The sequence below is a fragment of the Salvelinus fontinalis genome, unplaced genomic scaffold, assembly GCF_029448725.1.
Source record: "Salvelinus fontinalis isolate EN_2023a unplaced genomic scaffold, ASM2944872v1 scaffold_0005, whole genome shotgun sequence".
NCBI lineage: Eukaryota > Metazoa > Chordata > Actinopteri > Salmoniformes > Salmonidae > Salvelinus > Salvelinus fontinalis.
Genome location: NW_026600214.1, coordinates 627046 through 771224, shown reverse-complemented (window position 1 = coordinate 771224; position 144179 = coordinate 627046). Strand labels below are relative to the sequence as shown.

The window sequence follows — 144179 nt, the reverse complement described above, 5'->3', positions numbered from 1 at the left end:
CAATCAATTTACTTTCAAAGTTGGCCCCTTGGTCGGAGTGAATACGCCGAGGAAAATCATTCACACTGAAGATGTTGTTCCACAGCTGAAGGGCCACTGCTTTAGCTGATTGGTTCGGACACAAGAAGACATGGGCCATCTTAGTAAAATGGTCAGTGACGACCAGAACATCCAAGGACTTGTTGTTGGAGTCTTCAGCAGACCAGAAGTCCACACACACCAACTCAAGGGGCTCAGTCGTGATGATATTCTCCAATGGAGCTCTGGCCTCTGGCTCGGTGGCCTTAGTGATCACACACCTCCTGCAGGTCTTGATGTACTCTCTCACATCAGACTCCAGACCATGCCATAAGAACCTCTGTCTCGTCAGGTACAACGTCTGCTGTAGCCCCTGATGACCGCCTTCATCGTGGACACCCTTCAAGACTGTCGCCCTCATGGAGGTAGGTACTACATACTGGTGCATCTTCTTTGACAGCAAACTTTTGCAGTATACATAGTACACCCATTTTCAGAGTGAGTTTCTCCCAGGTCTTCAGGATCCACAGAGCCTCGATTGGTTCATGGCCACATTCCCTACTAGAAGGTCTCCGGTCCCTGTCCACGTAGAAGACAACTCTGGTGAGTGTGTCATCCTGATGCTGCTTTGATATCAGGTCATCACGGGATAGGACTCTCACATCTGACATCTCAGATGGCACCAGTGACTGAGTGAGCTGAGGCTCTGTAGACCAGCCTCCCCTTGCGACTTCAGGACTACTGACACCGCTTCCTTTGGACAGGATGTACGTTAATGGATTGTTGTCTGTCCATACAGTAAAAGGCTTGCCCGTTAACCGATGAGTAAACTTCTCACAGACGGCCCAGCGTAAGGCAAAAAACTCTAACCAATGGGCAGGATACTTTGACTGTGCATAAGTAAGTGATTTGCTAGTGAATGCTACAGGTCTGACGCAGACCCATCCTCTGGCATCTATTACAGTACCATGTAGTTGAACTACTGTCTGTCTGTCTGAGTATTACAGTACCATCTAGTTGAACTACTGTCTGTCTGTCTGAGTATTACAGTACCATGTAGTTGAACTACTGTCTGTCTGTCTGTCTGAGTATTACAGTACCATGTAGTTGAACTACTGTCTGTCTGTCTGTCTGAGTATTACAGTACCATGTAGTTGAACTACTGTCTGTCTGTCTGTCTGAGTATTACAGTACCATGTAATTGAACTACTGTCTGTCTGTCTGTCTGAGTATTACAGTACCATGTAGTTGAACTACTGTCTGTCTGTCTGAGTATTACAGTACCATGTAGTTGAACTACTGTCTGTCTGTCTGTCTGAGTATTACAGTACCATGTAGTTGAACTACTGTCTGTCTGTCTGTCTGAGTATTACAGTACCATGTAATTGAACTACTGTCTGTCTGTCTGTCTGAGTATTACAGTACCATGTAGTTGAACTACTGTCTGTCTGTCTGTCTGAGTATTACAGTACCATGTAATTGAACTACTGTCTGTCTGTCTGTCTGAGTATTACAGTACCATGTAGTTGAACTACTGTCTGTCTGTCTGAGTATTACATAGTATTATCAGTATTACCATGTAGTTGAATTACAACTTTGACAACAACAGAAACGCATGGATTAGTAACACTCTGCAACTGTAGGACATATTCACAGCAATCTGATAAAAACTACAATATAAAAATCCTTCTGTAGGAATGTCACAAATTGACTGATCACAAAAAGCATCAAGTATGATTAGCATAAAGCTTAAAGTTACAGTACCATGTAGTTGACATACTGTATGTCTGTTGTTGTGGAAAGGAAGAGAGACTGCGGATTCTTCAAAACAACTTATTTTATTGTTATATTTGCAAATCTGGAGGTGTCAACAATCACTGAAAAAGTGCAGAGTTAAGAACCCAACGAACTAGAGTTGGGTCTCAGCTTCTATAGGAAAGGTGCAGAGTTAAGAACCCAACGAACTAGAGTTGGGTCTCAGCTTCTATAGGAAAGGTGCAGAGTTAACTTCTACCGACTCAGAAACCCGGATCCGGGAGCACCCCCACCTCCCCCACCAGTAAAAAAGCTGAATAGCATAGCTAGCATAGCGTCACAAGTAAATAGTAGCATCTAAATATCATTTAATCACAAGTCCAAGATACCAGATGAAAGATCCACTTCTTGTGAATCCAGCAATCATTTCTGATTTGTAAAATGTTTTACAGGGAAGACACAATATGTAAATCTATTAGCTAACCACGTTAGCAAAAGACACCATTTTTTTCTTTGTCCACAATTTTTTCTCTCCACCAGTAGCTATCACCAATTCGGCCAAATAAAGATATTGATAGCCACTAACCAAGAAAAAACCTCATCAGATGACAGTCTGATAACATATTTATTGTATAGGATAGGTTTTGTTAGAAAAATGTGCATATTTCAGGTAGAAATCATAGTTTACAATTGCACCCACCATCACAACTCGACTAGAATAAATACAGAGAGCAACGTGTATTACCTAATTACTAATCATAAAACATTTCTTAAAAATACACAGCATACACTAATTGAAAGACACAGATCCTGTGAATCCAGACAATATTTCAGATTTTCTAAGTGTCTTACAGCGAAAACACAATAAATCGTTATATTAGCATACCACATGTGCAAACATTACCCCAGCATTGATTCACGGCAAAAAGAGCGATAGCATTATCACCACCAAAATGTATTAATTTTTTCACTAACCTTCTCAGAATTCTTCAGATGACAGTCCTGTAACATCATATTACAACATACATATAGAGTTTGTTCGAAAATGTGCATATTTAGCCACCAAAATCGTGGTTATACAATGAGAAAAGTAGCCAAGCTGGTCAGAAAATGTTGGGCGCCATATTGGACAGTGATCTAGTCTAATGAATAAATACTCATAAACTTGACAAAAAAATACAGGGTGGACAGCGATTGAAAGACAATTTAGTTCTTAATGCAATCGCTGAATTACATTTTTTAAATTATCCTTACTGTGCAATACAGGGTGCGCCAAAGCAAAGCTTCCCCAAAGAAAATGGCGGCATATGCGTTTAACATTTTTCGACAGAACAACGATTTATCATCATAAATACTTCTTACTATTAGCTGAACTGCCATCAGATTCTTGGGCAATGAATCCTTTCTCCGGTCTAATCGTCTTTTGGTCGAAAGATGTCCTCTTGTCCCATCGAAATGGCAACTAACGTTCAGCATGTACTAGAAAAGTGCCCAGCTCTTGGAAGTGCGTCACACAGAAATGCCATAAAATCGCACTAAACGGATATAAATTGCTATAAAACGGTTTAAATTAACTACCTTATGATGTTTTTAACACCTATAACGAGTAAAAACATGACCGGAGAAATATTACTGGCTAAACAACAGCTTGGAAGGAGGCCAGTCCGACGTCCATCGTGCGTCAGGCGAAGGGAGGAAAAGAAAGGTACTTCCGTATCTTGGTCTTTTATACAGGCCCTGATTGCGCAATCGACTCCATTCAAATTGTCACCACTTACTGACATCTAGAGGAAGGCGTAGGCAGTGTTTGTATCCCCATAGCATTCACAGGGACATTACAACTGACCTGGGAACAGGGGCCAAGATTTCTGAAATCTCACTCCCTGTCATGAAAAGTGCTGTAGAGGGAGTTCTGTTTCACATAATTCAAGACATAATTCCAACGGCTATAGAAACTAGACAGTGTTTGTTTTCTATCCATTAATAATAATAATATGCATATTGTACGAGCAAGAATTGAGTACTAGGCAGTTTAATCTGGAGACCAATTTATGCTAAGTCGAAACAGCACCCCCTATATTCGCAAGAAGTTAAGAACCCAACGAACTAGAGTTGGGTCTCAGCTTCTATAGGAAAGGTACAGAGTTAAGAACCCAACGAACTAGAGTTGGGTCTCAGCTTCTATAGGAAAGGTACAGAGTTAAGAACCCAATGAACTAGAGTTGGGTCTCAGCTTCTATAGCTTCTATAGGAAAGGTACAGAGTTAAGAACCCAACGAACTAGAGTTGGGTCTCAGCTTCTATAGGAAAGGTGCAGAGTTAAGAACCCAACGAACTAGAGTTGGGTCTCAGCTTCTATAGCTTCTATAGGAAAGGTACAGAGTTAAGAACCCAACGAACTGGAGTTGGGTCTCAGCTTCTATAGGAAAGGTGCAGAGTTAAGAACCCAACGAACTGGAGTTGGGTCTCAGCTTCTATAGCTTCTATAGGAAAGGTACAGAGTTAAGAACCCAACGAACTGAAGTTGGGTCTCAGCTTCTATAGGAAAGGTACAGAGTTAAGAACCCAACGAACTGGAGTTGGGTCTCAGCTTCTATAGGAAAGGTACAGAGTTAAGAACCCAACGAACTGAAGTTGGGTCTCAGCTTCTATAGGAAAGGTGCAAAGTTAAGAACCCAACGAACTGGAGTTGGGTCTCAGCTTCTATAGGAAAGGTACAGAGTTAAGAGCCCAACGAACTAGAGTTGGGTCTCAGCTTCTATAGCTTCTATAGGAAAGGTGCATTTGTAATTTAGGATGAAATGCATGCCCAAATTAAACTGCCTGCATCTCGGGTCCGGAATATATGATATGCATATAACTGGTAGATTTGGATAGAAAACACTCTAAAGTTTCCAAAACTGTTAGAATAGTGTCTGTGAGTATAACATAACTGATTTGGCAGGCAAAAACCTGAGAAAAATCCATTCAGGAAGTATTTTTTCGGGGGGTTTTGTAGTTTTCTATTCAATGCCAATACAGTATCCATTGACGTATGACTCAAAATGCAGTTTCTATGCCTTCCACTAGATGTCAACAGTCTTCAGAAAATGTTTCAGGCTTGTATTCTGAAAAATGAAGAAGTTTGAGCAGTCTGAATGAGTGGACCCTGTCGTGTCACAGAGCTTTTTCCTGCGCAAGACCGAGAGAGTGCGTTTCTTGTTTACATTTTATATTGACGACGTTATTGTCCGGTTGAAATATTATTGATTATATATATATATATAGGCTAAAAACAACCTGAGGTCTGAATATAAACATCGTTTGACATGTTTCTATGAACTTTACGGATACAATTTGGATTTTTTTTGTCTTCCTGTTTTTACTGCGTTTTACTGCAGTTGCCCTTCAGCTGTGGAACAACATCTTCTGTGTGAATGATTTTCCTCGGCGTATCCACTCCGACCAAGGGGCCAACTTTGAATGTAAATTGATTGCTGAGTTGTTGAGTGCTGCAGGAGTCCAGAAGTCGCACACGACTCCCTACCATCCAAAGGGGAATGGGGGAGTCGAAAGGTTCAATAGAACACTGGGAAACATGATCAACGGCCTCTTCACACAATTTCTTTATAGTCACGGCCTCCAACGGCCCCTTCACAATTTATATATAGTCACGGCCTCCAACGGCCTCTTCACAATTTGTTAATAGTCACGGCCTCCAACGGCCTCTTCACAATGTATTTATAGTCACTGCCTCCGACTGCCTCTAATGATCTAAAGATCTTTCTGAACTGTTCCTCTGTAGCAACTCCCTCTGTTCACTGACCTATTAAAATAGATCATCACAAGTGTCTTCCTGTTTTTACTGCGTTTTAGCCTGTGGATTACTGAAGAAAACGCGCAAACAAAACTGAGGTTTTTGGGTATAAAGATACTTTATCGAACAAAAATAAAATCTATTGAGTAAATGAATGTCTGCTGATTGCAACCATATGTAGATCATCAAAGGTAAGGGATTAATTTTATCTCTATTTCTAAATTGTGTAACTGTTCTAGCTGGCTGGCTTCTGTTTAATGGTTTGTTTAGTGGGCTATGTTCTCATAATCGTAATGTATGCTTTCGCCGTAAAGCATTTAAAAAATCTGACACCGTGGTTGGATTCACAAGCAGTTAATCTTTAAACCTATGTAAAATATGTTTTGTTTTCTGAATTTTTATAATGAGTATTTCTGTATATGAATTTGGCACCCACCAGTTTCACTGGCTGTTGAAAAGGTGGGACGCTACCGTCTCACGTGCCCAAGAGAGGTTAAGAGCCCAACGAGTTGGGTCTCAGCTTCTATAGGAAAGTACAACCCCCATTTGGGTTGTGAGAGAAACATTTACGTGTTTATCTGATTTGTTTAACCTGTTCAACCTGTTTAACCTGTCTTGCCAAAAGCCAATGAAATTGCAGGACGCCAAATTCAATCAACAGAAATCTCATAATAAAATGTTCTCAAACATACAAGTATTAGACACTATTTTAACGATAAGATTCTCGTTAATCCAACCACAGTGCCCGATTTCAAAAAAGCTTTTCCCGCGAAAGCAGAACATATCATTATGTTAGGTCAGCAACTAGTCACAGAAAGCATACAGCAATTTCCCAACCAAAGAGAGGAGTCACAAAAAGCTGAAATATTGATAAAATGTATCACTAACCTTTGATATTCTTCATCAGATGACACTCCCGGGACAACATGTTACACAATACATGTATGTTTTGTTCGATCAAGGTCATATTTATATCCAAAAACCTCAGTTTACATTTGGCTTTGCCTCCAAAACATCCCGTGAATTTGCACAGAGCCACACCAAATCATAGAAATACTCATAATAAACATTGAAAAAAGATACAAATGTTAATCACAGATTTAAAGATATGCTTCTCCTTAATGCAACCGCTGTGTCAGATTTAAAAAAAAATGTACAGAAAAAGCAAACCATGCAATAATCTACGGCGCTCAGAGACCCATCAAGCCAAAAAGATATCCGCCATGTTGGAGTCAACATAAGTCAGAATTAGCATTATAAATATTCACTTACCTTTGATGATCTTCATCAGAATAGACTCCCATGAATCCCAGTTCCACAATAAAGGTTTGATTTGTTCCATAAAGTTCATCATTTACGGCCAAATACCTCCTTTTGTTATCGCGTTTGGTAAACAAATCTAAAGTCATGACAAGCGTGCAAGTCCAGTAGAAAGTACGGACGAAAAGTCCAAAAATAAATATTACAGGTCGTAGAAACATGTCAAACTAAGTATAGAATCAATCTTTAGGATGTTTTTAACATGAAACTTCAATAATGTTCCAACCGGAGAATTCCTTTGTCTTCAGAAAAGCAAAATGGAACAGAGATCGCTCTCACGTGAACGAGCGTCACGAGCTCAAAGCATTCTGCCAGACCTCTGACTCATTCCCCTCTCATTCGGCCCCACTTCACAGTAGAAGCATCAGACAAGGTTATAAAGACTGTTGATATCTAGTGGAATACTTAGGAAGTGCAACATGACCAATATCCCACTGTATCTTCGATAGGCAAATAGTTGAAAACCTACAAACCTCAGATTTCCCACTTCCTGGTTGGATTTTTTCTCAGGTTTTTGCCTGCAATATGAGGCCTGAAATACTCACAGATTTCATTCAAACAGTTTTAGAAACTTCAGAGTGTTTTCTATCCAAATCTACTAATAATATGCATATATTGGCAACTGGGCATGAGTAGCAGGCAGTTTACTCTGGGCACCTTATTCATCCAAGCTACTCAATACTGCCCCCAGCCATAAGAAGTTAAGAGTGAAACAGGGTGTTTACATCAAACAGTTTGCAATGACTTCTCTCCCCATAGGAATACATTGCCTGCTCCCCTAAATTCAACCTGAAGCCTATGTGGGTTATGAATGTCTTATGAACCTGTCTTCGATGACAATTCATCAGGCCAGTATGAGCTCTACTTGTGTTGATTCTAAGCTTCCTGGAGCAACCGGAAGTGGTTAAATTCACCCTAAAGGTGTTTTGATATACTCAACCTGCAGCTTGTGAAAACACTGCATTCAACCCTATGTAAATCAGTCAATTTGTTATGTAAAGACTGTAAAGGATTCTGTAAAAGCCTACCCCAATGAGGATATGTGTTTACTTTCAGCTTCCTGTGCCAACCGGAAGTTCCTTAAATTGGGGTCATAGGGGCTGTTTTGAAGGGTTAAAAAATTCAGATCTTTCCAAATCTTCAAACATGTGATTAGGCAACCCTCATGAACTGTAAATCAATCATTTCTCCCATCAGATTTACAAAAAAAGATCACACACACAGCAAGGACAGAGTTATACAGTGTGGGGATTAGAGCCACTTAGAGCCTACAAGTTACCTTTGTTCGAACTATCAAAGAACCGTCAGACCTAGAGCTCTGAAACGTTAGAAACCTGTTCTAGAGCTCAAGTTGATAGTGCACAGTGAGTTATGTGGCTCTAGAATGTTCTCAGACCGAGAAACAGCCGTGTACATTTGCAATAACTACAATTAATTTTGACCATCATGAAAATGATGACATTTAGAAAAGTCCCAGTCGCAAGACTATGTACATTGAAACGCCTCGGCCCATAGAGACGGACCCTAACGTTTCTGTCCAATAGCTCATTCAAGGACCCCGTAGCACGCCCTGAAAATGTGGATTTTCAGCACCAATTAAGGTCGTTGCTCGGGCTCCAAATGACCTATCGAGCCAAAACTTAGGTTTCGGGGTCGCCTCAGCTAGGCCTACACATAATGTCAGAACTGGACCCGCAGCTAAAATGTAACTATGTGTTTTATGTTTTTATTATGGTTAAAACAGAAGGTGCTGTGAATTTTGGGCCTGCTCTGAAATATGTGAAAGTTGGCTTCTAAATGTGTTTGAAAAAGTGGGTGTGGTGTCAGTTTGTATCAGTTTGGTGTCAGAATGATATCTAATTGACTGATGGACGTTGACTTGCTGGATGACTTTCGTCCATTTGCAATTTGTTTAAACAGTGATGAACCATCACCAAATTGACATTCTGAAATCAACACCAATGAGCGATGGAGAGGAACCAGAATCACTGCCAAGCTATCCTGAGTTCATCGACCCAGTCAATTTCGCATTTCCTACAGGATTTTTGAGCATGTAAAATTTGTGATGGTAAATGCCCATTGAAACGTATTGCAAATGAACAGCCGTGCATCTGGTGATTGGAACAGGTTACCAGGAGCACATTTAAAAATGTTTTTTTATTGCCTTTTGGGGGGTGCAAGGGGTTCATGGTTGGGTAAGGAGCACCCCCCACCCGTGCCCATCCAACTGGTCCACTGGTCATTTTGGACATTTTTCATAAAATCTGTAAAAAACGACAGAGTCCCACTTCTCCCATGTCACCATCGAGCGATGGAGAGGAACCACTATCACTGCTTTGCCATCCCGAGTTAATCGGGCCAGTAAATTTAGCATTTCTCCAGTTTTTTTGAGCATGTCAATTCCGTGATAATATATAATGCCCATTGAAACATATTGCAAATGGACTGTACATTTGCAATAAGATTCAACATTGAAAAAACATTACCAAATGGACATGATGAAATCAACACAACGAGCGATGGACAGGAACCACTATCACTGCGCGGCCATCCCGAGTTCATCGGGCCAGTCAATTTTGCATTTCTGCAGGATTTTTGAGCATGTCAAATTCGTGATGGTACATGCCCATTGAAACATATTGCAAATGGACAACCGTGCGCCTGGTGATTGGAATGCGTTACCAGTAGCACATTTTAAAAATCGTTTTTAATGCCTTTAGGGGGGAGCAAGGGGGTCTACGGTTGGGTTGGGAGCACTCCCCTCCCGTGCCAATCCAATAGGGGGTGCCCCTGGTCATTTTGGACATTTTTCAAAAAATCGTTAAAAAACAACAGAGTCCCACTTCTCCCTCATCATACATGACAAATAGACCATCTAGGTTGATTCATGGCTTAACTTCTCACGAGTCACCATCCCGGATCCGGGAGCATCCTCATCAGTAAAAAAGATGACTAGCATAGCCTAGCATAGCACCACAAGTAAATACTAGCATATAAATATCATGAAATCACAAGTCCAAGACACCAAATGAAAGATACACATCTTGTGAATCCAGCCATCATTTCCGATTTTTAAAATGTTTTACAGCGAAAACACAATATGTATTTCTATTAGCTAACCACAATAGCAAAAGACTCAACCGCATATTTTCACCATTTTTTACTGCATAGGTAGCTATCACAAATTCGACCAAATAAAGATAGTAGTCGCTAACCAAGAAACAACTTCATCAGATGACAGTCTTATAACATGTTATACAATAAATCTATGTTTTGTTCGAAAACTTCCTAAGGCTTCCACTAGATGTCAACAGTCTTTAGAACCTTGTTTGATGCTTCTACTGTGAAGTGGGGGCGAATGAGAGGGGATTTAGTAAGGTCTGCCATGAGCTGACCATGCACTGACCATGCGTGTTCATGTGAGAGTTAGCTTGAGTTCCATTGCATTTCTGAAGACAAAGGAATTCTCCGGTTGGAACATTATTGAAGATTTATGTTAAAAACATCCTAAAGATTGATTCTATACTTCGTTTGACATGTTTCTACAGACTGTAATATAACTTTTTGGACTTTTCGTCCGTACTTTCCGCAGGAAATATCGAACAAAAATTATGGACTTTATCGAACAAAACAAACATTTATTGTGGAACTGGGATTCCTGGGAGTACATTCTGATGAAGATCATCAAAGGTAAGTGAATATTTATAATGCTAATTCTGACTTCTGTTGACTCCAACATGGCAGATATCTCTTTGGGTTGATTTGTTGTCTCAGAATAATGCATGGTTTGCTTTTTCCGTAAAGTTTATTTGAAATCTGACACCGCGGTTGCATTCAGGAGAAGTGGATCTAAAATTCCATACGTGTCAACATTTTTGATGACTATTTCTGTAAGTTGATGTGGCTCTCTGCAAAATCACCGGATGTTTTGGAAGCAAAAAATTACTGCACGTAACGTAACTGAGATTTTTGGATGTAAACATGAACTTTACCAAACAAAACATACATGTATTGTGTAACATGAAGTCCTATGTGTGTCATCTGATGAAGATCATCAAAGGTTAGTGATTAATACTATCTTTATTTCTGATTTTTGTGACTCCTCTGTTTGGCTGGAAAAATTGCTTTTTTTTCTGTGACTTGGCTCTGACATAACATAATCGTTTTTGGTGCTTTCGCTGTAAAACATATTTGAAATCGGACACTGTGGTGGGATTAACAAGAAGTGTATCTTTAAAAAAACCTGTTTTCACTGTTAAGAGTTAATGCCACACGGTCAAGGTTAAGCTTGTACAGATCGGTAGGACCTTAGGAACATTCCTGTGGTTGAATTGTCCTTCTAACCCTAACGGTTCCACCGCTGTCCCCCAAAAGCACCTGAAATTTAGGGACAGGCAACATTTTGGGCCTACTTTTTGCAGTCGCTGCGCTCAGAGCGAGCTACGGTCAAGCGGGGTGTCTTGTTGATCTCGGCACGGCCTAGAGACTATGGTGTTGCCATTTTTAGTGTTGATTTCAGAATGTCAATTTGGTGATGGTTCATCACTGTTTAAACATATTGGAAATGGACAAAAGTCAGCCAGCAAGTCACTGTCCATCAGTCAATTAGATATCATTCTGACACCAAACTGATACAAAATGACACCACAACCACTTTTTCAAAATCGTTTAGAATCCAACTATCACAAATTTCAGAGCAGGCCCAAAATTGACAGCACCTTCTGTTTAAACCATAATAAAACATAAAACAAGTAGTTATGTTTTAGCTGCGGGTCCAGTTCTGACATTATGTGTAGGCCTAGCTGAGGCGACCCCAAAACCCAAGTTTCGGCTCGATAGGTCATTTGGAGCCCGAGCAGCGACCTTAATTGGTGCTGAAAATCCACATTTTCCACAATCCACATTTTCAGGGCTTTGCTACGGGGTCCTTGAATGAGCTATCGGATAGAAACTTTAGGGTCCGTCTCTATGGGCCGAGGTGGTTTCAATGCACGTAGTCTTGCGACTCTGGGACTTTTCTAAATGTCATCATTTTCGTGATTGTCAAAATGAATTGAAGTTATGGCAAATGTATGAGGCTGTTTCTTGGTCTGAGAACCTTCTAGAGCCACATAACTCACCGTGCACTATCGACTTGAGCTCTAGAACAGGTTTCTAAAGTTTCAGAGCTTTAGGTCCGACGGTTCTTTGATAGTTCGAACAAAGGTAACTATTGCAGGCTCTAAGTGTATCTAAGCCCCACACTGTGTCACTCCATCCTTGCTGTGTGTCTGAGCTTTTCTTGGAAATTTGATGGGAAGAAATGATTGATTTACAGTTCATGAGGGTTGCCTAATCACACGTATGACGTTCTGGAAAGATCAGACTTTTTTAACCCTTTGAAACAGCCCCTATGACCCCAATTTAAGGGACTTCCAGTTGGCACAGGAAGCCGAAAGTAAACGCATATCCTCATTGGGGTAGGCTTTTACAGAATCCTGAGTTTAAAGTTGTTACGTTAAGAATTGACTGAATAACATAGAGTTGAATGCAGTGTTTTCATAATATGCAGTTTGGGTATATCAAAAGACATTTAGGGTGAATTTAACCACTTCCGGTTGCTCCAGGAAGCTTAGAATCAACACAGGTAGAGCTCATAGTGGCCTGATGAATTGTCATCGAAGACAGTTTGATATGGCATTCATAACCCACATAGGCTTCAGGTTGAATTTAGGGGAGCAGGCAATACATTCCTATGGTGAGAGATGTCATTTTATTCTGTGAGATTAAAAAACCCTGTTTTCACTGTTAAGGGTTAATGCCACACGTCAAGGTTATGCTTGTACAGATCGGGAGGACCTTAGTAACATTTCTGTGGTTGAATTGTCCTTCTAACCCTAACGGTTCCGCCGCTGTGCCCCAAAAGCACCTGAAATTTAGGGACAGGCTTAATTTTGGGCCTACTTATTTTTACAGTCGCTGCGCTCAGAGCGATCTACGGTCAAGCGGGGTGTCTTGTTGATCTCGGAATGGCCTAGAGACTATGGTGTTGCCATTTTAAGTGTTTTTTTTCAGAATGTCAATTTGGTGATGGTTCTTCACTGTTTTAACATATTGCAAATGGACAAAAGTCAGCCAGCAAGTCACCGTCCATCAGTCAATTAGATATCATTCTGACACCAAACTGATACAAACTGACACCACACCCACTTTTTCAAACTCGTTTAGAAGCCAACTATCACATATTTCAGAGCAGGCCCAAAATTCACAGCACCTTCTGTTTAAACCATAATAAAAACATAAATCACGTAGTTACGTTCTAGCTGCGGGTCCAGTTCTGACATTATGCGTAGGCCTAGCTGAGGCGACCCCGAAACCCAAGTTTCGACTCGATAGGTCATTTGGAGCCCGAGCAGCGACCTTAATTGGTGCTGAAAATCCAAATTTTCAGGGCGTGCTACGGGGTCCTTGAATGAGCTATCGGACAGAAACTTCAGGGTCCGTCTCTATGAGCCGAGGCGGTTTCAGTGCACGTAGTCTTGCGACTCTGGGACTTTTCTAAATGTCGTCATTTTCGTGATGGTCAAAATTAATTGAAGTTATTGCAAATGTACGAGGCTGTTTCTCGGTCTGAGAACCTTCTAGAGCCACATAACTCGCCGTGCACTATCAACTTGAGCTCTAGAACAGGTTTCTAAAGTTTCAGAGCTCTAGGCCTGACGGTTCTTTAATAGTTCGAACAAAGGTAACTATTGCAGGCTCTAAGTGTCTCCAAGCCCCAAACTGTGTCACTCCGTCCTTGCTGTGTGTGTGAGCTTTTCTTGGAAATCTGATGGGAGAAATGATTGATTTACAGTTCACGAGGGTTGCCTAATCACACGTATGACGTTTTGGAAAGATCAGACTTTTTTAACCCTATGAAACAGCCCCTATGACCCCAATTTAAGGGACTTCCGGTTGGCACAGGAAGCTGAAAGTAAACGCATATCCTCATTGAGAAAGGCTTTTACAGAATCCTGAGTTTAAGGCATGTGATTGTATTGTATATGTATGTCTGTGCCATTACAGGCTTTGGGAGAGCCATTGTGTAGTCCTATGAGTATCATGGGAAAGACACCTACATTTGTGTATGAATACGCCATCAATAGAATCGGTAAACAAGCAATAATTGAGACAGAAAGATAATGGTAGCAACAGGCCAACGGATGTTAACCTGTTGGGGATGGGGGCGCTGTTTAGACTATTTATGCTAATTTGGCTAATTTTTGAAACGGCTTCCCACAAAATCCTTGATCGTACAATATGCATATTATTATTATTATTGGATAGAAAACAGTCTATAGTTTCTATAGGAGTTGAAATTTTGTCTCTAAGTGGAACAGAGCCCATTCTACAGCAATTTCCCTGACATGGATTCAGATTTCAGAAATGTTGGCCACTGTTCTGAAGTCAGTTAAAACGGCACTGATTTTGCTATGACTATACGGACACTTCTTACGTCTTCCCCTGGATGCCTTTACGTGATGACGATTCCAATGGGGTCGATTGCGCGTTCACAGGCCCTATAAATCAAAAAACCCTGTAGCTAGCAAGTCTTTCCTTGGTGCGTAACGCGCGTGCTGGACACCGACCCGCTCCTGTTCCAAGCGTTAGTTTAGCCTGTTATATTTCTCCGGTCATCTTTTCACTCGTTATAGGAGTTAAAAACATCATAAGGTAGTTAATTTAAAGCGTTTTATAGCAATTTATATCCGTTTAGTGCGATTTTGGGACATTTATTTCTTTAACGCTGTGAATAGGTGGGCACGCTTTCAGTTCATCCCGAACGCAGTTGGCATTTTCACATGGCAAGAGGACAGCTTTCCACCAAAAGACGATTCCTCCCAAGAAAGGATCCTTTGCCCAAGATACTGATGGAAGAACAGCTCAAGGTAGGACATTTTTATTATGATAAATCGTGTTTCTGTCGAAACATTTTAGTGGCTTAGGACGCCATGTTTTTTGACGTAGCTTCGCTTGGCGCAAACTGTATTGAAAAGTAAGGATAAATTAAAAAATGTAATAACGCAATTGTATTAAGAATTAAATTGTCTATCAATCCCTGTCCACCCTATATTTTTTAGTCACGTTTATGAGTATTTATGTATAAGAGTAGATCACTGTCTAAGTGGCGCAAGGACTTTTTCTTTACCAGCTTGTCTACATTTCACATTGTCTAACCATGATTTTGGTGGCTAAATATACACATTTGCGATCAAACTCTATATGGAATGTGTAATATGATGTTACAGGAGTGTCATCGGAAGAATTCTGAGAAGGTTAGTGAAAAAAGTAATATCTTTTGGCGATGTTGACTTTTATCGCTCACTTTGGCTAGAATCAATGCTGGGCTGCTATGTGCTATGTGCTACGCTAATATAACGATTTATTGTGTTTTCGCTGTAAGACACTTAGAAAATCTGAAATATTGTCTGTATTCACAGGATCTGTGTCTTTCGATTCGTGTATGCTGTGTATTTTTACGAAATGTTTGATGATTAGTAAGTAGGTAAACACGTTGCTCTAAGTAGTTTTTCTATTCCATTTGTGACGGTGGGTGCAATTGTAACCTATGCCATCTACCTGAAATATGCACTTTTTTCTAACAAAACCTATCCCATACCATAAATATGTTATCAGACTGTCATCTAATGAGTTTTTTTGTTGGTTAGGGGCTATAAATATCTTAGTTTAGCCGAATTGGTGATGGCTACTGGTGTTGGTGGACAAATAAAAGATGGTGGATTATGCTAATGTGTTTTTAGGTAATAGATGTACATCTTTACATATTGTGTCTTCCCTGTAAAACATTTTAAAAATCGGAAATGTTGACTGGATTCACAAGATCTGTGTCTTTCATTAGCTGTATTGGACTTTAATGTGTGAAAGTTAAATATTTAAAAAAAATATTTTTTTTGAATTTCGCGGCACTGGTTTTTCAGTGGGGGGGGGGGGGGGGGTGTGCCGCTAGCGCCACGCTGATCCTAGACAGGTTAACCTGTTGGGGATGGGGGCGCTGTTTAGACTATTTATGCTAATTTGGCTAATTTTTTAAACGGCTTCCCACAAAATCCTTGATCGTACAATATGCATATTATTATTATTATTGGATAGAAAACAGTCTATAGTTTCTATAGGAGTTGAAATTTTGTCTCTAAGTGGAACAGAGCCCATTCTACAGCAATTTCCCTGACATGGAGTCAGATTTGAGAAATGTTGGCCACTCTTCTGAAGTCAGTTAAAAGGGCACTGTCGTTGCTATGACTATACGGACACTTCTTACGTCTTCCCCTGGATGCCTTTACGTGATGACGATTCCAACGGGGTCGATTGCGCGTTCACAGGCCCTACAAATGAAAAAACCCTGAAGCTAGTCATTCTTTGGGAGCTGCGTCATGAGCCTAGAGGACACCGGCGCGCACCTGTTCCAAGCGTTAGTTTAGCCTGTTATATTTCTCCGGTCATCTTTTCACTCGTTATAGGAGTTAAAAACATCATAAGGTAGTTAATTTAAAGCGTTTTATAGCAATTTATATCCGTTTAGTGCGATTTTGGGACATTTATTTTTGCAACGATGTGAAAAGTTGGGCACGCTTTTCAGTTCATCCCGAACGCAGTTGACATTTCCAATTGGCAAGAGGACAGCTTTCCACCAAAAGACGATTTCTCCCAAGAAAGGATCCTTTGCCCAAGATACTGATGGAAGAACAGCTCAAGGTAGGACATTTTTATTATGATAAATCGTGTTTCTGTCGAAACATTTTAGTGGTTTAGGACGCCATGTTTTTTGACGTAGCTTCGCTTGGCGCAAACTGTATTGAAAAGTAAGGATAAATTAAAAAATGTAATAACGCAATTGTATTAAGAATTAAATTGTCTATCAATCCCTGTCCACCCTATATTTTTTAGTCACGTTTATGAGTATTTATGTATAAGAGTAGATCACTGTCTAAGTGGCGCAAGGACTTTTTCTTTACCAGCTTGTCTACATTTCACATTGTCTAACCATGATTTTGGTGGCTAAATATAAACATTTTCGATCAAACTGTATATGCATGTTGTAATGTGATGTTACAGGAGTGTCATCGGAAGAATTCTGAGAAGGTTAGTGAAAAAATTAATATCTTTTGGCGATGTTGACTTTTATCGCTCACTTTGGCTAGAATCAATGCTGGGCTGCTAATTGCTATGTGCTAAGCTAATATAACGATTTATTGTGTTTTCGCTGTAAGACACTTAGAAAATCTGAAATATTGTCTGTATTCACAGGATCTGTGTCTTTCGATTCGTGTATGCTGTGTATTTTTACGAAATGTTTGATGATTAGTAGTTAGGTAAACACGTTGCTCATTGTAATTATTCTAGTCCATTTGTGATGGTGGGTGCAATTGTAAACTATGCCATCTACCTGAAATATGCACTTTTTTCTAACAAAACCTATCCCATACCATAAATATGTTATCAGACTGTCATCTAATGAGTTTTTTTGTTGGTTAGGGGCTATAAATATCTTAGTTTAGCCGAATTGGTGATGGCTACTGGTGTTGGTGGACAAATAAAAGATGGTGGATTATGCTAATGTGTTTTTAGGTAATAGATGTACATCTTTATATATTGTGTCTTCCCTGTAAAACATTTTAAAAATCGGAAATGTTGACTGGATTCACAAGATCTGTGTCTTTCATTAGCTGTATTGGACTTTAATGTGTGAAAGTTAAATATTTAAAAAAAATATTTTTTTTGAATTTCGCGGCACTGGTTTTTCAGTGGGGGGGGGGGGGTGTGCCGCTAGCGCCACGCTGATCCTAGACAGGTTAATCATATACATAGAAGGGAGTGACCATGTGTGTTATCTGAAAGTGGAACCCTATAAAGCCTGAGGTCTGTGGCAAGAGATTTCAGTTTTTCCATGGAATTGCCCGGCTCTGTTACTTTGTAATAAAGTCTAATTGAATTCACAAGTTCCGGTATTGGTGAAGTATTTGATTCAATATTTTCCACAACAGCAACCGAAAACCAATTTGCTGTTGCTGGGACTGCTGATAACAACGTTGTGGGGTTTGGAGCAACTGGGGCTCTAGCAAGTACTGCATCATTCACTGGTCGTAAATCTTCCTCTTTGGGTGGCCTCTGTGCCAGGTTGCTGCTCCTGACAATTTCTAGCAAAATGTCCAGGTTTCTGTCACTGGGTGGTTGGTTGTCCCCTGCCTCTTCCTCTGTGTGCCCCACGTCCACCGCCTCTTCCTCTGGGTTTCGCACGTCCCCTGCCTCGTCCTCTGGGTGGCCCACGTCCCCTGCATCTTCCTCTGGGTGCCCCACATCCCCTGCATCTTCCTCTGGGTGCCCCACGTCCACCGCCTCTTCTTCCCCCGGTGCCTTGGTAGAACTGTAATTGAGCAGCCTGTAGTTTCTCGCCCTTCCCTTCTTTAGCCTTTTTCTTTTCTTTCCGCTTTCTTATCCTGTCTGCAGAGGAGATTTCTGTCGGCCACAAACTTCACTGCATCTTTTCTGGGGTCTCTCAGCTCCTTTGTGATGTCAGCGATTTTGTCATGTCACCATTTTTTTCTGGATCCACACCTCTGGTCTCCAGTCATCGTAGACAGCATCTCCCACCGCTCCTGGTCATGGCATGTGGATTGGGGAACACCACCAGGGGAGCCTGTTTTCTGTCTTGTTTCTGAAAGGGTTTTAGTCTTGTTTTAACATAGTTTGTGAAGGTTGTTTGGGTTCAGGCTTGGCTCTGGTTTTCCTCCTTGTCCACGGGAGTGACGAACTCCTCCCTCAACCTCCTTTTCTTCTTCTTCCTCTGAACTGGAGGGAATCTTCATCTCAGAAGCTTCTGTATCAGAGGACTGGGTACAAGGGTTCTTTGTTGGTCCTCGGTCTGACCACCTCTTCTTTGAAGACTGTGGCTGCAGCTGCTGCTGTTTGAGGGACAACAACTTGAGAGGGAGCTGAGGGCGCGGGAGGGTGTTGATGGGCTGCCTGTGGTGGTTCCTGTGGTGGTGCCTGTGGTGGTGCCTGTAGTGGAGCCTGTGGTGGTGCCTGTGGTGGAGCGTGTGGTGGAGTCTGTGGTGGTGGGGGTTGATAGGAAGGGGGGCAATAGGGCGGGGGAAAGTCTTCCTTATTTCGTCGTTTAGTAGCGTCACTGTTGGTTGGGGGCTCAGTCTCAGTAGTCTTTACCATTATGTTTTTACACTGTTTATCATATCGTCTGTCTTCTTCTCTTTCTCACTTTTCTAAATCTTCCCCAGTCAACTGTCACTGTTCCCTTTAACTTTCCGTTCTTCCTTTCATTCTAGTTTTACTCAATGTGGCTTTTATTGGAAAGTCAGCTAAAAGAACAGGATGGACTGAAGAACTGTGGTCCCTCTCAGAGGCTCTTTGTCTTATGCCGTGTGACCAAGTTACTCAGAAGCAAAGATGATTGGAAACAATACAGGTCTATTCTGTTCCTCAAGTTTACCTCCCGAGTTGCTAGGAATGTCCTTGCCTACACGCCTAGACCAGCTGCTGGGAGCAGAAAGGGACCAACCCTTTACAGAGCACAGCATTGGAAGAATAGAAATGTCTTACTATTGTTAAGCACATAATTGTTAACTAATAATATTAAACAAATCAGGTTAACCTCACTAGGGTAGGGGGCACGATTTTCACCTCCGGATGAAAAACGTGCCCAAAGTAAACTGCCTGCTACTCAGACCCAGAAGCTAGGATATGCATATAATTGGTAGATTTGTGTAGAAAACACTCTAAAGTTTCCAAAACTGTTAAAAGAATGTATGTGAGTATAACAGATCTGAAATGGCAGGCGAAACCTGAGGAAAATCCATCCATTCCAATGAAAGGCTATCCACCATTTAAAGGGATAGGACCCAGATTCCGTTCCCTATGGCTTCCACTAGTTGTGAAAAGTCTTTAGACATTGTTGTAGGCTTTTATTCTGAAAAATTTGGGAGAATGACAACTTTGAATGAGTGGATAGTGGGATGTCCCCAGAGCTGTTTAAAACCTGTTGAGGATAGGGGGTGCTGTTTTCACTTTTGGGGAAAATCGTTCACAATTTAAACGGCCTCGTACTCAATTCTTGCTCGTACAATATGCATATTATTATTACTATTGGATAGGAAACACTCTCTAGTTTCTAAAACCGTTTTTGTCTGTGGGTCAAACACAACTCATTTGGCAGCACACTTTGTGACCAGGAAGTGGAAAGTCTGAAATCGATGCTGTGTTCAAGTCGCTGCCTATAAATGGGCATGATACGTATGACTATACGTGCACGTCATACACCTTCCCCTGGATGTCAAGAGGAAGTGAGAGGAAAAAGGAGTTGATTATCTCTGTCTGACGTTGAATGAGCCCTCTTGGAACAACGTGTCCCCCATTTTCTGTTTTCTGCAAGGCGCGTGGGGGGACCTGCTATTGCCTACTGGATACCTGTCGTTATCGGCGAATATGAGCTCCGGCGTTGATTTTATTTGATACATGTTACAATATCATCCTAAAGTATGTTTTTTCAATATAGTTTCATTAGATTATTTAACTTTATTCGGGACGTTCGCCGTGTTGCGTTGTTCGACTTTGTTGACGTTGGAGAGCTTAGCGCTGCATGGCCAGTGTGCTTGCTAATTCAAGAGGGAAAAAGAACGTTCTGAATCCAAAACAACGACGTTCTGGACAAAGGACCCCTTGTACAACATTCTGATAGAAGATCAGCAAAAGTAGGAACCATTTTGTGATGCTATTTCATACATCTGTCGAACTGTGTACTAGTAGCTTTGCGCTCAGGTTTTGGTTATTCCCTTACCATAACTAAGTCTTATGTCGTAATGAAGATATTTTCAGAATTCTAACACTGCGATTGCATTAAGAACTAATGGATCTATCGTTTCCTATACAACATGTATTTTTTTGTAATGTTTATGAATAGCTATTTGGTCAGAATAGGTGAGAGTCTAATAGAAATATCTGCACATTCTGGGAAAAAGATGCTACGTTAGCACGTTATGCTACGTTATGCTACGTTGTATAACCACGGATTTCAGCTCTAAATATGCACATTTTCGAACAAAACATAAGTGTATGTATAACCTGATGTTACAGGACTGTCATCTGAGGAAGGTTTATGAAGATTAGTGAAATTTAATATCTTTTGCTGGTTTATTCGCTAACGCTAACGTGCCTATTGCTATCGCTAACGTACCTTGATGAATGAATGCGGTAGTGTGGTAGGCTATTGTAGTAAGCTAATATAACGCTATATTGTGTTTTCGCTGTAAAACACTTAGAAAATCTGAAATATTGTCTCTATTCACAAGATCTTTGTCTTTAATTTGCTATACACCATGTATTTTTCAGAAATGTTTTATGATGAGTATTTCGGTATGTCACGTTGGTGTCTGTAATTATTCTGGCTGCTTTCGGTGCAATTTCTGATTGTAGCCGCAATGTAAACTATGATTTATACCTGAAATATGCACATTTTTCGAACAAAACATAGATTTATTGTATAACATGTTATAAGACTGTCATCTGATTAAGATGTTTCTTGGTTTCTTTGGTTTGTTCTAGGTTAGTTTGGTTGATTTTGATTTTGCTACCTGTGCTGTGAAAAATGTCTGTGCTTTTTTCTATTTGTTGGTGAGCTAACATAAATATATATTGTGTTTTCCCTGTAAAACATTTAAAAAATCGGACATGTTGGCTGGATTCACAAGATGTGTATCTTTCATTAGCTGTATTGGACTTGTTAATGTCTGAAAGTTAAATATTTCAAAAAAATATATTTTGAATTTCGCGCTCTGGCTTTTCAGTGGAATGTGGGAGGAGTTCCGCTAGCGGAACGGGGGGGGGCGAGACAGGTTAACCACTCAACTCCACCCTGCTTTCCCAATTGCAGTCCAGTAATTCCTTGTCATTAACCCCTACAGATCTGCCGCTCTGACATTACCACTGAGCTAGTCAACAGCTAGGGACTGTGCCTCAGAATCAACAGTAAGGTCTTACAGTAAAGTGGGATTTCCTCAGAGCCTAATGCCTATGCTGCCTCGCCCTCACTCTATAAACCCTGCACCTCTTCAGGATCATCCAGGACAGAGCTTCTGCTGTAGAGCACTATGACGGGGTGCCCCCTGTAAACTGGGTTGGTTTAGCCCAGAATCACCCCTCTTATGACTCCGTCAAGCATTTCGCTACACCTGCAATAACATCTGCTAAATATGTGTATGTGACCAATAACATTTAATTTTATTTACACCTGTCACGACTTCCACCGAAGGATCGGGCATTGCTCGGCGGGCGTCGTCGCCGGGTCTACTAGCTGCCATTATTCCTGTAGCTGTCATTTGTTTGGGTTTCGTTTTGGTTTGTTCTGTTGAACAGGTTTTTTCTGGACTGCGTTCCTGTTGTTTTGGTGGCTACTGTTGTGGTCCTGTTCCTGTTCTTTGGACTTGTAAATAAACACCCTTTCTTGCAATTCGATCTCTCCTGCGCCTGACTCCACACCCACCTCTCCTAGGGAGAACCTGACAATACCAGCCACTCAGGTCTCCTCTAGACTAACTAACCAGTTGCAAACAATCCTCAATTATTTAAGTCTATATCAGAAACTGAAAGTAAAACAACATGACTCTGTTGACACAGGGTTTCAGAAAAATAAAGTTTATTCAAAATCCCAGATCAATCAGTCAATCACAAATCAATATCACCAATCAATGATAAGCAACATCAACAGTACATAAAATTGATAGACACCTTCAACGCCCTTAACTATACCCTTATTGAGGTATGACATTAAAATATTTTTTGTATTTTACAACTTTATGAGAAGCACAGTAATTAATACATAGAAAAACAGGTTCTTACCTTCTACAACTTTATAAACTGTTTTTTGTCTCCCCCCTCAGGATGATCAGTCCCTCAGTTGGCGTCTAAAAATTCTACCAGTTACTTTAACACACTTCTATCAATGAGGTAACCTTAAGGATCCCTCCTAGAATTTTACTTTAAAAGAGAATAATAAAAATCTAAATATGAGAATAATAAAAAAGATATATATTTCAAGCTAAAAAGCTACAGCAAAAATCTTCTTCCAACAGTCCACAGGTCCTTAACTGCTTAAGGTTCTACCAGCTAATAGAGTCGTACCCTTCTCCTGTGTGTTCTTAGTACACTCCATTATCATTCACTTTTAAACCATTTATTTCTAAACATACATTTTTAAACATTAACATTCCCTACTCAATTATAATCCCACTCGAACCTATTCTTCCCATTACTTCCTAAACATTCAAAAATGTTAAACATTTTAACATTAGACCATTTCATCTCATATGTATATACTGTATCCTTCACTAACTATTCTTTATTATCTATTGCATCTTAGCCGCTCTGTCACTGCTCATCCATATATTGTACACTTATATATTCTTATCCCATTCCTTTGCTATATTGTGTGTATTAGGTTTGGTTGTGGAATTTGTTAGATATTAGGTTTTTGTTGTGGAATTGTTTGATATTACCTGTTAAATACTGCTGCACTGTCGGATCTAGAAGCATTTCGCTACACTTGCAATAACATCTGCTAACCATGTGTATGTAACCAATAACATTTTATTTGGACTAAGACCTGACAGCCATCTCTTCCTGGACTAAGACCTAACAGCCATCTCTTCCTCTTCCTGGACTAAGACCTAACAGCCATCTCTTCCTCTTCCTGGACTAAGACCTAACAGCCATCTCTTCCTCTTCCTGGACCAAGACCTGATGTTTAATCAGATCTCAAACCTCTCCTCTGTCAGGAAAGCGGTTCTGTTCATGATTCTGTTGTTGAAGAGTCTGTAGAGAAAAAAAACATTATTATTATTTTAATGTTATTATTATCCTCTAATAGTTGCCCCGAGCAACATACACACCCATATGATCTCACACACACATGCTCTGCTCACCGTCACACACACCCTTACCGTACGGTGTGTATTGAAGTGTTGGTAGAGACCAGTTGGAGTATTCTGTCAGTCAGAGCATCAGTGATGTCATTGTGGCTCAGGCTGAGAGAGAGAGAGAGAGAGAGAGAGAGAGACAGAGAGAGAGAGAGAGAGACAGAGAGAGAGAGGGGAGGGAGAGGGAGAGAGGGACAGAGCGAGAGAGAGACACACAGAGAGAGGGAGAGAGATCGGACATTTATCATGTAGTGACATACACACAGTCTTCTACAAATAACCTTGTGGGGAGATACAATTCAGACCCTTAATTAAAAACCTAACCCTAAACATAACCCTAGATCCTAATCCTAAACCTAAACATAGATCCTAATCCTCAAATTCTTACCCTAACACTAATTCTAACCCTAATCCTAAACCCCCTAGAAATAGCATTTGACCTTGTGGGGACCAACAAAATGTCCCCAGTTGGTAAAATTTTTCTTTGTTTACTACTCTATTCTGGTCCCCAAAAGTATAGTTAAACACGTCCACACACACATTTCCACACACACACACACACACACACACACACACACACACACACACACACACACACACACACACACACACACACACACACACACACACACACACACACACACACACACACACACACACTGAAAGCCACTCACTCCAGGACTTGTACTTTATGCAGGTGTGTGATCAGGGGCTGTAGGTGGTGGTCTGTGAGTTGACAGTGGCTGAGGTCCAGTTTTGACAGACCCTCTGAGTGTTCCAGAACCAGGGCCAGAGATCCACAGGCCTTCTGGTCCAGCCTGGTCTCACTGAGGTCCAGCTCCCCATCCAGGGCTCTCCACAGGGACTCTGTGTGCCTCAGCAGCCCCTCTTCAATCCCCTCACACACAAGGTCCAGCAGCTGAAGTAGCAGAGCTTTGCTGGGGCTGAGAGGACAAGAAGCAGAGACAACATCATGACACAGAGTAGGTTTAACAAAACTTTATATTTTTTAAATCCTTAATCTTGACACTACAGGGGGTGCTGTTTCAACTTGGACATTTATCGTTCCCAAATTAAACTGCCTCAATTCTTGCTCGTACAATATGCATATTATTATTACTATTGGATAGAAAACAATCTCTAGTTTCTAAAACGGTTTGAATTATGTCTGTGGGTGAACCAGAACTCTTTCTGCAGCGAAATCCATGACAGGAACTGCTAAGGTCTGAAAACGAGGCTCTGTTCTCAGATCAGTTTAAAGCTCTGTATGTATCCTATGGGTCGACATGAACTGCACCCGCCTTCCCATGGATGTCAGTAACCAATGAGAAGTGGAATGGAGTGTCTACGTAGTTCTCAGAGCTTATAAAAGGCGAAGGAACGAAGTGAGCTCTCTTTTCGTCGTTCGTCATTGCGCAAAGCAAGACCTCAAGATGGCATTTTGAAACGCTCAGTTATCGGCCTTAGCTATATCCGTCTGTAATTTAATTCGATATAGGTGTTAGAAACATCATAACGAAGTTATTTTAAACCGAGTTATATCAGTTTATGCGAGTATATTGCTATTTTCGGAATTTCCTTAGTATTGAGTTTTGAGGATTTGGGCATGTTGTGGCCACATAGCTATTGTTAGCTGCTAATTCCGAAGTTGAAGACGACGTTTTACAACCAAGCAACGATTATTTTGGACAAAGGACACCTTGCCCAAGATTCTGATGGAAGCTCGTCCAAAAGTAAGAGCTATTTATGATGTTATTCCGTATTTATGTGGAAAAATGTAAACGCATTTGTCAGCCATTATTGCGGCACTAGTCTGGCTGTAACGCACACTGTATGTCTAGTAACGTTAATTTTAAAATCTAACTCAGCGGTTGCATTAATAACTAATGCATCTTTCATTTGCTGTCCAACCTGTATTATTTTATTTTTTTTGTCAATCTAATCGATAAATAATCGTAAACTTAGGTGCCTTTCCAAGATGGCGCCGGCCAGAATGCATGACCTGTTGCCACTGATCACATTGTGTAACCACGATTTGTGCTGCTAAATATGCACATTTTCGAACAAAACCTATATGCATTGTGTAATATGATGTTACAGGACTGTCATCTGATGACGTATATCAAGGTTAGTCCAAAATTATATATCTTTTGCTGTATTGTTACGATCGCTAACCTGTGCTGCTGGTAAATTGCTTGTGTTTCTGGCTATTGTGCTAAGCTAATATAATGCTATATTGTGTTTTCGCTGTAAAACACTTAAAAAATCTGACATATTGGCTGGATTCACAAGATGTTGGGCTTTCATTTGCTGTACGCTGTGTATTTTTCAGAAATGTTTTAAGATGAGTAATAAGGTATTTGACGTTGGTCTCTGTAATTATTCTGGCAGCTTCGGCACTATTTCAGATTGCAGCTGCAATGTAGAACTGTGATTTATACCTGAAATATGCACATTTTTCTAAAAAAACATATGCTATACAATAAATATGTTATCAGACTGTCATCTTATGAAGTTGTTTCTTGGTTAGTGGCTATATATATCTTTATTTGGTCGATTTTGTGATAGCTACTGATGGAGTAAAAAACTGGTGGAGTAAAAAAAGTGGTGTCTTTTGCTAACGTGGTTAGCTAATAGATTTACATATTGTGTCTTCCCTGTAAAACATTTTAAAAATCAGAAATGATGGCTGGATTCACAAGATGTGTATCTTTCATCTGGTGTCTTGGACTTGTGATTTAATGATATTTAGATGCTAGTATTTACTTGTGACGCTATGCTAGGCTATGCTAGTCAGCTTTTTTACTGTGGGGGGTGCTCTCGGATCCGGGTTTGGGAGGAATTAGAGGTTAAACACAGAATTATTTTAAAATAGGCCATCGTCACTGTCAACAGTGAATGATAATTCTTCACGTTTTAAGTGAACAGTCCACTCTGTCCAGTCACTGTCTCTACTGTCATAGATCTGTCTGATGGAGGACTTTACAAAGCTGGAACTGGACCTGAACAAACATGGAGAATGGATTGTTGTGGTTATGTCAAGATTTTAAAAAGGATAACTCACACAGCAACAACCGTCTGGATAGGACATGAATAATTAAAGTCTATAAATTTTGAATAAAGATCTCCCACCTCTTCAATAACACCCTAATGATATTACAAAGGATAACTCAGAACAACATGTCACTGGATACAAATAGTTATTTTCTTCTTTCTAGAAAGTCTGATCAGAGAAAGAAGTTCTCCCACCTCTTGAGAGTAACCCTTCCCAGAAAGGGGAGAAGATCTGAGATGTTCTTCTCTAGAAACCTGTTCTTCCTGAGGTCCACAGTGATGTTGTGGGTTGAAAGCTGCAGCAGAGAGAGAAGCACTTCCCAGTCCAGCCTGCAGGAGGTCAGGTCTCCACCAACCTTCTCCAGGAACCACTGAGTCAAGTCCTTGTCCTGAGCTTCATACACAACTACAGTCAGCTGTTGCAGAATGCCTGAGTTCGGTCTAGGAGGTAGGAACATACAGGCAGTCAGAAATATGAAGAAAAACACGTGACATTTGGTTTAGTAGATTAGATATTCTGAATATAAATGTTCAGGTTTTATGTTACAAGACTTTTCTATGATAAAATTCAAAAGATTTCTAAAAGACAAAATTCTAGCATTACAATATTAGTAATGCAACATTACTTATGTCAGGAAATCCGCAGATAAATGATAAATGTTACCAGATTCCCCAACACTTGAAGATTTATATGTCAAATGTTTCTACAAGATAATAACCACTAGCATCACATGATCACTAACCACCACACATGTTCAGACTCACCTCAGCTGTGAGATGTAGGGCAGACACTGAAGGAAACTCCTCACTTTACTCTCTTCAACTGACCAGCCGCTCAGCTTTACTGGTTTCTTCTCTGGTTGGAGTTTCAGCACTTCTAGGAGGAGGGAGGCCTTTCTCTTTCTGAGGTCTATGGACCAGACTGCAGGAGCTGACTGGTAAACTGGCTGTAATGCTGGAAGGACACTCCTGCCTGTTTGAGTCTCATAGTCCTTCACATATGAGAACAGATCCAGCAGGAAATCACTCTGTTTAGAATAGTCTCCATTGGGAAAAGGAAAGGTGCTGTAAGTACACACTGATGATACCAGGTTCAGTGTCTTCTCTCCTGTCTGCTCCTCCCACTCTGCTGCTTGAGACAGGAGATCCACCAGGAACTCAATCTGCTTTGAGGGATCAGACCCCCATGGATAGAAACTGCAACAAGGACAGTAACAGCTGGTTCAGACATGGATGAACACATGAAACCAGTCATAGTTAAAGATGTATGAAGTAGTTATACATTTACATAATGTGATTTGGTTTTATGTTAAAGTATTTAATTTTAGTGACGTTCACATGATTTATCTGTGACATTTAGTAATGCAACATTAGTTATGTCAGGAAATGGGCTGATAAATGTTCCCAGATTCACCAACATGTGTAGTTTTATACGGAGCCTTCACCGTGTGCTGCCACTTTGCATCAGCAGTCAGAAAGGAGACTCTCTGGGGGGCAGTTTGATAGTGGTGATGCTGCAGAATTCTTCATTACTTTCCCTATTCCCTCTATCTCTCTCTCTCTTCGCTCTTCCCTCTTGCATATTCCCTCTGTCTCTCGTCATCTCTTCCCTCTCTCTCTCTTCTCTTTCTTCCCTCTTCTCTCTCTCTCTCTCTCTCTCTCTCTCTCTCTCTCACTCTCCCCTCTTCCTTCTCTCTTCCCTCTTGCTCTTTCGCTTCTCTCTCTTCCATCTCTCTTTCTCTTCCCTCTCTCTCTTTCTCTTCCCTCACTTCCCTCTCTCATTCTCTTCCCTATTCTCTCTCTTCCCTCGTCTTTCTCTTCCCTCTTCTATCTCTTCCCTCTCTCTCTTTCTCTTCCAATCTCTTTCTCTTCCCTCTCTTTCCTCTCTCTTTCTCTCTCTATCTCTTTCTCTTCCCTCTCTCTTTCTATCCCCTCTCTCTCTCTTTAGCTCTTCTCTCTATCTCCCCCTCTCTCTCTTCCCTCTCGTTCTCTTTCATCTTCCCTCTCTCTCGTCTCTCTCTCTTCCCTCTTCCCTCTCTCTCTTTCCTCTCTCTTCCTTCTTGCTCCTTCTCTTCCCTCTTTCTATCCCCTCGCTCTCTTTCTCTTCTCTCTCCCTCTTTCTCTTCTCACTCTCGATCTTCCCTCTCTCTCTCTTCGCTCTTCCCTCTCTCTCTTCCCTCTCTCTCTTCCCTCTCTCTCTTCCCTCTTCCATATTCCCTCTGTCTATCGTCATCTCTTCCCTCTCTCTCTTCTCTTTCTTCCCTCTTCGCTCTTCCCTCTCTTTCTCTTCCCTCTCACTTTCTCCTCCCTCTCTCTCGTCTCTTTCTTCCCTCTTCCCTCTATCCCTCTCTTACTTCCCTCTCTCTGTCTCCCTCTCTCTCTCTCTTTCTCTTCTCACTCTCTATCCTCTCTCTCTCCATCTTCCCCCTCTCTTTCTCTTCCCTCTCTCGCTCTTCCCTCTTCCCTCTCTCTTCCCTCTTGCTCTTTCTCTTCCCTCTCTCTCTCTCATCCATCTCTCTTTCTCTTCCTCTCTCTCTTTCTCTTCCCTCACTCTTTCTCTTCCCTCTCTTTCATTCCTCTTCCTCTTTCCACTCTCTTTCTATGTCCTCTGTCCTCTCTCTTCCCTCCTCCATCTCTCTCTCCCTCCTTCATATTCCTTCTGTCTCTCTTCCCTCTCTTTCTCTCTCCCTCTCTTCACTTTTTCTCCCTCTCCCTCTCTCTTCATCTCTCTCTTCCCTATTTCTCTCTTCCCTCTCTCTTCCCTCTCTCTCTCACTCTTCCCTATCTCTCTCTCTCTTCTCTCTCTCATCCCTCTTCTATCTCTCTCTTCCCTCTATCTCTCTCTTCTCTCTCTCTCTCTCTCTCTCTTCACTCTTTCCCTCTTCCCTCTTCTCCCTCTTACCCTATCTGTTTGTCTTCCCTCTCTCTCATCTGTCTTCTCTCTCTTCCCCCTATCTTTCCTCTTCTCCCTCTCTCTCTCTCTTCCCTCTCTCTTCCCTCTCTCTTCCATCTCTCTCTTCCTTCTCTCTCTTCCCTGTCTTCCCTCTTCTCTCTCTTCCCTCTTCTCTCTCTCTCTTCCTTCTCTCTTCACTCTCTCTTCCCTCTCTCTTTCTCTTCCCTCTCTTCCTTCTTCTCTCTTTTCCCTCTTCTCTCTTTTCCCTCTCTGTTTCTCGTCCCTCTCTCTCATCCCATTTCTCTCTCTTCCCTCTATCGTCCCTCTCTTCCCTCTATCTTCCCTCTCTTCCCTCTCCTCCCTCTCTTCCCTCTCTCTTCCCTCTCTCTTCCTTCTCTCCCTTACCTCTTCTCTCTTCCCCTCTCTTTTTCTCTCCCCTCTTTCTCTTCCCTATCTCTATCTCTTCACTCTCTCTCCATCTCCCTTCCTTCTCTCGCTTACTTCTTCTCTCTTCCCTCTCTCTATCTCTCTCTCTTCCCTCTCTCTCTTCCTTCTCTATCTTCCCTCTCTCTTCCCTCTTCTCTCTCTCTCCCCTCTTCTCTTCCCTCTCTTTTTTGCTCTTCCCTCTCTTTTTTGCTCTTCCCTCTCTTCCCTCTATCTTGCCTCCTCTCTGTCTCTCATCCCTCTTCTCTCTCTTCCCTCTATCTTCCCTCTTCTCCCTCTCGCTCTCTTCCCTCTCTCTCTCTTCACTCTTTCTCTCTTCCCTCTTCTCCCCTCTTCCCCTCTCTGTTTCTCTTCCCTCTCTCTCTTTCTCTTCCCTCACTTCCCTCTCTCATTCTCTTCACTATTCTCTCTCTTCCCTCGTCTTTCTCGTCCCTCTTCTCTCTCTTCGCTCTCTCTCTCTTTCTCTTCCAATCTCTTTATCTTCCCTCTCTTTCCTCTCTCTATCTCTTTCTCTTCCCTCTCTCTTTCTATTCCCCCTCTCTCTCTTTAGCTCTTCTCTCTATCTTCCCCCTGTCTCTCTTCCGTCTCTCTCTCTTCCATCTCCCTCTCTCTATTCTCTCTCTCTCTTCCATCTTCCCTCTTCTCTCTCTCTCTCTTCTCTCTCTCTTCCTTCTTGCTCCTTCTCTTCCCTCTTTCTTCCATCTCTCTTTCTATTCCTTCTCTCTCTTTCTCTTCCCTCTCTCTCATCCCATTTCTCTCTCTTCCCTCTATCTTCCCTCTCTTTCCTCTCTCTTTCTCTCTCTATCTCTTTCTCTTCCCTCTCTCTTTCTATTCCCTCTCTCTCTCTTTAGCTCTTCTCTCTATCTTCCCCCTCTCTCTCTTCCGTCTCTCTCTCTTCCATCTTCCCTCTCTCTCTTCTCTCTCTCTCTTCCATCTTCCCTCTCTCTCTTCTCTCTCTCTCTTCCATCTTCCCTCTTCTCTCTCTCTCTTCCCTCTCTCTATTCCTTCTCTATCTTCGCTCTCTCTTCCCTCTTCTCTCTCTCCCCTCTTATCTTCCCTCTCTTTTTCTTCCCTCTCTTTTTCTCTTCCCTCAATTCCCTCTTCTCTCTCTTCGCTCTCTCTCTTTCTCTTCCAATCTCTTTATCTTCCCTCTCTTTCCTCTCTCTTTCTCTCTCTATCTCTTTCTCTTCCCTCTCTCTTTCTATTCCCTCTTTCTCTCTTTAGCTCTTCTCTCTATCTTCCCCCTCTCTCTCTTCCGTCTCTCTCTCTTCCATCTTCCCTCTCTCTCTTCTCTCTCTCTTCCATCTTCCCTCTTCTCTCTCTCTCTCTTCCCTCTCTCTTCCTTCTTGCTCCTTCTCTTCCCTCTTTCTTCCATCTCTCTTTCTATTCCCTCTCTCTCTTTCTCTTCCCTCTCTCTCACCCCATTTCTCTCTCTTCCCTCTATCTTCCCTCTCTCTTCCCTCTCTCTTCCTTCTCTCCCTTACCTCTTCTCTCCTCCCCTCTCTTTTCTCTTCCCTCTCTCTCTTCCCTATCTCTATCTCTTCACCCTCTCTCCATCTCCCTTCCTTCTCTCGCTTACCACTTCTCTCTTCCCTCTCTCTATCTCTCTCTTCCCTCTCTCTATTCCTTCTCTATCTTCCCTCTCTCTTCCCTCTTCTCTCTCTCCCCTCTTCTCTTCCCTCTCTTTTTCTTCCCTCTCTCTTTTTCTCTTCCCTCTCTTCCCTCTCTCTCTTGCCTCCTCTCTGTTTCTCTTCCGTCTCTCATCCCTCTTCTCTCTCTTCCCTGTATCTTCCCTCTTCTCCCTCTCGCTCTCTTCCCTCTCTCTCTCGTCACTCTTTCTCTCTTCCCTTTTCTCCCCTCTTCCCCTCTCTGTTTCTCTTCCCTCTCTCTTTTTCTCTTTCTGCAGCATTTTAGAGCATGTCAAATTCGTGATGGTAAATGCCCATTGAAACATATTGCAAATGGTCTGTACATTTGCAATGTTTTTAATGAAAGATTGACCATCACCAAATGGACATGCTGGAATCAACAGCATCAAAAATGTCAAATAGACCTTCTAGGTTGATTCAGGGCTTAAAGGGAGGTGGCTTGCCAGTTTATTGTGTCTTGTTATTTGAACTGTATTGATGTGGTTCTAATGACATGTGGCCCAGAAGATTTTGGACATTTTAAGGCCTTTGTTTGTCTATGACCCCCCACCATTCATACCCTCTGCACTCCTCCACTGGGAGGTAATACAGATTACTGCAAATCCTATAATGTTGATGACTGGGTTCTTTCTTGTAAATAGTTTTTATGAAGTTGCCGTTAAATTGCTCTGCCATCATTATTGTATGAGGTATTATTGGTGGGGTTACCCCTGTGCTCAGATGGGTGTTTTATATGGTGTATCTTATCTTTTCTCTCCACTGGCTATCTGGCTAACAGGCTACACTCTAGACAGTCTCTTCTGCTGATGTGTGTGTGTCTGGTAGTGGGTCTCTCTCTTTCCTACTCTTTTCCTTTCAGCAGGGTTAATACCTGCCTGGCGCCCGAACAAAATCTTTACCTTTACCCCTCTCTAACAATACTGCTACAAAATTTACCACAACGAAGTTTTATATGTCAAATGTTTCTACAAGATAATAACCACTAGCATCAAATGATCACTAACCACCACACATGTTCAGACTCACCTCAGCTGTGAGATGTAGGACAGACACTGAAGGAAACTCCTCACTTCACTCTCTTCATCTGAACAGCCCTTCAGCTCTACTGGTTTCTTCTCTGGTTGGAGTTTCAGCACTTCTAGGAGGAGGGAGGCCTTTCTCTCTGAGAGGTCTATGGACCAGACTGCAGGAGCTGACTGGTAAACTGGCTGTAATGCTGGAAGGACACTCCTGCCTGTTTGAGTCTCATAGTCCTTCACACGTGAGTACAGATCCAGCAGGAAATCACTCTGTTTAGAATTGTCTCTGTAAATGTCTCCATTGGGAAAAGGAAAGGTGCTGTAAGTACACACTGATGATACCAGCTTCAGTGTCTTCTCTCCTGTCTGCTCCTCCCACTCTGCTGCTTGAGACAGGAGATCCATCAGGAACTTGATCTGCTTTGGGGGATCAGACCTCCGTGGACAGAAACTGCAACAAGGACAGTAACAGCTAATTCAGACATGGATGAACACATGAAACCTGTCATAGTTAAAGATATATGAAGTAGTTATACATTTACATACTGTGATTTGGTTATATGTTAAAGTATTTAATTTTAGAGACATTCACATTATTTATATGTGGCATTTAGTAATGCACCATTAGTTATGTCAGGAAATGGGCTGATAAATGTTCCCAGATTCACCAACATGTGTAATTTTATATGGAGCCTTCACCGTGTGCTGCCACATTGTATCAGCAGTCAGAAAGGAGACTCTCTGGGGGGCAGTTTGATAGTGGTGATGCTAAACAACTCTTGATTATCTTCCTTCTTCCCTCTCTCTCTCTCTCTGTCTCTCTCTTCCATTTTCCCTCTCTTCTCTCTCTTCCCTCTCTCTCTTCCCACTCTCTCTCTCTTTCTCTACCACCTCTCTCTTCCTTATCTCTCTCTCTTCCCTCCCTCTCTCCCCTCTTCCCTCTCCCTCTCTCTCTCCCTCTCCCTCTATCTCTCTTCCCTCTCTCTATTTCTCTTCCATCTCTCTATTTCTCTTCCATCCCTCTATTTCTCTTCCCTCTCTCATTCTCTACCCTCTCTCTATTTCTCTTCCATCTCCCTCTATCTCTCTTCCCTCTCTCTATTTCTTCCCACTTCTTTCTCTTCCATCTCTCTCTATTTATCTTCCCTCTCTCATTCTCTACCCTCTCTTTCCTCTCTCTTTCTCTTCCCTCTTCTCTCTCTTCCCTCTCCTCCCTCTTCCCGCCTCCCTCTCTTCCCTCTCTCGCTCTTCCCTCTTTCTCTCTCTTCTCTCTCTATCTCTTCTCTTCTCTCTCTTCCCTTTTCCCTCTCTCTTCCCCTTTCCCCCTCTCTCTCATCCTCTCTCTCCTCCCTCTCTCTCTCTTCCCTCCCTCTCTATCTTTCTCTTCCCCGTCTCTTCCTTCCCTCTCTCTCATCTCTTCCCTCTCTCATCTCTCTTCTCTCTCATCCCTCTTCCCTCTCTCTCATCTCTCTTCCCTCTCTCTCTCTCTCATTCCTATTCCCTCTCTCGCTCGTCATCTCTTCCCTCTCTCTTTATTCTCTCTCTTCCCTCTTCCCTCTCTCTACTCCTCTCTTCTCTCTCCCTCTTACTTCCCCCATCTCTCTTCTCCTCTCTCTCTCTCTTCCCCATATCTCTGCCCTCTCTCTCTCTCTCTCTCTCTCTCTCTCTCTCTCTCTCTCTCTCTCTCTCTCTCTCTCTCTCTCTCTCTCTCTCTCTCTCTCTCTCTCTCTCTCTCTCTCTCTCTCACACACACTCTTCCCTCTCTCTCTCTCTCTTTCCTATTCCCTCTCTCTACTCCTCTCTTCTCTCTCCCTCTTACTGCCCCCTTCTCTCTCTTCTCTGCCCTCTCTCTCTTCCCTCTCTCTCTCTTCCCTATCATCTCTCTCTTCTATCTCTACCCTCTCCCCTATTCCCTCTCTTTCTCATACTCTCTTCCCTCTCTCTTCTCTGTCTTCCCTCTCTCTCCTCATCTCTTCTATCTCTCTCTCTCTCTCCTCTCTCTTTCACTATTCCCTCTCGCTCTTGCTCTTTTCCTCACTCCTCTCTTTCTCTCACTCTCTTTCCCCCTCCCCTCTCTTTTTCTCTCTTCCTTCTCACTCTCTCATCGATATCTTCCCTCTCCCCTATTCCCTCTCTTTCTCATACTCTCTTCCCTCTTTTCTATGTCTTCCCTCTCTCTCCTCCTCTCTTCTCTATTTCCTATTCCCTCTCTCTCTTCCCTCTTCCCTCTCTCTATTCCTCTCTTCTCTCTCCCTCTTACTTCCAACTCTCTCTCTCTCCCTTCCCTATCATCTCTCTCTCCTCCTCTCTTCTCTCTTTCCTATTCCCCTCTCGTCATCTCTTCCCTCTCTCTCTTCTCTCTCTTCCCTCTTCCCTCTCTACTCCTCTCCTCTCTCCCTCTTACTTCCAACTCTCTCTCTCTCTCTCTTCCCCCTCTCTTCTCTCTCTTCCCCTTCTCTCTCTCTATTCCCCCTCTCTCTCTCCTCTCTCCTATCTCTTCCCTCACTCTCTCTCTTCCACAACTCTCTCTCTCCCCTCTCTTTCTTTCTCCCCTCTCCCCTCTCTCTTTTCCGTCTCTCACTCACCCCTCTCTAGCTCTTCCCTCTTCTCTCTCTAATCACCCCTGTGCTGTGATGGGTGTTTTATATGTTGTGTCTTATCTTTTCTCTCCACTGGCTATCTGGCTAACAGGCTACACTCTAGACAGTCTCTTCTGCTGATGTGTGTGTGTCTGGAAGTGGGTCTCTCTCTATCCTACTCTTTTCCCGTCGGCAGAGTTAATACCTGCCTGGCGCCCAAACAAAATCTTTACCTTTATCCCTCTCTAACAATACTGCTACACGATTTACCAACACTTTAAGTTTTATATGTCAAATGTTTCTACAAGATAATAACCACTAGCATCACATAATCACTAACCACCACACATTTTCAGACTCACCTCAGCTGTGAGATGTAGGACAGACACGGAAGGAAACTCCTCACTTCACTCTCTTCATCTGACCAGCCCTTCAGCTCTGCTGGTTTCTTCTCTGGTTGGAGTTTCAGCACTTCTAGGAGGAGGGAGGCCTTTCTCTCTGAGAGGTCTATGGACCAGACTGCAGGAGCTGACTGGTAAACTGTCTGTAATGCTGGAAGGAAACTCCTGCCTGTTTGAGTCTCATAGTCCTTCACATGTGAGTACAGATCCAGCAGGAAATCACTCTGTTTAGATTTGTCTCCATTGGGAAAAGGAAAGGTGCTGTAAGTACACATTGATGATACCAGCTTCAGTGTCTTCTCTCCTGTCTGCTCCTCCCACTTTGCTGCTTGAGACAGGAGATCCACCAGGAACTTGATCTGCTTTGAGGGATCAGACCTCTGTGGATAGAAACTGCAACAAGGACAGTAACAGCTGATTCAGACATATGAAGATATATGAAGTAGTTATACATTTACATAATGTGTTTTGGTTATAAGTACATTTATTTAATTTTAGAGACATTCACATGATTTATCTGTGACATTTAGTAATGCAACATTAGTTATGTCAGGAAATGGGCTGAAAAATGTTCCCAGATTCACCAACATGTGTAGTTTTATACGGAGCCTTCACCGTGTGCTGCCACTTTGCATCAGCAGTCAGAAAGGAGACTCTCTGGGGGGCAGTTTGATAGTGGTGATGCTGAACAACTCTGGTTTATTTTCTCTCTTCCCTCTCCCTCTTGTCTCTCTCTCTTCCCTCTCTCTCCTCTCTCTTCCCTCTTGCTCTTTCTTTTCCCTCACTCATCCATCTCTCTTTCTCTTCCCGCAACTTTTTCTCTTCCCTCTATCTCTTCTCTGTTCTTTATCTTCCCTCTTCCCTCTTTCTTCTCCTCTTCCTCCTCTCTCTTCCTCTCTTCCCCCTCTCTCGCTCTCATCACCTCTCTCTCTCTCTCAAATTCAAGCTGCTTTAATGGCATGAAAAACATTGTGTCAATATTGCAGCAATGTATAAATAAAATAAAATTATAAACAATAACAAATAATAATATAAAATGGCAGTAAATAATAATACAAAATTAAATACAAAAATAATAACAATAAAATGGTAACAGTCAATAGTAGAATGTAATGTAAAAAATATAAAATAAATAAATATGGAAAATGAAATTATAACTAACTTATAACTAAATAACAGTTATCTTCACCATTACATCAGTACTACTACTACTATCATAATTACTACTACTACTATCATCATTACTACTACCACCACTACCATCATCATTAGTACTACTACTATAATAATTACTAGTACTACCACCATCATCATTACGACTACTAATACCATCATCATTACTACTACTATTACCATCATCATTACTACTACTACCACCATTACATCAGTACTACTACTACCATCATCATTACTACTACTACTACCACCACCACCATCATTACCACTACTACCACCACCACCATCATTACTACCACTACTACCATCATTACGTCAGTACTACAACTACCACCATCATTATCATTACTAATACTACCATCATCATAACTACCACCACCATCATCATTACTACTACTATTACCATCATCATTACTACTACTACTACCATCATCATTACTACTACCACCACCACCACCATCATTACATCAGTACTACTACTACCATCACTATTACTACCACCACCACCATCATTACTACTACTACCACCATCATCATCATCATTACTACTACTACCATCATCATTACTACTACTACTACCATCATCATTACTACTACTACCACCACCATCATTACATCAGTACTACTACCATCATAACTACCACCACTACCATCATCATTACTACTACCACCACCATTATCATTACTACTACTACCACCACCACCATCATCATTACTACCACCACCACCACCACCAACCTCATTACATCAGTACTACTACTACCATCATCATTACTACTACTACCACCATCATCATTACTACTACTACCACCACCACCACCACCATAACTACTACTACCACCACCATCATCATAACTACTACCACCGTCATCATTACTACCACCACCACCATCATCATTACTACTACTACCACCACCACCATCATCATTACTACTACTACCACCACCACCACCACCTTAACTACTACTACCACCACCATCATCATTACAACTACCACCACAATCATTACTACTACCACCACCACCATCATCATTACTACTACTACCATCGTCATTACTACTACCACCACCACCACCATCATTACTACTACTACCATCGTCATTACTACTACCACCACCACCAACATCATTACATCAGTACTACTACTACCATCATCATTACTACTACCACCACCATCATTACTACTACCACCACCATCATCATCATAACTACTACTACCATCATCATTACTACTACTACCACCACCATCATCATTACTACTACTACCACCATCATCATCATCATAACTACTACTACCATCATCATTACTACTACCACCACCATCATTACTACTACCACCACCACCATCATCATTACTACTACCACCACAATCATTACTACTACCACCACCACCATCATCATAACTACCACCACCATCATCATTATTACTACTACTACCATCATCATTACTTCTACCACCACCACCATCATTATTACTACTACTACCATCATCATTACTTCTACCACCACCACCATCATCATTACTACCACCACCACCACCACCATCATTACATCAGTACTACTACCATCATCATAACTACTACCACCACCATCATTACTACTACTACCACCATCATCATCATCATTACTACTACTACCAACACCATCATTACTACTACCACCCCATCATCATCATCATTACTACTACCACCACCATCATCATCATCATTACTACTACTACCACCACCATCATTACTACTACTACTACTACCATCATCATTACTACTACTACTACTACCATCATCATTACTACTACCACCACCATCATCATCATTACTACTACTACTACTACCATCATCATTACTACTACCACCACCATCATCATCATTACTACTACTACTACTACCATCATCATTACTACTACTACTACTACCATCATCATCATTACTACTACTACTACCACCACCATCATCATTACTACTACTACTACTACCATCATCATTACTACTACTACTACTACCATCATCATTACTACTACTACTACTACCATCATCATTACTACTACTACTACTACCATCATCATTACTACTACTACTACTACCATCATCATTACTACTACTACTACTACCATCATCATTACTACTACTACTACTACCATCATCATTACTACTACTACTACTACCATCATCATTACTACTACTACTACTACCATCATCATTACTACTACTACTACTACCATCATCATTACTACTACTACTACTACCATCATCATTACTACTACTACTACTACCATCATCATTACTACTACTACTACTACCATCATCATTACTACTACTACTACTACCATCATCATTACTACTACTACTACTACCATCATCATTACTACTACTACTACTACCATCATCATTACTACTACTACTACTACCATCATCATTACTACTACTACTACTACCATCATCATTACTACTACTACTACTACCATCATCATTACTACTACTACTACTACCATCATCATTACTACTACTACTACTACCATCATCATCATTACTACTACTACTACCACCACCATCATCATTACTACTACTACTACTACCATCATCATTACTACTACCACCACCATCATCATCATTACTACTACTACTACTACTACCATCACCATCATAACTACTAACACCACCACCATCATCATTACTACTACTACTACCATCGTCATTACTACTACTACCATCATCATTACTACTACTACCACCACCATCATCATTACTACCACCACCAATACATCAGTTTAAGAATACCATTACTACTACTACCACCATTACATCAGTACTACTACTACCATCATCATTACTATTACTACCATCATCATTACTACTACTTATACCATCATCATTACTACTACTACCACCACCACCACCATCATTACTACTACCACCACCACCACCACCACCATCATTACATCAGTACTACTACTACCATCATCATTACTACTACTACTACCATCATCATCACTACTACTACCACCACCATCATTACATCAGTACTACTACCATCATAACTACCACCACTACCATCATCATTACTACTACCACCACCATCATCATTACTACTACTACCACCACCACCATCATTACTACTACCACCACCACCACCACCAACCTCATTACATCAGTACTACCACTACCATCATTACATCAGTACTACTACTACCATCATCATTACTACTACTACCACCATCATCATTACTACTACTACCACCACCACCACCACCATAACTACTACTACCACCACCATCATCATAACTACTACCACCGTCATCATTACTACCACCACCACCATCATCATTACTACTACTACCACCACCACCATCATCATTACTACTACTTCCACCACCACCACCACCATAACTACTACTACCACCACCATCATCATTACAACTACCACCACCACCATCATCATTACCACCACCTCCATCATCATTACTACTACCACCACCACCATCATCATTACTACTACTACCATCGTCATTACTACTACCACCACCACCAACATCATTACATCAGTACTACTACTACCATCATCATTACTACTACCACCACCATCATTACTACTACCACCACCATCATCATCATAACTACTACTACCATCATCATTACTACTACCACCACCATCATTACTACTACCACCACCACCATCATCATTACTACTACCACCACCATCATTACTACTACCACCACCACCATCATCATAACTACCACCACCATCATCATTACTACTACTACCATCATCATTACTACTACTACTACCATCATCATTACTACTACTACCACTACCACCATCATCATTACTACTACTACCACCATCATTACTACTACCACCACCACCATCATCATAACTACCACCACCATCATCATTACTACCACCACCATCATCATTACTACTACCACCATCATCATTACTACTACTACCATCATCATTACTACTACTACTACCATCATCATTACTACTACTACTACCATCATCATTACTACTACTACCACCACCATCATCATTACAACTACCACCACCACCATCATCATTACTACTACTACTACCATCATCATTACTACTACTACCACCATCATCATTACTACTACTACCACCACCACCACCACCATAACTACTACTACCACCACCATCATCATTACAACTACCACCACCACCATCATCATTACCACCACCTCCATCATCATTACTACTACCACCACCACCATCATCATTACCACCACCTCCATCATCATTACTACTATCACCACCACCATCATCATTACTACTACTACCATCGTCATTACTACTACCACCACCACCAACATCATTACATCAGTACTACTACTTCCATCATCATTACCACCACCTCCATCATCATTACTACTACCACCACCACCATCATCATTACCACCACCTCCATCATCATTACTACTATCACCACCACCACCATCATTACTACTACCACCATCATTACTACTACCACCACCACCATCATCATCATAACTACTACTACCATCATCATTACTACTACCACCACCATCATTACTACTACCACCACCACCATCATCATTACTACTACCACCACCATCATTACTACTACCACCACCATCATCATAACTACCACCACCATCATCATTACTAATACTACCATCATCATTACTACTACTACCACCATCATTACTACTACCACCACCACCACCATCATCATAACTACCACCACCATCATCATAACTACCACCACCATCATCATTACTACTACTACCATCATCATTACTACTACTACCACCATCATAACTACCACCACCATCATCATTACTACTACCACCACCATCATCATTACAACTACCACCACCACCATCATCATTACCACCACCACCACCACCATCATCATTACTACTACTACCATCGTCATTACTACTACCACCACCACCAACATCATTACATCAGTACTACTACTACCATCATCATTACTACTACTACCATCATCATTACTACTACTACTACCATCATCATTACTACTACTACCATCATCATTACTACTACTACCACCACCATCATCATTACTACTACCACCACCACCATCATCATTATTACTACTACCATTGTCATTACTACTACCACCACCACCAACATCATTACATCAGTACTACTACTACCATCATCATTACTACTACCACCACCATCATTACTACTACCACCATCATCATCATCATAACTACTACTACCATCATCATTACTACTACCACCACCATCATTACTACTACCACCACCACCATCATCATTACTACTACCACCACAATCATTACTACTACTACTACCATCATCATTACTACTACCACCACAATCATTACTACTACCACCACCATCATCATAACTACCACCACCATCATCATTATTACTACTACTACCATCATCATTACTTCTACTACCACCACCACCACCACCATCATTACATCAGTACTACTACCATCATCATAACTACTACCACCACTACCATCATCATTACTACTACCACCACCACCACCATCATCATTACTACTACCACCATCATTATTACTACTACTACCATCATCATTACTACTACCACCACCACCACCATCATTACTACTACCACCACCACCACCACCACCATCATTACATCAGTACTACTACTACCATCATCATTACTACTACTACTACCATCATCATCACTACTACTACCACCACCATCATTACATCAGTACTACTACCATCATAACTACCACCACTACCATCATCATTACTACTACCACCACCATCATCATTACTACTACTACCACCACCACCATCATTACTACTACCACCACCACCACCACCAACCTCATTACATCAGTACTACCACTACCATCATTACATCAGTACTACTACTACCATCATCATTACTACTACTACCACCATCATCATTACTACTACTACCACCACCACCACCACCATAACTACTACTACCACCACCATCATCATAACTACTACCACCGTCATCATTACTACCACCACCACCATCATCATTACTACTACTACCACCACCACCATCATCATTACTACTACTTCCACCACCACCACCACCATAACTACTACTACCACCACCATCATCATTACAACTACCACCACCACCATCATCATTACCACCACCTCCATCATCATTACTACTACCACCACCACCATCATCATTACTACTACTACCATCGTCATTACTACTACCACCACCACCAACATCATTACATCAGTACTACTACTACCATCATCATTACTACTACCACCACCATCATTACTACTACCACCACCATCATCATCATAACTACTACTACCATCATCATTACTACTACCACCACCATCATTACTACTACCACCACCACCATCATCATTACTACTACCACCACCATCATTACTACTACCACCACCACCATCATCATAACTACCACCACCATCATCATTACTACTACTACCATCATCATTACTACTACTACTACCATCATCATTACTACTACTACCACTACCACCATCATCATTACTACTACTACCACCATCATTACTACTACCACCACCACCATCATCATAACTACCACCACCACCATCATCATTACTACCACCACCATCATCATTACTACTACCACCATCATCATTACTACTACTACCATCATCATTACTACTACTACTACCATCATCATTACTACTACTACTACCATCATCATTACTACTACTACCACCACCATCATCATTACAACTACCACCACCACCATCATCATTACTACTACTACTACCATCATCATTACTACTACTACCACCATCATCATTACTACTACTACCACCACCACCACCACCATAACTACTACTACCACCACCATCATCATTACAACTACCACCACCACCATCATCATTACCACCACCTCCATCATCATTACTACTACCACCACCACCATCATCATTACCACCACCTCCATCATCATTACTACTATCACCACCACCATCATCATTACTACTACTACCATCGTCATTACTACTACCACCACCACCAACATCATTACATCAGTACTACTACTTCCATCATCATTACCACCACCTCCATCATCATTACTACTACCACCACCACCATCATCATTACCACCACCTCCATCATCATTACTACTATCACCACCACCACCATCATTACTACTACCACCATCATTACTACTACCACCACCACCATCATCATCATAACTACTACTACCATCATCATTACTACTACCACCACCATCATTACTACTACCACCACCACCATCATCATTACTACTACCACCACCATCATTACTACTACCACCACCATCATCATAACTACCACCACCATCATCATTACTAATACTACCATCATCATTACTACTACTACCACCATCATTACTACTACCACCACCACCACCATCATCATAACTACCACCACCATCATCATAACTACCACCACCATCATCATTACTACTACTACCATCATCATTACTACTACTACCACCATCATAACTACCACCACCATCATCATTACTACTACCACCACCATCATCATTACAACTACCACCACCACCATCATCATTACCACCACCACCACCACCATCATCATTACTACTACTACCATCGTCATTACTACTACCACCACCACCAACATCATTACATCAGTACTACTACTACCATCATCATTACTACTACTACCATCATCATTACTACTACTACTACCATCATCATTACTACTACTACCATCATCATTACTACTACTACCACCACCATCATCATTACTACTACCACCACCACCATCATCATTATTACTACTACCATTGTCATTACTACTACCACCACCACCAACATCATTACATCAGTACTACTACTACCATCATCATTACTACTACCACCACCATCATTACTACTACCACCATCATCATCATCATAACTACTACTACCATCATCATTACTACTACCACCACCATCATTACTACTACCACCACCACCATCATCATTACTACTACCACCACAATCATTACTACTACTACTACCATCATCATTACTACTACCACCACAATCATTACTACTACCACCACCATCATCATAACTACCACCACCATCATCATTATTACTACTACTACCATCATCATTACTTCTACTACCACCACCACCACCACCATCATTACATCAGTACTACTACCATCATCATAACTACTACCACCACTACCATCATCATTACTACTACCACCACCACCACCATCATCATTACTACTACCACCATCATTATTACTACTACTACCATCATCATTACTACTACCACCACCACCATCATCATAACTACTACTACCACCACCATCATCATCATTACTACTACTACCATCATCATCATTACTACTACTACCACCACCACCATCATCATTACTACTACTACTACCACCATCATCATTACTACTACCACCACCATCATCATTACAACTACCACCACCACCATCATCATTACCACCACCACCATCATCATTACTACTACCACCACCACCACCATCATTACTACTACTACCATCGTCATTACTACTACCACCACCACCAACATCATTACATCAGTACTACTACTACCATCATCATTACTACTACCACCACCAGCATTACTACTACCACCATCATCATCATCATAACTACTACTACCATCATCATTACTACTACCACCACCATCATTACTACTACCACCACCACCATCATCATTACTACTACCACCACAATCATTACTACTACCACCACCACCATCATCATAACTACCACCACCATCATCATTATTACTACTACTACCATCATCATTACTTCTACTACCACCACCACCACCACCATCATTACATCAGTACTACTACCATCATCATAACTACTACCACCACTACCATCATCATTACTACTACCACCACCACCACCATCATCATTACTACTACTACTACCACCACCATCATTATTACTACTACTACCATCATCATTACTACTACCACCACCACCACCATCATCATTACTACTACCACCATCATTATTACTACTACTACCATCATCATTACTACTACCACCATCATCATTACTACTACTACTACCACCATCATTACTACTACTACTACCATCATCATTACTACTACCACCATCATCATTACTACTACCACCACCACCATCATTACATCAGTACAACTACTACCACCACCACCACCATCATCATTACTACTACCACCACCACCACCATCATTACTACTACTACCACCACCACCATCATCATTACTACTACTACCACCACCACCACCATCATTACTACTACTACCACCACCACCATCATCATTACTACTACCACCACCACCATCATCATTACTACTACTACCACCACCACCATCATCATTACTACTACTTCCACCACCACCACCACCATAACTACTACTACCACCACCATCATCATTACAACTACCACCACCACCATCATCATTACCACCACCTCCATCATCATTACTACTACCACCACCACCATCATCATTACTACTACTACCATCGTCATTACTACTTCCACCACCACCAACATCATTACATCAGTACTACTACTACCATCATCATTACTACTACCACCACCATCATTACTACTACCACCACCATCATCATCATAACTACTACTACCATCATCATTACTACTACCACCACCATCATTACTACTACCACCACCACCATCATCATTACTACTACCACCACCATCATTACTACTACCACCACCACCATCATCATAACTACCACCACCATCATCATTACTACTACTACCATCATCATTACTACTACTACTACCATCATCATTACTACTACTACCACTACCACCATCATCATTACTACTACTACCACCATCATTACTACTACCACCACCACCATCATCATAACTACCACCACCATCATCATTACTACCACCACCATCATCATTACTACTACCACCATCATCATTACTACTACTACCATCACCATTACTACTACTACTACCATCATCATTACTACTACTACTACCATCATCATTACTACTACTACCACCACAATCATCATTACAACTACCACCACCACCATCATCATTACTACTACTACTACCATCATCATTACTACTACTACCACCATCATCATTACTACTACTACCACCACCACCACCACCATAACTACTACTACCACCACCATCATCATAACTACTACCACCGTCATCATTACTACCACCACCACCATCATCATTACTACTACTACCACCACCACCATCATCATTACTACTACTACCACCACCACCTCCACCATAACTACTACTACCACCACCATCATCATTACAACTACCACCACCAACATCATCATTACCACCACCTCCATCATCATTACTACTACCACCACCACCATCATCATTACTACTACTACCATCGTCATTACTACTACCACCACCACCAACATCATTACATCAGTACTACTACTACCATCGTCATTACTACTACTACCATCATCATTACTACTACTACCACCACCATCATCATTACTACCACCACCAATACATCAGTTTAAGAATACCATTACTACTACTACCACCATTACATCAGTACTACTACTACCATCATCATTACTATTACTACCATCATCATTACTACTACTTATACCATCATCATTACTACTACTACCACCACCACCACCATCATTACTACTACCACCACCACCACCACCACCATCATTACATCAGTACTACTACTACCATCATCATTACTACTACTACTACCATCATCATTACTACTACTACCACCACCATCATTACATCAGTACTACTACCATCATAACTACCACCACTACCATCATCATTACTACTACCACCACCATCATCATTACTACTACTACCACCACCACCATCATTACTACTACCACCACCACCACCACCAACCTCATTACATCAGTACTACCACTACCATCATTACATCAGTACTACTACTACCATCATCATTACTACTACTACCACCATCATCATTACTACTACTACCACCACCACCACCACCATAACTACTACTACCACCACCATCATCATAACTACTACCACCGTCATCATTACTACCACCACCACCATCATCATTACTACTACTACCACCACCACCACCACCATAACTACCACCACCACCACCATCATCATTACTACTACTACCACCACCACCATCATCATTACTACTACTTCCACCACCACCACCACCATAACTACTACTACCATCATCATCATTACTACTACTACTACCACCATCATCATTACTACTACTACCACCACCATCATCATTACTACTACCACCACCATCATCATTACAACTACCACCACCACCATCATCATTACTACTACTTCCACCACCACCACCACCATAACTACTACTACTACCACCATCATCATTACTACTACTACTACCACCATCATCATTACTACTACTACCACCACCATCATCATTACTACTACCACCACCACCATCATCATTACTACTACTACCATCGTCATTACTACTACCACCACCACCAACATCATTACATCAGTACTACTACTACCATCATCATTACTACTACCACCACCATCATTACTACTACCACCACCATCATCATCATAACTACTACTACCATCATCATTACTACTACCACCACCATCATTACTACTACCACCACCACCATCATCATTACTACTACCACCACCATCATTACTACTACCACCACCACCATCATCATAACTACCACCACCATCATCATTACTACTACTACCATCATCATTACTACTACTACTACCATCATCATTACTACTACTACCACTACCACCATCATCATTACTACTACCACCACCACCATCATCATTACTACTACTACCATCGTCATTACTACTACCACCACCACCAACATCATTACATCAGTACTACTACTACCATCATCATTACTACTACCACCACCATCATTACTACTACCACCACCATCATCATCATAACTACTACTACCATCATCATTACTACTACCACCATCATTATTACTACTACCACCACCACCATCATCATAACTACCACCACCATCATCATTACTACTACTACCATCATCATTACTACTACTACTACCATCATCATAACTACCACCACCACCATCATTACTACTACCACCACCATCATCATCATAACTACTACTACCATCATCATTACTACCACCACCACCATCATCATTACTACTACCACCACCATCATTACTACTACCACCACCACCATCATCATTACTACTACCACCACCATCATTACTACTACCACCACCACCATCATCATAACTACCACCACCATCATCATTACTACTACTACCATCATCATTACTACTACTACTACCATCATCATTACTACTACTACCACTACCACCATCATCATTACTACTACTACCACCATCATTACTACTACCACCACCACCATCATCATTACTACTACCACCACCACCACCATCATTACTACTACTACCACCACCATCATTACTACTACTACCACCATCATTACTACTACCACCACCACCATCATCATTACTACTACCACCACCACCACCATCATTACTACTACCACTACCACCACCATCATTACTACTACCACCACCACCATCATCATTACTACTACCACTACCACCACCATCATTACTACTACCACCACCACCATCATCATAACTACCACCACCATCATCATTACTACTACTACCATCATCATTACTACTACTACCACCATCATTACTACTACCACCACCACCATCATCATTACAACTACCACCACCACCACCAACATCATTACATCAGTACTACTACTTCCATCATCATTACCACCACCTCCATCATCATTACTACTATCACCACCACCACCATCATTACTACTACCACCATCATTACTACTACCACCACCACCATCATCATCATTACCACCACCTCCATCATCATTACTACTATCACCACCACCACCATCATTACTACTACCACCATCATAACTACTACTACCACCACCATCATCATCATTACCACCACCTCCATCATCATTACTACTATCACCACCACCACCATCATTACTACTACCACCATCATTACTACTACCACCACCACCATCATCATCATAACTACTACTACCATCATCATTACTACTACCACCACCATCATTACTACTACCACCACCACCATCATCATTACTACTACCACCACCATCATTACTACTACCACCACCATCATCATAACTACCACCACCATCATCATTACTACTACTACCATCATCATTACTACTACTACCACCATCATTACTACTACCACCACCACCACCATCATCATAACTACCACCACCATCATCATTACTACTACCACCACCATCATCATTACAACTACCACCACCACCATCATCATTACCACCACCACCACCACCATCATCATTACTACTACTACCATCGTCATTACTACTACCACCACTACCATCATCATTACTACTACTACCATCATCATTACTACTACTACTACCATCATCATTACTACTACTACCATCATCATTACTACTACTACTACCATCATCATTACTACTACTACCACCACCATCATCATCATTACTACTACCACCACCATCATCATCATTACTACTACTACCATTGTCATTACTACTACCACCACCACCAACATCATTACATCAGTACTACTACTACCATCATCATTACTACTACCACCACCATCATTACTACTACCACCATCATCATCATCATAACTACTACTACCATCATCATTACTACTACCACCACCATCATTACTACTACCACCACCACCATCATCATTACTACTACCACCACAATCATTACTACTACTACTACCATCATCATTACTACTACCACCACAATCATTACTACTACCACCACCATCATCATAACTACCACCACCATCATCATTATTACTACTACTACCATCATCATTACTTCTACTACCACCACCACCACCACATCATTACATCAGTACTACTACCATCATCATAACTACTACCACCACTACCATCATCATTACTACTACCACCACCACCACCATCATCATTACTACTACTACTACCACCACCACCATCATTATTACTACTACCACCACCATCATTACATCAGTACAACTACTACCATCTTTATTACTACCACCACCACCACCATCATTACTACTACTACCACCATCATCATTACAACTACCACCACCACCATCATTACTACTGCTACCACCACCATCATTACTACTACTACCACCATCATCATTACAACTACCACCACCACCATCATCATTACAACTACCACCACCACCATCATTACTACTACTACCACCACCATCATTACTACTACTACCACCACCATCATTACTACTACTACCACCATCATCATCATCATTACTACTACTACCAACACCATCATTACTACTACCACCCCATCATCATCATCATTACTACTACCACCACCACCATCATCATAACTACTACTACCACCACCATCATCATCATTACTACTACTACCATCATCATCATTACTACTACTACCACCACCACCATCATCATTACTACTACTACTACCACCATCATCATTACTACTACTACCACCACCACCATTACAACTACCATCACCACCATCATCATCATTACTACTACTACCATCATCATCATTACTACTACTACCACCACCACCATCATCATTACTACTACTACTACCACCATCATCATAACTACTACCACCATCATCATTACAACTACCACCACCACCATCATCATTACCACTACTACCATCGTCATTACTACTACCACCATCATCATTACTACTACCACCACCACCACCATCATTACTACTACTACCATCGTCATTACTACTACCACCACCACCAACATCATTACATCAGTACTACTACTACCATCATCATTACTACTACCACCACCAGCATTACTACTACCACCATCATCATCATCATAACTACTACTACCATCATCATTACTACTACCACCACCATCATTACTACCACTACCACCACCATCATTACTACTACCACCACCACCATCATCATTACTACTACCACCACAATCATTACTACTACCACCACCACCATCATCATAACTACCACCACCATCATCATTATTACTACTACTACCATCATCATTACTTCTACTACCACCACCACCACCACCATCATTACATCAGTACTACTACCATCATCATAACTACTACCACCACTACCATCATCATTACTACTACCACCACCACCACCATCATCATTACTACTACCACCATCATTATTACTACTACTACCATCATCATTACTACTACCACCACCACCACCATCATCATTACTACTACCACCATCATTATTACTACTACTACCATCATCATTACTACTACCACCATCATCATTACTACTACTACTACCACCATCATTACTACTACTACTACCATCATCATTACTACTACCACCATCATCATTACTACTACCACCACCACCATCATTACATCAGTACAACTACTACCACCACCACCACCATCATCATTACTACTACCACCACCACCACCATCATTATTACTACTACCACCACCACCACCACCATCATTACCACCACCACCATCATCATTACTACTACCACCACCACCATCATCATTACCACCACCACCATCATCATTACTACTACCACCACCACCATCATCATTACTACTACCACCACCACCATCATCATCATTACTACCACCACCATCATTACTACTACCACCACCACCATCATCATTACCACCACCACCATCATCATTACTACTACCACCACCACCATCATCATTACTACTACTACCATCGTCATTACTACTACCACCACCACCAACATCATTACATCAGTACTACTACTACCATCATCATTACTACTACCACCACCACCATCATCATTACTACTACCACCACCACCACCACCAACCTCATTACATCAGTACTACCACTACCATCATTACATCAGTACTACTACTACCATCATCATTACTACTACTACCACCATCATCATTACTACTACTACCACCACCACCACCACCATAACTACTACTACCACCACCATCATCATAACTACTACCACCGTCATCATTACTACCACCACCACCATCATCATTACTACTACTACCACCACCACCATCATCATTACTACTACTTCCACCACCACCACCACCATAACTACTACTACCACCACCATCATCATTACAACTACCACCACCACCATCATCATTACCACCACCTCCATCATCATTACTACTACCACCACCACCATCATCATTACTACTACTACCATCGTCATTACTACTACCACCACCACCAACATCATTACATCAGTACTACTACTACCATCATCATTACTACTACCACCACCATCATTACTACTACCACCACCATCATCATCATAACTACTACTACCATCATCATTACTACTACCACCACCATCATTACTACTACCACCACCACCATCATCATTACTACTACCACCACCATCATTACTACTACCACCACCACCATCATCATAACTACCACCACCATCATCATTACTACTACTACCATCATCATTACTACTACTACTACCATCATCATTACTACTACTACCACTACCACCATCATCATTACTACTACTACCACCATCATTACTACTACCACCACCACCATCATCATAACTACCACCACCATCATCATTACTACCACCACCATCATCATTACTACTACCACCATCATCATTACTACTACTACCATCACCATTACTACTACTACTACCATCATCATTACTACTACTACTACCATCATCATTACTACTACTACCACCACCATCATCATTACAACTACCACCACCACCATCATCATTACTACTACTACTACCATCATCATTACTACTACTACCACCATCATCATTACTACTACTACCACCACCACCACCACCATAACTACTACTACCACCACCATCATCATAACTACTACCACCGTCATCATTACTACCACCACCACCATCATCATTACTACTACTACCACCACCACCATCATCATTACTACTACTACCACCACCACCTCCACCATAACTACTACTACCACCACCATCATCATTACTACTACTTCCACCACCACCACCACCATAACTACTACTACCACCACCATCATCATTACAACTACTACCACCGTCATCATTACTACCACCACCACCATCATCATTACTACTACTTCCACCACCACCACCACCATAACTACTACTACCACCACCATCATCATTACAACTACCACCACCACCATCATCATTACTACTACCACCACCACCATCATCATTACAACTACCACCACCACCATCATCATTACTACTACCACCACCACCATCATCATTACTACTACTACCATCGTCATTACTACTACCACCACCACCAACATCATTACATCAGTACTACTACTACCATCATCATTACTACTACCACCACCATCATTACTACTACCACCACCATCATCATCATAACTACTACTACCATCATCATTACTACTACCACCACCATCATTACTACTACCACCACCACCATCATCATTACTACTACCACCACCATCATTACTACTACCACCACCACCATCATCATAACTACCACCACCATCATCATTACTACTACTACCATCATCATTACTACTACTACTACCATCATCATTACTACTACTACCACTACCACCATCATCATTACTACTACCACCACCACCATCATCATTACTACTACTACCATCGTCATTACTACTACCACCACCACCAACATCATTACATCAGTACTACTACTACCATCATCATTACTACTACCACCACCATCATTACTACTACCACCACCATCATCATCATAACTACTACTACCATCATCATTACTACTACCACCACCATCATTACTACTACCACCACCACCATCATCATTACTACTACCACCACCATCATTACTACTACCACCACCACCATCATCATAACTACCACCACCATCATCATTACTACTACTACCATCATCATTACTACTACTACTACCATCATCATTACTACTACTACCACTACCACCATCATCATTACTACTACTACCACCATCATTACTACTACCACCACCACCATCATCATAACTACCACCACCATCATCATTACTACCACCACCATCATCATTACTACTACCACCATCATCATTACTACTACTACCATCATCATTACTACTACTACTACCATCATCATTACTACTACTACTACCATCATCATTACTACTACTACCACCACCATCATCATTACAACTACCACCACCACCATCATCATTACTACTACTACTACCATCATCATTACTACTACTACCACCATCATCATTACTACTACTACCACCACCACCACCATCATTACTACTACTACCACCACCATCATCATAACTACTACCACCGTCATCATTACTACCACCACCACCATCATCATTACTACTACTACCATCATCATCATTACTACTACTACCACCACCACCATCATCATTACTACTACTACCACCACCACCATCATCATTACTACTACTACCACCACCATCATCATTACAACTACCACCACCAACACCATCATTACCACCACCTCCATCATCATTACTACTACCACCACCACCATCATCATTACTACTACTACCATCGTCATTACTACTACCACCACCACCAACATCATTACATCAGTACTACTACTACCATCGTCATTACTACTACTACCATCATCATTACTACTACTACCACCACCATCATCATTACTACCACCACCAATACATCAGTTTAAGAATACCATTACTACTACTACCACCATTACATCAGTACTACTACTACCATCATCATTACTATTACTACCATCATCATTACTACTACTTATACCATCATCATTACTACTACTACCACCACCACCACCATCATTACTACTACCACCACCACCACCACCACCATCATTACATCAGTACTACTACTACCATCATCATTACTACTACTACTACCATCATCATTACTACTACTACCACCACCATCATCATTACTACTACCACCACCACCACCATCATTACATCAGTACTACTACTACCATCATCATTACTACTACTACTACCATCATCATTACTACTACTACCACCACCATCATTACATCAGTACTACTACCATCATAACTACCACCACTACCATCATCATTACTACTACCACCACCATCATCATTACTACTACTACCACCACCACCATCATTACTACTACCACCACCACCACCACCAACCTCATTACATCAGTACTACCACTACCATCATTACATCAGTACTACTACTACCATCATCATTACTACTACTACCACCATCATCATTACTACTACTACCACCACCACCACCACCATAACTACTACTACCACCACCATCATCATAACTACTACCACCGTCATCATTACTACTACTACCACCATCATCATTACTACTACTACCACCACCACCATCATCATTACTACTACTTCCACCACCACCACCACCATAACTACTACTACCACCACCATCATCATTACAACTACCACCACCACCATCATCATTACTACTACCACCACCACCATCATCATTACTACTACTACCATCGTCATTACTACTACCACCACCACCAACATCATTACATCAGTACTACTACTACCATCATCATTACTACTACCACCACCATCATTACTACTACCACCACCATCATCATCATAACTACTACTACCATCATCATTACTACTACCACCACCATCATTACTACTACCACCACCACCATCATCATTACTACTACCACCACCATCATTACTACTACCACCACCACCATCATCATAACTACCACCACCATCATCATTACTACTACTACCATCATCATTACTACTACTACTACCATCATCATTACTACTACTACCACTACCACCATCATCATTACTACTACTACCACCATCATTACTACTACCACCACCACCATCATCATAACTACCACCACCATCATCATTACTACCACCACCATCATCATTACTACTACCACCATCATCATTACTACTACTACCATCATCATTACTACTACTACTACCATCATCATTACTACTACTACTACCATCATCATTACTACTACTACCACCACCATCATCATTACAACTACCACCACCACCATCATCATTACTACTACTACTACCATCATCATTACTACTACTACCACCATCATCATTACTACTACTACCACCACCACCACCACCATAACTACTACTACCACCACCATCATCATTACTACTACCACCACCGTCATCATTACTACCACCACCACCATCATCATTACTACTACTACCACCACCACCATCATCATTACTACTACTACCACCACCACCACCACCATAACTACTACTACCACCACCATCATCATTACAACTACCACCACCAACACCATCATTACCACCACCTCCATCATCATTACTACTACCACCACCACCATCATCATTACTACTACTACCATCGTCATTACTACTACCACCACCACCAACATCATTACATCAGTACTACTACTACCATCGTCATTACTACTACTACCATCATCATTACTACTACTACCACCACCATCATCATTACTACCACCACCATCATCATTACTACCACCACCACCATCATCATTACTACTACTACTACCATCATCATTACTACTACTACCACCACCACCACCATCATTACTACTACCACCACCACCACCACCACCATCATTACATCAGTACTACTACTACCATCATCATTACTACTACTACTACCATCATCATTACTACTACTACCACCACCATCATCATTACTACTACCACCACCACCACCATCATTACATCAGTACTACTACTACCATCATCATTACTACTACTACTACCATCATCATTACTACTACTACCACCACCATCATTACATCAGTACTACTACCATCATAACTACCACCACTACCATCATCATTACTACTACCACCACCATCATCATTACTACTACTACCACCACCACCATCATTACTACTACCACCACCACCACCACCAACCTCATTACATCAGTACTACCACTACCATCATTACATCAGTACTACTACTACCATCATCATTACTACTACTACCACCATCATCATTACTACTACTACCACCACCACCACCACCATAACTACTACTACCACCACCATCATCATAACTACTACCACCGTCATCATTACTACTACTACCACCATCATCATTACTACTACTACCACCACCACCATCATCATTACTACTACTTCCACCACCACCACCACCATAACTACTACTACCACCACCATCATCATTACAACTACCACCACCACCATCATCATTACTACTACCACCACCACCATCATCATTACTACTACTACCATCGTCATTACTACTACCACCACCACCAACATCATTACATCAGTACTACTACTACCATCATCATTACTACTACCACCACCATCATTACTACTACCACCACCATCATCATCATAACTACTACTACCATCATCATTACTACTACCACCACCATCATTACTACTACCACCACCACCATCATCATTACTACTACCACCACCATCATTACTACTACCACCACCACCATCATCATAACTACCACCACCATCATCATTACTACTACTACCATCATCATTACTACTACTACTACCATCATCATTACTACTACTACCACTACCACCATCATCATTACTACTACTACCACCATCATTACTACTACCACCACCACCATCATCATAACTACCACCACCATCATCATTACTACCACCACCATCATCATTACTACTACCACCATCATCATTACTACTACTACCATCATCATTACTACTACTACTACCATCATCATTACTACTACTACTACCATCATCATTACTACTACTACCACCACCATCATCATTACAACTACCACCACCACCATCATCATTACTACTACTACTACCATCATCATTACTACTACTACCACCATCATCATTACTACTACTACCACCACCACCACCACCATAACTACTACTACCACCACCATCATCATTACTACTACCACCACCGTCATCATTACTACCACCACCACCATCATCATTACTACTACTACCACCACCACCATCATCATTACTACTACTACCACCACCACCACCACCATAACTACTACTACCACCACCATCATCATTACAACTACCACCACCAACACCATCATTACCACCACCTCCATCATCATTACTACTACCACCACCACCATCATCATTACTACTACTACCATCGTCATTACTACTACCACCACCACCAACATCATTACATCAGTACTACTACTACCATCGTCATTACTACTACTACCATCATCATTACTACTACTACCACCACCATCATCATTACTACCACCACCATCATCATTACTACCACCACCACCATCATCATTACTACTACTACTACCATCATCATTACTACTACTACCACCACCATCATCATTACTACCACCACCAATACATCAGTTTAAGAATACCATTACTACTACTACCACCATTACATCAGTACTACTACTACCATCATCATTACTATTACTACCATCATCATTACTACTACTTATACCATCATCATTACTACTACTACCACCACCACCACCATCATTACTACTACCACCACCACCACCACCACCATCATTACATCAGTACTACTACTACCATCATCATTACTACTACTACTACCATCATCATTACTACTACTACTACTACCACCACCATCATTACATCAGTACTACTACCATCATAACTACCACCACTACCATCATCATTACTACTACCACCACCATCATCATTACTACTACTACCACCACCACCATCATTACTACTACCACCACCACCACCACCAACCTCATTACATCAGTACTACCACTACCATCATTACATCAGTACTACTACTACCATCATCATTACTACTACTACCACCATCATCATTACTACTACTACCACCACCACCACCACCATAACTACTACTACCACCACCATAACTACTACCACCACCACCACCACCATAACTACTACTACCACCACCATCATCATAACTACTACTACCACCACCATCATCATAACTACTACCACCGTTATCATTACTACCACCACCACCATCATCATTACTACTACTACCACCACCACCATCATCATTACTACTACCACCACCACCACCATCATCATTACTACTACTTCCACCACCACCACCACCATAACTACTACTACCACCACCATCATCATAACTACTACTACTACTACCATCATCATTACTACTACTACTACCATCATCATTACTACTACCACCACCATCATCATTACAACTACCACCACCACCATCATCATTACCACCACCACCATCATCATTACTACTACCACCACCATCATCATTACCACCACCTCCATCATCATTACTACTACCACCACCACCATCATCATTACTACTACTACCATCGTCATTACTACTACCACCACCACCAACATCATTACATCAGTACTACTACTACCATCATCATTACTACTACCACCACCATCATTACTACTACCACCATCATCATCATAACTACTACTACCATCATCATTACTACTACCACCACCATCATTACTACTACCACCACCACCATCATCATTACTACTACCACCACCATCATTACTACTACCACCACCACCATCATCATAACTACCACCACCATCATCATTACTACTACTACCATCATCATTACTACTACTACTACCATCATCATTACTACTACTACCACTACCACCATCATCATTACTACTACTACCACCATCATTACTACTACCACCACCACCATCATCATAACTAACACCACCATCATCATTACTACCACCACCATCATCATTACTACTACCACCATCATCATTACTACTACTACCATCATCATTACTACTACTACTACCATCATCATTACTACTACTACTACCATCATCATTACTACTACTACCACCACCATCATCATTACAACTACCACCATCATCATTACTACCACCACCATCATCATTACTACCACCACCATCATCATTACTACTACTACTACCATCATCATTACTACCACCACCATCATCATTACTACCACCACCATCATCATTACTACTACCACCATCATCATTACTACCACCACCATCATCATTACTACCACCACCATCATCATTACTACTACTACTACCATCATCATTACTACTACTACCACCATCATCATTACTACTACTACCACCACCACCACCACCATAACTACTACTACCACCACCATCATCATAACTACTACCACCGGCATCATTACTACCACCACCACCATCATCATTACTACTACTACCATCATCATCATTACTACTACTAAAGCTGAACCTCGGCAAGACGGAGCTGCTCTTCCTCCCGGGGAAGGACTGCCCGTTCCATGATCTCTCCATCACGGTTGACAACTCCATTGTGTCCTCCTCCCAGAGCGCTAAGAACCTTGACGTGATCCTGGAAAACACCCTGTCGTTCTCAACTAACATCAAGGCGGTGGCCCGTTCCTGTAGGTTCATGCTCTACAACATTCGCAGAGTACGACCCTGCCTCACACAGGAAGCGGCGCAGGTCCTAATCCAGGCACTTGTCATCTCCCGTCTGGATTACTGCAACTCGCTGTTGGCTGGGCTCCCTGCCTGTGCCATTAAACCCCTAGAACTCATCCAGAACGCCGCAGCCCGTCTGGTGTTCAACCTTCCCGAGTTCTCTCACGTCACCCCGCTCCTCCTCTCTCTCCACTGGCTTCCAGTTGAAGCTCGCCTCCGCTACAAGACCATGGTGCTTGTCTACGGAGCTGTGAGGGGAACGGCACCTCCGTACCTTCAGGCTCTGATCAGGCCCTACACCCAAACAAGGGCACTGCGTTCATCCACCTCTGGCCTGCTCGCCTCCCTACCTCTGAGGTAGTACAGTTCCCGCTCAGCCCAGTCAAAACTGTTCGCTGCTCTGGCACCCCAATGGTGGAACAAACTCCCTCACGACGCCAGGTCAGCGGAGTCAATCACCACCTTCCGGAGACACCTGAAACCCCACCTCTTTAAGGAATACCTAGGATAGGATAAAGTAATCCTTCTAACCCCCCCCCCCCCTTAAAAGATTTAGATGCACTATTGTAAATTGGTTGTTCCACTGGATATCATAAGGTGAATGCACCAATTTGTAAGTCGCTCTGGATAAGAGCGTCTGCTAAATGACTTAAATGTAAATGTAAATGTACTACCACCACCACCATCGTCATTAATACTAGTACCATCATCATTACTACTACTACCATCATCATTATTACTACTACTACTACTACCATCATCATTACTACTACCACCACCACCATCATCATTACTACTACTACCATCATCATTATTACTACTACTACTACTACCATCGTCATTACTACTACCACCACCATCATTAAACTGCTATCATTACCATTACCACCCATACCACTACTATTTGGAATGATAAACAACAATAATAATAATAATAATAAGTAAGTTACTGTTTACTATGCAGATTTTATTATTCAGTGTCCCTCGGGCTGTGGCAGACAAATAATATTTGTATTTTTAGTTTTTCCTCTGGGTTTAATAAGTTAACATTTTGAATAAATGTAGTCATTTCTGTGAATAATGAATCTCTTGGTGAGGAATATTTATCACAGTAAAGGAGAAAGTGCTTCTCTGTCTCTACCTCCCCTGTCGTGCAGGGACCACATACACGCTCCTCTGTGGGGAGCCATGTCTTTTTAAGTCTGCCAGTTTCTATTGCCAATTGTTGGTCACTAGCCTGTACTTGGTAAGGTAACTTGTAACTTGTAAGTAACTTGGTACTTGGTACTTGTCTTTGCTTCGTATCTCTGACAGAGTAGAGATAATCAGACAATTCATATTATCTGTTTAGGGTCAGACAGCAATTTAGTCGGTGTCACGTTCCTGACCTTATTTCCTTTGTTTAGTCTTGTTTAGTTGGTCAGGACGTGAGCTGGGTGGGCATTCTATGTTATGTGTTTCTATGTTGGGTTCATTGTCAACTAGCCTGATATGGTTCTCAATCAGGGGCAGGTGTTTTACGTTTCCTCTGATTGAGAACAATATCAAGGTAGGCTGTTCTCACTGTTTGTTTGTGGGTGATTGTTGCCGTGTTAGTGTTTTTTCACCACACGGTACTGTTTCGGTTTTCTGCACATCGTTTATTGTTTTTGTATTTCATTGTTCAGTTCGGTTTTAATAAATCATCATGAGAACTTACCATGCTGCAAATTGGTCCGATCCTTGTTACACCTCTTCAGAGGAAGAAGAGGACGAGAGCCGTTACAGTCGGCTTTGGGATTTTGTTTCGTTTTTCCAATGTTGTAAATATGAGTCTTTTGATTAGTTCATGATTTTGTTAATTGGAATTCTTTCTTTTGAAGCAGTGACTGAGATGGCTCATTTCTGGGCTCAGCTCTTGGGTTTGAAGTGCTTTAACCTCTAACACCTCCCAAACCCGGATCCGGGAGCACCCCCATCAGTAGAAAAGCTACTAGCATAGCCTAGCATAGCGTCACAAGTAAATACTAGCATCTAAATATCATTAAATCACAAGTCCAAGACACCAGATGAAAGATACACATCTTGTGAATCCAGCCATTATTTCTGATTTTTAAAATGTTTTACAGGGAAGACACAATATGTAAATCTATTAGCTAACCACGTTAGCAAAAGACACCAGTTTTTTACTCCATCAGTAGCTATCACAAATTCGACCAAAAAAAGATATAAATAGCCACTAACCAAGAAACAACTTCATCAGATGACAGTCTGATAACATATTTATTGTATAGCATATGTTTTGTTAGAAAAATGTGCATATTTCAGGTATAAATCATAGTTTACCATTGCAGCCACCATCACAAATCTCACCAAAGCGACTAGAATAACTACAGAGAGCTACGTGTATTACCTAATTACTCATCATAAAACATTTCTTAAAAATACACAGCGTACAGCAATTGAAAGACAGATCTTGTGAATCCAGACAATATTTCAGATTTTCTAAGTGTTTTACAGCGAAAACACAATATAGCGTTATATTAGCTTACCACATGTGCAAACATCACCCCAGCATTGATTCAAGGCAAAAAGAACGATAACGTATAAACCACCAAAATATATTCATTTTTTCACTAACCTTCTCAGAATTCTTCAGATGACAGTCCTGTAACATCATATTACACAATGCATATAGAGTTTGTTCGAAAATGTGCATATTTAGCGGCACAAATCGTGCTTATACAATGAGAATAGTGTCCAAATACAAGCTATCTGCCCGGCGCCATCTTGGAAAGGCACCTATTCTTATCGAAAACTATTCATAAACTTGACAAAAAAAATACAGGTTGGACAGCAATTGAAAGACAAATTAGTTCTTAATGCAATCGCTGAATTACATTTTTAAAATTAACGTTACTGCGCAATACAGGGTGCGATAAAGCAAGGCTACACTGCAAGTAATGGCGTCTTATTCATTTGACTTTTTTCAACAGAACAATGAATTATCAGCATAAATAGTTCTTACTTTTTGATGACCTCCCATCAGAATCTTGGGATAGGTGTCCTTTGTCCAAAAGAATCATTGCTGGGTTGGAGAAAGTCATCTTCCACGTTGCAATTAGCAGTAAACAATGGCATGCGAGAGAGAGATACCCAACTTCCTACAACGCCAGAAATTGAAATACCCAAAAATCGCAATATACTGACATAAACTGATATAAATCGGTTTAAAATAACAAGATTATGATGTCTTTAAAGCCTATATTGAATAAAAACAGAGCCGGATAGGAGCTAGGAGCTAAAACGGGAGCTTCTAAAACGACATGCCAAGGTCCTCACTGCGTCAGCGCGAAGAATCAAAAGAGGGGACCCTTTGATTCCAATCAATTTATAGACTTTCGGATCTGCCTAGAGACTCCATTTCAAGGCCCTCTATTCGCTGACACCCAGGGGAAGGCGTATGCAGTGCATCTCAACCAATAGAAGACAGGCAGAGTTATACACAGGTCTGAGAACAGGTTGGAAAAATCTGCATTCTGAACTCCACATAGGGAAATTGCTCTAAGTCCAGTTCTGTTTCACGCACAGACATAATTCAAACGGTTTTAGAAACTAGAGAGTGTTTTCTATCCAATAGTAATAATAATATGCATATTGTACGAACAAGAATTGAGTACGAGGCAGTTTAATTTGGGAACATCAAGAAAAAATAGTGCTAACAGCTCCCACCATTGAAAAGAAGTTAAATTGCAGACTTGAATTTGGACTTGAATTTAGATGCCACAATTTTTATGATCTTTTCTGTATTTTCATTATTACTGGAAAGCGGCCCAATTCTGCCCTACATGCATTAGTTGGTGTATTTCTCTGGACCTGTAGAATTTTCCGACAGAATTCTGCATGTAGGGCTTCAATTGGATGTTTGTCCCACATTTTAAAGTCCAGTTATTGAGTGGCACCCAAACCTCACTTCCGTAAAGAGCAGGTAGGACAAATATTTTGGTCCAAATTCTAATTGGGATGTTGATTTTGAATAATTTCATTTTTATTGTATACAATGCTCTGCGGCTTTTTCTTTGAGTGCATTCACTAACTTAAAGTTTCCCGATGCAGATATGGTCAGACCAAGGTATATGTAATTTTTAGTGTGTTCAATTCTCTCTCTCTCTCTCTCTCGCTCTCTCTCTCTCTCTCACTCTCTCTTCCCTCTCACTCTCCTCTCTCTTCCCTTTCCCTTCCCTATCTCCCTTTCTCTTCCATCTCTCTCTTTCTTCTTCTCTTTCTCTTCCCTCTCTCTCTCCTCCCTCTTCTGTCTCTCTCTCTTCCCTCTCTCTATCTCTTCCCCCTATCTTTCTCTCTCTCTGTCTTCCCTCTCTATGCCTCCTCTCTCCTTCTCTCCCTCTCTCTCTTCCCCCTCTCTCTCTCTCCTCTCTCTGTCTTCCCTCTCTCTTCCCCCTCTCTCTTCCATCTCGCTCTCCTCTTTCTCTCTCCCTCTCTCTCTCCTCTCTCTTTTCCTCTCTCTCTTCCCTCTCTCTCTCTCTTCCATCTCTCCCACTCTCTCTTCCCTCTCTCTCTTCCCTCTCCCTCTCTCTCTCCCATCTCTCTCTCTCCTCTCCTCTCTCTCCCTCTGTCTTCCCTCTCCCTCTCTCTTCACCCTCCCTCTCTCTTCACCCTCCCTCTCTCTTCACCTTCCCGCTCTCTCTCTTCCCTCTCTCTATCTCTTCCCCTATCTTTCTCTCTCTCTCTCTCTCTCTCTCTCTCTGTCTTCCCTCTCTCTTCCCTCTCTCTCTTCCCTCTCTCTCTCTTCCCTCTCTCCCACTCTCTCTTCCTTCCCTCTCCCTCTTCCATCTCTATCTCTCCTCTCTCTCTCCTCTCTCTTCTCTCCTCTCTCTCCCCCTTGCTCTTCCCCCTCCCTCTGTCTTCACCCTCCCTTTCTCTTCACCCTCCCTCTCTCTTCCCTCTCCCTCTCTCTTCCCTCTCCCTCTCTCTTCCCTCTCCCTCTCCCTTCCCTCTCTCTTCCATCTCTCTTCCCTCTCTCGTCCTTCTTCCCTCTCTCTTCCCTCTCCCTCTCTCCTCCCTCTCCCTCCCTCCTCCCTCTCCCTCTCCCTCTCTCTTCCCTACATAAGGGATTCAAATCGCATTTTCTGTATGATGAGGTCCCATACTAGATGTCTGCAAATGTTTTTAAAATAGGCCGACGGCCTCGGGCCGTGCCCCAGGGCCAGATCTTCCATGAAGTCATCAAATTAAGTCTCTCGGACATTTGGTTTCCGTTTTACAAAACTTAAAAATGTTGGTCATTTTTCCGCCGTTCTGGAAAATTCCACCAGATGGCGACTGGCTGCTTATTGCAAATGGACGTAAACATTTTCAAAGACGAAACTCGGTGAGCACGGGTTTGCCAAATGGGCTTTTAGCCTAGAAACAAGATGGCATCGAGGCCTCAACACTTTTTGAGTTAAGGCCCATTTTCTGGGATAAAGGTCAAAAACGTAATAGAGCCCTAATTCACGTCAAACTACATGGAACTATGGTGTAAGGAAAAAAAGAACCAGCCATTTATCTATTGTAATTTATGAGAAATCTTACAATGTACAGTTGGTGATGGTAAAAGAAATGTGTTTTGTTTCCAAAAAGTTAGTAATTTTAGACAATTGGCATTTGCCATATTCCATTTGCAATATGGTTTGATTGAATGGCCGTCCATTTGAGTGGTATTTGTGTATATGTTTCGTACAAGGGGGTTTTCCATTAATTTTATCTCTATTCTGGTTTTTGTGAAGCTATCTTTAGCTGGAAAAAATGGCTGTGATTATTGTGGTTTGGTGGTGACCTAACATAATCATTTGTAGTGCTTTCGCTGAAAAGCCTATTTTGAAATCGGACACTTTGGTGGGATTAACAACAAGATTACCTTTAAAATGATATAAGACACATGAATGTCTGAGGAATTTTAATTATGAGATTTCTGTTTTTTGAATTTGGCGCCCGGCACTTCGACTGGCTGTTGTCATATCGATCCCGTTAACGGGACTGCAGCCATAAGAATTAATCACTAACCTTCGATTATTTTCATCAGATGACACTCATAGGACTTCATGTTACACACTACATGCATGTTTTGTTTGATTAAATTCATATTTATGTAAAAAAAATCTGAGTTTACATTGAGGCGTTAGATTCACTAGTTGCAAAAACATCAAGTGACTTTGCATAGCCACATCGTTTCAACAGAAATACTCATCACAAATATAGATGATAATACAAGTTATACACATGGAATTATAGATATACCTCTCCTTAATGCAACCACTGTGTCATATTTCAAAAAAACCTTACGAAAAAACAAAACACGCTATAATCTGAGACGGCGCTCAAAAGTAAAACACCACAGCCGCAAAGATGGCGTCAACATAAACAAGAAAATACATGATAAATATTCCCTTACCTTTGATGATCTACATCAGAAAGCACACCAGGAATCCCAGGTCCACAATAAATGTTTGTTTTGTTCAAAAAAATCCGTTATTTATTTTCCAAATTTGACCCATTGGGGACCATTTGCCATATGAACATTTACGGTGGAGCCTCTTTAGTAATCATCTTTAGTAATCATCTTTAGTAATCATCTTTAGTAATCATCTTTAGTAATCATCTTTAGTAATCATCTTTAGTAATCATCTTTAGTAATTTTGGGGTATGACAAATGGCATTTGCAATATTTTGAATGAATTGGCGTCCATTTGAGTGGTGTTTGCGATCGTATATATGTGTCGCCCAATGGCTCTATGTTGAAATTCATTTTTGGCCATTTCATGGTGGTCTTCCCTTACCTCTCCCTCTCTCCTCCCTCTCCCTCTCTCCCTCTCTCTTCCATCTCCATCTCTCTTCCCTCTCCCTCTCTTCCCTCTCCCACTCTCTTCCCTCTCCCTCTCTCCTCTCTCTCCCTCTCTCCTCCCTCTTCCCCTCTCTTCCCTCTCTCCGTCCTCTCCCTATATCTTCCCCATCCCTCTCCTTCCTCTCTCTCTCTTCCCTATCTCTCTCTTCTCTCTCCCTTTCCTCTCCTTCTCTCTTCCCTCTCTCTCTTTCCTCTCCCTCTCTCCTCCCTCTCCCTTTCTCTCCCCTCTCCCCTTCCCTTCCCTCTCCCTTTCTCTTCCCTCTCTCTCTCTTCCATATCTCTCTCTTCCCTCTCCCTTCCCTCTCCCTCTCTCTTCCCTCTCTCTTCCCTCTCTCTCTTTCCTCTCCCTCTCTCCTCCCTCTCCCTCCCCTCTCCCCTTCCCTTCCCTCTCCCTTCCCTTCCCTCTCTCCTCCCTCTCTTCTCCCTCTCTGTCTATCTTCCCTCTCTTTCTCAATCAATCAATCAAATTTATTTTATATAGCCCTTCGTACATCAGCTAATATCTCGAAGTGCTGTACAGAAACCCAGCCTAAAACCCCAAATAGCAAGCAATGCAGGTGTAGAAGTACGGTGGCTAGGAAACACTCCCTAGAAAGGCCAAAACCTAGGACGAAACCTAGAGAGGAACCAGGCTATGAGGGGTGGCCAGTCCTCTTCTGGTAGTGCCGGGTGGAGATTTCTCTCTTCCCTTCCTCTCTCTCTTCCCTCTCCCTCTCTCCTCCCTCTCCCCCTCTTCCCTCTCTCTCTTTCTTCCCTCTCCCTCTCTTCCCTCTCTCTCTCTTGCCTCTCTCTCTCTCTTGCCTCTCCCTTCCCCCTCCCTCTATTCCCTCTCTCCTCCCTCTCTCTCTCTCTTCCCTCTGTCTCTGTCTTGCCTCTCCCTTCCCCCTCCCTCTCTTCCCTCTCTCCTCTCTCTCCCTCTCTCTATTCCCTCTCCCCAACAAAATCTTTACCTTTACCCCTCTCAATATACCGCTACAAGAGTTACCAACACTTGAAGTTTTATATGTCAAATGTTTCTACAAGATAATAACCACTAGCATCACATAATCACTAACCACCACACATGTTCAGACTCACCTCAGCTGTGAGATGTAGGACAGACACTGAAGGAAACTCCTCACTTCACTCTCTTCATCTGACCAGCCCTTCAGCTCTACTGGTTTCTTCTCTGGTTGGAGTTTCAGCACTTCTAGGAGGAGGGAGGCCTTTCTCTCTGAGAGGTCTATGGACCAGACTGCAGGAGCTGACTGGTAAACTGGCTGTAATGCTGGAAGGACACTCCTGCCTGTTTGAGTCTCATAGTCCTTCACATGTGAGTACAGATCCAGCAGGAATTCACTCTGATAAGAATTTTTTCCATAGCAATAAGGAAAGGTGCTGTAAGTGCACACTGATGATACCAGCTTCAGTGTCTTCTCTCCTGTCTGCTCCTCCCACTCTGCTGCTTGAGACAGGAGATCCACCAGGAACTCAATCTGCTTTGAGAGATCATACCAATCTGGATAGAAACTGCAACAAGGACAGTAACAGCTGATTCAGACATGGATGAACACATGAAACCAGTCATAGTTAAAGATATCTGAAGTAGTTATACATTTACATACTGTGATTTGGTCATATGTTAAACTATTTAGTTTTAGAGACATTCACATTATTTATCTGTGACATTTAGTAATGCAACATTAGTTATGTCAGGAAATGGGCTGATAAATGTTCCCAGATTCACCAACATGTGTAGTTTTATACGGAGCCTTCACCGTGTGCTGCCACTTTGCATCAGCAGTCAGAAAGGAGACTCTCTGGGGGGCAGTTTGATAGTGGTGATGCTAAACAACTCTGGTTAATTATTCCTCTTCCCTCTCTCTCTTTCTCTCTCTTCCCTCTCTCCCTCTCTCTCTTTCTCTTCCCACTTCTCTCTCTTCGCTCTTCTTTCTGTTCCCTCACTCTTCCCGCTCTCTCTTTCGCTTTCCTCTCTCCCTATCTCTTCCCTCTCTCTCTCTTTCTCCTCTCTCTCTTCTCTCTCTGCCCTCGTCCCCTTATATCTCTTGCTCTTCCCTCTCTCTCTATTCCATCTTCCCTCCCCCCTCTCTCTACCCCTCTCTCTCCCACCTCTCTCTTCCCTCTCTCTCTCTTCCCTCTCTTCCCTCTCTCTTTCTCTTCCCTCTCTCTCTTTTTCTTCCCTCTCTCTCTTTCTCTTCCCTCTCTCTCTTCTCTCTCTCTGACCTTTCTCTTCCCTCTCTCTTTTTCTCTTCTTTCTATTCCCTCTCTCTTTTTCTCTTTCCTCTCTCTTCCTTATTCCCTCTTCCCTCTTCTCTCTCTCTCTTCCCTCTCTCTTCTCTCTTCCCTCTTCCCCTCTCTCTCTTCCCTCACTCTGTCTTCCTTTTTCCCTCTATCTTCCCTCTTACTCTCTCTCTCACTCTCCCCTCCCTCTCTCTTCCCTCTCTCTCTCTCTCTCTTCCCTCCCTCTCTCTCTATTCCTTCTCTCTCTCGGCCATCTGTCTCTCTCTTCCCTCTCTCCCCTGTCTCTTCACTCTCTCCCCCCTCTCTCTCTTCCCTCTCTCCCCCTCTCTCTTCTCTCTCTCTTCCCTCTCTCTCTTCCCTCTCCCTTTCTCTTCCCTCTCTCTCTCTTCCCGCTCTCTTTCTATTCCCTCTCTCTCTTTCTCTTCCCTCTCTCTTTCTATTCCCTCTCTCTCTTTCTCTTCCCACTCTCTCTTTCTCTTTCCACTCTCTCTTCCCTCTCTCTCTTTCTCTTTCCTCTCTCTCCTCCCCATCTCTCTCTCTCTTCACTCTCATCCCTCTTCCCTCTCGCTCTTCCTCTCTTCCCTCTCTCTCACTCTTTTCTCTCACTCTCTCTTCCCTCTAACTCTCTCTCTCCCCTCTCTCCCCCGTCTCTCTTCCCTCTCTCTTCCCCTTCTCTTCCATCTCTCTTTTTCTTCCATCTTCTTTCTCCTCCCTCTCTCACTTTCTCTTCCCTCTCGTTCCTTTCTATTTCTCTTCTGTCTTCTCTCTCTTTTCTCTCTCTCTTTCTCTTTCCACTCTCTTCCCTCTCCCCCTCTCACTTCCCTCTCTCTTCCCTCTCTCGTACTCTCTCGGCCTCTATCTCCCTCTCTCTCTCTTATTTGAACTGTATTGATGTGGTGTGGTACTAATGATTTTGGACATTTTAAGGCCTTTGTTTGTCTATGACGCCACACCATTCATACGCTCTGCACTCCTCCACTGGGAGGTAATACAGATTACTGCAAATCCTCTAATGTTGATGACTGGGTTCTTTCTTGTAAATAGTTTATATGAAGTTGACGTTAAATTGCTCTGCCATCATTATTGTATGAGGTATTATTGGTGGGGTTACCCCTGTGCTGTGATGGGTGTTTTATATGGTGTGTCTTATCTTTTCTCTCCACTGGCTATCTGGCTAACAGGCTACACTCTAGACAGTGTCTTCTGCTGATGTGTGTGTGTCTGGTAGTGGGTCTCTCTCTATCCTACTCTTTTCCTTTCTGCAGGGTTAATAGCTGCCTGGCGCCCCAACAAAATTTTTACCTTTACCCCTCTCTAACAATACTGCTACACGATTTACAAGCACTTTAAGTTTTATATGTCAAATGTTTCTACAAGATAATAACCACTAGCATCACATAATCACTAACCACCACACATGTTCAGACTCACCTCAGCTGTGAGATGTAGGACAGACACTGAAGGAAACTCCTCACTTCACTCTCTTCATCTGACCAGCCCTTCAGCTCTACAGGTTTCTTCTCTGGTTGGAGTTTCAGCACTTCTAGGAGGAGGGAGGCCTTTCTCTCTGAGAGGTCTATGGACCAGACTGCAGGACTGGCTGACTGGTAAACTGGCTGAAATGCTGGAAGGACACTCTTGCCTGTTTGAGTCTCATAGTCCTTCACATGTGTGTACAGATCCAGCAGGAAATCACTCTGTTTAGATTTGTCTCCATAGCGATAAGGAAAGTTTTTGTAAGTACACACTGATGATACCAGCTTCAGTGTCTTTTCTCCTGTCTGCTCCTCCCACTCTGCTGCTTGAGACAGGAGATCCACCAGGAACTTGATCCACTTTGAGGGATCAGACCAACATTTATCGAACCTGCAAGAAGGACAGTGTCATGATGTTGGCCTGTGGGTGAGGTTTATGACCCCCCCCATAAATACCTTTCTCCCTTCCCTCTCTTGACTCTACAGAAGGGACTCTTGAATAGCCTTTGTTAAACAGAGTCTGGGAACATCAAACAAGTGGAGGGAAAGGAACCATATTTCGGTAATAGAACCAGTTGAAAATATGCGTTGGTACTTAAAGAATATGATGTCAGTTTGGATTTCATCTGAGACATTCTCATCAATGATAGGACGACATAAACTGTACAGTGGAAAGTCTACACATTATAGTTATCAGATTCACATGGAATTGTTGTGCAATTTAAATGTGTAAATTTGACACTATTTGTGAAAAGATTAAATGTAATTTTAGCTTCCAAATGAGAGATTTGGGTTTTCATAAAGTTAGAGCTCTGCTGAATCAATGGCCCGCCCCTGTGAAGAGACAGGGGTTGTAGACTGTGAAACACGCCCTTCTCCCTCCACTATATAAAGCCTTGACGAAAATGTAACCTCCTGTTCCGAGGACGTGAGGACGACAGTCCATAAGTTAAAAATGACTAACATGTCAACTACAGAACTAAGCCAACCTCAGCGTGAGCTTTGGTTGCGAATGGTATGAACTTTGAACTCGTATTCGCTACAGAAGTGATACCTCCTAGCCGTTGAGTTAGCAACAGCAGCTGCAAACGTGGGCTCGGAAAGAACGGACAGAGTATCCTCTCTACCACACAACGGCGACACTACAACGTATCCCGTTCACCACCAGAGACACTCTTCAAAGGACTCTGTTGGGCAACACGGCCCTCCATCTACTACCAACCTATTGAAGTGCAGCTCAGAGTAAATATTTATTGCACTTTCCTTTTCCAAATGGGCGGTAATTTAGAATGCATAAGATTCTGTATTTACGATAGAGTAGCTGCCTACGGCCCGATAGAGACATCGCTTCTCCCTTTGTTCTTCAGTCTTCCCACTCTTTCACTCAACCCAACCCCCTTTTCTTTGTGTAACCAGCTGTCATATCTGTTCCGTCCGCTAGGGACGTTTTCCTTTAGGACATAATTTGTAATCAAGGTATGATTCATTCTATGTATATGTAATTCTGTGTGATTTAGTTAGGTATTTAGTAAATAAATAATTAAACCCAATTTTGTATTGCTGATTCAACTTGTTAGCAAGGGTTCGTGAAGATAACCAAGAATTTACAACTTTCAGATGAGACTGAAATAAGGTGACGATTAATATTGACTGCTATTGATGTAAAATATTACTAGGTCTTTAAGATTTTATTCGGAAGATAACAGCTCTATAAATATTATTTCGTGGTGCCCCGACTTTCTAGTTAATTACATTTACATGATTAGCTCAATCAGGTAATATTAATTACAGAGAAAGGATTTTATAGCATAGCATGTCATATCACTTAATCCGGCATAGCCAAAGACACGACAACAGTAACAGCTGAGTCAGACATGGATGAACACATGAAACCAGTCATAGTTAAAGATATATGAAGTAGTTCTACATTTACATAATGTGTTTTGGTTATATGTTAAAGTATTTAATTTTAGAGACATTATTTATCTGTGACATTTAGTAATGCAACATTAGTTATGGCAGGAAATGGGCTGATAAATGTTCCCAGATTCACCAACATGTGTAGTTTTATACGGAGCCTTCACCGTGTGCTGCCACTTTGCATCAGCAGTCAGAAAGGAGACTCTCTGGGGGGCAGTTTGATAGTGGTGATGCTGAAGAACTCTGGTTTACTTTCCCCCTCTTTCCCTTTCCCTTTCCCTTTCTCTCTCTCTCTCTCTCTCTCTCTCTCTCTCTCTCTCTCTCTCTCTCTCTCTCTCTCTCTCTCTCTCTCTCTCTCTCTCTCTCTCTCTCTCTCTCTCTCTCTCTCTCTCTCTCTCTCTCTCTCTCTCTCTCTCTCTCTCTCTCTCTCTCTCTCTCTCTCTCTCTCTCTCTCTCTCTCTCTCTCTCTCTCTCTCTCTCTCTCTCTCTCTCTCTCTCTCTCTCTCTCTGTGTCCTTCTTTCAATTCAATTCAAGGGGCTTTATTGGCATGGGAAACATGTGTTAACATTGCCAAAGCAAGTGAGGTAGATAATATACAAAAGTCAAATAAACAATAAAAATGAACAGTAAACATTACACATACAGAAGTTTCAAAACAATAAAGACATTACAAATGTCATATTATATATATGCAGTGTTGTAACAATGTACAAATGGTTAAAGCACACAAGTTAAAATAAATAAACATAAATATGGGTTGTATTTACAATGGTGTTTGTTCTTCACTGGTTGCCCTTTTCTGGTGGCAACAGGTCACAAATCTTGCTGCTGTGATGGCACACTGTGGAATTTCACCCAGTAGATATGGGAGTTTATCAAAATTGGATTTGTTTTCGAATTCTTTGTGGATCTGTGTAATCTGAGGGAAATATGTCTCTCTAATATGGTCATACATTGGGCAGGAGGTTAGGAAGTGCAGCTCAGTTTCCACCTCATTTTGTGGGCAGTGAGCACATAGCCTGTCTTCTCTTGAGAGCCATGTCTGCCTACGGCGGCCTTTCTCAATAGCAAGGCTATGCTCACTGAGTCTGTACATAGTCAAAGCTTTCCTTAAGTTTGGGTCAGTCACAGTGGTTAGGTATTCTGCCACTGTATACTCTCTGTTTAGGGCCAAATAGCATTCTAGTTTGCTCTGTTTTTTTGTTAATTCTTTCCAATGTGTCAAGTAATTATCTTTTTGTTTTCTCATGATTTGGTTGGGTCTAATTGTGCTGTTGTCCTGGGGCTCTGTGGGGTGTGTTTGTGTTTGTGAACAGAGCCCTAGGACCAGCTTGCTTAGGGGACTCTTCTCCAGGTTCATCTCTCTGTAGGTGATGGCTTTGTTATGGAAGGTTTGGGAATCGCTTCCTTTTAGGTGGTTGTAGAATTTAACGGCTCTTTTCTGGATTTTGATAATTAGTGGGTATCGGCCTAATTCTGCTCTGCATGCATTATTTGGTGTTCTACGTTGTACACGGAGGATATTTTTGCAGAATTCTGCATGCAGAGTCTCAATTTGGTGTTTGTCCCATTTTGTGAAATCTTGGTTGGTGAGCGGACCCCAGACCTCACAACCATAAAGGGCAATGGGCTCTATGACTGATTCAAGTATTTTTAGCCAGATCCTAATTGGTATGTTGAAATTTATGTTCCTTTTGATGGCATAGAATGCCCTTCTTGCCTTGTCTCTCAGATCGTTCACAGCTCTGTGGAAGCTACCTGTGGTGCTGATGTTTAGGCCGAGGTATGTATAGTTTTTTGTGTGCTCTAGGGCAACGGTGTCTAGATGGAATTTGTGGTCCTGGCGACTGGACCTTTTTTGGAACACCATTATTTTGGTCTTACTGAGATTTACTGTCAGGGCCCAGGTCTGACAGAATCTGTGCAGAAGATCTAGGTGCTGCTGTAGGCCCTCCTTGGTTGGTGACAGAAGCACCAGATCATCAGCAAACAGTAGACATTTGACTTCGGATTCTAGTAGGGTGAGACCGGGTGCTGCAGACTGTTCTAGTGCCCGCGCCAATTCGTTGATATATATGTTGAAGAGGGTGGGGCTTAAGCTGCATCCCTGTCTCACCCCACGACCCTGTGTGAAGAAATGTGTGTGTTTTTTGCCAATTTTAACCGCACACTTGTTGTTTGTGTACATGGATTTTATGATGTCGTATGTTTTACCCCCAACACCACTTTCCATCAATTTGTATAGCAGACCCTCATGCCAAATTGAGTCGAAGGCTTTTTTGAAATCAACAAAGCATGAGAAGACTTTGCCTTTGTTTTGGTTTGTTTGGTTGTCAATTAGGGTGTGTAGGGTGAATACATGGTCTGTTGTACGGTAATTTGGTAAAAAGCCAATTTGACATTTGCTCAGTACATTGTTTTCATTGAGGAAATGTACGAGTCTGCTGTTAATGATAATGCAGAGTATTTTCCCAAGGTTACTGTTGACGCATATTCCACGGTAGTTATTGGGGTCAAATTTGTCTCCACTTTTGTGGATTGGGGTGATCAGTCCTTGGTTCCAAATATTGGGGAAGATGCCAGAGCTAAGGACGATGTTAAAGAGTTTTAATATAGCCAATTGGAATTTGTTGTCTGTATATTTGATCATTTCATTAAGGATACCATCAACACCACAGGCCTTTTTGGGTTGGAGGGTTTTTATTTTGTCCTGTAACTCATTCAAGGTAATTGGAGAATCCAGTGGGTTCTGGTAGTCTTTAATAGTTGATTCTAGGATTTGTATTTGATCATGTATATGTTTTTGCTCTTTATTCTTTGTTATAGAGCCAAAAAGATTGGAGAAGTGGTTTACCCATACATCTCCATTTTGGATAGATAATTCTTCGTGTTGTTGTTTGTTTAGTGTTTTCCAATTTTCCCAGAATTGGTTAGAGTCTATGGATTCTTCAATTACATTGAGCTGATTTCTGACGTGCTGTTCCTTCTTTTTCCGTAGTGTATTTCTGTATTGTTTTAGTGATTCACCATAGTGAAGGCGTAGACTCAGGTTTTCCGGGTCTCTATGTTTTTGGTTGGACAGGTTTCTCAATTTATTTCTTAGATTTTTGCATTCTTTATCAAACCATTTGTCATTGTTGTTCATTTTCTTCGGTTTTCTATTTGAGATTTTTAGATTTGATAGGGAAGCTGAGAGGTCAAATATACTGTTAAGATTTTCTACTGCCAAGTTTACACCTTCACTATTGCAGTGGAACGTTTTACCCAGGAAGTTGTCTAAAAGGGATTGAATTTGCTGTTGCCTAATTGTTTTTTGGTAGGTTTCCAAACTGCATTCCTTCCATCTATAGCATTTCTTAATGTTACTCAGTTCCTTTGGCTTTGATGCCTCATGATTGAGTATTGCTCTGTTCAAGTAGACTGTGATTTTGCTGTGGTCTGATAGGGGTGTCAGTGGGCTGACTGTGAACGCTCTGAGAGACTCTGGGTTGAGGTCAGTGATAAAGTAGTCTACAGTGCTACTGCCAAGAGATGAGCTATAGGTGTACCTACCATAGGAGTCCCCTCGAAGCCTACCATTGACTATGTACATACCCAGCGTGCGACAGAGCTGCAGGAGTTGTGACCCGTTTTTGTTGGTTATGTTGTCATAGTTGTGCCTAGGTGGGCATATGGGGGAGGGAATGCTGTCACCTCCAGGTAGGTGTTTGTCCCCCTGTGTGCTGAGGGTGTCAGGTTCCTGTCCAGTTCTGGCATTTAGGTCGCCACAGACTAATACATGTCCCTGGGCCTGGAAATGATTGATTTCCCCCTCCAGGATGGGGAAGCTGTCTTCATTAAAGTATGGGGATTCTAGTGGGGGGATATAGGTAGCACACAGGAGGACATTTTTCTCTGTTAAGATAATTTCCTTTTGAATTTCTAGCCAAATGTAAAATGTTCCTGTTTTGATTAATTTAATGGAGTGAGTTAGGTCTGCTCTATACCAAATTAGCATTCCCCCTGAGTCCCTTCCCTGTTTCACACCTGGTAGTTTGGTGGATGGGACTACCAGCTCTCTGTAACCTAGAGGGCAACCAGTGGGTCCGTCTCCTCTATACCATGTTTCTTGCAGGATGACAATGTCTGCATTACCGATTTCTTTGGTGAAGTCCGGGTTCCTGCTCTTTAGGCCAAAGGCAGATGACCTCAGACCTTGGATATTCCAGGATGATATAGTGAAGGCTTTTTGTTCCATAAAGTGTCCAATGTTGTTGGCCGTGTGGTTTGGCCTCAGGCCAGTAAGTGTGAGCAGAGCCTGCTGAGCATCTGGTACATGCCGTTGGCTTGGGCGAGTGTAAGAGTGGGGGTTGGGCCTGTTTGCCCGCTCACTACCTGGGCGTATGTGTGACTTCCATGTTGATGCCCTCTTTGCGGGGGTGGGGTGCATGGGGTGGGCAGGAGTGGCATGGGTCTGATCTGAGGGGGCCTAAATTGGGTGTCGGCATGGTTGATGTGGGGGGGGTGTGTAGGTCCAGGGGGGGGTCCTGGAGGTCTTGGAGGGTGTTTCGCTGGTCTGGGTGGGGTGTCTATTGATCTGTTGCTCCTGTGTGAAGTGTTGGGGCTTCGTTTGAGAGCGATGTCCTTTAGAGTCCGGGCAAAGGTGGGCACTGCTGCCTTGTAGAGGTGGACCTGGTCATAGAGGCTGTTCAAGTCCAGGGTGGAGTGGTGGGCCAGAAAAACATTTGGTTTTGAGGCAGAGTCACGGGAAATGCTTGCGTTTACCCGCTGTATTGTAGCAGGGTGGAAGTCTTTTCGTGGTAGCAGGGTGGAGATAACCACTTGTGCGTTGGGGAAAGTAGAAGAAGCTTTTTCAATCACTCCCTTCAGTGCTGTGGCCACCCTTTCCTGCTGTGCTCTCAGGTCGTTTGTGCCTGTGTGTATTATTATCTGGCTAGGTGAGCCTAGTTTGTCCTCAGACAGAAGGTCTAGGGCGCGCTGGGTGTTTGGACACCAGTGTTTAGACACACTGTGTTTGGGAAAAAGTTTTTTTTCTTCTATATATTTCCCATTTGAGTCCATAAGAAGACAATCTGTGTCTTGTGTTTGTCCTCAGTGGGTGTGGGGGGGTTGTCAGGAGGGCTATCAGGGTGGCTGACAGGGGGGTGCTCAGAGGGGGTGAGAGCTGCTGGGCTTGGGGTTTTTCTTTTGTCTGTTCTGTTGTGATGTCGTTTCTATGGTCAGGGTCTGGTGTGGACTGTTCTGCTGTGGTGTCGAGACTTTTGTCGGGTGCTGAGGTGGGCTGTTCTGCTGGCGTCTCTGTGGGGATGGCCACCTCCCTAGTGGGTTGTTCTCTGTCACATGCCATCCCCCTCAACCTCTCCTCCAGCAGTCTGATCCTCTCCTCCGTCCCCCTCTCCCTCTCCTCCTGTTGTCTGATCCTCTCCTCTAGTGCTCTGTTCTTCTCCTGTTCCTGCTCTTTCTCCTGTTGATGTTGTCTCACCACTGTCCATAGTGCAGATATGTCTTTCTCCACCTCCAGCTCTCCAGGTCTGGTTAAGGGGGTGTTGTTGTGCTGGACTGTTGTCTGGGTCTGTGCTGACTGGAGTGTGATCACCTGCTGTTCCAGCTCCACCTGCTTTACCTCCAGCTGGGTGAATTTATCCTTCATTTCAATGAGGGAGAAGTACTCTGTACTGGGAGGTTGACTGTCTGCTGAGGGTTGCTCATCTGTGGGGTTATATGGTGAAGAGGTTTGGTCTGACCCACTTGGGGTGGGGGTATCTTTATCAAGGGAGAGCTTCTCCTGCTGGGCTAATTCTTTGATTAGGTGAAAGTCCAGCTGAAACTGTTTGTGGTTGCCATGTACCAATACTGTTCCAGACTTATATAGATTTATATTAGCTGACTCCTCGTCCTCGTTGTCAAGAATCCTGAGTTTCCACCCCTCGTTAACCCCCCCTCTCTTAACAGAGGGGTAGTGTGCTAATATAGCACTGTGCCATGCCTGGGGATGGTTTGTGTGGAAGATAAGGTTGCTGATGTTCCCATTTTTGTAATAGTCAGCAAAAAGTGTCTCTTGATTTTCCATAAGGAGCTTCATTTTGTGATCTTTTCTTGTCTTATAATTTTTTACATGCACAGGGTACTGTATTTTAATTACTTCTGAACAGCGGGAGGCAGCTTCTAAGGCCTCTCCATTTGGTTGGGGTAGACTATTCGACTCTCCTGCCATTGTTGGGCTAATGGGCTTTGACACCTCTCACTTGACACTTAAGTGCTAGTTGAAGCTGTATCAAGCTTGGCAGAATTATGTTACTATTCAGTCCTTATAAAGTAGTGTCATGTATTTTTCTTCTTGGCTTTTGGAAATCAAATATAGTTTCAGACTAAACATTACTCACTCAGTTCCAGGTTGGGTGGTGTTCTCAGGTTTCTGTTGTTTTCCAGAGAATTTGCTGTATAGAATAATTAATCCTTGGTAGATGTGAGCCATTCAGGTGATTCCGTAAATCCTTCCAAAATCAGGTTGTAGGTTTTGAGTTTTGATTTGAAGTGAGGGTTATGTTGTAGAGGGTAGCATCCTGTATGTGTTCTTGACAAAAAATCCAAGTTTATCTAACTCTAAATGTATCTTTTTTAAAGAAAATGCAGAAAAATGCAGGAGCTCATCTGACCATGACCTCTCTCTCTCCTGTCTCCTGTTGTCTCCTCTCTCACTCTTTCATCTCTCTTTCTCTATTCCCTCTTCCCTCTTTCTCTCTCGCTTCTCTCTCTCTCTTCACTCTCTCCCCCCCTCTCTCTCTCTTTCCTTTCTCTTCCCTCTCTCTCTTTCCTATCTCTCTCTCCCTCTCGCTCTTCCCTTTTCACTCTCTTCTCTCTCTTCTCCCTCTTCCCTCTTCCCTATGCCCTCTCTGTCGTCCTCTCTTTCTCTTCCCTTTCTCTGTCTTCACTCTCTGTCTTCACTCTCTCTCATCCCTCCCCGTTGTTTGTCTATGACCCCCCACCATTCATACCCTCTGCACTCCTCCACTGAGAGGTAATACAGATTACTGCAAATCCTCTAATGTTGATGACTGGGTTCTTTCTTGTAAATAGTTTCTATGAAGTTGTCGTTAAATTGCTCTGCCATCATTATTGTATGAGGTATTATTGGTGGGGTTACCCCTGTGCTGTGATGGGTGTTTTATATGGTGTGTCTTATACATTTACATTTAAGTCATTTAGCAGACGCTCTTATCCAGAGCGACTTACAAATTGGAAAGTTCATACATATTCACCCTGGTCCCCCCGTGGGAATTGAACCCTGGTCCCCCCGTGGGAATTGAACCCACAACCCTGGCGTTGCAAGCGCCATGCTCTACCAACTGAGCCACTGGCTATCTGGCTAACAGGCTACACTCTAGACAGTCTCTTCTGCTGATGTGTGTGTGTCTGGTAGTGGGTCTCTCTCTATCCTACTCTTTTCCTTTCTGCAGGGTTAATACCTGCCTAGCGCCCCAACAAAATCTTTACCTTTACCCCTCTCTAACAATATCAATACAAGATTTACCAACACTTGAAGTTTTATATGTCAAATGTTTCTACAAGATAATAACCACTAGCATCACATAATCACTAACCACCACACATGTTCAGACTCACCTCAGCTGTGAGATGTGGGACAGACACTGAAGGAAACTCCTCACTTCACTCTCTTCATCTGACCAGCCCTTCAGCTCTACTGGTTTCTTCTGTGGTTGGAGTTTCAGCACTTCTAGGAGGAGGGAGGCCTTTCTCTCTGAGAGGTCTATGGACCAGACTGAAGGAGCTGACTGGTAAACTGGCTGTAATGCTGGAAGGACACTCCTGCCTGTTTGAGTCTCATAGTCCTTCACATGTGAGTACAGATCCAGCAGGAAATCACTCTGTTTAGAATCGTCTCCACATGGATAAGGAAAGTTGCAGTAAGTAAACATTGATGATACCAGCTTCAGTGTCTTCTCTCCTGTCTGCTCATCCCACTCTGCTGCTTGAGACAGGAGATTCACCAGGATCTTGATCCGCTTTGAGGGATTTGACCACAATGGATAGAACCTGCAACAAGGACAGTAACAGCTGATTCAGACATGGATGAACACATGAAACCAGCCATAGTTAAAGATATATGAAGTAGTTATACAATTTACAATTTTTTATTTTATCTTTAATTAACTAGGCAAGTCAGTTAAGAACAAATTCTTATTCTCTATGACGGCCTAGGAACAGTGGGTTAACGCTCTAACCACTAGGCTTTCTGCCACCCCTAATAATGTGCTTTGGTTATTTGTAAAAGTATTTAATTTGAGAGACATTCACATTATTTATCTGTGACATTTAGTAATGCAACATTAGTTATGTCAGGAAATGGGCTGATAAATGTTCCCAGATTCACCAACATGTGTAGTTTTATACGGAGCCTTCACCGTGTGCTGCCACTTTGCATCAGCAGTCAGAAAGGAGACTCTCTGGGGGGCAGTTTGATAGTGGTGATGCTGAACAACTCTGGTTTATTTTCACTCTTCCCTCTTCCTCTCGTCTGTCTGCCTCTTCCCTCTCTCTCTCTCTTCCCTCTCTCTCTCTTCCTTCTCTCCATCTCACTTCCCTCTCTCTATCCCATCCTTCTCTCTCTCTCTTCTCTCTCTTTGTCACACCCTGGCCTTAGTATTCTTTGTTTTCTTTATTATTTTAGTTAGGTCAGGGTGTGACATGGGGAAGGTATGTGTTTTTGTATTGTCTAGGGTGGTTGTATGGTTTAGGGGGTTAAGTAGTGTAGATGGGTTTGTGTTTAGTATAGGTGTCTAGCTGTGTCTATGGTTACCTGAATGGTTCTCAATCAGAGACAGATGTCATTAATTGTCTCTGATTGGGAGTCATATTTAAGGCAGCCATAGACACTAGGTTTATGTGGGTAATTGTCTATGTTGAACGTTTGTAGCCTGTATGTGCGCTTACGTCTATAGCTTCACGATTCGTTTGTTGTTTTGTTTCAGTTTGTTATAGTGTTCGTTGCGTGTTTTTTTCCTTTCTCTAAAATAAAAGAATGTATTTTGCACACGCTGCGCCTTGGTCCACTCTCTCTCTGCAAGACGATCGTGACACTCTTCCCTCTCTCTCCCCTCTCTTCCCTCTCTCCCCCTCTCTTCCCTCTCATCCTCCCTTCCCCCTCTCTCACATCTCTCTTCTCTCTCTACTATCTCCTCTCTTCCCTCTCTCTTCCTCATCACTCTCACTTTCACTTTCTCTTCCCTCTCTCGCTTTTCTCTTGCCTCTCTGTTTCCTCTCTCTCTTACCTCTCTATTTTTTTATTCCCTCTCTCACCTCTCTCTCTCTCCCTCTCCCCTCTCCTTTTCTCTTCCCTTTCTCTTCCCTCTCCTCTTCCCACTCTCTCCCCCTCTTCCCCCTCCCCCTCGCTCTCTCTCGCTCTCTCTCGCCTCTCCCCCACTCTCTCTCCCCTTTCCCCCCTCTCCCTTCCTTCCCTCACTCTTTCCCTTTCTCTCTCTTCTCTCTCTCTTCCCTCTCTCTCGTCTCTCTCTCTCTTCCCTCAATCTCTCTTCCTTCTCTCTCTCTCTTAGCTCTCTCTCTTGTCGTGGCTGAATCAGAATTAGTTAGGTAACATTGATAAATAAGATGTTTTATCAATTTTCATAAGTATGCTTATGTGGGGAAAGTTAGTTGGGCCCCAGAGAGGGGAGAGGTAAGGCTTGTCTTCATATGTGAACGTATCCTTTAAACCCTGTGAAGGGATGATTGAGGGGGCACCAATTATCTCTTGGCTCCACAATGTCTGTGTGCCAGTCACTCCCTACTTTTCCCATTTGGGGGAAGAGTATGGTAGTGTCTGGAACCATTGTATGTCCCCTCTGATGTTGATCTAGTATATGACCTAAGAGGCTCACTGTCTTTTCTGATCTAGTCAAGGAGGGGGTGTATTTGAGATGGGCGTATCTAGAATTGACAATTGATATATGCCATTGGATGAGGTAATGGTTTGGTACAATGTTATACCAAGAACGTGATAAGAACTTAGTTTAGGAGACCAAAATGAACGATAATTTATAGCTAATGCTATCTAGCTATGGGATACTCCTCTTTCAAGTAAAAGGCACTTTGTGAAGTTCCTATTATCTGTGGTTTGTCATGTCGACTAGGGGGTGGATCTTTGCTATAAAAGATCTCAGTTGCCATTTTGTAAACACTCTCAGAGAATTAATTTATAGACACTGAATTGATCTGAGAGTCACAGGGTTTTGGTGAAGCTCATATAATTAAAGATGGACTTTATAATGTAACTGACTTGTGTGTGGTTTGCGCTCTCAATGTTTAGTAATACAGGAAATTACCACGACTCTCTCTTCCCTATCTCTCTCCGGCGCTTTAAACTGCAGCAGACTTTATTATTGTTTTCAATGCTCTTCCCTTTGAGGTTCAGCGTGGCTGGACAGTTATTGTCCTGCCAGACGTATTTTGGTTGATATTTTAGTTAAAGAGAGGTTTCTTGACAGTTAATTGTGTCTTGTTATTTGAATTGTATTGATGGGGTGTGGTACTAATGACATGTGGCCCAGAAGATTTTGGACATTTTAAGGCCTTTGTTTGTCTATGACCCCCCACCATTCATACCCTCTGCACTCCTCCACTGGGAGGTAATACAGATTACTGCAAATCCTCTAATGTTGCTGACTGGGTTCTTTCTTGTAAATAGTTTCTATGAAGTTGCCGTTAAATTGCTCTGCCATCATTATTGTATGAGGTATTATTGGTGGGGTTACCCCTGTGCTGTGATGGGTGTTTTATATGGTGTGTCTTATCTTTTCTCTCCACTGGCTATCTGGCTAACAGGCTACACTCTAGACAGTCTCTTCTGCTGATGTGTGTGTGTCTGGTAGTGGGTCTCTCTCTATCCTACTCTTTTCCTTTCTGCAGGGTTAATATCTGCCTGGCACCAGAACAAAATCTTTACCTTTACCCCTGTCTAACAATACCGCTACAAGATTTACCAACACTTGAAGTTTTATATGTCAAATGTTTCTACAAGATAATAACCACTAGCATCACATAATCACTAACCACCACACATGTTCAGACTTACGTCAGCTGTGAGATGTAGGACAGGCACTGAAGGAAACTCCTCACTTCACTCTCTTCATCTGACCAGCGCTTCAGCAGTACCGGTTTCTTCTCTGGTTGGAGTTTCAGCACTTCTAGGAGGAGGGAGGCCTTTCTCTCTGAGAGGTCTATGAACCAGACTGCAGGAGCTGACTGGTAAACTGGCTGTAATGCTGGAAGGACACTCCTGCCTGTTTGAGTCTCATAGTCCTTCACATATGAGTACAGATCCAGCAGGAAATAACTCTGTTTAGATTTGTCTCCATTGGGAAAAGGAAAGGTGCTGTAAGTACACACTGATGATACCAGCTTCAGTGTCTTCTCTCCTGTCTGCTCCTCCCACTCTGCTGCTTGAGACAGGAGATCCACCAGGAACTTGATCTGCTTTGAGGGATCAGACCAGTCTGGATAGAAACTGCAACAAGGACAGTAACAGCTGATTCAGACATGGATGAACACATGAAACCAGCCATAGTTAAAGATATATTTTATTTTACCTTTATTTAACTAGTCAAGTCAGTTAACTTCTCTAGGATAGGGGGCAGCATTTTCACTTTTGGATAAATAGCGTGCCTTATTTCAACTTCCTTCTACTCATCCCCAGAATATAAGATATGCATATTATTAGTAGATTTCGATAGAAAACACTCTGAAGTTTCTAAAACTGTTTGAATCATGTCTGTGAGTATAACAGAACTTATGTAGCAGGCGAAACCCCGAGGACTAACCATTCAGATTTTTTTTTTTTGATGTCACCTTCTGTTCAATGAGATTTCATTGGGATACTAGATTTCTAATCAACCTGTTTGCAGTTCCTACCGCTTCCACCAGTCTTTGGAAATAGGTTGAGGTTATTCCTTTGTGCAATGAAGAAGAACGGCCATCTGGAATCAGTGTAACCTTATGTGTACTGTTTGAGAGTTGCGCAAGACTAGAAAAGTATTGTTAGTTTGTTGTCCTCCTGTATTGAAAACAGATAGACCTGTCTTCAATTTGATCGATTATTAATGTTTACAAATACCTTAAGTTGTATTACAAAAGTAGTTTGAAATGTTTTGGCAAAGTTTAGAGGTAATTTTTAAAATATTTTGTAGTGACGTTGCGCAAATTGGAAGCTGTTTTTTTCTGGATCAAACGTGCCAAATAAATGGACATTTTGGACATATTGTCACGTTCCTGACCTTGTTTTCCTTTTGTATTGTTGTGTTTAGTGGGTCAGGACGTGAGATGGGTGGGCAGTCTGTGTTTGTTCTATGTTAAGTGTCAGGTTTAATTGACCTTGTATGGCTCTCAATCAGAGGCAGGTGTTTTCGTTTTCCTCTGATTGAGAGACATACATAGGGAGGTTGTTTCACATTGTTTGTCGTGGGTGGTTGTCGCTGTGTCTGTGTTTATTGCACCACACGGTACTGTCTCGTCTCTCGTTCGTTCTTTCCTGTTCATGTGTTCTTCGTTTCATGTAAGTTCGTAGTTTAGGTCTGTCTACATCGTTTTGTTATTTTGTTAGTTATATCAAGTATAGTTCGTTTTCGTCTTTGTCTGTTTTGTTTATTTAAATAAATCTATATGTATTCACAACCTTCTGCACCTTGGTTTAATCCCTGCTCCTCCTCTTCGGATGAAGAGGAGGAGGAGAGTCGTTACACATATATGGACGGAATTAATCTAACAAAAGGACCATTTGTGATGTTTATGGGACATATTGGAGTGCCAACAAAAGAAATTTGTCAAAGGTAAGGCATGATTTATATTTTATTTCTGCGTTTTGTTTTTCGCCTGCAGGGTTGAAATATGCTACACTCTCTTTGTTTACTGTTGTGCTATCATCAGATAATAGCATCTTATGCTTTTGCCGAAAAGCCTTTTTGAAATCTTTCATGTTAGCTGGATTCACAACGAGTGTAGCTTTAATTTGGTATCTTATAAGTGTGATTTAATGAAAGTTTGATTTTATATCATTTTGCTTTAAATTGGAGCTCTACATTTTCCCTGGCTATTGGCCAAGTGGGACGCAAGCCACATATCCCAGAGAGGTTAATGACATGTGGCCCGGACGATTTTGGACATTTTAAGGCCTTTGTTTGTCAATGACCCCCCACCATTCATACCCTCTGCACTCCTCCACTGGGAGGTAATACAGATTACTGCAAATCCTCTAATGTTGATGACTGGGTTCTTTCTTGTAAATTGTTTCTATAAAGTTACCGTTAAATTGCTCTGCCATCATTATTGTATGAGGTATTATTGGTGGGGTTACCCCTGTGCTGTGATGGGTGTTTTATATGGTGTGTCTTATCTTTTCTCTCCACTGGCTATCTGGCTAACAGGCTACACTCTAGACAGTCTCTTCTGCTGATGTGTGTGTGTATGGTAGTGGGTCTCTCTCTATCCTACTCTTTTCCTTTCTGCAGGGTTAATACCTGCCTGGCGCCCCAACAAAATCTTTACCTTCACCCTTCTCTACAATATCACTACAAGATTTACCAACAGTTGAAATGTTATGTCAAATGTTTCTACAAGATAATAACCACTAGCATCACATAATCACTAACCACCACACATGTTCAGACTCACCTCAGCTGTGAGATGTAGGGCAGACACTGAAGGAAACTCCTCACTTCACTCTCTTCATCTGACCAGCCCATCAGCTCTACTGGTTTCTTCTCTGGTTGGAGTTTCAGCACTTCTAGGAGGAGGGAGGTCTTTCTCTCTGACAGGTCTATGGACCAGACTGCAGGAGCTGACTGGTAAACTGGCTGTAATGCTGGAAGGACACTCCTGCCTGTTTGAGTCTCATAGTCCTTCACATGTGAGTACAGATCCAGCAGGAAGTCACTCCGTTGAGAATTGTCTCCATTGAGAAAAGGAAAGGTGCTGTAAGTACACACTGATGATACCAGGTTCAGTGTCTTCTCTCCTGTCTGCTCCTCCCACTCTGCTGCTTGAGACAGGAGATCCACCAGGAACTTGATCCGCTTTGAGGGATCAGACCACAATGGACAGAAACTGCAACAAGGACAGTAACAGCTGATTCAGACATGGATGAACACATGAAACCAGTCATAGTTAAAGATATATGAAGTAGTTATACATTTACATAATGTACTTTGGTTATATGTTCAAGTATTTAATTTTAGAGACATTATTTATCTGTGACATTTAGTAACGCAACATTAGTTATGTCAGGAAATGGGCTGATAAATGTTCCCAGATTCACCAACATGTGTAGTTTTATACGGAGCCTTCACCGTGTGCTGCCACTTTGCATCAGCAGTCAGAAAGGAGACTCTCTGGGGGGCAGTTTGATAGTGTATGATGGTGCAGACGGTAACTAGTGGTTAGAGCGTTGGACAAGTAACAGGATGTTTCTCTCTCTCTCCCAACTCTCTCTCTCTTCCAACTCGCTCTCTCTCTTTCTCTTCCCTCTGTACTATCTCTCTTCCCTCCCTCTTCTCACTTCCCTCTCTTCCTTCTCTCTCTTCTCTCTCTCTTCCCTCTCTCCTCTCTTCCCTCTCTCTTCTCTCTTCCATCTCTCTCTCTACACTCTTCCCTCTCTCTCTCTTCTCTCTCTCATCCTCTCCTCTCTCTATTTTCCCTTTCACTCTTCCCTCTCTTTCTCTCTTTTTTAACAGGATGTTTCTCTCTCTCTCTCACTCTCTCTCTCTCTCTTCCATATCCCTCTCCTCTCTCTCCTCTCTTCCCTCTCTCCTCTCTTCCCTCTCTCTCCTCTCTTCTCTCTTCCCTCTCACCCTCTCTTCCCTCTTCCCTGTCTCTCCCTCTTCCCTGTCTCTCCCTCTTCCCCCGTCTCTCCCTCTTCCCCCCTCTCACTCTCTCTAACCCACTCTCGCTCTCGCTCTCGCTCATCCCTCGTACCTCTCTCTCTTCCCTCTCTCTTCCCTCTCTCTCCCTCCCTCTCTTCTCTCTCTACCGTCGTCCCTCTCTCTCTTCCATCTCACAAATGCTTTATTGGCATGAAAAACATTGTGTCAATCTTCACCATTACAACTACTACTACCATCATTACTACTACTACCACCATCATTACTACTACTACTACCATCATTACTACTACTACTAACATCATTACTACTACTACTAACATCATCATTACTACTACTAGTACCACCATCATTACTACTACTACCACCACCATTACTACTACTACTACTACCATCATCATCATTACTACTACTACCACCATCATTACTCCTACTACTACCATCATTACTACTACTACTAACATCATCATTACTACTACTACTACCACCATTACTACTACTACCGCCATCATTACTACTACTACCACCACCATCATTACTACTACTACTACCATCATCATTACTACTACTACCACCATCATTACTACTACTACTACTACTACCATCATTACTACTACTACTACCATCATTACTACTACTACTACCATCATTACTACTACTACTACCATCATTACTACTACTACTACCATCATTACTACTACTACCACCATCATTACTACTACTACTACCATCATTACTACTACTACTAACATCATCATTACTACTACTAGTACCATCATCATTACTACTACTACTACCATCATTACTACTACTACTAACATCATCATTACTACTACTAGTACCACCATCATTACTACTACTACCACCACCATTACTACTACTACTACTACCATCATCATCATTACTACTACTACCACCATCATTACTCCTACTACTACCATCATTACTACTACTACTAACATCATTACTACTACTACTAACATCATCATTACTACTACTAGTACCACCATCATTACTACTACTACCACCACCATTACTACTACTACTACTACCATCATCATCATTACTACTACTACCACCATCATTACTCCTACTACTACCATCATTACTACTACTACTAACATCATCATTACTACTACTACTACCACCATTACTACTACTACCGCCATCATTACTACTACTACCACCACCATCATTACTACTACTACTACCATCATCATTACTACTACTACTACCACCATTACTACTACTACCGCCACCATTACTACTACTACCGCCATCATTACTACTACTACCACCACCATCATTACTACTACTACTACCATCATCATTACTACTACTACCACCACCATCATTACTACTACCACCACCATCATTACTACTACTACTACCATCATCATTACTACTACTACCACCATCATTACTACTACTACTACCATCATCATTACTACTACTACCACCACCATCATTACTACTACTACTACCATCATTACTACTACTACTACCATCATTACTACTACTACTACCATCATTACTACTACAACTACCATCATTACTACTACTACTACCATCATTACTACTACTACCATCATTACTACTACTACCATCATTACTACTACTACTACCATCATCATTACTACTACTACTACTACCATCATTACTACTACCATCATTACTACTACTACTACCATCATTACTACTACTACTACTACTACCATCATTACTACTACTACCACCATCATTACTACTACTACCACCATCATTACTACTACTCCTACCATCATCACTACTACTACTACCACCACCACCATCATCATTACTACTACTCCCACCCTCATTACTACTACCACCACCATCATCATAACTACTACTACTACCATCATCATTACTACTACCACCACCATCATCATTACTACTACTACTACTACCATCATTACTACTACTATCATCATCATCATTACTACTACTACTACCACCATCATCATTACTACTACCACCACCATCATCATTACTACTACTACTACTACCATCATCATTACTACTACTACCATCATCATTACTACTACTACCATCATCATTACTACTACCACCACCATCATCATTACTACTACTACCACCATCATCATCATTACTACTACTACCACCATCATCATCATTACTACTACTACCACCACCACCATCATCATTACTACTACTATCATCATTACTACTACTACCACCATCATCATTACTACTACTACTACTACCATCATCATTACTACTACTACTACCATCATCATTACTACTACCACCACCATCATTACTACTACTACCATCATCATTACTACTACTACCACCACCATCATCATTACTACTACTACTACTACCATCATCATTACTACTACTACTACTACTGCTATCATTACTACTACTACTACCATCATCATTACTACTACTACCATCATCATTACTACTTCTACTACTACCATCATCATTACTACTACTACTACTACCATCATCATTACTACTACCACCATCATCATTACTACTACTACTACTACTAACATCATCATTACTACTACCACTACCACCATCATTACTAGTACTACTACTACCATCATCATTACTACTACTACTACTACCATCATCATTACTACTACCACCATCATCATTACTACTACTACTACTAACATCATCATTACTACTACTACCATCATCATTACTACTACTACTACTACCATCATCATTACTACTACTACTACCATCATCATTACTACTACTACCATCATCATTACTACTACTACTACTAACATCATCATTACTACTACTACTACCATCATCATTACTACTACCACCATCATCATTACTACTACTACTACTAACATCATCATTACTACTACCACTACCACCATCATTACTAGTACTACTACTACCATCATCATTACTACTACTACTACTACTAACATCATCATTACTACTACTACCATCATCATTACTACTACTACTACCACCATCATCATTACATTACATTTACATTTAAGTCATTTAGCAGACGCTCTTATCCAGAGCGACTTACAAGTTGGTGCATTCACCTTATTATGCCCAGTGGAACAACCACTTTACAATAGTGCATCTAACTCTTTTTGGGGGGGGGATTAGAAGGATTACTTTATCCTATCCTAGGTATTCCTTAAAGAGGTGGGGTTTCAGGTGTTTCCGGAAGGTGGTGATTGAATCCGCTGTCCTGGCATCGTGGGGGAGTTTGTTCCACCATTGGGGTACCAGAGCAGCGAACAGTTTTGACTGGGCTGAGCGGGAGCTGTGCTTCCTCAGAGGTAGGGAGGCGAGCAGGCCAGAGGTGGATGAACGCAGTGCCCTTGTTTGGGTGTAGGGCCTGATCAGAGCCTGAAGGTACGGAGGTGCCGTTCCCCTCACAGCTCCGTAGGCAAGCACCATGGTCTTGTAGCGGATGCGAGCTTCAACTGGAAGCCAGTGGAGAGAGCGGAGGAGCGGGGTGACGTGAGAGAACTTGGGAAGGTTGAACACCAGACGGGCTGCGGCGTTCTGGATGAGTTGTAGGGGTTTAATCGCACAGGCAGGGAGCCCAGCCAACAGCGAGTTGCAGTAATCCAGACGGGGGATGACAAGTGCCTGGATTAGGACCTGCGCCGCTTCCTGTGTGAGGCAGGGTCGTACTCTGCGAATGTTGTAGAGCATGAACCTACAGGAACGGGTCACCGCCTTGATGTTGGTTGAGAACGACAGGGTGTTGTCAAGGATCACGCCAAGGTTCTTAGCGCTCTGGGAGGAGGACACAATGGAGTTGTAAACCGTGATGGCGAGATAATGACCACCGCCATTACTACTACTACTACTACTGCTACTACCATCATCATTACTACTACTACCATCATCATCATTACTACTACTACTACCATCATCATTACTACTACTACCACCACCACCATCATTACTACTGCTAAAACCATCAGTACTACAGCTACCATCATCATTACTAATACTACCATCATCATTACTATAACTACTACCATCAACAATACTACTACTACTACTACTACTACCATCAGCATTACTACTACTACCATCAACATTACTACTACTACCACCACCATCAACAATACTACTACTACTACCACCACCATCATCATTACTACTACTACCACCACCATCATCATTACTACTACTACTACCATCATCATCATTACTACTACTACCATCATCATTACTACTACTACCACCACCATCATCATTACTACTACTACCACCACCATCATCATTACTACTACTACCACCATCATCATTACTACTACTACTACCATCATCATTACTACTACTACCACCACCATCATCATTACTACTACTACCACCACCATCATCATTACTACTACTACCACCATCATCATTACTACTACTACCACCATCATCATTACTACTACTACTACCATCATCATTACTACTACTACCACCACCATCATCATTACTACTACTACCACCACCATCATCATTACTACTACTACCACCACCATCATCATTACTACTACCACCACCATCATCATTACTACTACTACCATCATCATTACTACTACTACTACCACCATCATCATTACTACTACTACTACCATCATCATTACTACTACTACCACCACCATCATCATTACTACTACTACCATCATCATTACTACTACCACCACCACCACCATCATCATTACTACTACTACTACCACCATCATCATTACTACTACTACCACCACCATCATCATTACTACTACTACCATCATCATTACTACTACCACCACCACCATCATCATTACTACTACTACCACCACCATCATCATTACTACTACTACCACCATCATCATTACTACGACTACCATCATCATCATTACTACTACTACCATCATCATCATTACTACTACTACCATCATCATCATTACTACTACCACCACCACCATCATCATTCCTACTACTACCATCATCATCATTACTACTACTACCACCACCATCATCATTACTACTACTACCATCATCATCATTACTACTACTACCATCATCATCATTACTACTACCACCACCACCATCATCATTACTACTACTACCACCACCATCATCATTACTACTACTACCACCATCATCATTACTACTACTACCACCACCATCATCATTACTACTACTACCACCACCATCATCATTACTACTACTACCACCACCATCATCATTACTACTACTACCATCATCATTACTACTACCACCACCACCATCATCATTACTACTACTACTACCATCATCATTACTACTACTACTACCATCATCATTACTACTACTACTACCACTACCATCATCATTACTACTACTACCACCGTCATCATTACTACTACTACTACCATCATCATTACTACTACTACCACCACCATCATCATTACTACTACTACTACCACTGTCATCATTACTACTACTACCACCATCGTCATCATTACTACTACTACCACTGTCATCATTACTACTACTACTACCATCATCATCATTACTACTACTACCACCATCATCATTACTACTACTACCACCACCATCATCATTACTACTACTACCACCACCGTCATCATTAATACTACTACTACCACTGTCATCATTACTACTACTACTACCATCATCATTACTACTACTACCACCGTCATCATCATTACTACTACTACCACCACCATCATCATTACTACTACCACCATCATCATTACTACTACCACCATCATCATTACTACTACTACTACCATCATTACTACTACTACTACCATCATCATTACTACTACTACTACCACTGTCATCATTACTACTACTACTACCATCATCATCATTACTACTACCACCACCACCATCATTACTACTACTACCACCACCATCATCATTACTACTACCACCATCATCATTACTACTACTACTACCATCATTACTACTACTACTACCATCATCATTACTACTACCATCATCATCATTACTACTACTACCACCATCATCATTACTACTACTACCACCACCATCATCATTACTACTACTACCACCACCGTCATCATTACTACTACTACTACCACTGTCATCATTACTACTACTACTACCATCATCATTACTACTACTACCACCGTCATCATTACTACTACCACCACCACCATCATCATTACTACTACTACCACTGTCATCATTACTACTACTACCACCACCATCATCATTACTACTACTACCACCACCATCATCATTACTACTACTACTACCACCATCATCATTACTACTACTACCACCACCACCATCATCATTACTACTACTACTACCACCATCATCATTACTACTACTACCACTACCACCATCATCATTACTACTACTACTACCACTGTCATCATTACTACTACTACTACCATCATCATTACTACTACTACCACCGTCATCATTACTACTACCACCACCATCATCATTACTACTACTACCACCACCATCATCATTACTACTACCACCATCATCATTACTACTACTACTACCATCATTACTACTACTACTACCATCATTACTACTTCTACTACCATCATCATTACTACTACTACCACCATCATCATTACTACAACTACCACCATCATCATTACTACTACCACCATCATTACTACTACTACCACCACCATCATTACTACTACAACTACCACCATCATCATTACTACTACTACTACCATCATTACTACTACCACCATCATTATTACTACTACTACTATCATCATTACTACTACTACTATCATCATTACTACCATCATCATTACTACTACCACCATCATCATTACTACTACTACCACCATCATCATCATTACTACTACCACCACCATCATTACTACTACAACTACCACCATCATCATTACTACTACTACTACTACCATCATCATTACTACTACTACCACCATCATTACTACTACTACCACCACCATCATTACTACTACTACCATCATCATTACTACTACTACCACCACCATCATTATTACTACTACTACTATCATCATTACTACTACTACTACCATCATCATTACTACTACTACTACCATCATCATTACTACTACTACCACCATCATTACTACTACTACTACCATCATCATTACTACTACTACCACCATCATTACTACTACTACCATCATCATTACTACTACTACCACCATCATTACTACTACTACCACCATCATTACTACTACTATCATCATTACTACTACTATCATCATTACTACTACCACCACCATCATCATTACTACTACTACTACCATCATCATTACTACTACTACTACCACCATCATTACTACTACTACCATCATCATTACTACTACTACTACCATCATCATTACTACTACTACTACCACCATCATTACTACTACTACCACCATCATTACTACTACTATCATCATCATTACTACTACTACCACCATCATTACTACTACTACCACCATCATTACTACTACTATCATCATTACTACTACCACCACCATCATCATTACTACTACTACTACCATCATCATTACTACTACTACTACCACCATCATTACTACTACTACCACCATCATTACTACTACTACCATCATCATTACTACTACTACTACCATCATCATTACTACTACTACTACCACCATCATTACTACTACTACCACCATCATTACTACTACTATCATCATTACTACTACCACCATCATCATTATTACTACTACTACTACCATCATCATTACTACTACTACCACCGTCATCATTACTACTACCACCACCACCATCATCATTACTACTACTACCACTGTCATCATTACTACTACTACCACCACCATCATCATTACTACTACTACTACCACCATCATCATTACTACTACTACCACCACCACCATCATCATTACTACTACTACTACCACCATCATCATTACTACTACTACCACTACCACCATCATCATTACTACTACTACTACTACCACTGTCATCATTACTACTACTACTACCATCATCATTACTACTACTACCACCGTCATCATTACTACTACCACCACCATCATCATTACTACTACTACCACCACCATCATCATTACTACTACCACCATCATCATTACTACTACCACCATCATCATTACTACTACTACTACCATCATTACTACTACTACTACCATCATTACTACTACTACTACCATCATTACTACTTCTACTACCATCATCATTACTACTACTACCACCATCATCATTACTACAACTACCACCATCATCATTACTACTACCACCATCATTACTACTACTACCACCACCATCATTACTACTACAACTACCACCATCATCATTACTACTACTACTACCATCATTACTACTACCACCATCATTATTACTACTACTACTATCATCATTACTACTACTACTATCATCATTACTACTACTACCATCATCATTACTACTACCACCATCATCATTACTACTACTACCACCATCATCATCATTACTACTACCACCACCATCATTACTACTACAACTACCACCATCATCATTACTACTACTACTACTACCATCATCGTTACTACTACTACCACCATCATTACTACTACTACCACCACCATCATTACTACTACTACCATCATCATTACTACTACTACCACCACCATCATTATTACTACTACTACTATCATCATTACTACTACTACTACCATCATCATTACTACTACTACTACCATCATCATTACTACTACTACCACCATCATTACTACTACTACTACCATCATCATTACTACTACTACCACCATCATTACTACTACTACCATCATCATTACTACTACTACCACCATCATTACTACTACTACCACCATCATTACTACTACTATCATCATTACTACTACCACCACCATCATCATTACTACTACTACTACCATCATCATTACTACTACTACTACCACCATCATTACTACTACTACCACCATCATTACTACTACTACCATCATCATTACTACTACTACTACCATCATCATTACTACTACTACTACCACCATCATTACTACTACTACCACCATCATTACTACTACTATCATCATTACTACTACCACCATCATCATTATTACTACTACTACTACCATCATCATTACTACTACTACCACCGTCATCATTACTACTACCACCACCACCATCATCATTACTACTACTACCACTGTCATCATTACTACTACTACCACCACCATCATCATTACTACTACTACTACCACCATCATCATTACTACTACTACCACCACCACCATCATCATTACTACTACTACTACCACCATCATCATTACTACTACTACCACTACCACCATCATCATTACTACTACTACTACCACTGTCATCATTACTACTACTACTACCATCATCATTACTACTACTACCACCGTCATCATTACTACTACCACCACCATCATCATTACTACTACTACCACCACCATCATCATTACTACTACCACCATCATCATTACTACTACCACCATCATCATTACTACTACTACTACCATCATTACTACTACTACTACCATCCTTACTACTACTACTACCATCATTACTACTTCTACTACCATCATCATTACTACTACTACCACCATCATCATTACTACAACTACCACCATCATCATTACTACTACCACCATCATTACTACTACTACCACCACCATCATTACTACTACAACTACCACCATCATCATTACTACTACTACTACCATCATTACTACTACCACCATCATTATTACTACTACTACTATCATCATTACTACTACTACTATCATCATTACTACTACTACCATCATCATTACTACTACCACCATCATCATTACTACTACTACCACCATCATCATCATTACTACTACCACCACCATCATTACTACTACAACTACCACCATCATCATTACTACTACTACTACTACCATCATCGTTACTACTACTACCACCATCATTACTACTACTACCACCATCATTACTACTACTACCACCACCATCATTACTACTACTACCATCATCATTACTACTACTACCACCACCATCATTATTACTACTACTACTATCATCATTACTACTACTACTACCATCATCATTACTACTACTACTACCATCATCATTACTACTACTACCACCATCATTACTACTACTACTACCATCATCATTACTACTACTACCACCATCATTACTACTACTACCACCATCATTACTACTACTACCATCATCATTACTACTACTACCATCATCATTACTACTACTACCATCATCATTACTACTACTACCACCATCATTACTACTACTACCACCATCATTACTACTACTATCATCATTACTACTACCACCACCATCATCATTACTACTACTACTACCATCATCATTACTACTACTACCACCATCATTACTACTACTACCACCATCATTACTACTACTACCATCATCATTACTACTACTACTACCACCATCATTACTACTACTACCACCATCATTACTACTACTACCACCATCATTACTACTACTATCATCATTACTACTACCACCATCATCATTACTACTACTACTACCATCATCATTACTACTACCACCACCACCACCATCATTACTACTACTATCATCATTACTACTACCACCACCATCATTACTACTACCACCACCATCATTACTACTACCACCACCATCATTACTACTACCACCACCATCATTACTACTACTATCATCATTACTACTACTATCACCACCACCACCATCATTACTACCACCACCACCACCAGTACTACTACCACCGCCACCATCATCGTTACTACTACTACTACCATCATCATCATTACTACTACTACCATCATCATCATTACTACTACTACCATCATCATCATCATTACTACTACTACCATCATCATCATCATTACTACTACTACCATCATCATCATCATTACTACTACTACCACCACCACCATCATCATCATTACTACTACCATCACCACCATCATCATCATTACTACTACCATCATCATCATTACTACTACCATCATCATCATTACTACTACTATCATCATCATTACTACTACTACTACCATCATTACTACTACTACTACCATCATCATTACTACTACTATCATCATCATTACTACTACTACTACCATCATCATTACTACTACTACCATCATCATTACTACTACCACCATCATCATTACTACTACTACTACCATCATCATCATTACTACTACCATCATCATTACTACTACCATCATCATTACTACTACTACCACCATTACCATCATCGTTACTACTACTACCACCATCATCATCATTACCACTACTACCATCATCATCATTACTACTACTACCACCACCATCATTACTACTACTACTACCACCATCATCATTACTACTACCACCACCACCATCATCATTACTACTACTACCACCACCACCACCATCATTACTACTACTACTACCATCATCATTACTGCTACCACCACCATCATTACTACTACCATCATCATTACTACCACCATCATCATTACTACTACAACTACCACCATCATTACTACTACCACCACCATCATTACTACTACTACTACCATCATCATTACTACTACCACCACCATCATTACTACCACCATCATCATTACTACTACCATCATCATTACTACCACCATCATCATTACTACTACAACTACCACCATTACTACTACCACCACCACCATCATCATTACTACTACTACTACCATCATCATTACTGCTACCACCACCATCATTACTACTACTACTACCACCATCATCATTACTACTACTGCTACCACCATCATCATTACTACTACAACTACCACCATCATTACTACTACCACCACCACCATCATCATTACTACTACTGCTACCACCATCATCATTACTACTACTGCTACCACCATCATCATTACTACTACTGCTACCACCATCATTACTACTACAACTACCACCATCATTACTACTACCACCACCACCATCATCATTACTACTACTGCTACCACCATCATCATTACTACTACTACTACCACCATCATCAGTACTACTACTACCATCATCATCATTACTCCTACCATCATCATTACTACTACCATCATCATTACTACTACCATCATCATTACTACTACCATCATCATTACTACTACTACTACCACTACCATCATCATTACTACTACCACCATCATTACTACTACCACCACCACCATCATCATTACTACTACTACTACCACCATCATCATTACTACTACCATCATCATCATTACTACTACCATCATCATTACTACTACTACCACCACCACCATCATCATTACTACTACCACCACCACCATCATCATTACTACTACTACCATCATCATCATTACTACTACCATCATCATTACTACTACTACCATCATCATTACTACTACTACCATCATCATTACTACTACTACTACTACTACCATCATCATTACTACTACTACTACCACTACCATCATCATTACTACTACTACCACTACCATCATCATTACTACTACTACCACCACCATCATCATTACTACTACCACCACCACCATCATCATTACTACTACTACCACCACCATCATCATTACTACTACTACTACCATCATCATTACTACTACTACAACCACCATCATTACTACTACCACCACCATCATTACTACTACCACCACCATCATTACTACTACTATCATCATTACTACTACCACCACCATCATTACTACCACCACCACCACCAGTACTACTACCACCGCCACCATCATCGTTACTACTACTACCACCATCATCATTACTACTACTACCACCATCATAACTACTACCACCACCATCATCATTACTACTACTACCACCACCACCATCATCATCATTACTACTACTACCATCATCATCATTACTACTACTACCATCATCATTACTACTACTATCACCACCACCATCATCATCATTACTACTACTACCATCATCATCATTACTACTACCATCATCATCATTACTACTACTATCATCATCATTACTACTACTATCATCATCATTACTACTACTACTACCATCATCATTACTACTACTACTACCATCATCACTACTACTACTACCATCATCATTACTACTACTACTACCATCATCATTACTACTACTACCATCATCATTACTACTACTACCATCATCGTTACTACTACTACCATCATCATCATTACTACTACTACTACCATCATCATCATTACTACTACTACTACCATCATCATTACTACTACTACTACCATCATCATTACTACTACCACCATCATCATCATTACTACTACCACCATCATCATCATTACTACTACTACCATCATCATCATTACTACTACTACTACCATCATCATTACTACTACCACCACCACCACCATCATTACTACTACCACCATCATTACTACTACCACCACCATCATTACTACTACCACCACCATCATTACTACTACCACCACCATCATTACTACTACCACCACCATCATTACTACTACTATCATCATTACTACTACTATCACCACCACCACCATCATTACTACCACCACCACCACCAGTACTACTACCACCGCCACCATCATCGTTACTACTACTACTACCATCATCATCATTACTACTACTACCATCATCATCATTACTACTACTACCATCATCATCATTACTACTACTACCATCATCATCATTACTACTACTACTACCATCATCATCATTACTACTACCACCACCACCATCATCATTACTACTACTACTACTACCACCATCATCATTACTACTACTACTACTACCACCATCATCATTACTACTACTACTACTACCACCATCATCATTACTACTACTACCATCATCATCATTACTACTACCACCACCACCATCATCATTACTACTACTACTACCATCATCATCATTACTACTACCATCATCATTACTACTACCATCATCATTACTACTACCATCATCATCATTACTACTACTACTACCATCATCATCATTACTACTACTACTACCATCATCATCATTACTACTACTACTACCATCATCATCATTACTACTACTACTACCATCATCATCATTACTACTACCATCATCATTACTACTACCATCATCATTACTACTACCATCATCATCATTACTACTACCACCACCACCATCATCATTACTACTACTACTACCATCATCATCATTACTACTACCACCACCACCATCATCATTACTACCACCACCACCATCATCATTACTACTACTACTACCATCATCATCATTACTACCACCACCACCATCATCATTACTACTACAACTACCACCATCATCATTACTACTACTACCACCATCATTACTACTACAACTACCACCATCATTACTACTACAACTACCACCATCATTACTACTACCACCACCACCATCATCATTACTACTACTACCACCATCATTATTACTACTACTACCACCATCATTACTACTACAACTACCACCATCATTACTACTACCACCACCACCATCATCATTACTACTACAACTACCACCATCATTACTACTACAACTACCACCATCATCATTACTACTACTACCACCATCATTATTACTACTACTACCACCATCATTACTACTACAACTACCACCATCATTACTACTACCACCACCACCATCATCATTACTACTACTACTACCATCATCATCATTACTACTACCATCATCATTACTACTACCATCATCATTACTACTACCATCATCATTACTACTACCATCATCATCATTACTACTACTACTACCATCATCATCATTACTACTACTACTACCATCATCATCATTACTACTACCATCATCATTACTACTACCATCATCATTACTACTACCATCATCATCATTACTACTACCACCACCACCATCATCATTACTACTACTACTACCACCATCATCATTACTACTACTACCATCATCATCATTACTACTACCACCACCACCATCATCATTACTACTACTACTACCATCATCATCATTACTACCACCACCACCATCATCATTACTACTACAACTACCACCATCATCATTACTACTACTACCACCATCATTACTACTACAACTACCACCATCATTACTACTACAACTACCACCATCATTACTACTACCACCACCACCATCATTATTACTACTACTACCACCATCATTACTACTACAACTACCACCATCATTACTACTACCACCACCACCATCATCATTACTACTACTGCTACCACCATCATTACTACCACCACCACCACCATCATCATCATTACTACTACTACTACCACCATCATCATTACTACTACTACCACCACCACCATCATCATTACTACTACTGCTACCACCATCATTACTACCACCACCACCACCATCATCATCATTACTACTACTACCACCACCATCATTACTACTACTACTACCACCATCATCATTACTACTACTACCACCACCATCATCATTACTACTACTACCACCACCATCATCATTACTACTACTACTACCACCATCATCATTACTACTACTACTACCACCATCATCATTACTACTACTACCATCATCATCATTACTCCTACCATCATCATTACTACTACCATCATCATTACTACTACTACTACCACTACCACCATCATTACTACTACCACCACCACCATCATCATTACTACTACTGCTACCACCATCATCATTACTACTACTACCATCATTACTACTACTACCACCATCATCATTACTACTACCATCATCATCATTACTACTACCATAATCATTACTACTACCACCACCACCATCATCATTACTACTACTACCACCACCACCATCATCATTACTACTACCATCATCATTACTACTACCATCATCATTACTACTACCATCATCATTACTACTACCATCATCATTACTACTACCATCATCATTACTACTACCATCACCATTACTACTACCATCATCATTACTGCTACCATCATCATTACTGCTACCATCATCATCATTACTACTACCACCATCATCATTACTACTACTACTACCACTACCATCATCATTACTACTACCATCATCATCATTACTACTACTACCACCATCATCATCATTACTACTACTACCACCATCATCATCATTACTACTACTACCACCACCATCATCATTACTACTACCACCACCACCATCATCATTACTACTACTACCATCATTACTACCACCACCACCACCATCATCATTACTACTACCACCACCACCATCATCATTACTACTACCACCACCATCATCATTACTACTACCACCACCACCATCATCATTACTACTACTACCATCATCATTACTACTACTACCACCACCATCATCATTACTACTACCACCACCACCATCATCATTACTACTACCACCACCACCATCATCATTACTACTACTACCACCACCATCATCATTACTACTACCACCACTACCATCATCATTACTACTACCATCATCATTACTACTACCACCACTACCATCATCATTACTACTACTACCATCATCATTACTACTACTACCATCATCATTACTACTACTGCTACCACTACCATCATCATTACTACTACCATCATCATCATTACTACTACTACCACCATCATCATCATTACTACTACTACCACCATCATCATCATTACTACTACTACCACCATCATCATCATTACTACTACTACCACCACCATCATCATTACTACTACCACCACCACCATCATCATTACTACTACTACCATCATCATTACTACTACTACCATCATCATTACTACTACTACTACCACTACCATTAACATTACTACTACCATCATCATCATTACTACTACTACCACCATCATCATCATTACTACTACCACCATCATCATCATTACTACTACCACCACCACCATCATCATTACTACTACTACCATCATCATTACTACTACTACCATCATCATCATTACTACTACCACCACCACCATCATCATTACTACTACTACTACCACTACCATCATCATTACTACTACTACCATCATCATCATTACTACTACTACCACCATCATCATCATTACTACTACCACCATCATCATCATTACTACTACCACCACCACCATCATCATTACTACTACTACCATCATCATCATTACTACTACTACTACTACTACTACTACTACTACCACCACCATCATCATCATCATTACTACTACTACTACTACTACTACTACTACCACCACCATCATCATCACTACTACTACTACATTTACATTTACATTTAAGTCATTTAGCAGACGCTCTTATCTAGAGCGACTTACAAATTGGAAAGGTCATACATATTCATCCTGGTCCCCCCGTGGGGAATGAACCCACAACCCTGGCGTTGCAAGCGCCATGCTCTACCAACTGAGCCACACGGGACCAACACTACTACTACTACTACTACCACCATCATTACTACTACTGTCACCATCATTACTACTACTACCATCATCATTACTACTACTACCACCATTATCATCATTACTACTACCACCATCATCATCATTACTACTACTACTACCACCATCACCGTTACGACTACTACCATCATCATTATCATCATTACTACACCTACTACCACCACCGCCATCATTACTACCACTACTACCATCATCATTACTACTACTACTACTACCATCATCATTACTACTACTACTACTACTACTGCTACTACTACCATCATAACTACTACTACTACTACCATCAGCATTACTACTACTACTACCATCAGCATTACTACTACTACTACCATCATCATTACTACTACTACTACCGTCATCATTACTACTACTACTACCATCACCATTACTGCTACTACTACCATCATAATTATTACTACTACTACCATCATTACTACTACCACCACAATCATTACATCATTACTACTACTACCATCATCATTACTACTACTACTACTACCATCATCATTACTACTACTACTACCATCATCATTACTGCTACCACCGCCATCATCATTACTACTACTACTACTACCATCATCATTACTACTACTACTACTACTACCATCATCATTACTACTACTACTACCATCATCATTACTACTACTACTACTACTACCATCATCATTACTACTACTACCACCACCACCATCATTAAACTGCTATCATTACCATTACCACCCATACCACTACTATTTGGAATAATAAACAAACATAATAATAGTAATAACAATAATTGTAATAATAAGTAAGTTACTGTTTACTATGCAGATATTATTATTCAGTGTCCCTCAGGCTGTGGCAGACAAATACATATTTGAATTTTTAGTTTTTCCTCTGGGTTTAATAAGTTAACATTTGGAATAAATGTTGTCATTTCTGTGAATAATGAATCACTTGGTGAGGAATATTTATCACAGTAAAGGAGAAAGTGCATCTCTGTCTCTACCTCCCCTGTCGTGCAGTGACCACATACACGCTCCTCTGTGGGGAGCCATGTCTTTTTAAGTCCCTCTCTCTCTCTATTTTAGTTAAAGGGTTTCTTGCTAGTTTATTGTGTTTTGTTATTTGAACTGTATTGGTGGGGTACTAATGACATGTGGCTCAGAAGATTTTGGACATTTTAAGGCCTTTGTTTGTCTATGACCCCCCACCATTCATACCCTCTGCACTCCTCCACTGGGAGGTAATACAGATTACTGCAAATCCTCTAATGTTGATGACTTGGTTCTTTCTTGTAAATTGTTTCTATGAAGTTGCCGTTAAATTGCTCTGCCATCACTATTGTACGAGCTATTATTGGTGGGGTTACCCCTGTGCTGTGATGGGTGTTTTATATGGTGTGTCTTATCTTTTCTCTCCACTGGCTATCTGGCTAACAGGCTACACTCTAGACAGTCTCTTCTGCTGATGTGTGTGTGTCTGGTAGTGGGTCTCTCTCTATCCTACTCTTTTCCTTTCGGCATGGTTAATACATGCCTGGCGCCCCAACAAAATCTTTACATTTACCCCTCTCTAACCTTTACCCTTCTTACCCCTCTCTAACAATACCGCTACAAGATTTACCAACACTATGAAGTTTCTACAAAATGTTTCTACAAGATAATAACCACTAGCATCACATAATCACTAACCACCACACATGTTCAGACTCACCTCAGCTTTGAGATGTAGGCCAGACACTGATGGAAACTCCTCACTTCACTCTCTTCATCTGACCAGCCCTTCAGCTCTACAGGTTTTTTCTCTGGTTGGAGTTTCAGCACTTCTAGGAGGAGGGAGGCCTTTCTCTCTGAGAGGTCTATGGACCAGACTGGAGGATCTGACTGGTAAACTACCTGTAATGCTGGAAGGAAACTCCTGCCTGTTTGAATCTCATAATCCTTCACATGAGAGTACAGATCCAGCAGGAAATCACATTTCTGGTTGTGATATACTTTAGACAGTGACAACACTTTCTCTACAGTTGTTTGTATGGTTCCTCTCTCATGGAAAGGTGCTTGAAGACACAGATTCAGTAGGAATGTCTTCTCTCTCTTTGTCCTCTCTTCAGGGGATCTTCTCTGATCCTGTGGTGGAGTAAAACTGCAAGAACAGTTGAACAACAAATATATGAATATGTGAGAGGTATGATATGCATTTCTGAAGGTCACATGGTGGGTAAAATACAATGACTATCTTTCTAAACTCATCATCCACATACAGTAAATTGTTCTTCAAAATCCTGACTGCAAAGATCCCATATTTTCCAAACAGCATGTTTCTGTTTAGTTTATTGCAGAAATCTACAAGCTTCCTCTATAAGAAAACTAAAATCTCTGAACTGTACTGATCCAACTCACCTCAGCTGTGAGATGTAGGACAGACACTGAAGGAAACTCCTCACTTCACTCTCTTCATCTGACCAGCCCTTCAGCTCTATTGGTTTCTTCTCTGGTTGGAGTTTCAGCACTTCTAGGAGGAGGGAGGCCTTTCTCTCTGAGAGGTCTATGGACCAGACTGCAGGACCCGACTTGTAAACTGGCTGTAATGCTGGAAGGACACTCCTGCCTGTTTGAGTCTCATAGTCCTTCACATAAGAGTACAGATCCAGCAGGATGTCACATCTCTCAGTTTGATACACAGAGAACAGTGAAAGCAGTGTATTCACAGTTCTCTGGACCGTTTCTCTGTGATCTAGTGCTGCTTGTAGACACAAATCTAGTAGGACTGCTTTCTCTTCTGTCTCCAGTTTTTCAGGGGATCCTCTCTGATGCTGTAGAGGGGTAAACCTGTGACCCATAAAACACAAGAATGTCTATGTTCAGATAGAAGCAGGGAGAATGTGACTGCTGCCTCTTTAATAGACTGAATACTGTTGTCATGTCTATCTTGTTGTGTTGTTGTAATGTCTTATTTGTCCGTCTTAGCCTTTTGATAGGTTGTCATTGGAAATAAGAACAATATGTTCTCAGTTGATTTAAATAAATGAATAGTCACGAAGACATTGAGTAAATATTGGCTGTGAAAACACTCACCTGAGCTTGTTGATATTTGTTAGACACTTTAAAATGGTTTTGCTGAGAGGTTCACTGAGAACAGTTCTCTGATCCCTGAGACCTTCACTGAGAACAGTTCTCTGATCCCTGAGACCTTCACTGAGAACAGTTCTCTGATCCCAGTGTAGACAGAGATGAACCCCCTCTTGACTCTGTTTCATCACTTCTTCTGCTTTCTCAAACACTCGTCTTTCACCCTGGACTGGAAGGTGCAACTCATTTCCACAGAGACCAAGTAAAGTGGTGAAGTCCATCTCTGCCTCACTGCTCAGCAAAGTTGTCCAGAGTTGACAGAACATTGAGGGGTCAGATGAATCATCAGAGGATGGTCTTTAAAAGAGAACAGGTTATAAATTATATTATACTGATTATTTCAAAGTAGCATGACACAGAAGTGTTTATAACTCAGTATCTGAATGGAAGAGAATATAAGATATATTTTTTAAAGATGGGTTGCTTCATCCCAATTTCTCTTTCTTTTACTTGTTAATTGGAAATAAACTGGTAAATTAGATAACACAAATATTACCCAAGGTGTCTGACGTTCTTCAGAGAGCCCAGTATCTGCCTTACTCCTTGGTCTGACACAGTGCAGCCGTTCAGGTCCAAGTCAACTTTTCTCTCTGCCGACTGACTGGTCACATAAGACATAAGACATAAGACAAAAGACATGAGACTGCACAGCACTGGTGAGGATCAAGATGTTCTTCATTCAGGTCTAGATGATAGTCCAGTTTGTCCAGGAGAAGCAGACAGGCCTCAGAAGACTGATATTCATACAAGCACTGACACAAAAACAGAAGATCTATCTCAAACTCAGGAGCACCACCTTCTGCATGATCTTGGTTTGTTTGAGATGGAAGAAATGTGTTCACCACTTCCTTGAAGAACCATTCTGACGTCTTCTTGATCTGTTGAGCTGGAACTAGACCGTTTACCAATCTAACATTCCTCTCATTCAGAAGGCCACACAGGAAAGGAATCAAGTGTTTTGTGTGTTTCCATTCTTCAGTCTGGCACTTCTCTAGAACCTCTCGGATTTTGTCTGGATTCTGTAAGAGCCAAAGGGCACCAAAGAACTCCTGCATTGTGTAGTGGAGAAATGCATAGTAGGAGTCTGACGCTGTGGGTGAAATCTTAACCATGAATGCCCCCAAGAATGCAAAAATGGACACTGCTTTCTTCACAACTCAGTGTTGTCAAGTTTAACACACTGCTCAACATGACCGAATACAAACAGTGTAGCTATTCCCTCCGCAAGGCAATCAAACAAGCTAAGCGTCAGTATAGAGACAAAGTAGATTCGCAATTCAACGGCTCAGACACAAGAGGTATGTGGCAGGGTCTACAGTCAATCACGGATTACAAAAAGAAAACCAGCCCCGTCGCGGACCAGGATGTCTTGCTCCCAGACAGACTAAATAACTTTTTTGCTCGCTTTGAGGACAATACAGCGCCAATGACACGGCTTGCTACCAAAACCTGCGGGCTCTCCTTCACTGCACCCGACGTGAGAAAAACATTTAAACGTGTTAACCCTCGCAAGAATGCAGGCCCAGACGGCATCCCCAGCCGCGTCCTCAGAGCATGCGCAGACCAGCTGGCTGGTGTGTTTACGGACAAATTCAATCAATCCTTATCCCAGTCTACTGTTCCCACATGCTTCAAGAGGGCCAGCATTGTCCCTGTTCCCAAGAAAGCTAAGGTAACTGAGCTAAACGACTACTGCCCTGTAGCACTCACTTCCGTCATCATGAAGTGCTTTGAGAGACTAGTCAAGGACCATATTACCTCCACCCTACCTGACACCCTAGACCCACTCCAATTTTCTTACCGCCCCAATACGTCCACAGACGACGCAATCGCAACCACGCTGCACACTGCCCTAACCCATCTGGACAAGAGGAATACCTATGTGAGAATGCTGTTCATCGACTACAGCTCAGCATTTAACACCATAGTACCCTCCAAACTCGTCATCAAGCTCGGGACCCTGGGTCATGACCTCGCCCTGTGCAACTGGGTACTGGACTTCCTGACGGGCCGCCCCCAGGTGATGAGGGTAGGCAACAACTTCTCCACCCCGCTGATCCTCAACACTGGGGCCCCACAAGGGTGCGTTCTGAGCTCTCTCCTGTACTCCCTGTTCACCATCGACTGCGTGGCCATGCACGCCTCCAACTCAATCATCAAGTTTGCAGACAACACTACAGTGGTAGGCTTGATTACCAAAAACAAAAACGACGAGACGGCCTACAGGGAGGAGGTGAGGGCCCTCGGAAGGTGGTTTCAGGAAAATAACCTTACACTCAACGTCAACAAAACAAAGGAGATGATCGTGGACTTAAGGAAACAGCAGAGGGAATACCCCCCTATCCACATCGACGGGACAGTAGTTGAGAGGGTCGTAAGTTTTAAGTTCCTCGGCGTACACATCACGGACAAACTGAATTGGTCCACACACACAGACAGCGTGGTGAAGAAGGCGGCTTGTCACCAACAGCACTCACAAACTTTTACAGATGCACAATCGAGAGCATCCTGTCGGGCAGTATCCCCGCCTTGTACTGCAACTGCTCCGCCCACAACCGTAAGGCTCTCCAGAGGGTAGTGAGGTCTGCACAACGCATCACCGGGGGCAAACTACCTGCCCTCCAGGACACCTACACCACCCGATGTCACAGGAAGCCCATAAAGATCATCAAGGACAACAACCACCCGAGCCACTGCCTGTTCACCCCGCTATCATCCAAAAGGCGAGGGCAGTACAGGTGCATCGAAGCAGGGACCGAGAGACTGAAAAACAGCTTCTATCTCAAGGCCATCAGACTGTTATCTTCTTATGGCTGCAGGGCGGTGCCGGTACACTTATGACAACAGCCACTTCAAGTGCAGGGCGCGAAATTCAAAATATATTATTTTTAAATATTTAACTTTCACACATTAACAAGTCCAATACAGCTAATGAAAGATACACATCTTGTGAATCCAGCCAACATGTCCGATTTTTTAAATGTTTTACAGCGAAAACACCACGTATATTTATGTTAGCTCACCACCAAATACAAAAAAGGACAGACATTTTTCACAGCACAGGTAGCATGCACAAAACCAACATAACTAACCAAGATCCAACCAAACTAACCAAGAAACAACTTCATCAGATGACAGTCCTATAACATGTTACACAATAAATCTATGTTTTGTTCGAAAAATGTGCATATTTGAGGTATAAATCAGTTTTACATTGCAGCTAACATCACAGCTACCGTCAGAAATAGCACCGAAGCAGCCAGAGTAATTACAGACACCAACGTCAAATACCTAAATACTCATCATAAAACATTTCTGAAAAATACATGGTGTACTGCAAATGAAAGACAGGCATCTTGTGATTCCAGCCAATATTTCCGATTTTTTAAGTGTTTTACAGCGAAAACACAATATAGCATTATATTAGCTTACCACAATAGCCAGAAACACAAGCCATTTACCAGCAGCAAAAGTTAGCGATCGTAACAAACCAGCAAAAGATATATAATTTTTGACTAACCTTGATAAGCTTCATCAGATGACAGTCCTATAACATCAGGTTATACATACACTTATGTTTTGTTCGAAAATGTGCATATTTAGAGCTGAAATCAGTGGTTATACATTGTGCTAACGTAGCATCTTTTTCCCACAACGTCCGGATATTTATCTGACACTCACATATTCTGACCAAATAACTATTTATAAACATGACTAAAAAATACATGTTGTATAGGAAATGATAGATACACTAGTTCTTAATGCAATCGCAGTGTTAGAATTCTAAAAATAACTTTTTTGACATAAGGCTTACGGTATAGCTAGAGCGTGCCCAAAACCTGGGCGCAAAACTAATAGTACACAGTTCGACAGATATATGAAATAGCATCATAAAATGGGTCCAACTTTTGATGAGTTTCCATCAGAATGTTGTACAAGAGGTCCTTTGTCGGGAACAATCGTTGTTTGGTTTTAGAACGTCCTTTGTCCCTCTTGAATTAGCAAGCACACTAGCCAAGTGGCACGAAGCTCTCCTTCCTGAACAAAGGCACACAACGCAACACGCCTAACGTCCCGAATAAATTTCAATAATCTAATAAAACTATATTGAAAAAACATACTTTACGATGATATTGTCACATGTATCAAATAAAATCAAAGCCGGAGATAGTAGTCGCCTATAACGACAGCTTTCCAGAAGGCAATTCCAGGTCCATCCTCGCACTTTCCAGAAAACAGGAAATGGGTGACACGTCATTCCAAGAGGATTTATTCCACCTCAGACCAAGATAATCACTCCATTTATTCTCTCACTGCCTCTTGACATCTAGTGGAAGGTGTATGACGTGCATGTATACTAATACGTATCATGCCCATTTATAGGCAGGCCCTAGAACAGAGCATCATTTTCAGACTTCCACTTCCTGGTCAGGAGGTTTGCTGCCAAATGAGTTCTGTTTTACTCACAGATATAATTCAAACGGTTTTAGAAACTAGAGAGTGTTTTCTATCCAATAGTAATAATAATATGCATATTGTACGAGCAAGAATTGAGTACGAGGCCGTTTGAAATGGGCACCTTTTATCAGAGCTACTCAATACTGCCCCTGCAGCCCAAACAGGTTAAACAGCCACCACTAACATTGAGTGGCTGCTGCCAACATACTGACTCAACTCCAGCCACTTTAATAATGGAAAATTGATGTAAAAAATGTATCACTAGCCACTTTAAAAATTGCCACTTAATATAATGTTAAAAATACCCTACATTACTCATCTCATATGTATATACTGTACTCGATACCATCTACTGCATCGTACCTATGCCGTTCTGTACCATCACTCATTCATATATTTGTATGTACATATTCTTTATCCCTTTACACTTGTGTGTATAAGGTAGTTGTGTATTAGGTAGTTGTTGTGAATTGTTGTTAGATTACTCGTTGGTTATTACTGCATTGTTGGAACTAGAAGCACAAGCATTTTGCTACACTCGCATTAACATCTGCTAACCATGTGTATGTGACAAATAAAAGTTGATTTGATTTGATTTGAAAAGGAGTCAGGCTCAGCACTCAGCATCTGTGTTAAGTAAGCCCTGATGGATTCATCACTGAACCCTTTCACCTCCACTCTGAACCAGTCTGTGGGCCAGTCTGTCAGGAAGTCTTCAGATTGATCTGGTCTGCATGTGATCACAATCTTTGCATCCGGGAGGAGGTTCTCCATGAGGTTCTTTACTACCGACAGAGAGGAGAGGTCTGTGTCTGTGATTCCATCAAATATGATGACAACGTTTTCAGAGTTCTTTTTAATATCCTGTAACACTTCTTCTTTGCTTTCTTCTGGCTCACTGTACATGTTAAAGAGAAGGTCCTCCAGGTTCATGGGTTTTCTGTGTGAAATGTCTCTCACACCAAAATAAAACATGTAATCTAGTTCTCTGTGATCTTTCTCTGCCCAGAGGTTCAACATTTGATGGGCGACTGTTGTTTTTCCAATTCCAGGTTTTCCAAAAAGGAGGATTTTTTTCTCATGTGTTTTTAGCAGCTCAGCAGGTGATGTTTCCTGTTTGGACATGGGGATGAAGCTCTTTAGCTTTTTAGGCCGAGCTTTCTTGCATATTTTATTCTTCATTTTAATTTCAGAGTCAGATGAATGCACGTCTGTATCTAACACAAGAGGGGTGTAAGAAAAAGTCCCCTCATTTCTACATCTCTCTGGTAGGAGACTACAGCTTTGTTTCCATGCACCCTCTGTGATCTTCCGTGCTTCACATTTCAGCTGTGTCTGATATCTGTGACAGGGTTTTGAACCTAAAATACGGGTATTAACTTCTACTTGGTACTCATCCCGGATCCGGGAGCACCCTCATCAGTAAAAAGGCTGACTAGCATAGCCTAGCATAGCGCCACAAGTAAATACTAGCATCAAAATATCATTAAATCACAAGTCCAAGACACCAGATGAAAGATACACATCTTGTGAATCCAGCCATCATTTCTGATTTTTAAAATGTTTTACAGGGAAGACACAATATGTAAATCTATTAGCTAACCACGATAGCAAAAGACACATCTTTTTTTTGTCCACCATTTTTTTCCTGCATAGGTAGCTATCAAAATTTCGACCACATAATGATATAAATAGTCACTAACCAAGAAATAACTTCATCAGATGACAGTCTGATAACATATTTATTGTATAGCATATGTTTTGTTAGAAAAATGTGCATATTTCAGGTATAAATCACAGTTCTACATTGCAGCTGCAATCTGAAATAGCGTTGATGCAGCCAGAATAATTACAGAGACCAACGTCAAATACCTAATTACTCATCATAAATCATTTCTGAAAAATACACAGCATACAGCAAATGAAAGCCCAACATCTTGTGAATCCAGCCAATATTTCAGATTTTTTAAGTGTTTTACAGCGAAAACACAATATAGCATTATATTAGCTTACCACAATAGCCAGAAACACAAGCAATTTACCAGCAGCAAAGGTTAGCGATCGTAACAATCCAGCAAAAGATATATTATTTTTGACTAACCTGGATAAACTTCATCAGATGACAGTCCTGTAACATCATATTACACAATGCATATAGGTTTTGTTCGAGAATGTGCATATTTAGCAGCACAAATCGTGGTTATACAATGTGATCAGTAGCAACATTTCAGGCATTCTGGCCGGCGCCATCTTGGAGAGGCACCTAATCTAATCGATAACTAATCGTAAACTTGACTAAAAAATACAGGTTGGACAGCAAATGAAAGATGCATTAGTTATTAATGCAACCGCTGTGTTAGATTTTTTAAATTAACGTTACTAGACATGCAGTGTGCGTTACAGCCAGACCAGTGCCAAAATTAATGGCGGACAAATCCTTTTACATTTTTCCACAGAAATACGAATAACATCATAAATAGCTCTTACTTTTGGACGAGCTGCCATCAGAATCTTGGGCAAGTTGTCCTTTGTCCAAAAGAATCGTTGCTCGGTTGAAGAACGTCCTCTTCAACTTTGGAAATAGCCGCAAACATTAGCCATGTGGCGCAGACATGCCCAAATCTTCAAAACGCAACAAAAAGGAAATTCCAAAAATCGCAATATAATCACATAAACTGATATAACTTGGTTTAAAATAACTTCGTTATGATGTTTCTAACACCTATACCGAATAAAATCAGAGCAGGATATATCTAAGGCCTATAACGTGAGCTTTTCAAAACGCCATCCTAAGGTCCTCTTCTGCGTCATGAAGAAAGTTGAAAAGAGTGCACCCCCCATTCCATGGGCTTTTATAAGGTCTCAGATCTGCCTAGAAACTCCATTCCAATTCTCATTGGTTACTGACATCCAGGGGGAGGTGCATGCAGTTCATGTCGACCCATAGGATACATACAGAGTTTTAAACTGATCCTAGAACAGAGTCAACATTTTCAGATTTTGCAGTACCCGTCAGGAATTTCGCTGCCAAACGAGTTCTGTTTCACTCAGAGAAATATTTCAAACGGTTTTAGAAACTAGAGAGTGTTTTCTATCCAATAGTAATAATAATATGCATATTGTACGAGCAAGAATTGAGTACGAGGCAGTTTAATTTGGAGACGATATTTTCCAAAGTGGAAACAGCACCCCCTATATTGAGAAAAGGTTTTAAGGGAAGAGAGAGTAAATGTAAATGCACTGTGCCACCAAATCAAAGCCAATCTAAAGGACTAGAGAAAATCAGGATAGAAAGCTACAAGGATACACTGGTAGATCTTCATAGATTGAAGGTGATATTTTGGGGATAAATGGTCATCAAAAACAAGAAGGACCGAGGGGCACTAAAAACACTGAAAACAAGTTACAATGCATTTGTTATGATGGCATGTTCAATAGAACAATATCTATAAAAACTCTGACACGTTTCAGCATAGCCTTCGTCAAGGAACACGATGACACAAATCTCTATTTAACATGCCATCATAATAAAGCTACGCTGCAGCGTAGCTACAACGCCTGAGCCTCCTCATTATTATGACGTTGTTAACCTTCCCGTCTTCAATTCAGACCCATGCCAGGAAGTAAAAAGCAGCAACAGATAAATATACATGTCCGTTGGGGTGGGGGCAGGGTAATTGTCTGCTGGGGGACAGGGACGGGAGGCAAGCGGTCAGAAGCAGATCATAAGAGAATGTCAGAAAAAAGACAACCATCTAGCCTGCTAGCTAACGTTAGCATATAAGATACATCTTATTCATACACAGCTGACATAGCTAGCTGGTCAGGTTGAAGATGGGTTGAAGACAACCATCTAGCCTGCTAGCTAACGTTAGCATATAAGATACATCTTTTTCATACATAGCTAGCTGGTCAGGTTGAAGATGGGTTGAAGACAACCATCTAGCCTGCTAGCTAACGTTAGCATATAAGATACATCTTTTTCATACATAGCTAGCTGGTCAGGTTGAAGATGGGTTGAAGACAACCATCTAGCCTGCTAGCTAACGTTAGCATATAAGATACATCTTTTTCATACATAGCTAGCTGGTCAGGTTGAAGATGGGTTGAAGACAACCATCTAGCCTGCTAGCTAACGTTAGCATATAAGATACATCTTATTCATACACAGCTGACATAGCTAGCTGGTTAGGTTGAAGACAACTATCTAGCCTGCTAGCTAACGTTAGCATATAAGACACATCTTATTCATACATAGCTGACATAGCTAGCTGGTTAGGTTGAAGACAACTATCTAGCCTGCTAGCTAACGTTAGCATATAAGACACATCTTATTCATACATAGCTGACATAGCTAGCTGGTCAGGTTGAAGAAAACTATCTAGCCTGCTAGCTAACGTTAGCATATAAGATACATCTTATTCATACATAGCTGACATATCTAGCTGGTCAGGTTGAAGACAACTATCTAGCCTGCTAGCTAACGTTAGCATATAAGATACATCTTATTCATACATAGCTGACATAGCTAGCTGGTCAGGTTGAAGATGGGTTGAAGTCAACCATCTAGCCTGCTAGCTAACGTTAGCATATAAGATACATCTTATTCATACACAGCTGACATAGCTAGCTGGTCAGGTTGAAGACAACTATCTAGCCTGCTAGCTAATTTTAGCATACAAGACACATCTTATTCATACATAGCTGACATAGCTAGCTGGTCAGGTTGAAGATGGGAAGATCCAGACAAAGTAAATACGGAAGCGTTTGAAAATGATCTAATGAATGGGACCATCACCATTGCTGGATTCTATAAGATAAACATTGAAAACGTGACCAGTGGTAAAGTAGCTGTAGATTATTTAAACTAGTAGCACAAAGAGTTATGGGATATTATAATCCTCTTGTCTGAACCTGTACATTCTGAACCTGTACATTCCGAACCTGTACATTCTGAACCATGGGAACACTCAAAATGGCCGCCAGTCCACCCATTATGACGTCATTGACTTGAATGGAGACGATCTTCAATACATTCTTGTTTCTATGGTTACCCCGATATAGGACGCTGCGCATGCGTGCATTGGCGTCCTCGGTGGCTACAATGTGAAGCCTGGAAAATAACTGGCAAAATTATGTAGGCGGGTAGGCTACTTGTTTCCTAAAATCCTGTTACTGAATATCGATAATCCGTAACTCCTTGTCCGTCGGTCAGGGTTCTATCATGTGTGGATATCTGTAGACCTATAGAAACCGTCTGAACCGAACGTTTCTCCAAACCGGCACCTTGGCTTTGGTAGACAGCGCTCAAGACGCACTTCCTCGTAGCCTAATACAGCAGTTATAGGTGCCGGTTTGGAGAAAAGTTCGGTTCAGACGGTGTCTATACAGTATTTTCTAAAGATATCCACACACAATCTGGTCCGACGGACAAGGGATTATAGAAACATATGCCTTCAGTAACAGGGTTTCCGGTAACAAGTAGACAAACATGCCTCGGACATTTAGAAGAAGGAATCACGTCTATGCATGACATTTCTATCTGCCACATTCGACAGCGTTTGGCTACTGAAAATGGTTTTGTTGTAGTCGTCACCAGCAGGTAAGCTGTCTCATACTTCCCATGGGTGTATTCAATCGTGCAGATCGTAGCAAAACGTTTTGCAACAAAAAGGAGTGTTTCTCACTGGACAAGTTCAGGTTAGTCCCTCCCTGTTTCCGTTTCTGTTCGTTTGGTTCCTAATGAATACACATTTAGGGCAACGTTCAGTCGCCAAACGTTGTCGAATGTTACAAATATAATTACCAGAGATAGAACCGACCTGAATCACTATTCTAAATGTCAGTGAGGCATGTTTGTTCATAACATCTGAACGTTCAAGACCGTTGGTTCCTGCTCAGTGAACATGCCCCAGTTAGTTTAGTCCCGGGCAATGACTATCATTTCAATCATGCATTATGAATGAAGCCGGTCGGTCGGTCTACTAAAAGCTACAGGAGTTATACAGGAGTTATAATCTCCAACTTGTAAGTCGCTCTGGATAAGAGCGTCTGCTAAATGACTTAAATGTAAATGTAATGTAATGACGTGTTAACTATGATGCAGAACTTGTCTCTGGAGTTTCCAGGCTGCTTGCTGAATGAATGATCTACAGCAGTGAGCAGTCAGTGGTCTGTTGCAGTCTGAGTCTGATGCTTTAACTGAGAAGCTTCAGCAGTTTAACATCCAGTCTGTTCTAGAAGGACCCTGCTTGCTGAATGAATGAACTACAGCAGTGAGCAGTCAGTGGTCTGTTGCAGTCTGAGTCTGATGCTTTAACTTAGAAGCTTCAGCAGTTTAACATCCAGTCTGTTCTAGAAGGACACTTCATGCACTATTATAACACTTTCTAGTATATAAAGTCTGACTGATCAGTTTTAGCTGAATACAGTCTCTCTTTATTGCAGTTAGCTTGCCCTGCACTATCAGGCTACGACATGGTTATTACACTATCAGGCTACGACATGGTTATTACACTATCAGGCTACGACATGGTTATTACACTATCAGGCTACGACATGGTTATTACAGTATCAGGCTACGACATGGTTATTACACGATCAGGCTACGACATGGTTATTACACTATCAGGCTACGACATGATTATTACAGTATCAGGCTACGACATGGTTATTACACTATCAGGCTACGTCATGGTTATTACACTATCAGGCTAAGACATGGTTATTACACTATCAGACTACGACATGGTTATTACACTATCAGGTTACGGCATGGTTATTACACTATCAGACTACGCCATTATACACTGCTATATGGGCCATTATACACTACTATATGGGCCATTATACACTACTATATGGGCCATTATACACTACTATATGTGCCATTATACACTGCTATATGGGCCATTATACACTACTATATGTACCATTATACACTACTATATGTGCCATTATACACTGCTATATAGGCCATTATACACTACTATATGGGCCATTATACACTGCTATATGGGCCACTATACACTACTATATGGGCCATTATACACTACTATATGGGCCAGTATTGAGGAAAACTTGTAAATAGTATTCATTTATTGAGTTAATGTTGAATAATAGAAGAGAACATTTAGCATTTGTGAGTGTGTTTAACAGTAGGTTAGAGAAATATTGAATGCATAAAAGAACGTGTCGGTTAAGATGGAACATGTCTGTGTGGGTTTGAAGAAAACAAGTTGATCTATTTCTCAGCAGATTAGGCGAGACTGAGTTCCGAGAAGAGAAGTAAACCAGGTGCTTCGAAACCACTGAGGTTTCCTGTATTGAGTTGTCAGCTGCAGACATGAAGAAGAATTATAGACGTACCCTGTTAGACAAAAGGAGCTATCAAAGTAGAACATTGTGACAGAGCTAGAGAAGAGGAGGGGCATTTATAAAATGTGTTGTAAAACCAAATGTGAGGTATAAAAAGCTATGTGCATTGAATGATTTTCAGAGCTCTCTGAATAAACGCTTACAAACCGTTCGCTGGGTTTAGTGTCTATGATGGGGTTAAACTATTCTTCTTAGATAGAAACTCAGAGCCTTACAACCTCTGATTATAGTTTAGACCTGACAACCAGCTAACCAAATACACTACTATATGGGCCATTATACACAACTATATGGGCCATTATACACGACTATATGGGACATTATACACGACTATATGGGCCATTATACACTACTATATGGGCCATTATACACTACTATATGGGCCATTATACACTACTATATGGGCCATTATACACTACTATATGGACCAGCCAATTAAATACACTAGACCACATTATACACTACTATATGGGCCATTATACACTACTATAAGGGCCATTATACACTACTATATGGGCCATTATACACTACTATATGGGCCATTATACACCACTATATGGGCCATTATACACTGCTATATGGGCCATTATACACTGCTATATGGACCAGCCAAACAAATACACTAGCCCACATTATACAATACTATATGGGCCATTATACACTACTATATGGGCCATTATACACTACTATATGGGCCATTATACACTGCTATATGGACCAGCCAAACAAATACACTAGCCCACATTATACAATACTATATGGGCCATTATACACTGCTATATGGACCAGCCAAACAAATAAACTAGCCCACATTATACAATACTATATGGGCCATTATACACTACTATATGGGCCATTATACACTGCTATATGGACCAGCCAAACAAATACACTAGCCCACATTATACAATACCATATGGGCCATTATACACTACTATATGGGCCATTATACACTACTATATGGGCCATTATACACTGCTATATGTGCCATTATACACTGCTATATGGACCAGCCAAACAAATACACTAGCCCACATTATACAATACTATATGGGCCATTATACACTACTATATGGGCCATTATACACTACTATATGGGCCATTATACACTACTATATGGGCCATTATACACTACTATATGTGCCATTATACACTGCTATATGGGCCATTATACACTGCTTTATGGGCCATTATACACTACTATATGGGCCATTATACACTACTATATGGGCCATTATACACTACTATATGGGCCATTATACACTACTATATGGGCCATTATACACTACTATATGGGCCATTATACACTAGTAGATAGGCCATTATACACTGCTATATGGGCCATTATACACTACTATATGGACCAGCCAATTAAATACACTAGACAACATCATACACTACTATATGGGCCATTATACACTACTATATGGACCAGCCAATTAAATACACTAGACCACATTATACACCACTATATGGGCCATTATACACTACTATATGGGCCATTATACACTACTATATGGGCCATTATACACTACTATATGGGCCATTATACACCACTATATGGGCCATTATACACTGCTATATGGGACATTATACACTGCTATATGGACCAGCCAAACAAATACACTAGCCCACATTATACAATACTATATGGGCCATTATACACTACTATATGGGCCATTATACACTACTATATGGGCCATTATACACTGCTATATGGACCAGCCAAACAAATACACTAGCCCACATTATACAATACTATATGGGCCATTATACACTGCTATATGGACCAGCCAAACAAATAAACTAGCCCACATTATACAATACTATATGGGCCATTATACACTACTATATGGGCCATTATACACTACTATATGGGCCATTATACACTGCTATATGGACCAGCCAAACAAATACACTAGCCCACATTATACAATACTATATGGGCCATTATACACTACTATATGGGCCATTATACACTACTATATGGGCCATTATACACTGCTATATGTGCCATTATACACTGCTATATGGACCAGCCAAAAAATACACTAGCCCACATTATACAATACTATATGGGCCATTATACACTACTATATGGGCCATTATACACTACTATATGGGCCATTATACACTACTATATGTGCCATTATACACTGCTATATGGGCCATTATACACTACTATATGTGCCATTATACACTACTATATGTGCCATTATACACTGCTATATAGGCCATTATACACTACTATATGGGCCATTATACACTGCTATATGGGCCATTATACACTACTATATGGGCCATTATACACTACTATATGGGCCAGTGTTGAGGAAAACTTGTAAATAGTATTCATTTATTGAGTTAATGTTGAATAATAGAAGAGAACATTTAGCATTTGTGAGTGTGTTTAACAGTAGGTTAGAGAAATATTGAATGCATAAAAGAACGTGTCGGTTAAGATGGAACATGTCTGTGTGGGTTTGAAGAAAACAAGTTGATCTATTTCTCAGCAGATTAGGCGAGACTGAGTTCCGAGAAGAGAAGTAAGCCAGGTGCTTCGAAACCACAGAGGTTTCCTGTATTGAGTTGTCAGCTGCAGACATGAAGCAGAATTATAGATGTACCCTGTTAGACAAAATGAGCTATCAAAGTAGAACATTGTGACAGAGTTAGAGAAGAGGAGGGGCATTTATAAAATGTGTTGTAAAACCAAATGTGAGGTATAAAAAGCTATGTGCATTGAATGATTTTCAGAGCTCTCTGAATAAACGCTTACAAACAGTTCGCTGGGTTTAGTGTCTATGATGGGGTTAAACTATTCTTCTTAGGTAGAAACTCAGAGCCTTACAACCTCTGATTATAGTTTAGACCTGACAACCAGCTAACCAAATACACTACTATATGGGCCCTTATACACTACTATATGGGCAGTTATAACCTGCTACATGGGCCATTATACACTACTATATGGCCATTATACACTACTATATGGGCCATTATTCAATACTATATGGGCCATTACACACTACTATATGGGCCATTATACACTACTATATGGGCCATTATTCACTACTATGTGGGCCATTATACACTGCTATATGGGCCATTATACACTTCTATATGGACCATTATACACTACTATATGGGCCATTACACACTGCTATATGGGCCATTATACACTACTATATGGGCCATTATACAGTACTATATGGGCCATTATACACTACTATATGGGCCATTATACACTACTATATGGGCCATTATACACTGCTATATGGGCCATTTTACACTACTATATGGGCCATTATACACTACTATATGGGCCATTATACACTACTATATGGACCAGCCAACAGAATACACTAGACCACATTATACACTACTATATGGGCCATTATACACTGCTATATGGGCCATTATACACTACTATATGGACCAGCCAAACAAATACACTAGAACACATTATACACTACTATATGGGCCATTATACACTACTATATGGGCCAGCCAACCAAATACACTAGACCGCATTATACACTACTATATGGGCCATTATACACTACTATATGGGCCAGCCAACCAAATACACTAGACTGCATTATACACTACTAGGGTGTATTCAACACCGTAGCAAAACATTGGACAAGTTTAGCTGAGTGCCTCCCTGTTTCGGTGTTGTGAATAAATTCACATGATTTATATGTTTAATGACTAAATTATTTATACGTTCAAATTATTAATGTCAAGGCAATAACTAACAGTATTCCACCCTGTCACTGTATAATGGAGTGAAATGTATTTGAATCATAAGACTAGAATTCTTGCATGATTGTGCATAGGAAAACAGGAACTGTTAACAGACAGCTTGTGACAGACAACTTGTGACTACTGTGAAACTGATAACAGGAAGGAGGTCTCCCCACCCAGGGAGGGGAGAAACTGTTAGGCTTGCAGTAGATTATGTAACATGTTGCAGGATATGATAAGCAATGGATGTGTAGGAGAAGACTTGTAAATAGTATTGATAGGGTTAGGAGAAGAGGAGGGGCATTGATGACCAAATGTGAGCTATATAACCAAATGTGCATTGTATGATTTTCAGAACGTTCTCTGAATAAACTTTTTACCTATTGCAGACTGGGACTTTGTCGAATTCTTCATTAACCAGGGATTTACAACCCCTGGGAATTTATTCAAAGCTTAAATGAGAGTTGAGTTCACAACATTGGGATAAAGAATTCTCGTGACAACTTGGTCCTTCGAGCCGGATCTCAATACCTGCCTCTGTCGTCCCAAGGAAGTGCTGAAAACCGTGCACAGGCGGATCCAGGATCCGTCAGACAAAGACCTTGACCTCTGAATTTAGGGTTTATTTCAGGCCAGTGGTGAACTGGTACACGACAGAGGTGGTGACGAGATCCAACCTACCTTGAATTCTCAGCTGCAAGAATAAGGTCAGTAGTCTTTATTCCCTGGATTTTGGGGGTAGGATCTAAACTTGCATTAGACATATACATTGTTATAAATCTTATGTAGGTAAGGTGATAATCACTAAAGTCCAGGAGGATTCATATTCAGCATACCTTTTTTTTTTATATATATATATATATATATTTTTTATAGAGGAGACAGAAGAAACCATCGATCCTAGTTGTGAAGTGTTTGAATTGGTAACCATTGATTTAGCATTGCAACATGAACAGACACCATATTTAACATTAACAGTAATGGGAAAGAAAATGAAATTCCTTTGTGATACCGGAGCCTGCCGTACAGCAATCTGTGCAGCGGATAAACCAGAGGGAATTAATGGGGAGAAAATCATAGAATCATTAAATCTACTAGTTGTCTGCTGCTACAGTGACCTTGTGTGTCACTATACCTATTTTACTTTCACTTATACTTCCGTGTATAAAAACATTATTGGGGGCGGTTCAGCAAGACGCAACGTTTTTGAACAGATATAAAAAACACTATGTAGGACAAACATGCCTCAGACATTTAGAATAAGGAATCACATCTATTCATGACATTTCTATCGGCAACATTCGACAGCGTTTGGCTCCTGAAAGTGGTTTGTTGTAGTAACCACCAGCAGGAACGCTGTCTCATACTTTCCATGGGTGTATTCAATCGTGCAGATCGTAGCAAAACGTTTTGCAACAAAAACGAGTGTTTCTCACTGGACAAGTTCAGGTTAGTCCCTCCCTATTTCGGATGGTTTCTGTTCGTTTGGTTCATAATGAATACACCTCAGAGCAACGTTCAAACGTTGTCGAATGTTACAGATATAATTACCAGATAAAGAGCCGACCTGATTTACTATTCTTAATGTCAGAGAGGCATATTTGTTCATAACATCTGAACGTTCCAAAACGTTGGGTCCTGTTCAGAGAACATGCCCCAGTCAGTTTAGTCCAGGGCAATGACTATCATTTCATTCATGCATTATGAATGAAGCCGGTCGGTCGGTCTACTAAAAGCTACAGGAGTTATAATCTTAATGACGTGTTAACTATGATGCAGAACTTCTCTCTAGAGTTTCCAGGCTGCTTGCTGAATGGATGATCTACAGCAGTGAGCAGTCAGTGGTCTGTTGCAGTCTGAATCTGATGCTATAAGCTTCAACAGTTTAACATCCAGTCTGTTCTAGAAGGACACTTCATGCACTATTATAACATGTTCTAGTTTATAAAGTCTGAATGATCAGTTTTAGCTGAATACAGTCTAAATATTAAAGTGTCTTTGAACGGGGTTTGGTAGTAAGTGCCAGTAGCAGCGGTTGTGTCAAGAACTGCAACGCTGCCGGCGTCCTATACAGAGCTATACTGTGCACAGATGATGTCTTTATGAATTATATCATTCAAGAATCGTTGATAGCTACCATGTAGTCTGATAGCTACCATATAGTATTATAGTCCTAGTTACCATATAGTCTTATAGTCCTAGTTACCATATAGTATTATAGTCCTAGTTACCATATAGTCTCATACCTACCATATAGTCTTATAGTCCTAGCTACGATGTAGTCTTATAGTCCTGGCTACCCTGTAGTCTTATAGTCCTAGCTACCCTGTAGTCGTATAGTCCTAGCTACCATATAGTCTTATAGTCCTAGCTACCATATAGTCTTATTGTCCTAGCTACCCTGTAGTCGTATAGTCCTAGCTACCATATAGTCTTATTGTCATAGCTACCCTGTAGTCTTATAGTCCTAGTTACCATATAGTCTTATAGTCCTAGCTACCATATAGTCGTATAGTCCTAGTTACCATATAGTCTTATGGTCATAGCTACCATATAGTCGTATAGTCCTAGTTACCATATAGTCTTATTGTCATAGCTACCATATAGTCGTATAGTCCTAGTTACCATATAGTCTTATAGTCCTAGTTACCATATAGTCTTATAGTCCTAGCTACCATATAGTCGTATAGTCCTAGTTACCATATAGTCTTATAGTCCTAGCTACCATATAGTCTTATAGTCCTAGCCACCATATAGTCTTATAGTCCTAGCTACCATATAGTCTTATAGTCCTAGCTACCATATAGTCTTATAGTCCTAGCTACCATATAGTCTTATAGTCCTAGCTACCATATAGTCTTATAGTCCTAGCTACCATATAGTCTTATAGTCCTAGCTACCATATAGTCTTATAGTCCTAGCTACCATATAGTCTTATAGTCCTAGCTACCATATAGTCTTATAGTCCTAGCTACCATATAGTCTTATAGTCCTAGCTACCATATAGTCTTATAGTCCTAGCTACCATATAGTCTTATAGTCCTAGCCACCATATAGTCTTATAGTCCTAGCCACCATATAGTCTTATAGTCCTAGCTACCATATAGTCTTATAGTCCTAGCTACCATATAGTCTTATAGTCCTAGCCACCATAGCCACAGGAAGAAAGGGTGCTGAGGGTGCTGCAGCGATACGCTATCCCATCTGCCTAGTGAGACTTTCAGTTGTTTTTCAACAGGACAATGACCCAACACACTTCCAGCCTGTGTAAGGGCTATTTTTCCAAGAAGGAGAGTGATGGAGTGCTGCATCAGATGACCTGGCCTACAAAACCCCCCGACCTCACCCCAATTGAGATGGTTTGGGATGAGTTTGACCGCAGAGTGAAGGAAAAGCAGCCAACAAGTGATCAGCATATGTGGGAACTCCTTCAAGACTTTTGGAAAAGCATTCCAGGTGAAGCTGGTTTGGAGAATGTCAAGAGTGTGCAAAGCTGTATTCAAGGCAAAGGGTGACTATTTCAAGAATCTAAAACTTTTGACCAGTAGTGTGCATTTGTAAATATGAAATTTGGCCAAAAGAACAATGAAATGAATTGCATAAAATTGTTTCAACTTGTTTCTATCCTAAGTAAAGAATCTAAGGAGCACATCTCTCCATTATAGTGTAAGATCTTCTTAAATGTGTTCCATTATAAACCTACTGATGTCTTGCATCAGATTCCTCACATGAACACAATCCCCAAAAAGATGCAACACTGTTTCTGGCTGGTCATCACAAAAGGTACAACTTGAAATGATGGTGTTTTTTTCACTTCTTCATATAGTGGTTGGTAGGATAATATTTATTATTAATATATTTATGAATAATTGAAGACGAAACGTCCTTAATTGTGTTAATAGTAGGTATGTGTGAGTCAACATCCATACTTTTTCCCAACAGATATTATCAATAAAACCATTCCAATGTATGTAAGATTGAGGGAACGGCATCTAAAACTAGTACACAATCTTTAGGTGTTACAGGGATCTTGTAACTTGATAAGAATTCCTTATAATGGAGTAAAATACCCTTCCATTCATTCAATCTTCTATTCCTTCTTATTTCTATGTTTACCACTATATTAGGACGCTGCGCATGCGCGCATTGGCGTCCTCGGTGGCTACAATGTGAAGCTTGGAAAATAACTGGCAGAATTGTGTAGGCGGGTAGACTACTTGTTTCCTAAAATCCTGTTGCTGAATATCGATAATCCGTAACTCCTTGTCCGTCGGTCAGGGTTCTATCATGTGAGGATATCTGTAGACCCATAGAAACCGTCTGAACCGAACGTTTCTCCAAACCGGCACCGTGGCTGTGGTAGACAGCGCACAAGACGCGCTTCCTCGTAGCCTAATACAGCCAAATTATAGGTGCCGGTTTGGAGAAAAGTTCGGTTCAGACGGTTTCTATAAAGTATTTTCTAAAGATATCCACACACAATCCGGTCCAACGGACAAGGGATTATAGACACATATGCCTCAAGTAACAGGGTTTTCGGAAACAAGTAGGCTACCCCCCCTAAAGAATTCACCTGTTATTTTCCGTGCGCTGCATTGTAGCCACCTACTGTAGGACGCCCATGCGCTGAGTCCTATATAGGGCTGTACTGGGCACAGGTGATGTCTTCATAAATTATATTCTTCAAGAATCGTAAAATGAAATAGCCATTGAACAGTAATATTGCAGATTGTTGCCTACCTTATCGTTTAATCGTCTTTCTCTCTCCGCAGCCTGAGTGGAGAAAAGTTGGGTTCGTCCTCATGTTATGTGGATCACTGGATGATAGTAATACAACCTGAAAGGATATTAGGACACACATCAAACTAGACTGTAAATGTGTTGTCATTTCCTATCGACAACTACATCTACTAGTTGTCTGCTGCTACAGTGACCTTGTGTGTCGCTATACCTATTTTACTTTCACTTATACTTCCGTGTATAAAAGTATTATTGGGGCGGTTCAGCAAGACGCAACGTTTTTGAACATTCAGATATAAAGTCCACTATGTAGGACAAACACGTCTCGGACATTTATAATAAGAAATCACGTTAGCTCTATTATTGTCATTTTAATGGCAACATTCGACTATTTTTGGCTACTGAAAATAGTTTTGTTGTAGTCGTCACCAGCAGGTAAGCCGTCTCATACTTTTCAGGGGTGTATTCAATAGTGCAGATCGTAGCAAAAAGTTTAGCAACAAAAATGAGCGTTTCTCACTGGACAATCTCAGGTTAGTTCCTCCCTGTTTCTGACGGGTTGTTTCCGTTTGGTTCCTGATGAATACACCTCAGGGCAACGTTCAGTCACCAAACGTTGTCGAATGTTTCAGAATACCACATATAGAGCCGACCTGATTCATGCATTATGAATGAAGCCGGTCGGTCGGTCTATTAAAAGCTACAGGAGTTATAATCTTAATGACGTGTAAACTATGATGCAGAACTTGTCTCTGGAGTTTCCAGGCTGCTTGCTGAATGAATGAACTACAGCAGTGAGCAGTCAGTGGTCTGTTGCAGTCTGAGTCTGATGCTTTAACTTAGAAGCTTCAGCAGTTTAACATCCAGTCTGTTCTAGAAGGACACTTCATGCACTATTATAACACGTTCTAGTTTATAAAGTCTGAATGATCAGTTTTAGCTGAATACAGTCTCTCTTTATTGCAGTTAGCTTGCCCTACACTATCGGGTTACGACATGGTTATTGCTTTGGAGACCAAGAAAGTATTTTGCGTGAATGCGTGAGATATAAGAGATGTGCCATGATTAGAGGGTGAAATGCGTGTCTCACCTCCAGTGGGGGAGAGTTGGCAGCTCTGTTATGACAGGTGTCAGTAACTGCGCTCATGAGGGTTTTCTATTCTAAAAATCAGTTGCCATTCAACAGTTGTAAATACTGCAGATTGTAGGTCTACCGTTCATAGTTGGTCGTCCTCTCTCCCTCTCCCGCCTGAGCGGACAGCGGAGACTCGCAGGTTTCATTCCGATTTGGACCAGTGTGGGGTGAGCAGCAATAGAGGAATCGATAGTTCGCCTTCAAAATAAAAGTCCCCCAAATTTAACTGATGCAAAACGAAAAAAATGCCACAATTGGACAAAATAATGCTAAACAATGTTGGAATGTTGCTATATAAATTCTAAGACAGTAATATTTGTGTAATTTCAATATAATTGTTTCTGTTGGTGTCACTGATTAGGCTGATACCCCATTTCCGTTTCCAATCCATGGGTTAGGTTGTACATATAAGAATTCCCACAATGGAATTCTGGGGCAGGGACGAGTTAGGGAACCCTGGTGTGGGCTGTATAAAGGCTACATTCTATAGAGAAACCCTGGTGTAGGCTGTATATAGGCTACATTCTCTAGAGAAACCCTGGTGTGGGCTGTATAAAAGCTACATTCTCTAGAGAAACCCTGGTGTGGGCTTTATATAGGCTACATTCTCTAGAGAAACCCTGGTGTGGGCTGTATAAAGGCTACATTCTCTAGAGAAACCCTGGTGTGGGCTGTATAAAGGCTACATTCTCTAGAGAAACCCTGGTGTGGGCTGTATAAAGGCTACATTCTCTAGAGAAACCCTGGTGTGGGCTGTATAAAGGCTACATTCTCTAGAGAAACCCTGGTGTGGGCTGTATAAAGGCTACATTCTCTAGAGAAACCCTGGTGTAGGCTGTATAAAGGTTACATTCTCTAGAGAAACCCTGGTGTGGGCTGTATAAAGGCTACATTCTCTAGAGAAACCCTGGTGTGGGCTGTATAAAGGCTACATTCTCTAGAGAAACCCTGGTGTGGGTTGTATAAAGGCTACATTCTCTAGAGAAACCCTGGTGTGGGCTGTATAAAGGCTACATTCTCTAGAGAAACCCTGGTGTGGGCTGTATAAAGGCTACATTCTCTAGAGAAACCCTGGTGTAGGCTGTATAAAGGTTACATTCTCTAGAGAAACCCTGGTGTGGGCTGTATAAAGGCTACATTCTCTAGAGAAACCCTGGTGTGGGCTGTATAAAGGCTACATTCTCTAGAGAAACCCTGGTGTAGGATGTATAAAGGCTACATTCTCTAGAGAAACCCTGGTGTGGGCTGTATAAAGGCTACATTCTCTAGAGAAACCCTGGTGTGGGCTGTATAAAGGCTACATTCTCTAGAGAAACCCTGGTGTGGGCTGTATAAAGGCTACATTCTCTAGAGAAACCCTGGTGTGGGCTGTATAAAGGCTACATTCTCTAGAGAAACCCTGGTGTGGGCTGTATATAGGCTACATTCTCTAGAGAAACCCTGGTGTGGGCTGTATAAAGGCTACATTCTCTAGAGAAACCCTGGTGTGGGCTGTATAAAGGCTACATTCTCTAGAGAAACTCTGGTGTGGGCTGTATAAAGGCTACATTCTCTAGAGAAACCCTGGTGTGGGCTGTATAAAGGCTACATTCACTAGAGAAACCCTGGTGTAGGTTATATATTACCTCAACTATCCTGTACCCCTGCACACTGACTCCGTACCGGTGCCTCCTGTATATAGCCTCGTTGTTGTTATTGTGTTACTAATTTAACTTTTTATTGTTACTTTTTATTTTAGCCTACTTGGTAAATATTTTCTTCTTCTTGAACTGCACTGTTGGTTAAGGGCTTGTAAGTCAGCATTTCACCGTAAAGTCTACACTTGTTGTATTCGGAGCATGTGACTAATAAAGTTTGAATTATTTGAATATGTAATTTAACTGGCATTTATCGGTAAATGGAACGTTCCAAAAGGAGATTCCGTCGACGTCATTGACCTAATATGGTGCTTCCTGATAAATGGATGGGACCGGCTTTCCCGAGATCGGCCTGTCAGAGGGAGATGTCTTCAACGAACAACTTTTACATCGGCATGAAAAGATACACACTTGGGGTGGGATCGCTTTCATACCAGCAATAACTTGAAAGTGATGTTTTACTAGTAATGTTTTCAACCTACAGAGAAAACACAGTAACAAACACCAATCATGTGTCTCATGGTTCATTTATTAAAAACACAAATACTAAATATTCATAAATGATTTACACAGTCAAAAAAAGTAAACTTTTGGGAGGTTTTTCTGTTTTGATATCAGAAAAGAAAGACTTAAAACGTGTTTGTTTTGTTTTATTTAGAAATAGACCAAGACTGGCCTAGCCAGTCTCCAGACCTGAACCCAATAGAAAATCTTTGGAGGGAGCTGAAAGTCCATATTGCCCAGCGACAGCCCCGAAACCTGAAGGATCTGGAGAAGGTCTGTATGGAGGAGTGGGCCAAAATCCCTGCTGCAGTGTGTGCAAACATGGTCAGGAACTACAGGAAACATATGATCTCTGTAATTGCAAACAAAGGTTTCTGTACCAAATATTAAATTCTGCTTTTCTGATGTATCGAATACTTATGTCATGCAATAAAATGCAAATTAATTACTTAAAAATCATACAATGTGATTTTCTGGATTTTTGTTTTAGATTCCGTCTCTCACAGTTGAAGTGTACCTATGAAAAAAATTACAGACCTCTACATGCTTTGTAAGTAGGAAAACCTGCAAAATCGTCAGTGTTTCAAAAACATGTTCTCCCCACTGTATGTGATGTAGTAGAACATTTTCGGGGATCACTTTTGGCTTGTGAGTGTTACTATCAGCACTACTGGCTAAAACGTACACAAAAAGTAGCAGAGAATCTCTTTAATGAGTCTGTTAACACAGCAGATTAAACATGATCGGACTGTTCCAGCTGTAACAACCGGTTCTGTTGATAACACATCAGATTAAACATGATTGGACTGTTCCAGCTGTAACAACCGGTTCTGTTGATAACACAGCAGATTAAACATGATCGGACTGTTCCAGCTGTAACAACCGGTTCTGTTGATAACACAGCAGATTAAACATGATTGGACTGTTCCAGCTGTAACAACCGGTTCTGTTGATAACACAGCAGATTAAACATGATCGGACTGTTCCAGCTGTAACAACCGGTTCTGTTGATAACACAGCAGATTAAACATGATTGGACTGTTCCAGCTGTAACAACCAGTCTTTTGTATTAACCTGTTGGGGATGGGGGCGCTGTTTAGACTATTTATGCTAATGTGGCTAATTTTTGAAACGGCTTCCCACAAAATCCTTGATCGTACAATATGCATATTATTATTATTATTGGATAGAAAACAGTCTATAGTTTCTATAGGAGTTGAAATTTTGTCTCTAAGTGGAACAGAGCCCATTCTACAGCAATTTCCCTGACATGGAGTCAGATTTGAGAAATGTTGGCCACTTTTCTGAAGTCAGTTAAAAGGGCACTGTCGTTGCTATGACTATACGGACACTTCTTACGTCTTCCCCTGGATGCCTTTACGTGATGACGATTCCAACGGGGTCGATTGCTCGTTCACAGGCCCTACAAATGAAAAAAACCTTTAGCTAGCAAGTCTTTTCTTGCTGCGTAACGCGCGTGGAAGACACCGACCCTCTCCTGTTCCAAGCGTTAGTTTAGCCTGTTATATTTCTCCGGTCATCTTTTCACTCGTTATAGGAGTTACAAACATCATAAAGTAGTTAATTTAAAGCGTTTTATAGCAATTTATATCCGTTTAGTGCGATTTTGGGACATTTATTTTTGCAACGATGTGAAAAGTTGGGCACGCTTTTCAGTTCATCCCGAACGCAGTTGACATTTCCACATGGCAAGAGGACAGCTTTCCACCAAAAGACGATTTCTCCCAAGAAAGGATCCTTTGCCCAAGATACTGATGGAAGAACAGCTCAAGGTAGGACATTTTTATTATGATAAATCGTGTTTCTGTCGAAACATTTTAGTGGCTTAGGACGCCATGTTTTTTGACGTAGCTTCGCTTGGCGCAAACTGTATTGAAAAGTAAGGATAAATTAAAAAATGTAATAACGCAATTGTATTAAGAATTAAATTGTCTATCAATCCCTGTCCACCCTATATTTTTTAGTCACGTTTATGAGTATTTATGTATAAGAGTAGATCACTGTCTAAGTGGCGCAAGGACAAATTCTGACCAGCTGAGTTACATTTCACATTGTCTAACCATGATTTTGGTGGCTAAATATAAACATTTTCGATCAAACTGTATATGCATGTTGTAATGTGATGTTACAGGAGTGTCATCGGAAGAATTCTGAGAAGGTTAGTGAAAAAATTAATATCTTTTGGCGATGTTGACTTTTATCGCTCACTTTGGCTAGAATCAATGCTGGGCTGCTAATTGCTATGTGCTAAGCTAATATAACGATTTATTGTGTTTTCGCTGTAAGACACTTAGAAAATCTGAAATATTGTCTGTATTCACAGGATCTGTGTCTTTCGATTCGTGTATGCTGTGTATTTTTACGAAATGTTTGATGATTAGTAGTTAGGTAAACACGTTGCTCATTGTAATTATTCTAGTCCATTTGTGATGGTGGGTGCAATTGTAAACTATGCCATCTACCTGAAATATGCACTTTTTTCTAACAAAACCTATCCCATACCATAAATATGTTATCAGACTGTCATCTAATGAGTTTTTTTGTTGGTTAGGGGCTATAAATATCTTAGTTTAGCCGAATTGGTGATGGCTACTGGTGTTGGTGGACAAATAAAAGATGGTGGATTATGCTAATGTGTTTTTAGGTAATAGATGTACATCTTTACATATTGTGTCTTCCCTGTAAAACATTTTAAAAATCGGAAATGTTGACTGGATTCACAAGATCTGTGTCTTTCATTAGCTGTATTGGACTTTAATGTGTGAAAGTTAAATATTTTAAAAATATATTTTTTTTGAATTTCGCGGCACTGGTTTTTCAGTGGGGGGGGGGGGGGTTGTGCCGCTAGCGCCACGCTGATCCTAGACAGGTTAAAATGTTCCATCAGTTTATGTTCCACAACATTATCTTCACCAGATCTCAAACCAGCCTTCTACATTGACACATTATAGTGTTATTATACAACATTATCGTCACCAGATGTCAAACCTCTTGTCTGTCAGGAAGGGTCTTCTGTCCTGGATTCAGCCTTCTCTTCCTGGACTAAGACCTGATGTTGTTTCACCAGATGTCAAACCTCTTGTCTGTCAGGAAGGGTCTTCTGTCCTGGATTCAGCCTTCTCTTCCTGGACTAAGACCTGATGTTGTTTCACCAGATGTCAAACCTCTTGTCTGTCAAGAAGGGTCTTCTGTCCTGGATTCTGTTGTTGAAGAGTCTATAGAACATGATACTTATTAATCATTATTACACTATTAGACAACACATCTCCATCCTCCAACAGTTGCCTCCAGCAACAGACACACCCATATGATCTCACACACATGCTCTGCTCACGGTCACACACACCCTTACCGTACGGTGTGTATTGAAGTGTTGGTAGAGACCAGTTGGAGTATTTTGTCAGTCAGAGCATCAGTGATGTCATTGTGACTAAGGCTACGAGAGAAGAGAGAAGAGAGGAGAGAGATCAGACATTTATCATGTAGTGACATACACACAGTCTTGTACAAATAACCTTGTGTGGACATACAATTCAAACCCTAACCCGTAACTTAAATAAAAACCTAACCCTAAACCTAACCCTAGATCCTAAACCTAACCCTAGACCCAAATTCTAACCTTAACCCTAAACTCTCTTGAAATAGCATTTGACCTCGTGGGGACCAACAAAATTTCCCCAGTTGGTCAAATATTTGTTTGTTTACAATTCTCTTCTGGTCCCCAAAAGTATAGTTAAACACATCACACACACACACACACACACACACACACACACACACACACACACACACACACACACACACACACACACACACACACACACACACACACACACACACACACACACACACACACACACACACACACACACACACACACACACACACTGAAAGCCACTCACTCCAGGACTTGTACTTTATGCAGGTGTGTGATCAGGGACTGTAGGTGGTGGTCTGTGAGTTGACAGTGGCTGAGGTCCAGTTCTGACAGACCCTCTGAGTGTTCCAGAACCAGGGCCAGAGATCCACAGGCCTTCTGGTCCAGCCTGGTCTCACTGAGGTCCAGCTCCCCATCCAGGGCTCTGCACAGGGACTCTGCATGCCTCAGCAGCCCCTCTTCAATCCCCTCACACACAAGGTCCAGCAGCTGAAGTAGCAGAGCTTTGCTGGGGCTGAGAGGACAAGAAGCAGAGACAACATTATGACACAGAGTAGGTTTAACTCCTACTGATAAACTAGTTGGTCAAATGTTTGTCTTTGTGTGTCTAACCTCAGCTTGACAATATGCAGGATGGGAAGCAGCTCCCTCAGTGCTCTGTCCTCCACCTCACAGTCTCTTAGGATGAGTTGGACCTGGTTCTGGACCAGCTGGGTGCTGTGTTGGTTCTGCCTCAGAACAGAGTTGATGGCCCTGCAGTGGTCAGTGGTCAGACACAGAGCCTTCTCCTGGTCCTGAGCTGACAGGTCCACAGAGGAGGAGCAGGAGAAGTCCAGCCTGTAGTGCAGAGACCTGAGCAGCCATACTGCTGTTGGTGGTGGTGGTGGTGCCCCCTGCTGGATCTGAGAGGCAGCACAGCACTGGAGGAAACTCAGTAGTAACTTCCTGTCAACACTACAGAGAGAGAGACAGAGAGACAGAGGGAGACAGAGAGCGAGAGACAGAGAGTGAGCGACAGAGACAGAGAGTGAGCGACAGAGACAGAGAGAGACTTATTTACACACCATCACACATTAAAACACTGATAAACACACTACAACTCTGTTTATCAGGTCCACTCCCAGGCGTTCCCCTTCAATTCCACCCCTAGCTGAGGTTAGGGTTAGAGGTTGAAGTAGAAAGCCTCATAGTTCTATCTATTCTAGCCAGGTCAAAGAGTGCCAACTAAACCTGAGTTGGGAGACTCTGTCCAGAAGAGGCAGGATGCTCTCTATCTCCCCCGGTGGTATGGAGGTCCACAGCAGGTTGACTTTGACTTGGTGGCTGTGCTGCAGGGTAAAACACAGAGCAGAACAGTCCACTCTGTCCAGCTCTCTGCTGTTCAGGTTGATCCAATGGTCTGAAGACCTCAACAAACTGGACACACAGTCACTGTCTCTACTGTCATAGATGTGTCTGATGGAGGACTTTACAAAGCTGGAACTGGACCTGAACAAACATGGAGAATGGATTGTTGTGGTTATGTCAAGGTTTTATAAAGGATAACTCACATAGCAACAACTGGCTGGATAGGACATGAATAATTAAAGTCTATAAATATTGAATAAAGATCTCCCACCTCTTGAATAAAACCCTCATGATATTACAGAGGAAAACTCAGAACAACATGTCACTGGATACAAATAGTTATTTTATTATTTCTAGAAAGTCTGATCAGAGAAAGAAGTTCTCCCACCTCTTGAGAGTAACCCTTCCCAGAAAGGGGAGAAGATCTGAGATGTTCTTCTCTAGAAGCCGGTTCTTCCTGAGGTCCACAGTGATGTTGTGGGTTGAATGCTGCAGCAGAGAGAGAAGCACTTCCCAGTCCAGCCTGCAGGAGGTCAGGTCTCCACCAACCTTCTCCAGGAACCACTGTGTCAAGTCCTTGTCCTGAGCTTCATACACAACTACAGTCAGGTGCTGCAGAGTGTCTGAGTTCAGTCTAGGAGGTTGGAACATACAGGCAGTCAGAAATATGAAGAAAAACACATGAATGAAGTTACTATTTCTACTTTTAAAAAACATCAGCTTCAGACTGACCTGAGAGAGAGAGGTCCCTGGTGACACAGCAGTGTGATGAGAGAGTGACCCTGGATCCAGAAGTCAGTCAGGTCCAGACACTGAACCCTCCAGAGTCTCAGCAGGGAAGCCACACTACTCAGAGCCCTGGATAACACTCTCTCTGGTGGCTGGCTGCTCTTTAGGACCAGGGAGAGTTCTGTGACAGTCAGAAGAGTAGAACCTCTCCCTGTCCTCCTAACCAGTCTGGACAGTTTCACTGCCATACCCAGATTCAGTCTGGAATGAAAAGACAAAACTCAAGTCACTTAAAACAGAGAAACCTTATCAGATAAATACTCAGTAGGAAAATCAACTATTCAATAGACCTGTAAAAGCTGTCTTACTGAACATACCTGAGCTTGTGGAGCTTTGACTCATGTCTCAAAAGAAGTGCGGCTCCTTTGAGAGAGATCTTGCTGGGGGTGAGAGTGAGGTCCACTCTGGAGGCACAGAGACCCAGGACTCTCCCCACAGACCTGCAGGTCTTCCGGGGAAACTCTCCTCCCAGTGACACGGTGGAGCCCAAGGCCTGGAGGAGAGAGGCCAACTGCTGGTCCTCCTCTCTGGACCTCACAGGGATGGATTCACACACAGTCTGGAAGAACCTGTCATCATCACAGCTGAAACAGCAAAAGATGGGGGACATCAAATCAGACATTTAGGAGACAGTGACGTCCAGAAGTATTGGGACAGTGACACATTTGTTGTTGTTTTGGCTCGGTTCTCCAGCACTTTCTAAATGATACAATGACTATGAGGTTAAAGGTCAGACTGTCAGCTTTAATCTGAAGGTATTTTCATCCAAATCAGGTGAACTGTTTAGAAATTACAGCACTTTTTGTACATACAGTGCATTAGTCCTCCATTAGTATTCAATCCCCTGAGACTTTTTGACATTTTATTGTGTGGAATTAAAATGGATTGAATCTATTCAAAATACTCTGAAATGTCAAAGTAAAAAAATAAAATGAACATATAAAGATGAATCAAATAAAAAACACTAATATCACTAATACAGAAACATGTTTTGACTGTAATATCAAAATGTCAAAGTTAAAGATGAATGAAAAATAAAAAACACTAATATCCTGAGAAACATGTTTTGAAAAAAATTTGCGATCCTTATTCAGGATTCATTCAGGATCATGGAAGCGTCCACATTCATGTAGAAGTGTTCAGAAACATATTCTATTCTTATTTACTATAAAAGTGACTCCAAAATGACACAATACATTATTTCCCATTCATTTATATTGGGCACAAAATAATCTGAAACAACCAGAACAAACAGCAAAATGCATCCAACTAGTTTGTAGAGTCACAAACTTGATGCAGTCAGTGCTATGAATATAGAAGAAGAATTATGGAAGAATTAAACCTGGTGTAACGGCTGCCTCGGAGGAGGAGGAGGAGGAGTAAGGGTCGGACCAAAATGCAGCGTTGAATGTAGACATAATGAATTTAATAAATGAAAGACGAAACACGAAGAACACTTGAATTGATTACAAAATAACAAACGACGTAGACTGACCTGAACAAGAACTTACATAAACACGAAGAACGCATGAAACAGGAACAGACTACCTACACGAACGAACAAACGAAACAGTCCCGTGTGGTAGACACAGACACAGGAACAATCACCCACAAACAAACAGTGAGAACAGCCTACCTTAATATGGTTCTCAATCAGAGGAAACGTCAAACACCTGCCTCTAATTGAGAACCATATCAGGCAACACATTTAACCCAACATAGAAACACCTAACATAGACTACCCACCCAGCTCACGTCCTGACCAACTAAACAAAGTTAAACAAAGGAAAATAAGGTCAGGAACGTGACACCTGGTTAAAGCTTCTCTAGTGTCCGTGAGTTATTTACTCTAAAAAATAAGAACCTAACACCTCACTGTCACAGAGAAAGTTCCATAATATGCATTTGGTTTAATAGATTAGATATTCTGCGTATAAATGTATATGGAAAAATTCACAATATCTAGGTAACATTTGGTAATGCAACATTTGTTATTTCAGGGAATCTGAGTATAAATGTTACCAGATTCAATAACATTTGAAGATTCATATGACAATGTCTTAAAAAAGACAATTACTGCAGAAAGCTACAGGTTTCCTCTCTAAAGGGAAATACAGGGACAGACAACTACAATCCTGAAATGTACTGATCCAACTCACCTCAGCTGTGAGATGTAGGACAGACACTGAAGGAAACTCCTCACTTCACTCTCTTCATCTGACCAGCCCTTCAGCTCTACTGGTTTCTTCTCTGGTTGGAGTTTCAGCACTTCTAGGAGGAGGGAGGCCTTTCTCTCTGACAGGTCTATGGACCAGACTGCAGGAGCTGACTGGTAAACTGTCTGTAATGCTGGAAGGACACTCCTGCCTGTTTGAGTCTCATAGTCCTTCACATGTGAGTATAGATCCAGCAGGAAATCACATTGATATTCCTTATTATTGTCACCATCATCATCAAAGAAGGGGAAGGTGCTGTAAGTCTACACTGATGATACCAGCTTCAGTGTCTTCTCTCCTGTCTGCTCCTCCCACTCTGCTGCTTGAGACAAGAGATCCACCAGGAACTTGATCTGCTTTGAGGGATCAGACCACCATGGACAGAAACTGCAACAAGGACAGTAACAGCTGATTCAGACATGGATGAACACATGAAACCAGTCATAGTTAAAGATATATGAAGTAGTTATACATTTACATAATGTGTTTTGGTTATATGTTAAAGTATATAATTTTAGAGACATTCACATGATTTATCTGTGACATTTAGTAATGCAACATTAGTTATGTCAGGAAATGGGCTGATAAATGTTCCCAGATTCACCAACATGTGTAGTTTTATACGGAGCCTTCACCGTGTGCTGCCACTTTGCATCAGCAGTCAGAAAGGAGACGCTCTGGGGGGCAGTTTGATAGTGGTGATGCTGAACAACTCTGGTTAATTTCCCTCTTTCTTTCTCTCCCTTACCACTCTCTCTTTTTCTCTTCCCTTTCTCATCCTCTCTAACCCCATCTCTCCCTCTCTTCCCCCTCTCTCTCTCTTTCTCTTCCCTTCCTCTTGTTTCTCTTCCCTCTCTCTCTCTTCCCTCTCTCTCTCTTCCCTCTCTCTCTCTTCCCTCTCTCTCTCTTCCCTCTCTCTCTCTCGTCCCTCTCTATCTCTCTCTAGTCCCTCTCTCTATCTCTTCCCTCTCTCTCTCCTCTCTTCCCTCTCTCTCTGTCCTCTCTCTCTCGTCCCTCTCTCTCGTCCCTCTCTCTCTCGTCCCTCTCGTTCTCTCTTCCCTCTCTCTCTCTCTCGTCCCTCTCTCTCTCTCTCGTCCCTCTCTCTCTCTCTCTCTCTCTCATCCCTCTCTCTCTCTCTCTCGTCCCTCTCTCTCTCTCTCTCTCTTCCCTCTCTCTCTCCAGTGCTTTATACTGCAGCAGACTTTATTATTGTTTTCAATGCTCTTCCCTTTGAGGTTCAGCATCGGTGGACTATTATTGCCCTGCCAGACGTATTTGGGTTGACATTTTAGTTAAAGGGAGGTTTCTTGCCAGTTTCTTGTTTCTTGTTATTTGAACTGTATTGATGTGGTACTAATGACATGTGGCCCAGAAGATTGTGGACATTTTAAGGCCTTTGTTTGTCTATGACCCCCCACCATTCATACCCTCTGCACTCCTCCACTGGGAGGAAATACAGATTACTGCAAATCCTCTCATGTTGATGACTGGGTTCTTTCTTGTAAATAGTTTCTATGAAGTGTCCGTTAAATTGCTCTGCCATCATTATTGTATGAGGTATTATTGGTGGGGTTACCCCTGTGCTGTGATGGGTGTTTTATATGGTGTGTCTTATCTTTTCTCTCCACTGGCTATCTGGCTAACAGGCTACACTCTAGACAGTCTCTTCTGCTGATGTGTGTGTGTCTGGTAGTGGGTCTCTCTCTATCCTACTCTTTTCCTTTCTGCAGGGTTAATACCTGCCTGGCGCCCCAACAAAATCTTTACCTTCACCTCTCTAACAATACCACTACAAGATTTACCAACACTTGAAGTTTTATATGTCAAATGTTTCTACAAGACAATAATCAGTAGCATCACATGATCACTAACCACCACACATGTTCAGACTCACCTCAGCTGTGAGATGTAGGACAGACACTGAAGAAAACTCCTCACTTCACTCTCTTCATCTGACCAGACCTTCAGCTCTACTGGTTTCTTCTCTGGTTGGAGTTTCAGCACTTCTAGGAGGAGGGAGGTCTTTCTCTCTGAGAGGTCTATGGACCAGACTGCAGGAGCTGACTGGTAAACTGGCTGTAATGCTGGAAGGAAACTCCTGCCTGTTTGAGTCTCATAGTCCTTCACATGTGAGTACAGATCCAGCAGGAAATCACTCTGTTTAGAATCGTCTCCATTGGGAAAAGGAAAGGTGCTGTAAGTACACACTGATGATACCAGCTTCAGTGTCTTCTCTCCTGTCTGCTCCTCCCACTCTGCTGCTTGAGACAGGAGATCCACCAGGAACTTGATCTGCTTTGAGGGATCAGACCTCCATGGACAGAAACTGCAACAAGGACAGTAACAGCTGATTCAGACATGGATGAACACATGAAACCAGTCATAGTGAAAGATATATGAAGTAGTAATACAATTTATATATTTTTTATTTTATCTTTATTTAACTAGGCAAGTCAGTTAAGAACAAATTCTTATTTTCTATGAAGGCCTAGGAACAGTGGGTTAACGCTCTAACTTTCTGCCACGCCTAATAATGTGCTTTGGTTATTTGTAAAAGTATTTATTTTTAGAGACATTCACATGATTTATCTGTGACATTTAGTAATGTAACATTAGTTATGTCAGGAAATGGGCTGATAAATGTTCCCAGATTCACCAACATGTGTAGTTTTATACGGAGCCTTCACCGTGTGCTGCCACTTTGCATCAGCAGTCAGAAAGGAGACTCTCTGGGGGGCAGTTTGATAGTGGTGATGCTGAACAACTCTGGTTTATTCTCTCTCTTCCCTCTCTCCCTCTCTCTCCCCTCTCCCTCTCTCTCTTCCATTTTCCCAATCTCTCTCATCCACTCCTCTCTCTCTCTCTCTCTCTCTCTCTCTCTCTCTCTCTCTCCCCTCTCTCTCTCTCTCTCTCTCTCTCTCGCTCTTCCTTCTCTCTCTCTCTCTATTCCCTTTCCCT

General features: G+C 41.3%; 2 protein-coding genes and 1 long non-coding RNA gene across 4 annotated transcripts; 1 reads left to right on the top strand and 2 right to left on the bottom strand.

Moving 5' to 3' along the window:
• Window positions 1-22554: 22554 nt before the first annotated feature.
• Window positions 22555-130131, bottom strand: LOC129841978 (uncharacterized). Its single transcript, XM_055910348.1, has 17 exons — window positions 129915-130131; window positions 110086-110190; window positions 109536-109886; window positions 108861-109289; window positions 108175-108603; window positions 87861-88292; window positions 85270-85701; window positions 81804-82235; window positions 72216-72650; window positions 69621-70052; window positions 35851-36282; window positions 32917-33360; window positions 27670-28101; window positions 27100-27345; window positions 24525-24794; window positions 23875-23958; window positions 22555-23746 (listed from the first exon to the last, which is right to left on the bottom strand). The coding sequence occupies exons 3-17, from the start codon at window positions 109853-109855 to the stop codon at window positions 23683-23685; spliced, it is 5313 nt and encodes a 1770-aa protein (XP_055766323.1). The 5' UTR covers window positions 109856-109886; window positions 110086-110190; window positions 129915-130131; the 3' UTR covers window positions 22555-23682.
• Window positions 124904-134263, top strand: LOC129841999 (uncharacterized). Of its 2 annotated transcripts, XR_008757443.1 has the most exons (3): window positions 124976-125881; window positions 128413-128685; window positions 133345-134263. It is a non-coding gene; the product is annotated as an uncharacterized LOC129841999 (long non-coding RNA). The 2 variants fall into 2 exon arrangements; XR_008757442.1 differs by lacking the exon at window positions 133345-134263 and having other exon boundaries at window positions 124904-125881; window positions 128413-128779.
• A 1776-nt stretch (window positions 134264-136039) lies between these two features.
• Window positions 136040-141479, bottom strand: LOC129841986 (uncharacterized). The gene is made up of 9 exons (XM_055910362.1): window positions 141165-141479; window positions 139323-139589; window positions 138949-139206; window positions 138605-138850; window positions 138100-138357; window positions 137482-137823; window positions 137114-137383; window positions 136564-136647; window positions 136040-136426 (listed from the first exon to the last, which is right to left on the bottom strand). The coding sequence occupies exons 3-9, from the start codon at window positions 139191-139193 to the stop codon at window positions 136360-136362; spliced, it is 1512 nt and encodes a 503-aa protein (XP_055766337.1). The 5' UTR covers window positions 139194-139206; window positions 139323-139589; window positions 141165-141479; the 3' UTR covers window positions 136040-136359.
• Between the last annotated feature and the right edge of the window lie 2700 nt (window positions 141480-144179).

Bases quoted from the DNA above. Each gene is read 5' to 3' on its own strand.
- LOC129841978 (XM_055910348.1), bottom strand. From the start codon at position 109,855: ATGTTCTGTCAACTCTGGACAACTTTGCTGAGCAGTGAGGCAGAGATG. The intron at 23,959-24,524 runs GTGAGTGGCTTT...TCTCTCTCTCAG, and splicing joins CATAAAGTACAAGTCCTGGA to CCTGAGCCACAATGACATCA. The intron at 23,747-23,874 runs GTAAGGGTGTGT...TTTTCTCTACAG, and splicing joins ACTTCAATACACACCGTACG to ACTCTTCAACAACAGAATCA.
- LOC129841986 (XM_055910362.1), bottom strand. From the start codon at position 139,193: ATGGCAGTGAAACTGTCCAGACTGGTTAGGAGGACAGGGAGAGGTTCT. The intron at 138,358-138,604 runs GTGGGAGAACTT...ATGTTTGTTCAG, and splicing joins GGAAGGGTTACTCTCAAGAG to GTCCAGTTCCAGCTTTGTAA. The intron at 136,648-137,113 runs GTGAGTGGCTTT...CTTCTCTCGTAG, and splicing joins CATAAAGTACAAGTCCTGGA to CCTTAGTCACAATGACATCA.